The sequence below is a fragment of the Musca domestica genome, unplaced genomic scaffold (genome assembly GCF_030504385.1).
Source record: "Musca domestica strain aabys unplaced genomic scaffold, Musca_domestica.polishedcontigs.V.1.1 27, whole genome shotgun sequence".
In the NCBI taxonomy this organism is placed as follows: Eukaryota; Metazoa; Arthropoda; class Insecta; order Diptera; family Muscidae; genus Musca; species Musca domestica.
This window is the reverse complement of record NW_026712286.1, coordinates 1,508,952-1,615,551: the sequence shown is the minus strand read 5'-3', so window position 1 is coordinate 1,615,551 and position 106,600 is coordinate 1,508,952. Positions and strand designations below refer to the sequence as shown.

The following is a 106,600-nucleotide window of genomic DNA, read 5'->3' as shown; positions in this document are numbered from 1 at the left end:
TTTACCCCGATCAGCTCATTTTTCAGTATTTGCCGTATAGAATATTGCAATATGTTTAGCTCACGAACCATTTTTCGGCCATTGCGACGCGAGTTTCGATCAAGTCGCTTCTTTACTTTTCGAACCATTTCTGCTGATGTTGCGGTTTTTTTCCGTCCATTTCCACGGTAACTAGTGATGGTACGAGACACAAAAGACTTATTCACATTTAAATGCTGGAGTGCTCTAACGATAGCCACTTGTGTTTTTCCAGCTAAATATAAGGAAATCACCCTATCACGCTTCAATTCCATCGCATTCAGTTTTTTCATCTCACCCTGTATATGCTCTATTCCAAAACTTGCAAGAATCTGCTAATTTGGCAATTTTTTTCCTATTTCTTAAAGGAAAATTCGGCGATCTTGCAGTACTGGAACAGAGCAATGATTAATTGTATTTGTTTCCCAGAATACATATATATATTTTTTTTTTCGAAATAACCCCTTAACTGGAAATTTCTTAGAAGTATTTTGAAAATGTAGCATGCTAACCTTTAGTCGAAATTATACAACATACTTAACATGTATCATTGGTACCGTGTCAAAACATGTTTTGAATACTATTGATCATTTACGAATGTGTGCTGAGATATATGTACGTGTGTACGTGACATATAAACATGTAATACTAACACACTGTCTTCGGGACAGACAATGGATCGCACTTTAGTAACTCAAAACTTTGGTAATTTATTTGTTTACAAATTGCCTATTTTGGTTAATGAATATTCTCACATTTGATTTGTTACTAATTTATGCAAAAGCGATTACAGTCAACTCCTGTTGAAAATGCTGTGGAACATTGTTATTTTTATTATTATCACTATTATATAATTTTGAATTAAGAAAATAATTTTAATTCCCATAAAATTGTATCATTTATATTCCAAATACAGTGGAAGACCCTTACTGTTGTTATTATTATTTTGAATAAAAAAATAAGTTTTTATATCAGTGTGGGTATAATTTATACCTCAAAAAGACATTGCTAAGGTTACGTTATGAAAACAACAGGTGTTCATTATAAACATGTTCCACTGTATGTATGCATGACTGTTGACGAAGTCAATAATTTAAATTCAAAAATTTTATTTCCGATACATTCAAGTAATGCAAGTTTTTGCCGTCTATAAATTTGCCATAAACATTTTGCACTAATTGCGGCCAATGAATTAGAAAAAAATATTTATCTTTGAAAAAGTTGTGCATACTTTAAGGCTTTGTTTATGGTCTAATACAAAACGTGTCCTTTGTGTAGAAATTAATTGGTAAACTTTCTAAGAATCTCTCTCTCTCTCCCTCTCTCTCTCTCTCTCTCTTTGATAAAAGCCAACACATGTTGGTTTTGCCAATGGAAGATACAAATCTTTTGTTACTGTTTTATTTTAATTAGTTGCAGCATACTTTTAGGTCAAATTTAACAAATCAATGTTGATTTTAGATACTTTTTATCTCGATATGGTTGATTGAAACCGCACGAACACACACACACTCATATTGTTTTGTTACACAAATCAAAGTTTGTTGTAAAACATGTTGTTATTGTTTTGTGGTTTCTATTATAAATTTTCACCATGACTTAAAGCTGTTAAGTAACTTTCTTTCTCTCTCTCTCTCTCTCTCTCCCTCTTTCTCTTCCTCGTTTCAATTTAATAACCAAATGCCATGTAGCAGTCTAATGTAAGGTGTAAAATCTACACCTTACCCCTTTCTACTTTGCATCCCATAAACATTGTGTTGGAGTTCAAAGGACAATAGAATTTCCTTTGCCGTTTTTTTTTTCTTTCTTTCTTTGCACTTTGGTCATGTCAGCCGAGGCCACCGACTTGATGTTGGCATGCAGCAGCAAAGATTCATGGGACATCAGCATCCCACCAACAGTGTCATCTGTTTAATGCTGTTAAAAGCACAAAATTAGCTGATAACTAATGGAAAGGAATAAATTCTCCAGATGTGATATAAATAAAAAGTATTTAAGTTAAATTATTCAATGAAAATATAGGGCTGAAGAAAAATTAGTTTTAAATATTAAAAATAAAAAAAAAAACATTAATGCAGTAATTTCCGAACGATCCATTTGGAAGGAATTTCGAAATTTTCAAAAAAAAAAAAAAATAATAATAAATAAAATCTGTTGAAAATTCTGTTAAAATCTTAAAAATACCGAATGTAGTCGTTATTTTGGGGTCTATACAAAAACCTGGACCTGCATAGGCAAAATTTTTATCATGACCCATTGCAATATTCAAATACGGAACTTGAAAATAAATGTAGCTAAAATCATCAGAATAACGAATATAGGGAGATACCGTTCTATCGGAGCTATATGAAGGCCTGTACCTGCATAGACAATTTTCTGTCATAGACTTTACGAACTCTAAATACGAAATTTAAAACAACTCCGGTGAATAATGTCGCTAAAATCATCAAAATATCGAATATTTGGAGGTACCGTTTTATGAAGGCTATACGAAGACATTTCTCATTTAGCTTTAGCATTTTTATAGCACACCGTTAGGCGATCCCACAATTTTTGAACTAAAATTATAAATTAGTATGTTTATAATATAAGAAAAAGATGATATTTTCTTGGTGCTAATTGGCTCAAATTTTGATATATTTCCCATTTATATTTTCATATTTATTTTCATTTGATATGCGTAATATCTGACCAAATGGAAAAGATTTTGACACATACTATGGAATTCAGCCGAGAAGCTAATGAAATTTGATAGAAATTAGTTTAGATATAGCTCCCGTATATATTTTCAGGCGATTTCATATAAAAGCCTGTGAAAGCCGTGATATAGGCTCTATAGCAATGATATTCGATATAGCCTAGAAACACATCAGCCAAATTAGTGTATAGCACCCTCATATATGTTTTCTTGATGCCTACCGGTGTGGAGCTTGTATAGTCGGCCCCGTCAGGCTTTTGTCCTTTTGTTACTGGTTGAAAGTTAATTATTTATTGGAGCGCCTATAGGTATGCTATAAATTTGTTAAATATAAACATGTAAAGCCATTTTACACATAATTCTTAAGTGATAATGATTAAACTAGACTTACCCATGGCAATAGGTAAGATTCGAATGAATCCTTCTTCAAAGCTATAATTTTTGTTGCATACTTTTGGGCGCCATATGTGCATTTACAAATTAATGCATCATTCTTAAATTAAATAATAAACCTTTGCTCTAGCCTACTCTTCTCCTGCAACACCATTTCCTCCTTTGTCCTCCACTTTTACACAATAAAAGATTCTCAAATTGTATTTTTCACATTGACACCCAACCATGCCCATGACACCTGGAATCTGGAAATTCATTTCGTTGTCTGTAGGTCTGTCTGTCTGTCTGTCTGCTCTTCCAAAGTAGAAATCCAGCAGTTTGTAAATAAATAAATTAAATCCATCTTTTGTGTTAAAGTCATTTGTTTGATTTTAATAATCTTGAAATGATGATCTCTGATATCCTGAGACTGTTACAACAATACAGACTTGGCTCAGTTTGATTGTAGCTGCTGGTGGTGGTGGGTTCTTTGTTTGTCCAGACACTGGGTTGTTTGTGTCCAGTAAAACACACACACGCACGCACACCCACACACATACACATGTAGATAAATCAAAAGACACACACCCACAGTCACTCAAATTTGTTTCGTTGGATTTACAACGTGACCAGCTAGCAGCCAGGAGCTTTTCCATGGATGGCTCTCCATGTGATGCATTACACTCTCGAGCTGAGTTGTTGCTGCTGTTGTTGCTTGCCTTTGTCTGAGTGTCCTTATGCTAAATGAAAGATGAAGAAGCAAACTCACTCAGCTATAATGCAGACAAAATGCAGGCGGTCGGTCGTTCAGTCGGTAGCTATGCTGTTAGGTGGCGTGTTCTAGCTGAGCTATTATTTTCCTTGAGTCCTTGTGGTAGGTGGGTGGTTGTGTGGCTCAATCCACTTTTTCACTTTATGGATGATCTTTATCTGTGATGGGGCTTTGAATGTGTGTGTGGGTGTGCCCGCGCGTGTGTGTGTGTTGGGGATTTAGTGTAAATGTGCGTTATGGCCATCCTTTTGTTCTTTGGGTATGAGTGTGTGTGTATGTGTGTTTTTGGTGGCCATGACTGTGGCTGAGTATGTGTGAGCATGTGAGTGTGTGTGTGTGTGCGCCTGTGTAAATGGTGAAATGCATATCATTGGCAAGCATCCAATTATCATTGTTATTATGTCTTTGGGGAGCATAAATTTGTTTGGCTTTAGCATGACAATGCAATTTAATTCTTCTTCTTCTTCTACTACTAGTTGTTCTGGTAGTTATTTTTTTTCTTAGTCCTGTTAGTTGGTTGTTTTGGTTACTAAAGCAACAACTGTTTTATAATGGAGCAGAATATAGAAAGGATTTTGCCCTTCATCCTGATTATTTTTTTTCCATTTTTTGTCTTTTCCAAATCCTGTTTATATTCAATGGAGCTACCACCATTGACTTCTATACAAACACACACATGCACAGAGAGATACACTCTGTTTTACTAACCCCTGCCCATTTGTTGGAACAAGGATCTTGAGCATAGAAAATGTTGATAAATGTGCATTATAACTTAATAGGATTTCAAAATAAAATGAACAGTTTCATTTGAAGATGAATTGCAATGAGTGTACGTCCGTGAGCATACATAAATATCTCTATCGATATTAGGTAGCCTTAAGGTATGAAAAAGGATATCAAGGATAGCGATATTAGTAGTGACGAAGTGAAAAGGGATTTATTTTGTTTGTTTCGAATTCGTGGATTTTAAAAACATAACAGGTCTGAAAGAAGGATGGATGTGTTTAAAAAATATATTTTGAAATTTTCAAAGTTTGATTTTGAGGCGATTTATTAAGACTTTTCACCTGATCGAAGACTCACCTAAAACATTATTTTAGCTATGCCTATTTTAATCAAAAATTCGATCCTTTTTAGGGGGAAGCCTAGAAGGAGTCGGTCATTGCAGACCATTTCCACACCTGACCCAGATATAATATTCCTACGGAAGCACTCCAAAATTCATTTCGAAACGATTTCGGATGGTCTCAGTATGTAAACTTATCCGTTTAAAATATGCAGAAAATAACACAAAAGTTGCCATTTCAGAGATGGTCTGAGCTCCCTAGTACTCCCACCCTCAGTTCGTCCCTGCATATTATAGGCCTTACTTTTGTTCAGATACTCATAATGAAATTTGATGTAAAATATTTCTCCCTTTGAGACTTTGCTCAAAAAATGCAGTCGTAAGGAAGATTTTGACTTAGAATGGGGTCGTGTCAAATTGGCAGTAAAAAAACGTAAACACATAATATGGACTTGAAATATATAAATTTCGAATGTTATTTTCTTAAAACCTATTAAGCCTAGGTATATGCTTTATTCTGAGATTTATGGTGAAATTTTGTAGAGAATATTTCTTCCTTTGACACTTTCTTTTTCTGTTACTTTCATGCGTCAAATCCAAGAAAAAAGAAAAAATAAGCAATAAATAAGAAAATATTTTCGTATTTTTTGGCAACATTGAGGCAAACTTTTTCTTGATATGTTAAGGAAATAGAAAATTTCTTCTGTGACTCATGGTGAAATTTAATGAGGAATATTTTTGTCTTTGATGCCATCTCTCTAAAATGATGATTTGTTGGGGAATTTTTCATAAATTCACAAAATGTAGGATTTTAACCCCAAAGCGTGTTTTGGATTCCTGGCGTTGGGGTAATATATGTAGACTCTTGATGTATTCTGACACCTATAGTGGAATTTTATGAAAAATATATTCGTAGAATATTTTGACTGTCTTCGTTAAATCGTTAAAAGGAAATTCTTAGCTCTATTTTTAAATAAGAACCAAGAAGACAATTTTCGTGTTTCGCTGGGGGTTACAATTTTTTTAACAAAATTGTCCTCGTATTGTTATCAGTATTTTTGCTGAAGACTCTGTTTCTCAAAATACACGGATTCAGAATAATATTAATCTCAACATTTCAAAAAATGTATATGAGGGGAGAACTTGCCTCCACGCTCAACCGTTTTGGTACCTTTATAATGTAAGCTCTTATTAGGCCGATACACATGTCAAATAAGGGTCTGTAAACTCAAAATCGAAAATCGATTACGAAAAGTCGTAGATATTAAGGCTAGACAGATCAAAGCTTAAATCATGGGTTCGGCCTGAAAATACAACACTGTTGTCACTTGTAACTGACAAGAAAGGCAACAATGTTGTATTTTCAACGCCGAAGTCATGACTTAAGCGTTGATCTGTTTCACCCTTTACAACAACCAAAATTGATTAACCGAAAGTCGACCTACGTATCCCTATTTGTATTCGTCAACAGACCGAAATAGACCCAAATGATCTGGAACATGATCCAAGTATAAGGTCCACCTTCTAGCTCAGCTGATTACTTCACGATCTGTCAATTAAATTTGAATTCGCTGCAACCAAAAAATATAGGTAGATGCATCAACGCTTGGGAACATTGATAAGTCAAAATTGTTAAAATATTTTTTCTTTTTCAAAAATAAGTACATTTTATAAGTTTTCTTATATGGCACCAATCGGAGGTTGTTATGAATTTTTCAACAATTTTTGCAAATATCAACAATTTTTTATTCAACATTTTTATATTCAAAGTCAGTATGTCAGTTCATTGTCTATCTGTATTTTTCTACCATGTGTTATACATACAAAAAATTGACAGCAAACGTATTCGCCACAAAAATCTTCTGTCAAGGCGAAAATATTATTTTCGCCTCAAGCATTCATTTTGACATTTCATGTAGTAAAATAACAGCTGTTTTTAGATTAATTCGCTCGAAGGAAGACCTTATAATTGGGCCATGATCTGGAACGAGTAAAATTCAAAGCGGCATAGGCTTTTCAAACATTGTTCGGACCACATCAAATGATATGTACCAACTGTAACCGCAAGTTTAAGAGTTTAAAAATTCCCTCCATCCATCCGCCACCATATATGACCAAGCAATAAACTGAATTTTCGAAACCTTGATTTGGTTCTTTTATAGATTTTCAGTGAGAAGAAGAAAAGGGAAGCAAGGCCAGTGAGGCGGTTTAATATACGGAAATGAATTCATTTCACTTAACATGGCATGGACACAATTTGAAACGATCAATTAGTTATTCGAACTCCCTCCCCCTTCTAAATTTGGCAAAATAGAATTTGAATTGCATTTATAATGACACCTACAAAATCCCCACAAAAATTATTCTCCATTTTGTATTTTTTTTGCCAAAAAGAACAAAACAAGTCGCCATCCGCTTCGGAAATTTCTGAGAAGCCAAATAAAACGTTGGCTGGTCAACTGAAGATGTCTTGAATTGTGATTAGTTCTCTGGGCGGGGGACCATTTGCAAACAACAAGCGACGGATGTTCTAACCAAAAATAGTTTAGGCCTGTCTAGAATTTTATTTATTTAACCACGAGGTGAGCTGACTGTACCCTGTGTGTGTGAGTGAGCGTGACTTGTGGGGGGTAGTTTTTTTTTTCTTTGCTATTTTCGCTCGTTGATGGTGGCGAAATTCTTAAATTATGCCAAACATGTTTTTCGCACTTGCCGCTGCTGTTAGCTAGCCAGCTTGGCATTGCCATCACCAGAACTAGAAGAAATATTAAAATCGGATATTAAAATGCAGCGTTGAATTCGGCAATTAATTCGCTGGGGTTTCTAAGCTCGTCATTTTCATATAAATAGCCTCTGGCGGTGGTCAACCGGCATCAGTTGTCTTCTAGTCAGCCAATTAACAACCTAAACCATTAACATGGCTAAATTCGTGCAAATCCTTTTCGTTGCCTTCTTGGCCATTGCCTTGTGTTCCGCCGAAGCCCCTCGTTCCCGCAATGCCCGCTTCCAGGCCAAGCGCACCCGTTTCTTGGCCCGCCAAGAAGTTGCTGCCGAACCCGATGTTGTCACTCCCTATCCCAGTGCCGATGAATTGAAACCCGAGGTTCCTTTCGATGAAGCCGCCGCCTCCACTCCCGAAGAAGCTGAACAAGCCCCCAACCAACCCGATGAAGTCTATGGCCCACCAGAACAAGACGCTCCCGCTTCCACCGATGATGTTGCCCCCGCTGAAGCTGAAGTTGAAGCCGAGGCTCCCGTTGCTGAAGAAGAAGCTGCTGCCGCTCCCGCTGCCGAAGAAGAAGCTCCAGCTCGTTTGACTTCTCGCCGCAAGGTTGCTGCCCGTCCCGCTAAATTGCGCAAAGCTGTGCCCGCCCGTTTCCAAGCTAAGCGTCAATAAATAAACCAAGCAATGGCAAACTGTGATAATTGATTGGAGAAGGAGAAGAGTTCAATGCTTACGTCGATGTGTTATTAGCTGAAACTTTGGTAGTTTTGAACACGCCCACATCTAATTTAGTCATGTTGAAGAACTTAGGTAAAAAAATCTACTAAACACCCTACTAACGACCCATACGAAATGAAATAAATGAATACAAATATTTTGTACAGAAATTTGAAAAAAACATATTTTAATTTTGGGGAACAGGATTCCTCGCCCAGAGCTTCTTTATTACTAGAAGATAACAAAATCTCTATGAATTTTCCAATATAGTATTTCAATATTAGAAATGAAGGAACTGTGCAAGACCAATTGGAAAATTATAGTTCCAAATCATTGTTTCCTTAAATCAAAAAATTGTTACATTACTAGGCCACAGGACGACAGGATTGACACATCCCCCAAATAAAGATTTTAGGCAGCGCTTTTTCATAGTCTATTAGAGATTTAAGATTTTATTTTTTTTAAGTTAGGATAGGGGAGAGCTTTAATAATTACACAAATGATCTCTTCCCGCACTAAGAATCTTTTACAATTTTATTCGAGATCATAAAGGAAAAATCGATTATCCTGGTAAAAACAATTTTACAATTCCCAGTTCTGAAACAGAACAAAGATTTAATTAAAGGTACAAAAATTATTTTTTTCAATAATTACGGGAAACATCAGATCAGCAGATTCGAAAGTAAGGCTAAAAAGAAGACACGTGTATTGGCGTTTTGAAATTTTACATCGCATCATCCATCATCCTCATCCACATTTTCGGATTCCATCCATTTAAGGTGAGATGAAAAACCTGCAACCAACTTCAGACTGCTGTCATTTCTAAGCCACTCGTCCGACAGCTCTTAAAATTATTCCAGTGATAGCTCATTATATTGTTTACAAGCGAACAAAAGCATTTTGGTGAGATTTTTCCCGAAAAAAAGTTATTCGTGGTGGAATTCAAGCGTAATAGGGTGATTTCTTTATATTTGGCTGAAAACCCACAAGTGGCTATCGTTAGAGCACTCCAGCATTTAAATGTGAATAAATCTTTATGTATCGTACCATCGCTCGTTAGCGTGATACTGGTAGAGTAGCCCGACGTCAAGGAAGTGGGTGGAAAAAACAGCAACAGTGGCCGAAAAATGGTTTGCGAGCTGAACATATCGCAATATTCCATTCGGCAAATATTGAAAAATAAGCTCGGGGTAAAGCCATTGAAATTCCAAAAAGTGCAAGAACTTACACAACACCAGAAAGAAAATAGACTTAAAAGAGCTAAAGCCGAAAGTGGTGAACTGGCGAATTTAGTTTTCTCCGATGAGAAAACGTTCGCAGTTTGTAAACAAAAAAAAAATGATCGTGTTTACTTGCCAAAGAGGTCAGCTGAAAATGAGCACCTTCGGTTGGTCACCAGGTGCAAATTGCACCGGCCATGGTGATGGTGTGGGCCGCCATAAAAACAGATAGTCGCTCTCCGCTCGTATTAATCGACCGTGGCATCAGAATAAATGTCGAATATTATCACGAATATATTCTGGAGGGTGTTTTAAAGCCGTGGACACGCAAACATTTTGGCCGCAGACCTTGGACATTCAAACAGGACTCAGCACCATCGCACTCAGCACGCGCCACCCAAGAATGGTTACAACATGAGGTCCCTCTATTCATTTCCAGCGTACAATTGCCTCCAAAATCTCCGGATACCAATATGTTGGACTATTGTGTCTGGAGTATTTTGGAAAGCAAGTTTGGCACTAAAAAATACCAAAGTGTCGATCATCTCAAGCAAGCGTTTCGCCGGGAATGAAGCAAAATACCGCAGAGCAATATTTGGGCAGCGTGTTACGGTTTCATTGGCCGTTTGAAGACCATAAATCGTGCCAAAGGTGACTTTTTGACGAACAAATCTAAACTTATTCTAAAATTGCATGCTATTTCCGACATTTTTTGCATTCATTTAACAAAATTAAAAAAAAAATGTAAAAATTATGGAGTTTGACTTTGTTGCAGTTTTTTAATCTCACCCGTATTTCCGAAATTCTTTTAATTTCATGGTCAGTCTGAGTTATGGAGAATTCTAAGAGGATTTGATAAAACTCGGTTTTTAGATCAAACACCCAAATGAGGTTTGGGTTATTGAGCCAACTTTTTCAAAGCCTTTATTACACCTTGACCACATACAGAGGGTCACCCATATTTATTGCTTAAATATTCGGTCCACTTTTTAGTAATCACCGATATCAAATATTTTGAACATTTTTCATTTACTTTCGCCAATGTTTTTTTTATTCTGAGTTCTTGTTTTTTTTAACGCTACAAGCAAAATATTGTCAATATTGATCCACGCTTTGGTACAGAGCTTGTAAAAAGGTACCCTTTATTTCAGTTATTTCGAGGCCAAAAAAATGTTTTTTTTTTTTTGAACACAAGCTAAACCCAAATCGGGATTCGGAAATATGGCCACGATCATTGCAATAATTAAACCTTTATATAATGGCTATACCAAACCATTGGGAATTTTTGGATATTTTACAGAACTGTCTGGACAAAAATATTGTTATTTTTTGGACACAAACATTTCCGAATTATTTCCACTTCAACCCATATAAGAGGATGCTAGCGGTTTAGAATTACATTTTAATTTTAAGTATTATTGTTTTCTTTTAATGTTCCGTTAACTTTTCCATGCACCTACCCATAAAATTTAACAAATGTTTGCTTCAGTACACCAAAACGACTTTGGTTAAAACTTCGATTATTTCACTTTTCACTGCTGACCCCAAAAAGTATTACTCATTCAATTTCGATTTCTGATTTTCACATTTACAGGTTATGTAATGGAAAATAGCTTCGTAACTATTCTAAAAATAAAACTGAGACGTGACATTTAGACATTAACAATTGTAAACAATAATTTGTATTCTTCGCATCAGATACTATTTTTAAGAACTCATGTTCCAGAATTTTTGTAACCCACTTCATGCTAATAGCTACATAAATCTTCTATGCCTGCTTCACCAACTGACAATTTTGAAAAAAAAACTCAACAATGTTCCGGTCACTATTGAACTAAGGGTTGTTGTACGAAACCTCATGGAATTATTAAATTATTCCAATCAGGTCCAAAAAAACACAAACGCGACCACGGTGACAACCGCAGCCAGAACTAACTGCCGGCCTTAGTATTTACAAAGCATAAAAATACGTACACACACACACGAAGGTGATTAATTCGTTAATGTTCTTAAGAATAGAAGCTTCATATAAATACTTGATATCGTATAGAACCCAACATCAGTTGTTTGCTATCCAATCGAATAACCTAAACTCAAACAAAACATGGCTAAATTCATGCAAATCCTTTTCGTTGCCTTCTTGGCCATTGCTTTGGTCTCCGCTGAGGCACCCCGCAGACGTTTCCAAGGAAGACGCAACCGTTTCTTGGCCCGTCAAGAAGTGGCTGAGGAGGCTGTCACACCCTATCCATCAGCTGATGAATTGAAACCCGAAGTGCCATTCAATGAAGCTGAAGCTCCCGAACAAATTACTCCCAATCAACCCGATGAAGTCTATGGTCCTCCAGAACAGGATTTGCCTGCCGAAACTGATGATATTGTCCCAACTGCCGAAGAGGAAGAAGAGGAAGCCGTTGCTGTCGCTGAGGAAGAAGAAGCTGTTGCTGCTGAAGAAGCCGCTGCCGCCGAAGAGGAAGAAGCTGTTGAATCTGCCCGCTTAACTGCCCGTCGTGCTGGTGCTCGCCGTTTTGCTGCCCGTCCCGCTAAATTGCGCAAAGCTGCTCCAGCTCGTCTCCAACGTCCTTTCGTTGCCCAGCCCGTCTTCTTCTATGTAGCTCAATAAGTTTTGAGAGATTCTAACTAAACTGTCTCAGACTGACATCATTTTTATTGTTTCCATAAATTAAGATCGCAATTAGCCCTGTTAACATTTGTTTAGGTTATTAATTACAAAATACTAATCTGTAAAAAAATAAAAAAAATAATATTAAAAAAATGCCTATCGTTTTTATTAAGGGTGTACAATTTTATTCACAAACGGATGGAAAAGTACCAAATGGAGAAGTAAATCAAAGACGAGTTTTGAATTCTAAGGTCCCAATTGTTATTTGGCCACTCAATAAGGTAAGGTGAATAGAAAGCCGCAACTTCCTTTTGATACCAGTGACGCATTGTGTTCATCCTTTGAAAATAACAGTAAAGGAAGTATCGTAGGGAACATAAAATACTTATACTGGCATAGATTATAGTTCTGAGATCTTCCTGACATGTTCCTCTCTCATTTATGATTTTTATTCCACGTAAGAAATTAAGGAAACGTATTTGGTCTGTTCCAGAACCTGCAAGAATGTACTAGTTTGGCAATTTTTTCGATCTTATAAAGGGATAATCGGTTATCGTAGTAGCAACTTTTACATTTTTAACTCAAACTAGATCTTATCTCAAAGGAACAGACCCTAACGAATTGTTATTGTAGTACAAACAAGCTTCAAACTTTTGTAAATATCAGCGACCGTTTAGGACATCAATATCAAAGCTGCTCAATTTTTTTCTTCTCATTCTCACTATTTGGGATGGGTCACATCCCCTTTAGTAGTCTAGTCATAGATTTTATGCGACAGGGTCTGGCAATAACACACACTATAATCGTTTTGTTATCGGATTAAGAAACCTGTCAGGTTGAGCTTGATATTTTATTCAATGAACCTTCGGGCTTTATCTCCATAGCTTTCTTTCACTGAACTTAGAACGGGTTTGACTATGTATTGATCTCCCCGGATCAATGAAGTAGCAGAAATATGGTCACGTGAATGGATGATGGGACCATTTAATTCGGATCCATTTAATTCGGAGGAAACCTCCCTTGGGCCCGGGAACCCCCCCTGGACCATAGGGGGAATCCCCCCCCCCCCGGGCTATAGGGGGAATCGCCCCGGGCCATAGAGAGAATCTCCTCGACCCGTTGTGTATATAGACTTAAGGGCCTCTAGCTAGTCTATTAAGCCTCCCTGGCCTCCAGGTCGTCTATTAAGATTCTCTGGTCTCCAGGTCGTCTATTAAGACACTCTGGCCTCCAGTTCGTCCATTAAGACACTCTGGCCTCCAGTTCGTCTATTAAGACTCCCTGGTCTCCAACTCCTCTATTAGGACTCCCTGACCACCAGCTCGTAGGACTCTATTAGGACTCCCTGACCTCCAGCTCGTCTATTAGGGCTCCCTGGCATCTATCTCATCTATCAAGACTGTCATTTAGCTCGTCTAAATAGATTTCCTGGCCTGCAGCTCGGCTGTGTAGATTCCCTGGCATCTAAATAGCTGCAACTCGCCTATGCAAGCACCCTGACCTGTCATTTATCTCCCTAGACTTTCTGGCTTCCAACTCGTCTATATAGACACCCTGGCCTTCATCTCGTCTTAATGAATTTTCTGGCCTCTATCTCGTCTATATAAAATCCCTGGTCTCCAAGTTGTCTATACAGACTCCCTGGCCTACATCAAATCAAGTCCTAAAGCTCGTCCATATAGACTTGCCTAGAGCTTGTCTTAATCGACTATCTGGCCTGTAGCTCGTCTACATAAACTCACTGGTCTCCACCTGGTCTATGTTGTACACCTGACCTTGAGATCATCTGATTATATGGACGTAATTAGTTTTTCGTTTCAATTTTTTCGTGTGCCGTGTAATTCAAGTCAATCATCACTGATAACCAATGATTTAATGTAAAGTAGTTTCACCAATTTCGCCGTTAGGTAGTATCACCAAGGGTCTAAGAAAAAAGGGAAGAAAGACCAATCGATCTGTATTGCTCAGGTAGCGAGTGACGATTTTTTTCGAATTTAGAAAAATATGGATCACGGCGAAAGTGTTAAATTTTCCTTCACCACATCTGTTTGGACTTGAAACATTGAATGTCAGGTTATTAACCCCTTTTCATGAAAAATAAAAATCGATATCAAATATTTGAAAATATTACGGAAATAATAGTCATATGAAGTTCCACCGCACAATGTCAGCCAGCGTTATGCATTAGACACCCTCAAATATTGTCAATGAGTGTGGCATTGTAGTTCGCATTGAATTAAATTAAAGCGAATCAACCGACCAACCAAACGCCCAACAACACATCAGTTAATATTCCATACAGTAATGGCGAACCTCAGCGCAGGGCTATTCATTCGAACTTGCTGTTTGTATAAATAGTTGATTTCATATCAAATGGAACATCAGTTATCAATTGTCCAAATAACAAATCAGAATCTAAAATGGCTAAATTTATGCAAATCCTTTTTGTTGCCCTCTTGGCTGTGGCTTTGGTGGCCGGCGAACCAAGACGTTTCTTGGCTCGTCAGGAATTGGAAGAACCTGTTACTCCTTATCCCTCGGCTGATGAATTGAAACCCGAGGTGCCATTCGATGAAGCTGTTGCCTCCGAAGGACAAATTCCCTCCAATCCTGTTGCTGGCGAAGGTGAAACCCCTTTCACCCCTGTTGCCGGAAATGGAGAAACACCATTCAACCCTGTTGGAACTGATGATGATAATACCTTCATCCCTGCTGCTGCTGCTGAAGGCGAAACTCCCTTCACTCCCGATGAGGTCTATGGCCCACCAGAAGAAGAAGAAAACGTCAATGCTGTTGAGGAAGAATATGTTCCAACTGAAGAAGAAATAGCCTCGGCTCGCTTGACTGCCCGCCGTGCTGGTGCTCGCAGAGCTGCTGTTCGTTCAGCTAAATTGCGCAAACCTGTTCGTGCCAGCCCAGCTAAATTGCGTAAAGCTGCACCAGCTCGTCTCCAAGTCCAACCACAATATGTTCCTCAACCCATCTTCTATTACATTTCCCAATAAGTTCACAAAGCTTCAGGATGCAAAGAATAAATTGTTGTTATAGTTGAATTTTACTCTTATTTGGTAATTGAATAAAATTAAAAAAAAATAATAAAAAAAAGGATATTGGAACAAACAAGATTACAATGGAGTCAATCTGGAAATATATAATAATCTTGAAAATATATAATAGAATGTATACATTTTCAGGATATTTTGACCTAAATCTAAATCTTGTCACAAGAAAAAAATCTTGAACCCTTGTTGTGGAAGGTACCAGAAGAAATGGTCCGATCTCTACCATCCTGGGTTGATGGAAATATTGAGATGTACCAAGTCTGAATGACATCGAATATTAATTTTGAGTTTTCTGAGATTAATGGATGTTCAAAATTTTGATCCTTTGTGGGGGGGTACCATAAGGAGTGGACCGATATATCCCATCTTCACAGCATATCTTGTGTTAATAGAAATAATGAAATGTATGAAATATGAAGAGAACCGGATGCTTATTTCGGATTTTATGATCGTTTTGGTTATTCAAAACGCTGACCCTTTATGGGGGAGGTACCAGAAGGAATGGTCCGATCTCTACCACCTTTATAACAGATCTTGTGTTGATGGAAATATTAAGATGTACCAAGTCCGAATGGAATCGGATGTTAATTTCGCATTGTATGAGCTTCATGGGTATTCAAAATGTTGACAAAATGTTGTAGGGGAGTTACCAGAAGAGTGGGCCGATACATTCCATATTCACACCAGACTATGGGTTAATAAAAATATTGTGATGTGTGTGATTTGAAGACAATCGGAGTCTTACATAATATTTTTTAAGAGTTATAATTATTCAAAATGTTGACCCTTTGTGGGGGAGGTACTTGATGGAGTGAACCGATAGTTTTTATATTTGCACCTGACCTAGTACTGATGCAAATATTAGAAGTTGGAGCAAAATCGAATTGTCCTTTCACTTTCTGTGCAGTACAATTTTTTTTTTTTTTGAAAACTTCGACCTTTTGTGGGAGACGTACCAGAAGGAGTGGACCGATGTTGCCCATCTCAGATCTCTCAGATCTCCCACGATCGAGAGTTATCGTGGGAACCAGTCAGACAGACGGCGGAAGGACGGAGGGATATCGCTAGTTCTCCAAATGTCTTGAATTAGATTTAGTCCAAAGAGACCTAGGGCCTAACCCGTTACGCTCTCCAGCCATCATCACCACGTTTCAAAACTTATATTTTATATGAGAATTTTGCATGTACCACAATTAGGTACGATAGACGTTATGATTCAGGGTTATGACCTATCCTAATACCTACAGTAGAATCATGGTAGAACCTGTTTTAATATCATTTCAAACAAGCATCTGCATCCATCCATCATCCATCTCTGCATTTTCTGAAACTTGCCTTGTCAAATCACTCTGTGTAGAAAAGAGGTTCCTATTGTGCAGAATATTTTGACCTGCTGCTATCGCGTTTAAATTAAGTTTTTATTATTTTTTGAAAAAAAAAAAAAAAAAAACAAAAAGTATCCGTTGGTCACTCTCGTTATAATTGAAAATTTCAAAGAAAATAATCCTCGTACATTGCCAAGACACTTTGTACCTTAATCATAAGGATTTCAAGAATTCTTAACGCGAAAACAAAGAATATGAAATAAATAAATCGAAATTAATAATATCAATCTGAAGTAACTAAATTAGGCGCCAATGACTTAGACCGACACATTAGTTTTGTTTTTATTTGTCGGTTTTCATTTTTAATTCCTAATTTCACTTTTACTAAATTGTTCATTTGAATTTTCAATACAAATAATGCACATTCCCAATTCTAATTTGTAGCACAATTTTTAGGTTATTCAACCTATTTCTCTGTTCAGTGGTTTGGATTTCTCGTTACTCACGAACCTTACGGAAGGTGTGCAGAACTCATAGGAAGAATAATTAATGCATATTGTCGTGATTTTAACACCCAATTAATATCGTCGGCCGCCAACATCATGAATAATTGAAACACCCGCACACACAGCATAAATTACCGCATGACTAGCTGTTCACACCCACTCCGGCCAAATGGAGGGTGTTTAATTCGATTAGTATAAATAGTTCATTTTATTTCGAATGAAACATCAGTTATCGTTTGTCCAAACAACAAATCAAAACCTAACATGGCTAAATTTATGCAAATCCTTTTGGTGGCCTTCTTGGCTGTGGCTTTGGTTGCCGGCGAACCTAGACGTTTCCAGGGAAGACGTAATCGTTTCTTGGCTCGTCAGGAATTGGAAGAACCTGTTACTCCTTATCCCTCGGCCGATGAATTGAAACCCGAAGTGCCATTCGATGAAGCTGTTGCCTCCGAGGGACAATCTCCTTTCAATCCTGTTGCTGCTGGCGAAGGTGAATCTTCCTTTACACCCGTAGCTGGTGAAGATGAAACTCCATTCACACCTGTTGGCGCTGATGGCGAATCTCCCTTCACACCTGTTGCTGGCGAAGACGAATCTTCCTTCACTCCAGTTGGCGCTGATGGTGAATCTTCCTTTACACCCGTTGCCGCTGAAGGTGAAACTCCCTTCACACCCGATGAAGTTTATGGCCCACCAGAGGATACCCCCGCTTCTGCTCGTTTAACTTCTCGTCGTGCTGGTGCCCGTAGAGTTGCTGCTCGTCCAGCCAAATTGCGTAAACCTGTCCGTGCTCAACCAGCCAAATTGCGTAAGGCTGCCCCAGCTCGTCTCCAAGCTCAACCCCAATATGTTCCCCAGCCCCTCTTCTACTACATCGCTCACTAAAATAAAAAAGGACAATTAAATGAAGGATTATTGTTTTTAGACCAATTGTGGTCATGTGAATGTTTTAGTTGAAATTTTAAAAATAAATACATATTTTGTTAAATTGAATTAAATACCTGTTGTTTTTTGAAGCATAACGAAAATAAAATCAATTTTTTGGGAAATATTAGAGCTCTGTGTAAATTCTACTTCTGAGATACTGGTTCGTCAAAAATGTTCGAAAAAATAATGAAAAAAAAAATAGATTTTTTTTTTATTTTTGTAGAGTTTTATTTGTGTTAGCTTTATCCCACAGTTTTTATTTTTGGCTTTCTGAAATATTCAATTGTTTTTGTTGATTGTTTGTTCAATATGTTACCGTCTTCTTAGACTGAGAAATGTGCCTATAACGTTAAAATAACAAGTAAAATAGCAGTAAGTTCGACCGGGCCGAACTTTGAATACCCTCCAGCATTTGGAACGATTTTGGAAGTTTTCAAAAAAAATAGAATCCATAAAAAATTCTGTTAAAATTTTATAAATACCGAATATTGGAAGGTGCCGATATATGCGGGATGTGGACCTATATAGACAAATCTATTTCTGGGGGTAAAATACTCACAAAGAACTCCTTGTGTAGAATTGTAGACAATTCCATTGAAAAATGTGGCTAAAATTATCAAAATACCGAATATCGGGGGGTACCGTTATATGGGGGCTATACGATATCCTGGGCCGATATAGATAGTTCTCTTCCAGAGGGTAAAATAGTCACAAGAAAATCTTTGTGAAAATTTTCAGACAATTTCATTGAAAAATGAAGCTAAAATCATCAAAATATCGAATATGGGGGCTACACGATATCGTGGACCTATATAGATAATTCTCTTCAAGGGCATAAAATACTCACAAGGAACTCCTTGTGCGAATTTTCAGACAATTGCATTGAAAAATGTGGCTAAAATCACCAAAATACCGAATATCGGGGGGTACTGTTATATGGGGGCTATACGATATCATGGGTTGATATAGTCCATCTTCGAACTTGACCTGCCTGCAGAAAAAAGACAGACCTGTGCAAAATTTTAGCTTTCTATCTTAATTCGTTTTGACTGTAGCGTGATTACAACAGCCGAATAGATGGACGGACGGTAAAGGCTACATCGTCTTAGAATTTTACGTTGATCAAGAATATATACTTTGTTGGGTCTAAGAATATTATTTCGATGAGTCACAAACGGAATGCCGAACTTAATATACCCTCCATACAATATAAAAGGGGGAAGGGTATAAAAAAAACCTGATATCGATACATGGCACTAATGTCAAAACGTAGGCCTATATTTTTGAACTTCTAAGTAAATCTTGTATCCACTACGGATCCATATTGTCAAATTACAGTCATTCCGTTGGGAAACTTTGACTGGAGAATTTTACCAATTTATCTGCAAAATGTTAAAGCTCTGCTTGAATTTGTGTGGGCTCTATCTGATGTTCGAATTTTATCTCGATCCACAATTTATAGATAAATATAAAATGAGTTGATATTTATTTTTTGTAACTCCTCGAAATATTCATAATAGACCCTACAAAGTATATATATTCTGGATCAGCGTAAAATTCAAAATTTAGCGATGTCCGTCTCTCTGTCTGTTGTAATCACGCTATATTTCAAAATAAATGAGATAAAAGGTTTAAGTATTGCACACATGTGTATTTTGCCAGAAGGCAGGTTAAGTTCGTAATGTCATGTCGGCCCACGACTTCGTAGAGCCCTCAAATAATGATATCTCCAAAGTTTTTTTATAGCACCCCAACACTTAAAACAACTTCATTTAAACCCATTGCACACTTTTCCAACACGTGAATAGATAAAATCACTCAAAATTCCCCCGGTTATTCACCCCAATACCCTACATTTTGTGATACTCTGCCCAGAAAACACTGAGGAAGGAGCTTCAATAGGAAGTGCTACTCAAACCTTTCCGTTCCCATCCAAGTAATTAATAGCATTGATGTGTTGTGGTATTGCCTGTCCGACACCATGAATAATTAAAACACGGGCACACACACACAACTGTCAGTTAGCATAAATTACGGCTGAGCGAGTTGTACACCACGCCCTCCCAGCAGATGTGACTTTAATTTGATTTGTATAAATAGTTCAAATCAATTCAAATCAAACATCAGTCATCGATTGTCCGAATAACAAATCAAAAACCTAAAATGACTAAATTTATGCAAATCCTTTTTGTTGCCGTCTTGGCTGTAGCTTTGGTGGCCGGCGAACCAAGACGTTACCAGGGAAGACGTAATCGTTTCTTGGCTCGTCAAGAATTGGAAGAACCTGTTACTCCTTATCCCTCCGCTGATGAATTAAAACCTGAAGTACCATTTGATGAAGCTGTTGCCTCCGAAGGACAAACTCCCTTCAATCCTGTTGCTGCTGGCGAAGATGAATCTTCATTTACACCTGCTGCTGCCCCTGAGGAAGAAACTCCCTTCACACCTGTTGCCGCTGAAGGTGAAACTCCCTTCACCCCCGATGAAGTCTATGGCCCACCAGAGGAGGAAGAAGATGTTGTCAATGCTGTTGAGGAAGAATATATTCCCACCGAAGAAGAAATCGCCTCCGCCCGCTTGACTGCCCGTCGTGCTGGTGCTCGCAGATCTTCTGTTCGTTCAGCTAAATTGCGCAAACCTCTTCGCGCTGCCCGCCCAGCTAAATTGCGTAAGGCTGTTCCTGCCCGTCTCCAAGTTCAACCCCAATATGTGCCTCAGCCCCTCTTCTACTATGTTGCTCATTAAATTTGTTGGAGGTCTATAGTACAAAAGGATTAGTATTTGTTTCGAAAACTTTTTAGTCATGTTGATATTTCTTGTTGAAAATGTAAATAAAAAAACATTAGCGAAATAAAATTTGTTAACAAAAAAATCTTCTATGAGGAAAAACTTTAATTATATTGAATCAGCTAAAAAATATAGCTGATGGCTTCAAAAATATGTACAATATGGGGCAATGTTTGCATATGTCAAAACCCCTGCCACTATTAGGTATAGTTGTGGAACCGTATTTTAAACATTAAAAGCAAGGTATTAAGTTATTAAATATTCACTTGAAAAATATGAAAAGAATCTTTAAAATGCCAGAAATTGGGATGATAATAAGAACCTTGGACCTACGACAAGTTCTACCAAAAAAGATTTTAAAAAATATTCAATAATTAAAAATAAATATGTATAAGGTGTTTGAGACAAATTAAATGTGTTGGTATCACTATATCTATATATCACTTATGTCAATACGTTGACCTTTATTAGAAATTGGTATAGGAGTATAGTCATGCTATTGAAAAATTCTTCCAAAAAATCCAGGTTTTTAGATTTTAGAAAACATTCTTTGTAAATCCATGATTATTGTCCTGATAGTGTGTGTATATTCCATATTAAAGTCCTTTGAAATATTCTTGAAAGAATCTATGATTATGGGGCCGGTAGATCTTCCAAAAATCTCTTCGTGTTTATCACTCTGACAGATCTAAGAAATATTTGTAAAAAACCCTAACTTCCTTAAAATCCAGGTTTATTGCTCTAGTAGTACTTGAAAAAATGTATTCTAAAAAATCCTATAATTCCTGATAATCTATTCAAGTTTATGAGTTGAATGAATATAGGAATGTATTTCCTAAATATTTAGTATTATGACTCTGATAGTTCTTCTCTTATGCCTTAAAAAAATCAATGTTTACAGTTCTAAAATATATTACTTGAAACTCAATTCATATTGCTTGGAAGTCCCAAACAAAATATTCCAAACAATTGAGGCTATGGCGGTCCTTAAAAACCAACATTCAAGGCCTTGAATATTAATATTAAATAATATTAAAAGTCCATGTTTTGAGACTCAGTTAGATTTTGGAAAATTTTCCTTAGAAATACATTTATAGCTCAGATCAGGTCTTTAAAAATATTCTATAAAAAATCATGTTTAATGACTTTAAAAAAGAAATAATAACAAAATCCGTTTATTGCTCCGATAGGACTTGGAAAATATTCCTGTTTATGGCTGTAGTGGTCTTTCATAAATATTCTCAAACAATCTGTAATTATGGATCTGGTAATCCTTGAGAATACTCTTTTAATATTCATATTTATGTTGTATGGCTACTATAGTCCTTACAAAATATTCTTTAGAAATCCATGTTTATGTATCTGATGGATCTGATGGAAAAAATAGTTCTTAAAATCCAAATTTATAGCTCTAGTAGTGTCTGAAAAGTAGTCTTTAAAAATCTACAACTGTGGCTCAGATTATCTTTGAAAAATATTCACTAAAATTAACTGATTTAGGGATTTGGTAGTCCTTGACAAAATATCTCGAAATAATCAACGATCGGTTAAGATATTTCTTTGATTTCTTCTGAGATACTTCTGAGATTTTTTAAAATCCACGTTCAGATATCAGCATAATGACACTAACAGTCCTTGACAAAATATGACTTTTATAACGTTTTTACCTCTGAAAGTCTCTGAAATATCTCTCTGATACTATTTGGATACAGAATCCCAGTACAATAAGCCAGAAATGAAACAACATTCTTAGCAAAGTAGAAAGCTAATAAAGGTTTTCCGATAAACTCTAGCAAATATTTCTTCGACCTTGACAAATGTATCAGTGTGTCTGAATGCTCATCAAAGTATGGTTTTTTCTTCTGAGTCATAAGCAAAATTGGAAAAATATTTAAAAAACAAATCAGACGAGTACTTCAATATTAATCTTCAAATCCTATACTTCTCTCCTTTTTCTAATCAATTTATGTATCTGTATTCTACCAGTGTTTCGGAAAAAAATGTTCATTCAATTCAAATACAAATTGAGGAGTGTTTAAAATTTTAGTCAAACCAAAATGCAGTAAAACGTCCGTCTTTATATTTTTGAAACACCGCACTTAGGTTATTCACCCAACTGGTCTGCATTTTATGAAATATCAAAACTTCATCGAAGAAATGTTTAAACAAAATTTCAATAAAAATAAAAACAACAACGAAAATCCGGCAACCGAAGTGTGAAGATATTTTCAATCACCAAAATAATTGAAACTCACTATTGATTGGCATAAATTAACACAAATTATATTCAGAAGTTTTAAACTGAAGTGAATTTAATTTGTATAAATACTTGATTTTGATGCAAATCGAACATCAGTTATCGATCATTCCATAACAAATCAAAAACCAATTCGAGAAAAAAACATGGCTAAATTCATGCAAATCCTTTTTGTGGCCCTCTTGGCTGTGGCCTTGGTTGCCGGCGAACCAAGACGTTTCCAGGGAAGACGTAATCGTTTCTTGGCTCGCCAAGAATTGGAAGAACCTGTCACACCATATCCCACCGCTGATGAATTGAAACCCGAAGTGCCATTCGATGAAGCTGTTGCCTCCGAAGGACAAGTTCCATTTGCAACTGCTGCCACTGAAGGAGAAGGCACTTTTACAACTATAGCTGCTGGCAGTGAGACCACCTTTACAACTGTGGCTGGACAAGCTCCTCAAACTCCCCTTACCCCTGTGGCTGGAGAAACTCCCTTCACACCTGTTGCTGGACAGACCCCCTTCACCCCCGTTGCCGGAGAAACCCCCTTCACCCCCGATGAAGTTTATGGCCCACCAGAAGAGGATGAGGACAATTTTGCCGTGTCTGAAGAAGAAATTGCCTCGGCTCGTTTAACTGCCCGCCGTGCTGGTGCTCGTAGAGTGGCTGTTCGCCCCGCCAAGTTGCGTAAGCCTGTTCGTGCTCGTCCAGCTAAATTGCGCAAGGCTGCCCCAGCTCGTCTCCAAGTCCAGCCACAATATGTTCCCCAACCCCTTTTCTATTACATTGCCCACTAAATTGAAAGCAAAGGAATGATAAATCTTGTTATATGAATTTAAGCCATGTCCAAAATAAAATATAACATTTGTTGAAAAAAAAATTATACGCATTTACATTAATTAATCGTAAAACAATACCAAACAAGACAATTAGTTAAGCTTCTCATAAAAGAATGGTAAAAAATGGTCACATGAAATCTGGATATATAACAAATCTTACATTTATTGAATATTTTTTTTATGAAAAGTGAAACTACCCAATGAGGAACCTTAGTTTAAAGTTACGGCTTATTTGGCTGGAAATTGAACCTTCGAAATATGGAAAGTCATGAGGTCTTGTTATTTGGGGACTATGCTCAAATGTGGGTCACTTTTAATTCCAAATATCTTAGGATTATTTCAAGCATCTATGCCAAAGTTCTCTGCCCTTTATTTTAAGAGAAAAATAAATTATATTTTTGTATATTTTACGATTCATTTAAAATGTTTAATGTTTAAGATGAATGCTGTCCAAGAAAATATTTAAATTAGTGCCTAAAATTTGTAGACATTAATTAACCGGTCACAAAACAGCTGATTTGTAATCAGCTGATACTGGACGATTTATACCCTACACCATATTGTGGTAAGGGTATTATGTCTTTGTGCCTTTGTTTGTAACATAGAGAAGATAGAGAGATAGACCCCTAGTTACGTTTGAGGATCTTCATAGAATCATTTTCTGAGTCAATTTATGCATCTTATTTCGTCTTTCCAAGATATTTTATGAATAAAATGCAGGTCACATTTACTCTTCGATTGAAATGAAGTCTATTGAAGTTGGCTAAATTCAAGTTTAGATATAGTTCCCATATATATCTTCAACCGATTTCAGGTTCGGTTGTGCACCAATGTCATTCAAAATTTCCAGAATTTTGGCACATTCGACCGATTTCAGTCTAGAAGTAATTACATCAAATTTGGAGAAAATCGATTCAGATATAGCAATTTCTCCCATATATACAGGTTGAGATAAAAAAACTGCAACAAAGTCAAACGCCATGATTTTTAATTTTTTTTTTAAATCTATTGAAAAAAGCTAAAAATGTCGGAAATAGCATCAAATTTTGGAATAAGTTTAGATTTGTTCGAATTGGTCACCTTTGGCACGAATTATGGCCTAACGGCCAATGCAACCGTTACACGCTGCCCGAATGTTGCTCTGCGGTATTTTGCCCATTCCCGGAAAAGCGCTTGTTTTGGTATTTTTTAGTGCTAACCTTGGTATCCGGAGATTTTGGTGGACATTGTGCGCTGCAAATGAAGCGAGGAACCTCATTTTGTAACCATTCTTGGGTCGCGCGTGCTGAGTCCTGTTGGAATGTCCAAGGTCTGCGGTCAAATTGTTTGCACGCCCAAGGCTTTAATACACCCTCCAGAATATTTTCGCGATAATATTTCGCATTTATTCTGATGCCACGGTCGATTAGTACGAGCGGAGAGCGACCATCGGCTGTTATGGCGGCCCACACCATCAGCATGGCCGGCGATTGAGTTCTGGTGGCCAACCGAAGGTGCACATTTTCAGCTGACCTCTTTGGCAAGTAAACACGATCATTCAAACTGCTGGACAGCGAATGTTTTCTCATCGGAGAAAACTAAATTCGGCAGTTCACCACTTTCGGCCAAGCGAAGCAAATCTTTAGCTCTTTCGAGTCTTTTTTCTTTCTGTGGTAAGCGGCGTAAGTTCTTGCACTTTTTTGGGAATTTCAATGGCTTTACCCCGAGCTCATTTTTCAATGTTTTCCGAGTGGAATATTGCGATATGTTCAGCTCATGAGCCATTTTTCGGCCACTGCGACGCGAGCTTCGATCAAGTCTCTTCTTTACTTTTCGAACCATTTCTGCTGATGTTGCTGTTTTCTTCCGTCCACTTCATTGACGTCGTAATATGCACTCTTCAAGAATGATATTTGGTACCAGATATCAGATACATCTCTGACACACCTCTGCCGAATTTTACAAAGATCTGTTTAGATTTTTTATAGCTTCGATAAACATCTTCATCCGATTTTTGCGGTTATATTTCACCATGTATAGATTATGAATAGTTAGGAAAGATTTTTTCATATTCCACCGAATTTTTCCATTTCATAAAATTTGTTGTCAAAATCGATTCAGAGTTGGATATAGTTCCCAAATCGTGACTACTCTAAAGTCATGATATGCATTCAAATAAGGTACATAATTTTTATGATCTACTTCACATAAATTCCCAACATAAACTTTTTTTTTTACGGGAGCTCGACTAAGTACGCATAGTAGTGTAAGGTATCATATAGTCGGCTCCGTCCGACTTTTGGCCTTTCCTTGCTGGTTTATTTTAATTTTATCCTTACCCAGAAGATCTTATGATTATTTTTAAATTTTTACTTTGCAAAAAGATCCGCTTATCTGTGATATTTTGAAACATAACAAGCAAAAAATAAAACCTAATTTCTTTAAAAATCCAAGGAAATAAAAGATCGCTGCGCCATGTGTCAAACATCTGAATTATGGCAGATTTTTTACTTCCTTTCCAATTTAGTATTCTGTATTCTGCCATGTGATCCAAACCAAACTTCGTGCGTAATTCGAATGCAAATTTCAAATACTCAAAATGTTTGTCAAACACAACGATGCATTTATATTCATTTATCGCGTTCGGTTAGATTTTGAAACACTCGGCTTAGGTTATTCACCCAAACCGATGGAAAAAATGTTTGTCAGTAGTAGGTTCGATTAAAACCATAAAGTGTGATGATATTGCCAATCACGAGAACAATTGAAACATCGTCAACATCGATTGGCATAAATTAGCAAACATGAAGTTTCGAACGGAATCTTATTTGTATAAATACTTCATTTCAATTCGAATCAAACATCAGTTATCGATCATTCCATAACAAATCAAAAACTATTTCGAAAAACATGGCTAAATTCTTGCAAATCCTTTTTGTGGCCTTCTTGGCTGTGGCCTTGGTTGCCGGTGAACCAAGACGTTTCCAAGGAAGACGTAATCGTTTCTTGGCTCGCCAAGAAGTTGAAGAGCCTGTTACTCCTTATCCCACGGCTGATGAATTGAAACCTGAGGTGCCATTCGATGAAGCTGTTGCCTCCGAAGGACAAGTTCCATTCGGCACTGCTGCCACTGAAGGAGAAGGCACCTTTACAGCTGTAGCTGCTGGCAGTGAAACTACCTTTACATCTGTGGCTGGACAAGGTCCCCTTACCCCTGTTGGAGGACAAACTCCCCTTACCCCTGTGGATGAACAGACTACCTTCACAACTGTGAATGCTGATGGAGAAACTACCTTTACTGCTGCTGGAAGCGAAACTACCTTTACATCTGTGGCTGGACAAGCTCCCCTTACCCCTGTGAACGGACAAACTCCCCTTACCCCAGTGGCCGGACAAACTCCCTTCACCTCTGTTGCTGGCCAAAGTCCCTTCACCCCCGTCGCCGGACAAGCCCCCTTCACACCTGATGAGGTTTATGGCCCACCAGAGGAAGAAAGTTTCCCCGCTCGTTTGACTGCCCGTCGTGCTGGTGCCCGTAGAGTTGCTGTTCGCCCCGCCAAGTTGCGCAAACCTGTTCGTGCTCAACCAGCTAAGCTGCGCAAGGCTGCCCCAGCTCGTCTCCAAGTCCAACCACAATATGTTCCCCAACCCCTTTTCTATTACATTGCCCATTAATACGGAGGAGAATAGCGAACCAAAAAGGATGAACCATAAAAAAATGTTAGTCATGTTGCCTTAAATTTTTATGAAATTTTAATAAAATAAATTGTTGCAAATAACATGGAAACATTTTATTCTCTTCCCTCAGTCAGGCTACTAATAGTAGATTTGGATTGATATGGCCACAAATGGTCGCCAATGAAATAACGATAATGAAAACATATCTCATGTGACAAAATCAGTTTTAGGATAGTTTGAGTCTATGTAGAATATGATTTTCACATCTTCATATTCCTATAAAACTTAATTCGTGTTCGAAGATTGACAAAAATTTGTCCATGAGAATTTTTTCTGGTATCCACTCAGTAAGGTCAACTTGTTTGAGAATTAATAGAACTCATACAACTTGTAGCGGAATTCCAACACAGTCCAAACCCCAGGCATAGTAATATTTGTGTCACATTTTGGTCAGGAGGAAGAGGAAAATTTTCGAAGGGATTCTTTTTGGTAAAATTTTATACATTAGCTTAAGACGAAGGAGTATTCACATTGGTTCAAGCTTTGTATATCATAATACTAAATTACGGGTAATCTCCTTGTCATAACTTCCAATTCTTTTTATTTACTTTAAAATGTATTTGATCGCTAAAAGGATTTTTGACATTACTTCTGTATTGACTAGATCCATTTCAGGATATTTTTTGTCCATCCAGCCATGTCATAGTGTTTATCCTTCTATATGGATTGTAAGCATTCCGATGTGAAATCTGGAGCAAAATGGGACAAAGGTAGTATCTTACGCTGATGAATTCCTTCAAACAATCTCAGATCTGATGCAGGGATCTCTAGTTACCTTATCAAAGTGGGCCCGTCGCAATGGACTAGGCGTGAGCCCATCAAAGACAGAGCTCGTCCTCTTTACGAGGAAACGTAAATTTCCTTCATTTATACCACCGATGCTGGAGGGGTCACTCTAAACCTCTCCTCTGATGCCAAATACCTCGGCACCATCCTCGACCGCTAGCTAAGTTGGAAGAGGAACACTGAGAAACGAGCAAGGAGAGGCTTGATTGAATTCTTTTCTTGCAAGAATTCTATAGGTTATAGCTGGGGCCTCAAACCACACATAATTAAATGGGCGTATGAGTCAATTGTTAGCCCTACTCTTTCCTACGGAGCTCTAGTCTGGTGGCATTCCTTAAAAAACTTATCCTATTTACGTTGCATTGGCAAAGTTCAAAGATCTGCATTCCTACTAATAAAGATGTCTTCAAGAGCCCGTAGCAATCCACCTTTCCTTACCTTACAGTGATGCCTGAGCCCGGAACAATCCACCTTTCCGCGGCATAGCTGTTTATACTGGCGGTTCAAAGATGGAATGCGGAAAAGGAGCTTAATATTCGTGAATCCTACAAGCTCAGAAACGACTATAGCGTGTTTCAAGCGGAAATCTTTGCGGTCAAAAAGCCATAGACCTATTGGTCACGAGAAACAACGAGGTTAACGGTCGGGAGACTATATATGTCGATAGCCAAGCGGTACTGAAAGCTTTAAACTCCTCCATCATTAAGTATAGGGCAGTTTTGGAATGCCGGAGATTCTTGGAAAACACTGGGCTATCTATTAAGCTCTGTTGGTTTCTTGGTAATTACAATATTCCAGGCAATGAGACTGCACGCGAATTGGCTAGACTAGGGTCCGAATCAGCTATCTTGAGCCAAATATCAGAACGTGTATAGTGGCCTCCTGATTTTTTATTTTTTTTTTTTTTGCATATTTTTCACCTTTTTTTCTTTTTAGGTCTCTTGAAATGGTTTCGAAATAAATTTCTGCATACGCCACTGGCACATCATGTCACTGCGAACACATTTTCATAATTGAGAGAGCCAACTTTGCACGTTTGGATGTTGAGAGATATGTTTTAATTATGAGCACTAGAGAGGGCACTCTCCTCAACCTACCGTTACTCCTGGCTACTTTCTGGTCATACCTAGTTTAAAAACGTTTTTCGCATTCTTCCCATGGAAAAATACTTTTAAAAATACAGATTTTTTCAAAAAAAAAAATATATTTCTTTTCACAATTTCATGGCTGGCAATTTCACGGGAAATAATTTGCATATTTCCCTTCATATCTCATTCACAATGGACATCCGATTGACCTCCATGTATGGTTAGGAAGTATTTTTCGCACACATTCACACACGACGAGTATAAATTATTAAATTATGCCATTTGAGTTTTAATAAATCAAAAACCCATAAAACAACATAACTAGCCGCACACGCACAAGGTTGACTCATTACAAATTTCGCGTCAATTTCGAGTGATATAAATAGCCGGCTTGGATTAGAGGCCAACATCAGTTACCTTCCGCACAATCTCGAATCTAAATCTAAACACAAACACACAAAAAAGACATGGCTAAATTCATGCAAATCCTTTTCGTTGCCTTCTTGGCCATTGCCTTGGTATCTGCTGAGGCTCCCCGCAGACGTTTCCAGGCCAGACGTAATCGTTTCTTGGCCCGCCAAGAAGTTGCTGAGGAGGCTGTCACACCCTATCCATCGGCTGATGAATTGAAACCCGAAGTGCCATTCAATGAGGCTGAAGCTCCCGAACAAATCACACCCAATCAACCCGATGAAGTTTATGGTCCTCCAGAACTGGATTTGCCTGCTGAAACTGATGATATCGCCCCAACTGCCGAAGAAGAAGAGGAAGCCGTTGCTGTGGCCGAAGAGGAAGAAGCTGTTGCCGTCGCTGAAGCTGTGGAATCTGCTCGTTTGACTGCCCGTCGTGCTGGTGCCCGTAAAAGCGCTGTTCGTCCCGCCAAATTGCGCAAGGCTGCCCCAGCCCGTCTCCAGCTCCAGCGTCAATTTGTTGCTCAACCCGTTTACTTCTACGTCGCACAGTAATTTGTAGTGGGGACAATGCAATGAGTAAATAGACTCATTTCTTCGTGAATTAGCTTAAGTATTACAAAAAATTGTTGGAGGAATTTCCAATTTAGAGAATTTAGTCATGTGTTTTTGTCGTAGTTATAATTAAAAAAAAAATAAATAAATAATAAAAATTACAAAAAATATCGTTATTTTTTTTAAAGCAATGTTTAAAAAGGCTAGACCACCTGAAGTATTTGTCTTTTTACGTGTTGCTCAGGGTGACCACATTTTATATGCTGTAAAAAAGGTACCAATAATATTTTTTCCTATGCAAAAAATGTAAGAACATGCCAGAATGGTAACTATTTTGGAGAGTGTCGGACTCCCAGTGCCACCTGCATACTTCCATGTTGGGCGCCATTACAAGTTTTATTAGTTTTGTTGTATGACACGGGAAAAATGTTATAGTAAAAGATGTAAAACAGGATGCAACGGTTACACTTATTTTTAGGTTATAAAAAGGTTGTGAACACATATTTTATCGAAGGGTTTCCTAAATGAAATTTCGGCGTCATCCAATCAGAAGTTGACAGTCATGCTACTATTTCCTACTCGCCCTAAAAATGCAAAATATTTCTAAAGAGAGTGCCACTGGGCGCAACGGACATCAAAAAACAATTTGGGGATAGGTCAACTGTTAAAATCTACGCTTTCAGAATTTACATTTCAGTTGGGCGCCATAATATTGCTTAAAAGTTTCTCCTGTTTTCTTGTCGGAATCGTGAACGTCTAACATTCACACGGCACCTCCCATTTTTAGGCTATAAAAGGGTTTTGAGCACATATTTTATCTAATGGGTTCCAAAATGACATTTTAGGGTTTTCATCGTCATACAATCAGAAGTTGACAACCACACTACCATTTTCAACTCGCCCTAGAAATGGAGAGCAAGCCGTTTCCTAAGAGTGTCATTGGACGTATGTGAATTTAGAAAACAATTTCGGGAGAGGTCGACTGTTAATCAACATTTTCAGTTATGACATCACAGTTGGGCGCCACAATTTTGCTTGCAAGTTTTACCAGTTTTGTCGGGCAAGTGAACGCTGATAGCCAAATGCAACGGCACCTCCATATTTTGAAGAATGGTTTCCAAAAAGACATCTTTGATTTTCAACGTAATCGGACCTGAAGTAGGCAATCATACTACTATTTTCTACTCGTCCAAAATTAGAGAAGAACAAGTTTCTGAAGAGGACGCCACTGGGCGCTAGGAACATTCAAAACCATTTCGGGAGGGGTCAATTGTTAAAAATTTGGAATTATGGGAATGATAAATAACACCATTGTCAACATAGGTTAGCCTGATATGGACATAGAGAAATAGCTTCTATTTTAAAATTTTAGGGGGTTTGACAATTTTTGTTAACAGAACGAGTTCATGGATGGCATTTTAAGTTCTACGCGAATATAAGGCATTCCTGCAGCGGTAATATCTGATATTTTAAAAGTTTAAAAAATTTGGTACTAATTTTCTATACAGTAATAGATCTCTATTTTATAATCATCTTCTCTCAATTGGTATATTGCCTCCCTTGGTATTTTTTATATATAGCGATTCATTTTTATGTGAAATATAAATATGAATGTTGTCCAAGGTTATTTTTTACAATACAAAAATGTATAAGAAATTTTCTACACTTATTTGTCGACGATTTAAAAATTCTAAGGGAAGTTGGAATAGAGAGCGAGTTCTTGAGAGAAAAGAAATTGGTTCTCAATATGACATCTATAGCTTCTATCTCTTCTTATATAACCAATTTTTAATGACAATCGGATGATTTTTTTTATTTTATTTATTTATTTTTTTTTTTTTTTTTGTAATTGTTTAATTACACCATTAATATTTACAAAAATATAGTCGTTTGTAGAACAATACAAACATTTTAAAGTATTTTTGAAAAAATCCCTTCATCCATCGAACTTTTTGGGGGACCCATCCGGAAGAAACGATCATAGGAAGTGAAATAACAATTTCAAGGTACACGAATTATTAATTGCTGGCATGTGGGCGCTAAAGTTTAAAAGAAGAAGCTCTTGAATTATTAAAATATGCGGATCAGGTTCACAAAAAGCCAACACCATTGACCAGGCAACGGCAGCGGAGACGAGACCTACACGAAGACAAAAAATAACAAAAAAAAAATTACACACAAAAAGTACAACAATTAGCAGTGGTAGTACATGTCCACCAACTAAAACAACAACAACACAAATGGTCTGAGATTCCATACACAACAAAAAAATATTATTTTGTATAAATAGTTTTCCAAGCTGACCAATCGATATCAGTTGTCTTCCATTCAACCGTCAATTACAACCCTAAACCTTTTAACATGGCTAAATTCATGCAAATCCTTTTCGTTGCCTTCTTGGCTATTGCTTTGGTCTCCGCTGAGGCTCCCCGCAGACGTTTCCAGGGAAGACGTAATCGTTTTTTGGCCCGCCAAGAAGTGGCTGAGGAAGCTGTCACTCCCTACCCATCGGCTGATGAATTGAAACCTGAAGTGCCATTCAATGAAGCTGAAGCTCCCGAACAAATTACTCCAAATCAACCCGATGAAGTCTATGGTCCTCCAGAACAGGATTTGCCTGCCGAAACTGAGGATGTTGTCCCAACTGCCGAAGAAGAAGAGGAAGCCGTTGCTGTAGCCGAAGAGGAAGAAGCTATTGCTGCTGAAGAAGCTGCCGCCGAAGAGGAGGAAGCTGTTGAATCTGCTCGTCTGACAGCCCGTCGTGCTGGTGCTCGCAAAAGTGCCGTTCGTGCCGCCAAACTACGCAAAGCTGCCCCAGCCCGTCTCCAACTCCAGCGTCAATTTGTCCCACAACCCATCTTCTACTACGTTTCCCAATAATCTGCCCGATGCCGTTGATATTGGCAGTGTAATGCTCACTTTCATGTATTGAAAATTCATATTTTATTATTTTCATTATTATTTTGAAACCAAATTTAGTCATGTTGACGTTTGTTTTTAGGGAAATTAGGTATTTCATTTATCAAATAAAAAAAATATATATTTTTTTATTTAAAATATTAAAAATATTTGAAGGTATTGTTTTGGGATCACTCATGGTGGCTACAATTTGGGAATAGAACATGAAAAACTGAATACAGAATGTGAAAAGCTTCCTCAAAACGATTTCATAATAATTGATACAATCTTGTCCCGTAAAGGGATTGATCTCAATAGAACTATACCTGTCTTCAATAACATTAAAAAAAATCGACTTATTTTTCCGATTTATGTGGAAGATTCCCGTGTTCTATAAAAGAAATTTTGCACCCATCATTTCTAATTGAGTATCCTTTGAAATCCTTTCTACATTCTATCCTTTCCCATCGAATTCTACCTCCCTCTCTCAGTTTAAACACATTTCAAATGAAACCCACCTCTGAATTAATAATCGCAGCATCCATCCCTGTAACTGAAACGACGTCATTAAATAATTTCAACATTATTTGCACAAAAAGGACAAATATCCTGCCACAAGTACTTAATCAACCAATATTTGAACAAGACGGAATAGAAATGTAAAATTAAATTGAAATAAATAAGTCTCCAATGGCAGTTGGAGTAAGGATTCCAATGCGGACTGCAGAACATACACACACGCACTCAAGCAAATTCACCTATCCGAATAGGGGTGGAGGGGGAAAATAGAACTAGAACAACGACAGATAGACATATAATTGGGGAGTAAATGAACGGACGTGAACATGCACAGAGTGTGTATCCTTTTGCCATAATCGAAAAGGACATTTGAGCAACAGGTGAATAAGTTTCACTTGTTCCTACTGCCCATGGACCATTCATCAATGTATGTATTTGTGCTGGGAGTCCAGGAGGGAACATTCACACACACACTCCCACACAGAACATCCAATACCAGAATGAAACACAAGTTAATTCCGTACTATTTAAGTCCAACATGGATTTATAATACAGCAGTGTCTGTATCGGCTCCAAAGAGACAAACGAACGACTCAAAGGCCTATGACTTGGGTTTGGCAACAATGCTGAAATTGAATTCTACAACAAAAAATATAACAACACCAACAAGACAGCACGTGTAGGCGTTCAGTCCATCGTGTGCAATGTGACAAGATAGGACTGCTGTGTGGCTGCTACGAAGGGAGGGGAAGTTTTCGGTTCAATGTTCGTGCAAAATGTTGGTTAACTGACTGACTGGTCTGAATCAACATGGGCCAAAGAAAAAAAGAAAAAATAGGCTTTTTTGATCTACAGGACAGCAAAGAGAAAAAAAACAAGAAAATATTTATATAAAGTGGAAACGACGTCATGATGCCCTACAGCCCTTCACCTAGAGTCACATTCGTCTACCCACTCTAATACCTTTCCCTTTTTATACAAAGCACCCAATATAAAATCAATTATCTCTCGTTCTAGTTTTAATATCTCCCTCTAAATTAAACTCTCTATCTCTTTTTTCCCTTCCTCCTCCTTCGAGCCCAAATAATTTAAAAAAAGATAGAAATAAATAACTAAAAATCAACAAATTTTAATAAAAATTATTAAATATACAGGGTGAGATAGAAAACTGCATTAAAGTCAAACATATCAATAATTGATACATTTTTTCAATTTAATTGAATGAAAGCAAAAACTGTCGGAAATAGCATCAAATTTTAGAATAAGTTTAGATTTGCTCGAATTGGTCGTCTTTGACACAAATTATGGCCTTCAAACGGCCAATGAAACCGACACACGCTGCCCGAATGTTGCTCTGCAGTATTTTGGCCCATTCCCGGCGAAGCGCTTGCTTGAGGTGATCGACACTTTGATATTTTTAGTGCCAACCTTGCTTTCCAAAATACTGCAGACACAATAGTCCAATGGATTGGTATCCGAAGATTTTGGTGGCCATTGTGCGCTGGAAATGAAACGAGGGACCTCATTTTGCAACCATTCTTGGGTGGTGCGTGCTGAGTGCGAACGTCCAAGGTCTACGGCTTTGATACACCCTCCAGAATATTTTCGCCATAATATTCGGCATTTATTCTGATACCCTCGGTCGATGAATACAAGCGGAGAGCGCCCTTCGGCTATTATGGCGGCCCACACCATCACCATGGCAGGCTTGAGGCTTGAGTTCTGGTGGCCAACCGAAGGTGCACATTTTCAACTGACCTCTTTGGCAAGTAAACCTGATCATTTTGTTTGTTTACAAACTGCTGGACAACGAATGTTTTCTCATCGGAGATAACCAAATTCGGCAGTTCACCACTTTCTGTGGTGGCCAAGCGAAGTAACTCCTTAGCTCTTTTGAGTCTATTTTCTTTCTGTTGCGGTGTAAGTTCTTCCAATCTTTAGAATTTCAATGGCTTTACCCTGAGCTCATTTTTCAATTTTCGATCAAGTCGTTTCTTTACTTTTCGAACCATTTCTGCTGATATTGCTTTTTTCTTCCGTCCACTTCTTTGACGTCGGGCTACGCTACCAGTATCAAGTAATAAGCGATGGTATGAGACACAAAAGACTTATTCAGATTTAAATGTGGGAGTGCTCTAACGATAGCCACTTTTGGTTTTCCAGCCAAACACACTACCACGCTTAAATTCCATCACGAATAACTTTCTTTCTAAAAAAAATTCTCACCAAAATGACTTTGTACACTTGTAAACAATATATAAGCTGTCACTGGAATAATTTTAACAGCTGTCGGACGAGTGGCTTAAAAATGATAGCAGTCTGAATTTGTTTGCAGGACACAAATTAATAACACATTTTTTTATTTAAATTACACAAAGAGGCTTATGATCTTGCAGAAATGTGTTTCAATTTTAGCAAATGAAATCTGATTTCAAAATATATTTTGCCTGAGGACATTACTCATTACTTGATAATGGGAAAAATAAGCAGTTTTGCCATATATTTTTAGGAATAGCCCATTATTTTCAACCGACTGTTTTATTCGGCTGATTGAATTCTACAGTTTTTACTACAAAGGTGTACAATTTTCCGAACATATTGTGTAGTACTGTAGCAAATTTTTCCAGTCAGACCTCCCCTGAAGTAATGTAGGGTACCCATTAAATAGAATCTGCAAACCAAATGAAGTTCATACAAAAGAGGCCTAAGCAATGATGTTTATAAATATGTACCCACACTCAAACACACACACATCTCAATAAATGTGTGTGTGTGTGTGTGTTTGTATTTCTCATTTTTGGTAAGAAACCAAAATAATTCGGTATGTTTGTCACGTACGGCCGGCTTGACTGTGATCCGATGGTCGTTGTGTGCTCGCTCACACACACACGTACCAAAATGTGTCTTCGATTTTTGTTGTTATTTCGAATTGTGGTGTTTGTTTTGTTTTTTTTTTTATTTTTTTTGAATATCCCCACAATCGTCACCCACAGTAGCCGAACTGAATATTTTGTCATTATTTTTGCATTTATGTTTTGGTAGCGCAGCGAACCATTTATCATTCGTGAACATATTTCACAAAAGGCAGGTAAATGAAATACATATTTGATAAATTTGTTGCAAAAAAGAAAAACAACAACAGCATGTAGCTGGGTGAACGAATTCACGATTAAAAATTAGAGTGGCAAACAAGAAGAAGAAGAACATTTTGGCTTTGCATTGAATTCAATTCCAAAAAACTCAGAATTCAAATTTTAGTTTCTTGTTTTTTGGGTTCCAAAAAAACTGACATAAAAATAATGAATTGTTCTGCCGTGTGACAAAAATATAATACGCAATTCATTTATGCTAATGCGCGACCATTAATTTTAATTTTTATTTTTTTGAAGTGATTGAATTTCAATTTTTCGGAGGTATTTTAGAGTGCAATTTGTAGCAGGCAAGACGCCATCTAAAAAGTATGCATACATGTGTGTGTGTGTGTGTGAGTATTTTAAAACACTCTGTCCATTGGGGCGTATAAGTAACGCAAAACAACAATGAAACGTTGAAGAAATCTCAATAAGCTGGCATGTTTTTGCTTAAATTGAAAAAACATGTTTCAAATAAATTTCACAAACGGATTTTCGATTTTATAAAAAAATATTTATAATGTAATAAAATCTAAAAATAAGTATAAAATGAAGTGAATCATTTATACGATATGGAATATAACTAGCTCTCAAAAGCCAAGTTGAAAGCAGTGGATTAACATTGAAATTATTCAAAAATAAGCAAGAAGATCTTTTAAAAAATATTGTTTTGGATTGGGGCCATTTTTGGATTGTGGGACCATATATTTTGTTCCAGTTCGATTTTTTTTGTGAAAACTTCCCCCTTTGATGGCCTTATCACAGATTTCATAAAGTATTGATATTTTACTTGTTTCTCTAATCTTGGATACAATGGTTTGGTCTTTATCGTAGCTTCGGCCTTTTTTTACCTTGTATACCGACGATAACGATACATAGTACTTCATCAATGACTATCTGAGAACTGACGTGTAAGAGGATTTTTGGAAATTTGTAATAAAAGGTACCAGAATTATTCTAAGCGACAAAATATGTAACCCTTGATGTTACGCGATCAGACGAAGTTGGAAATGTAAATGTGAAAGTACTTAAAGTTAATTCATATTTGAATTTTGGCAACCGGCAATCAAAATTATAGCGCCCAACATGAAGGTATGCTGGAGGCCATGATTCCAAATCGGAGCTCTGGTAATATATAAAGTGAGATTCTCCACATTTTTCCCAGAGAGAAATATAAAAGATGAGAAAAGTTAGACTGCTGCCATTTTTAAGCCACCCATCCCACTGCTGTTAAAATTATTCCAGTGACAGCTCATTATATTGTTTACAAGCGTACAAAAGCATTTTGGTGAGAATTTTCCAGAAAAAAAGTTATTCGTTATGCAATTCAAGCGTGATCATGTGATTTTTTTATATTTGGCTGGAAAACCACAAGTGCCTATTGTTAGAGTGCTCCAGCATTTAAATGTGAATTAATCTTTAGTGTCTCGTACGATCGCTCGTTACCGTGATTCTGGTAGCGTAACCCGACGTTAAGGAAGTGAACGGAAGAAAACTACAACATCAGCAAAAATGGTTCGAAAAGTAAAGAAGCGACTTGATCGAAACCCCAGTCGCAGTGGCTGAAAAATAGCTCGTGAGCTGAACATATCGCAATATTCCATTCGGCAAATATTGAAAAAAGGTAAAGCCATTAAAATTCCGAAAAGTGCAGGAACTTACACAAGAAAAAATAGACTCATAAGAGCTAAAGAGGTCCTTCGCTTGGCCGAATTTGGTTTTCTCCATGTCCAGCAGTTTGTAAACAAGCAAAATGATCGTGTTTACTTGCTAAAGACGTCAGCTAAAAATGTGCACCTTCGGTTGGCCACCAGAACTCAAGCGGCGGCCATTGTGATGGTGTAGGCCGTCATAACAACTAATGGTCGCTCTCCGCTCGTATTAATAGACCGTGGCATCAGAACAAATGACGAATATTATCGCGAAAAATTCTGAAGGGTGTATTAAAGCTTTGGCCACGCAAACATTTTGGCCGCAGACCTTGGGCACTCCAACAGGACTCAGTACCATCGCACTCAGCACGCGCCACCCAAGAATGGCTACAAAATGAGTTTCTTCTTTCATTTCCAGCGCACAATGGCCACCAAAATCTCCGGATACGAATCCGATGGACTATTGTGTCTGGAGTATTTTCGACCAAAATACCGCTGACCAACATTCGGGCAGCGTGTGACGGTTTCATTGGCCATTTGAAGGTCATAATTCGTGCCAAAGGTGACCAATTCGAGCAAATCTAAACATATTCTAAAATTTGATGCAATTTCCGACATTTTTTGCCTTCATTCCGACATTTTTTGCTTTCTATCTAACGATCTATCAATTTTTGAGATTGGTTTTTTTTCATATTTTAGCTTAAATCAATACTTTCCAAAACAAAACACTCATGGCATAATTCTCCCACCATGTACTGTATTTCTCCCACACATGTCTCTAGATTTCTTATTTTCCCTCCCTCTCTATTCCCCTATTCCCACGCTCCCTTTCATCAAAATTGTTGAATTTATTCTACTTCCATTGTGCCTCGTAACAATTATGGTCCTATATCAATTTTCTTTTCTTTGTGAAGTCTCTTCAATGCCTGCCAAAATCGGACTGGTCTTTTCACAAAAAGAAAAAAACAAACAACAACAACTAAAAGCAAAAGATATTTACAATAATGGTTACTTTTATTTTTACTGGTGTTTATTATCGAATTAAATTGTTTTGAGAAAATAATACCAAACCCGAAATAATAGAAACAACAACAAAAATTACAATACAATACGGATAATAGCAGAAAAGACCAAAAAAACTGAAATTGAAAACCAAATCGAAATCGAAACTTAAACAAAAAAAAACGAACGAATAAGAACTACAAACACATAGTAAATTTGATTGGTATATGATTGTGTCTAAGTTAAGTTGGGTTGGTGTTGCTCGTTGCTCGTTGCTGGGTGTTTGGTGTTCGAAGGGGCCTCTAAGCCAAGACCACAACACAACAAAGACCCACCGCATTGGTATGCAACACGTTGTGGGGCTGTGTGTTTTTTTATGGACAATATTTTCGAATACAAATGTCTTCCTACTTCCGTTCTAATGGTGGATCTCTCAATAGGTTTCTTCTTCTGTTGTCTCCAAACGAACGATTACCAGTTTTGGGCAGAGGAGAGGGAAGATAGAAGAGAGGGAATGATGTTTTTTTTTTTTCTGGCAATGTTCTCGACATGAATGTGAAATGAAATAGAATTCGGTCTGTAGTGGTGTTGGTGTTACAGTGACCTAGAAACCAGTAGTAACAAATAAAACAACAAAAATTACAACGACAAATATGGTAATTTTTTGTAAGCCAAAAACAACAACAAAACATTCTCGAAATAAAAAATCTATTCAAACATAGTTTTGAATTTTTTATGCATTTCTGTAGTTTCATTCATTCATTCATTTTTTTCTTTTCTTTCGGATAAAATATTAAGCAATAGCCAAAAAATACATAAAATTAAACTTAACAAATTAATACAACAATAAGTAGGAATACTGCAACAGAATTTCGGAACAAAACATGATTTCACAAAATAACTTTTAAATGCTATTGAGCGGAGTCCACCACATCACCAGGTTCGCAGGTGGGTGGTGTAGACAAGGGGCCTAGCCAGCAGCAAAGGTTGGGCAGTCAAGCGCACCGGCACTACCACAGTTTGGGGATTTACAAATATTGTCTCCGCATCGGGATCTTTTTTGGCACCATCAGCCGGCTTGGGGGCCAAGGGATTTGTACTGGAACCACAGGCGGGATGGTTGCTGTTGTCCTCCTTGGGGGAAACTTCCTCCTTGTCTTCTTCTTTGTTTTCCATCATTTCCTCTTCTTTTAGTTGCTCGCTGGGCAAAAGAAACGCTATGGCAGGCCTATAGCCGTTGGGTGGATAAGGGGCCTTCACATAGACCTCTTCCTTCGGCTCATCAGTGGGCACAACAGCTGCTGATTCTTCAGCTTCTTCCACCTGATTCTCTGTTGGCAAATTAAATGGAATTCTTGGTCTAAATCCAGCTGGCGGATAGGGAGCTTTAACCTCATTCACATCTGCAGGAGTATCTGTGACCAAATCCAACGGCTCTTGTGTAACTTCTTCTGGCATTCTGGTGGTAAATTCAGCCAATGGCACCTTTGTACTAACCTCGGGGGCATAGGTGGTGGTAGTTGGTATCTCACTTTCTATTTTCGCTGTGGTTGTCTCCTCCAACTGTGGCATTTCTGTGGTAATATCGCCTCTTTGAATTCTATCGGGCAAATTGAAGGGAATTTTCGGTCTGAAACCTGCAGCTGGGTAGGGAGCTTTTACCTCATCTCCATCTGCTGTTGCATCCACATCAGCCCCTGTGGTTGTGGTTTCATCGGCATAACCTTCCGTCGTGGTCATGGTCAAGCTGTCCGCAGCTGCTTCATTGGCCGCCTCACTTTCATTTTCTTCAACGGTAAATGGTTTGCTTGGCCTAAGACCGGCAGCTGGATAGGGGGCATATTTAATCTCCCTCACCGTTGCCTCTATTTCAAATGGCTCGACAATATTGCCGGCATCAATATCGTCCTCGGTAATCTCGGTCCTGTAGCGGCTGTAGCGAATTTGTCTAGCATTTGCCAAACAAATGCTGGAAATTAACGCCATTAGCCAAAGGAACTTGAAACACCGCTCCATATTCCAAATTTGATGGAGAAGAAGAAGAAAAGCACAAAACACACGGAGATCCTTTTTGGCAAAATTCAAAACAACAACAAAAGCAACAACAGCGGCCGCTTGCTACTAATTATTTGTAATATTTTCAACAGACTAATTCCACTCCAGCCGGAATTCATTATTTTTATATAAATTCTCATTAAATAACCCAGCCGAGTCCATATTCAGTTGGCTTGCCTTGTTTTGTTTGGTGTTTGCTTTTTTTTTTGGTTTCGATTCTAAAACATCCCCCGAGGGAGGCAAACGGCTGAGTTTGAAATGGAAAGTGTAATGGCGGCAACGACAGTGGCTGGCGTCTGTCTCAATTTGGCTACAATCCAAACTTGACAAATCGTCAACAGGCATGACGATATGCCGTGTATTATTTGTGTATGTGTGTGTGATTGGTATGACTGCCTGTCTGTCTGTCTGTCTGCCAGCCTTTCGTTCGTATTGTATAATAAGTCTGTGTAAATTTGATAATTAATATTTTGTTGTTGTTGTTGTTTTTATTATTTTATTCATAAATACAAAAACAAATTAGCTTGTGTGGGTGTACATTGGGTTGGATCCTGAAATTTGTAAAATATTGTACATATCTATTACATAACACATTTTTTAAAGCCTTCAGGATGAAAACTATTTTACGGCTGTAAAAAAATCCATTCCATGGCAGAAAAAATTATAATTTGTGGAATAAAAAACCGAAAACTATTTATACACTTTTCTGCCAAATCTACTCTGCTTTGTAAAGACAGCTGTCGTCTTTCTGCAGCCATGAGCGACAAGAGCTTTGCTTCCCTGACTGTGCCTTAAGTCCTGCTTGATATGGACACTATTTTTGCCGCTGTGAACGTGTGGAATCCAATGTTTCAAACGGAACATGAAGGGGTTTCTCTCCCTCTACACCATCAGGGAGTTTTATAAAGGGCGGGATGTAAACGTTTCTGGGAATGTGACTTCACCCTGTTTCACTCAACCGAGCATCAGCACCTTGTTTTAGAATTCGACGTACAAATGGCGCCCAACGTTTTAAGCAAAGAGTATAGCCAGCTTGTCTGTATTAAATACCTTCGATAAGTCATGTTCCCCATTACGGTTGTATAGCATGATCTGTTCTGGCCAATTGTTGTTGTTGTAACTTGTTGCTCTCGGAATCCATGTAGATGATCGGCAACTAGGAAACACGTTCTCATTTTACGGAATAATCAGAGAGAAAAGAGGTTAAACAATTCCGAAGGTATCGTCCCAACCTCGAAAACTTTACCTACCATCGACAACTTGTTTCAGAATTCGAAACACGAGTGGCGCCCAACGTTTCAAAGGAAACATGAGAGTTTTTCTCTCCTTCTAAGCCATTAGGGAATTTTAGAAAAACAAAAGTTGAATATTTCCCTTAATATCACCTCAACCTGGAGAATTCTGTCAAACCCCGGCGCCTTGTTTTAGAATTCGACGTACAAGTGGCGCCCAGTATTATAAACAAGTAGTATGGCGTTATTGATTTTATCAAATGCCTTTGATAGATCATATACTTCCACTACGCTGGTATAGCATGAGCTATATCTATATCTAGGAACCCATGCAGATAATCGGCAACTAGGAAACACTCTATACTACTACGGAATAATTAAAGAGAAGAGAGGTTAAGCACTCCCGAAGATGCCACCTCGACTTAGAGAATCGACGCATTCTTATAAAGTTCGACGCACGAGTGGCGCCCAATGTTTCAAACGAAACATGGGAGTTTTTCTCGACTTCTAAATCATTATGGAATTCTATTGAGGCAGATGTTAAACATTTCCTAAGATATTACCTCGACCGGGAGGACTCTACCAAGCATTGACACCTATTTTCAAAATTCTTCACACGAGTGGCGTCCAACGGTTCATATAAAGCACGATGGCTTTCTCTTCCCCTAGATCATTATGGAATTTCACAAAGGTTAAACTGTTCCGGAGTTATCACCTTAACCTGGAAAACTCTACCGAGCCACGACATCTTGTTTCAGAAATCGACACAGGAGTGGCGCCCAACGAGTCAATTGAACAGTATGGTCAGATTGTCTGGTTAAATGCCTTTGATGAATCATGTGCTACCATTACTGTTTAAGCAAGTTATATTCTGGCGATTTGTTGTTATATTTTATAAAATAAAACTATCACCTGCAAAGTAATTATATACATTTATCCCATTCATTTCATCATCCCATTTCCGCCACACCCTAATGTATGTTTACATAAGCCCAGATAACTTAGGTATTTTATTAATAATTCTAAACATTTAACTTAATAATGTTTACAAATATAGGCAGGCATTTGGAAGGCATTGCTCATCAACTTTAATAGTTTCCTTTACTATCCAAAGCTGGTCTCACCTCGCTTTATTAGTGGGTGATGTGCATGAGCATGTGTGTGTGTGTTCGAAGATTATATTGTTGTTGTGTGCTGAGCTGTGTTGAGATGCTACGTGCCTTGTTAGTTAAATGTCAATTTTCTTCCCAGCAACAAAAAAAAACACAACAACACACACACATTTCGGGTTTCATTCATCTTTGGCAAGTGTGTGAGTCTGTGTGTAGGTGTACGTGTGTGCCTGTGTGCTTTAACATTAACTAGCTTTTAATATGGTCCTATGTAATCTACATTAGAAGAGTGAAAGAGAAAGCACTATTCAAAAATCTCAACTCTCATTTCTTAGCAGAGTGTGTAGGTGTGTTTGTGTACTGGTATTGGTAACATTAACATGTCAGTTTGTTGGTGTGTGTTTTGGTTGTCATTTCGCATGCAAAATGTTAAATTTGTCAATGGGTTTTATTTCCTTTCCTTTGCTTTGCTTTGCTTTGATTTGGTGACAGATCCCGAATAAGCTTTGGCAAAAACTGGTTTGAATGAAATTGTGTGAGTGTGTGTGTATGTGTATATATGTATATTTCATCCAGACGACCTTGACAATGTAGTCTAACGAAGAAGTTTTGTTGATGTTATTAAAGCTGTCCCAAATAGATCAACATCTAAACGATTTGTATTTCCCCTTCATCCTCCGCTTGAGGGGGGAAGTACTTGCCTTAATGAGGTTTTTCTTTGGGGTTTGATTAGTTTAATTTCGTAAGAAATATCCACAAAGATTTGAATAAATGGAATGTCACACAGCTTGTGACCCTAAATAAATGATGAATGTTTGCCATTATCATCGTGTTGGAAAATAGTAAAAGTTCCCACAACGATGTCGAATTAGAATTCATTGCCAGGGAATTTTTTATGGGGGGTGGGTGATATTTGAGGAATGAAATGAATGAAGAATGAAAGTTAGAAATAAATATGGGATTTGGTTTACCAAAAATCTGCATTTCCCATAAACTGACGTTGAAAACAAAAAATTTTGAATGAAAACTAAAAAGATTAATATTAATTAATTTCGGTATTGAAAATTCGGCCGGACAAGTTATTTTTCGCACGAGAATAACACCTAAAACAGATTTTTGGTTATATATACATAACTACAATATATATGTGGTCACATCCATGTTAAATCACAGGTATTTTCTTCTAAAGAAGATCAATGCCTTGATTCAGAATATGGCGCATGAGTGGCGCCCAACATTTCAAACGAAACATGAGGGTCTTACTCTCGCCCTAATCGGTAAGGGGTTCTACAGTAAGGAGGAAGTTAAACAGTTTCGAAAATATCTCCTAGCCCTTGAGAAATCTACCGACTATCGATGCCTTTTTTCAACATTCTACGCACGAGTGGCGCCCAACCTTGTTGCTCTCGGAATCCATGCTGATGCTAGGAAACACTCTCTAATACTACGCAATACTTAGAGAGAAGAGTTGTTAAACAGATGTCAACCTACAGCACTCTATTGAATGTCGCCGCCTTGTTTTAGATATCCATACACGAGTGGCGCCCAACGTTTCAAACGAAACATAAGGGTCTTTCTCCCCCTCCAGAAAGGTGAGGGTAAAACAGTTCCGAAAATATTACCTCACGTTTCAAACGAAGAGTATAACATGGAAGGCAACTAAAATCTATTTTGGGAAATTTTTTAAGACATTTCAAAACATACAATTCTATTACCTGGTGTTAAGATTCCTTCTCCGGAAGTAAGTATAGTCCAGTATGTAATTCAGATCACAACATAAAAATGCAAATTGTTTTCAACTTTATTCTCAAAAATAACAGATGGATATGTGTTCTAATTTACCTAAAATATTGAAAGTGGTCTCCAGTCCCAATAGTTATTTTGTTCTCAATTGTGAATGCATGGATGACAGTCCATCCTTCTACTCTATTAACTCTGCAATGCATTTGTTTTTTTTGCATTTTTTTTTTTCAAATTAATAAATTTACAAATGCCCCTTGCCGTCCAACGAAACCTCGCCCAACCGTCAAAACCCCAGTGGTGGTGATATCCAAAATTGCCTATGGCTAAATTTGAAAGGACAGCATATGGACATCAATAAAGCCACTAAAGTGACACAAACACAACTATGCCATTTTTTTTTGAGTGTCCCGTTCCAGTCGCTGCCATGCATCCTGATGAAGCGCAATTTGCCACAACCGTCCAAACATTATCAACAGCCATATCAGCCAATGGCAATAAAACAACACCAAAGTGGGTAACAAGGCCCTCCATAAAACCGTCACAGCAAACAAAACACACCGACAATTCGGGGATTTGGTTGGATTGGACAAACAGTCGAGCAGCCATCCAATCCAACCATCCCCAGCTCCCCATGGAACCCCCCCCCCCCCCCCCCCCCCCCCCCCCCCCCCGAAAACCGGCAGCATATGAAGTTAGGCTGCATGAGCAGAAACACAAACATGTGGCTTCCAGCAAAACTGGCTAAGGACCCGGGTCCTGTGCGGTTCAAATGTCAATAGTGTGGAAAAATGATGACAATGAGAATGTTGATGGCATTGATGTTGATGAGAATGAGAATGAGAATGAGGACGGCGATGAAGAAGAGAATCCGAGTCAGGATTCAAGTCCGAATGCCATGAATGTTGGATGGATGCAGCGTGGAAGGAAATGCAAGTGAAACGCCAGTAATGCAATATGGCTGAAATTAACTTGCATGCATGCCCAAACAAGCCCGTGCCCTTACACACACACACACATACGCTCATGCACGCACACAAACACACTGTGGACAATCGTATATTTTAAGCGCTAATTCCATGGAGAAGCCACAAGGCTAAGTACGGCACGTATCGTGAGCACCACAAGGCATGTAATTGTCAACAGTATTCCACGTCCTGGAACCCCATTTGCCGGGCATGCGTGTGTATGTGCGCCCGTGTGTGTTACATGCATGCACGGAGTGCGATATGTTTCAACGCACGCATGCAGGTCACTTTAGGGAATGCAGCTTCCTAAATTGCGCTCACAAAGGCAATGGGAGGGAGCTACACAGTTTGGGTTCTAAAGTATTTAAGACATGTGGACACATTTGTATTGAAACATTTAGACTAAATTGACATAGACTCCATATTCTCTATTAGATCTGGTGTGAAAATGAGAAACTTCGAAGATAATGTTAAAAAAATCATATATTTCATAAAAACGATTGGGATCAACCTGGATAGGTACGACAATGAATAATATCTCACTACTTCCTCTACCTTACTCAGAAAGGGTCTAGGTCAAAGTTTTCAAAAAATCGTATCATTTATAGGAAGCGATGGGTCATTCGGTGTGCTTGAAACACCGCACGTCGTTATATTTGTAAGAACCTAAAATTGGAAAAAGTGGCATGATCCTATTGGTACCTTCCCAATAGAGGGTAAATATTTTAGATAATCGCAAAAATATAAAACCTCGCACATTCTATTATGGGTTATGTCGGTCCACTACTGCTGGTTACTGATTTAAAAACAGATCTCCGAAATTTACTCTTCATCTACGAATTTCACTCTCTGCTCGAATTCGAGCGGGAGAACTCTTGTGAGTACGAGTAGATGTAATGGATTAAATATTCTCCATCTTTGTATGCCACACGATTAAGAGCGAGTAGACTTTGCTCCTTTTCGAGAGGGAGTAAGTTTCGCTCGAAATCGACCAAATTATACTCTAGTCAAATACTCTTTTACTTGTCTAAAAACGTACCTGCCTCTCTTTGAGAAGCTATCACAGACCAGAGCAGCTTAATTAGACATTTGAATATCGCAAAGTCGATTTTTCAAAATCGACTTTGAGAGCATAGATTTCGGTTGCTTTTTATTTTAATATACGCCAAAAAAATATGCAACCATTTATGAATTCTTAAGGTTCCGTCGACTAAAAGTGGTCGGCAATTGTCAACTTGATTAAAGACTCATGCTCACTTTTTCCAATCAAAGAGACCGTAATTCCAAGCTCCTGCACAAGCTGTGAAACAATTTTTGACCTAGACTCCAGATATCAAACTTCAATGTGCATGAAATTTCCTGTATCCCTGTTCCAAAATTGATCTCTCTAACCCCGTTCAATATACTGTGTGGCAAATGCACACAAATATGTGACATGCCTTCACATCTATGCCAATTAAATGGAGCATTCCGCACCAAGTACTGTCCCCTGAAAATATGATAAATTCCCTTTGAACTGGAGACCAAAAATGAAAGAACTTCCCTTGCCATTGTTTCCTAATAGACAACCAGTGTCAAATCCCTTCTGTTCAGGAATTCAGCTGCTATTGTTGGCGCCCAACGCAGCCCAGCCAATGATGTGGAAAGTTGTGCGGCATTTGTGATTATTGACGTCTGGCCGGGATGTGTAACAATATTTTGTTTGCCCTGCAATAAATATGTTTAGACCGCCACAATTTTTCAATTTCATAGACAACCACACTCTCGAATCTCTCCTCTCTCTTCTCCAAACACAGTGGCACCCTCCCCAAAAAAGGGTGGCTTTGTTGTGCCGCCATGAATGAATTGATGGAGGATGTTTGAATTGCAATTGTTTCCTCCAATTGTTTCGTTTTCGATTCATTTTGGCAAAAGCCAAAGCTTTGATTTCCGGCGTATTCGCAATGTCCAAATGCGACATTCGGCAATAGGTGTTCGTTCAAGTGCCTGCTAGCCGGTTTGGTGGCTCGCTTGCTGGTGTATGGATGGATTCTTAATTAAAATTATTTGACACTGCATTGTGGAGTCGCACAGAGACTTTTACGAAATCAGGGCACTGATTAGGCATTGTATCGATGTATGGGTACATTTGGTGCATTTGTGTTCGCGTGCTTGTGTGTGTGTGTGTGAGTCTTTGGCATTATTATTATTAGCCACAGCAGTGAGTGAATTCGTTCTTTGTGGCGTTTTTTTCTCCATGAATTCCAAATGATGCAAGGGGATGAAATCCAGTTCGGATCTGCTTATGTGTCTGTATGAGTGTGTGTGTGTGTTTGTGTAAATAAAAATGCAAAATGATGGCTGGCAGCTAGATATATGGTGTCGACTTAATGGCGTTGTTGCTGATGAATTTTTGCATTCCATTCTATAGCCGCCGAATTGAAAGTGAGTGGAGCATTTTGGTCACGTTAGCCCATAAAATCAGCATAACTTTGATTGTCAGCACCAGCAGCAGTAATGAGCCAACCGAACCAACCAACCACCAGCCAGCCAACTATTTTTTGCTCATGCATGCTGACCAATCACGGTAATTAATGTGCGATCTAGACAAATAAGGATCTAGACGTGGTGCAGCTATCGCCCATCCATGCGGTATAAATGATGAGCCGCTTCGGCGAAATGGTATCAGTCGTCCCCGGCTTAGCCAAAGCTAAAGAACCTGCTTTACTCTCAACACTAACCCAGCTCTTTGCCAGCAAACGTCAACCAAACGAAAAAGAAAATGGCCAAGTTCCAATTCGCTATTGTCATGCTCCTGGTGGCTTTCGCCGTTCTTGGCTGTGAAGCTCAAAGACAACGTGGTCGTCCAGTTCGCCTCATCCAGCGCAATCGTAAATTGGCTCGCCAAGAAGTCGAGGAACCCGTGACTCCCTATCCCACGGCCGATGAATTGAAACCCGAGGTACCCTTCGAAGAAGTTGCTCCCACCGATTTCCCCGTTGAGGAGGCTGAAGTTGCCCCCGAAGCCAGCGAACCCGTTCCCGATGAAGTCTATGGTCCCCCCGAGGTCTCTGTCTTGTACAACACCCCCGATGAGGTATACGGTCCCCCTGAACTCGATGCCAACGCTTTGCCCGCCGAAGTTGTCTTGGCCCGCCAGAGACAACGTCAAGCTCGTTTGGTCCAGGCCCGCCGTCAAGCCGCCTATCGTCAAGCTAAATTGGCTAAGTTGCGTGCCGCCAAGAAACACACTGCCTAAGAAGAGCTGGTGGCCGTGTTCGAAATTCTCTGCTTCACCCCGAGAAGTCTAGAAGAATTTCCCCCACCAACCCCCCGAGAAACCCCCCGCACACACACACACAAAACACTGACATTGCTGCTGCTGTAAAAAAAACGCCTTACGAAATCGTTTCCCCCCAAGAAAACAGAACAACTAACAACAAAAGAACTAATCTAATTTTAAACTGAACATAATTTAAACGAATTTCTGAAGAAAAGTAGGATCTTAGAAAAATAAAATGAGCTTTGTAAAGTAGTCTTGAATGCGTTTTGATCCGCCGGCACATTGCACTAATACACTTCCGACAATGGTTTATTATGCCAGCAAATGCCAGCCAACGTTGGCAGCAACGTTCATTGGTTCTGAAAGAAATTGAAAGGAATTTCAATTTGATGGCAGAAAAGCAAAGGGAATGAAGAGTAAGGGAGGGAGGGAGGGAGAGGCAGAGAGAGAAGTGGTGGAGAAATACCTTTCAATCGAATGTCAATGCAGCTAAAGGAATTTCATTTAAACCCACCCACTGCACATCTTCACCGAATAACCATTTCATGAGACATTATCCTCAAGGATAAGAGCCTGATTTACCTTGCTCTACATCCCCCTCCCTGTTCAGTAGGGGATTTAGCTGCATCGCTGGGTTATGGTTGGGAAAGCAATTCAATTGTCTGGCTGTTAACTTTCAAGTTCCATTGTAGTTCGCAGAGGTAATAATCAGCCTCTGAGGGCGGACGCTGTTGGTGGCAGTGAGGGGCGTGTGTTTATTACTCTTCGATTGTATTGAGTTTCCATTCCATCTGTAGCCACTTCATATGTGAGTTGCTCGAAGTGTGATGGGTTTGTGTGGGCATCATGTGGATGCACCAAGCATTGGGTGTGAATCGAGCGTAACCATTATCCAACTGCGGGATATTTAGTTCACTGAACTGGCAAATATTGATAAGAAATTCCAAAATACCACCACCACCACCAGGCATTGACAATTGAGTCAATGGATTTAATGACTACCCTTTAGTTACTGTGAAATTGTACTCGGCAGATTAAAAAAGAAGTAATTTTGTATTTGGGCAAAATGGGGAGGGCTGGCTACAAAGTAAATAACACGATTTGGGGATGGTTTAAGAGTATGCGACGATATCAACTCAAAAAGGGAAGTTTGGTACATATTTGGTGCAGAATTGTTTGTGTGTAGTATTCAGAGAGAGAGAGAGAGAGAGAGAGAGGTGATTTAAGCATCTCCAAGTTAACCACGACGGTGGCAAGATAAGGTACGTAAAGTGCAAAAATTAACCAATGATCGAAGGAGAAGTACTTTTTTTTTGTGCTACGCAGTGCAATTACAAATATATAGACATTTTATATACCCTCAGCCATATGGCTAGAGAGGGTAAATATCATTTGATACGGCGAAAACGTGCCTCATCGTAATATCCGTCCGTCCGTCCCTCTGTATGTCTGACTGGCGATAACTCTCGAAAGGAGTATCCGATTTGGTCCAAACATGGTACATCGTAATATTATTATCAAACTTAGATCGATTTCGGAGATGATCAAAATCGGTTCACTCTTTCTAGTATCTCCCCCACCAAAAGGTCAACATTTTCAAAAAAAGGTTTTGCTGCACAGAAAGAGGAAGAAAAATCCGATTTTGCTCCAACTTTGCAAATCCAAATATTTGCATCAATCATATCATATATCATACCAAAATATCAATAAGGAAAAGAGAATACCCGAAGAAGAGAACCCCCCAAAAAATCTCTTAAACATTTAATATTCAAATTATAAACTTTGGTTTTCATGACTACTACGTCACATTGGGAATATCAAAATATTAATCACCCTCAGCGACGTCGTCGTCGTCGTCATCTTCGTTGTTGTCATCATCATTATGGGTGTTGTTGCTGGTATTGTCATTATTATCGTCATTATGACATTTGCCTAAAATGTAGGGGAGGTGATCTTCAGAATTCTCATGAAGCACGCTTCTGGATTTTGCAAAAAAAGGCAGCCAGCCAACCGCACCACCGCCCCTTCCTTGGGTGGCATTTCTCGTAATTTGGCTAATTCGTGGCCTTTACAAAGACGTATTTTGTTGCTGCTCTTAGCCGAAACTCTCGTGAATGCTGTTGTTGTTTTGTGGTTTTTGTTTGGCTGGGAATAACCCAAAACCACAAGAAAACCCAAACAAGTCACCGGCTTTATTCAAGACGTATGAATGAGTTGTTTACTTGACTAAAGCGAAGAGCGCGCGTGAAGGAGAATCCATATTATGGAGATGGATGGATGAACGGAAAGAAAAAGAAGAAGAAGCAGCCAATGGATAAAAATAAAACACCATCGAATTGGTGGTAGGCAGCATCTTCTCATGGTTTCTTGTGGCCGTTATGAGAGGGTCCAATTATATTTGTCGGTCTGTCTGTAAAATTCATCAGAATCCATAACGGCTGTATTCAATTGAGAAGTAGAACAACTCAAATTGGCAATGAAACGAGTTTATGGCAATTTATTTGGCGTTTAAAGGCAATCGTTTTTTGTTTCACAAATTCAAAATTAATTTATCTTAATAATGCATTATTATAACAGTGGGAAGTTATGGAAATTGTTATTAATTGAATAACAAATAAATTAATTTTAATTTACAGATTTCCTGAGTGTTATTTTTCACACGTCGCCTTGACCGAACAAAGAAAGTGACGCGGAGGCTTGGCAATTTGTTATTTTCTCATATTAACGGACATGTTTTGAAATATTTAAATATTAAATATATTAAATTATGGGAAATTATAGAAACTTCCGAATTGAAATAAATCATATTTTTATGATTTTTCATTCATAAATCAAGGATCAAGAGTTTAAACTTTGCGATAATGAGAGTATGAGAGAGGAAATTAATGGCCTGAGAAAGAGAGTGTTGCCGCTTCGAAGTTGCTTGTCATCTTGTGGAGTGCAAATGCACCTAAACCTATGAATATTATTTGAATTTTAAAACATCTAGAAGTGATAAAAATGGAAATATAGGGTAGTTGATAATAATTAACCTAATGATAATTAACTTAATTTAATAATTAGTTAATAATAATTAATTTAATTCATAATTAACTCAATAGCAGAATGGAAGATCGTTTTGCTATTCATTAATTATTACGATTTCGGCAGGTGCACAGCAGGGTCTATGAGAAAAAGGAGAATATTCATGAGAATATGTGAGTGAATTGTTTTGCAATTCAAGGCAATTGCGGCTGAACGGTCTCCTATTCCTGAGCAGCCCTAATGATGTCTATTTACCTCTTTTCATTTTCGTATGAAAGAGAATAATACTATGCCAAAAGAGCTAACTGAGTAAATGCTACTGGAAAAGTTGAAAAACGTACTCATTCGAGTTTTTGGCATATTCTAAGACTTTTAATAAAATTTTGCCGAACATATCAAAACATTTTCGATTATTTTGAAGGTCTAAGACATAGCGTTGAAACAATTAGTCTGCAAAATTGACATCTCAGAAATAAATCCAAATCGCAGTCGTTTTCCTGGAATTTAAATAAAAATTCATATTTTATTTTAAAATAATAAAATGTGAAATTTTTGACACTTGTCTAAATGCTTTTGTTAAAAACTAATTTTTGGCTTTAAAACGATTATCTACACAATAAGTTTCTTTTCAGATCGAAACAATAAAACTCGAAAATAATCTAGTAAAGCAAAAACTTTTTGTTTCGATTCAATAATGTATTTAATCCGTTTGTCATTGTGAAAGGCGACATGTGAGCGGCTCTGTAAGTATGCGTTAAAGACTTGATTTTGTTGGTAATGATTGTGTGTGTCATTATGTTGTTGTTGCTGTTATTTTTTGGTTCAACAACAAAAAACCCAAAAAGAGAGACTACAAAATAATGCCAAACAAGGGTCAGGCGGATTGCTCATAAGTCCATGATCTCCCGTCGCAGGTCTGGTTAGTAAGCCAAGCGTATATCTGTCATTGAGCAGAGATCTGTCGCGCTGCAAAGAGCCAGAGAGCGAGCGCGAGTTCAATTTGAGATCGAAGCCAGTATTCCGTATTTAAAAGCATCACTTTAGAAAACTCATCGTAGTTCCATACGTGAAAGTGGCATCAAAGTACACACATAAAAGTTAAACGCTTGACGAGAAAATCCCATTCGAATCGATTTTGCAAAACAAGTTTGTTTTGTTTGGCGACCCAGAGAGCGGTACTGAAATCAACGGAAAACATTTGTGTAAAGAACAAGGCAACAAACAAAAGAAAATGTTGGCAATTAATGACAGATTTGTGTTGACAGTGGCATTAAGTGTATTTGCAATGCAAATGACCATGGCCCAAAGGCCTCCCTTTGCCGGCAGTCGCCCCCCAAATGGCCTGAATCAAAAGGATAAATACAACACCAATTCTGTGTCAGCAACTCCCGAAATTTCCAATCGTTTTGGTGATTCACCTGAACCCATCAGCAATACCATACCCTATGGCCAGCCTCAGAGACCTCCAGTGGGCCTTGTGGTGACCCCAATAACACCATATGTACCAATCCAGGCTCCCGCTAATCCCCCCTCAGTTCCCAACACAAACGACAGTGGTGTCAATTTTGTTGATCGTTTTGGTGATCCCGGCTCCAATGTCATATCGACGGGAGCCACAGCCAGTGCAGGTGCCTCAACCAGTACCACAAGACCAGTTCACCCCCTGGATGCCCATGGCGACCAAGCCTTGATCGATAAACTCAGCAAACTGCCCCCAGATCAACAGCCTTTCTGGTTTGTCAACTACCAAGCCATTGAAGCCCAACGTAACGGCACGGTGTCAAATGTTGGTGGCTCCTTCTCTTCGAGGGGATCATTTTTGGGTTGAATGCAATTTTAGAGATTAAGTTTTTTTCCTCTACAATAAGCATTAATATAAACAATTATTCATATAAAATATTTAATCATTTTACAAATGAACAATAAACACTTAGTATAAGACACTTATTTTTTTTTTTTTTGTATAAAACACAAGACCAGAAAATATACATTGTATTTATTTGAAACAAAAGCCATAATAGACATTTTATTTAGAAAATAAAAAAACCCACCTCCCCCCTCCATGTGGGGAGTCAGAGAGGTAGCCAACAAAAAACGAAGAAGAAGAAATTCAGCAGAGTAAAACCAGCAAACCAAAAAACACTTATTAAAAATCTCAGTAATGAGATTTACCAGACGTCTCTTATCTCTCCTCCCAACAAAAAGTGCGGTGTTATCTCTTAACATGGACCATCAATAAATACAACAAAGACAACAACAACGACATCAACAAAAATAATAACAAGTACAAAAAAGTGTATCGCCAATCCATTTGTCGTCTATAAATACTGGTTGCCGGACCAAATGCAGGCGTTGCGACAGGGGGCGATTTTAATTGAAATGTATATATGTATGTATGTATGTATGTGTTACAGATTACAATGTGTCTCAGAAATATCTTCATTTGTTATTCATACGTTTACATATATAGTGGATGCATGCATAAGTATATACATATGTAAGTGACGCATAATTCGAAACAATGCCAAAAACCTGTTTCGTGGGGAATTCGGGTTATTATATAATTTGTACAAACTGTGTGACAAAATAACAAGAACAATGCTAAGTCATCTTGAAAAATATAATCTAAATCTAAAAAAAAACATCAACTTACCTTTAGGTGTAAAAATATTTATTTTAGAAAAATTTTGGAGTCTTCCCAACAAAAGCTATACTTCAGTGAAAAGCATTTTTTCCTGTCCTATACCTTGAAACCATTCAAAAATGTTGAAGGAAATTTTCATATAGGACCTTATGTACAATTATATGGGGGGAGGGGGAGTGTTCGAATCTCCAACGTTTAATGAAAATTTATTGAAACAAGTAAAATGGTATCAGTCGGTTTTTCCGACAGATGTATACCCCCCAGCCTTGGGTTATTATTATTCAAACTGTTGACCCTTTATGGGGGAGATTTCGAAGCAGTTGGCCAATATTGACCAATTCGTATCTGACCTATAAATGTTACAACGTTCCAGATTTGGACAATATCAATAACTTGCTATACTTTATATGAGATACAGGGTAAGATAAAAAAACTGCAACAAAGTCAAACGCCATAATATTTACAATTTTTTTAAGAAATTTTATTGAATAAAAGCAAAAAATGCCGGACATAGCATCAAATTTTAGAATAAGTTTAGATTTGTATGAATTGGTCAGCTTTGGCACAAATTATGGCCTTCAAACGGTCTATGATACCGTCACACGCTGCCCGAATGTTGCTCTGCGGTATTTTAGCCCATTCCCGGCGAAGAGCTTGCTTGAGGTGGTCGACACTTTGGTATTTTTTAGTGCCAACCTTGCTTTCCAAAATACGGATTGGTATCCGGAGATTTTGGTCGTCATTGTCCCCTTGAAATGAAGCGAGGAACCTCATTTTGTAACCATTCTTGGGTGTCGTGTGCTGAGCGCGATGGTGCTGAGTCCTGTTGGACCAAGGACTGGGGCCAAAATCTTTGCGTGCCCAAGGCTTTAATACACCCGCCAGAATATTTTCGTCATAATGTTCGGCATTTATTCTGATGCCACGGACGAATAATAAGAGCGGTGAGCGACAATCGGCTGTTATGGCGGCCCACACCATCACCATGGACGGCGCTTGAGTTCTGGTGGCCAACCGAAGGTGCCCATTTTCAGTTGACCTCTTTGGTCACCGTTATATCGATGAGGCACATTTTGACCGTATCAAATGATATATACCCCCTCTAGCCATATGGCTGAGGGTATAATGAAAACAGGAGTATGTACAGTTACGAATCAGAAGATCACAAGTCCGAACAGACAAATCAGCATACACGCCTACTTTTTTGACTTCCACGCAATTTTCCCACGTACGAATGGGAAATCCCAAAGCTATCTTCAAAATGACGCAATTGTTTGGCATTATTTCACATTCTTTAAACATATGTATATTTTTTATATGTATGTGTGCATGTATGTCTGTTTTTTCTTAAAATTAATATTTTTACAATTAAAATATTCTACGAAAAATCGTAAATCATTTGCCGTTGTGATACGATTCACAACAGAATTCATTGACGCCAACAACGACAACAGCAACAACTTCTTCAAACTTTCGACAGTTCTACCACAGCAAACACGACCATTGCTACAAATTACTCACAAGAATGTCCGGATGCATAACCACGATTGTCAACAATAATTGCTGCGATGCAGTGATGGATACCCTCGAATGAGAATATGAATGGGTGTCTGGTTGCATCTCGAAATTCCAGCAAAAGGAAGACGCTCAAGATTCTCCAAATAGCAATGACATCAGCATGCCGTCGTGGAGGTTAGAGGGGAAAATGTTCTAAAATAAGTTCACACACAAACATACATATGGAAATAAATATAAAATAAGGAAGCAAGTAGTAAGGAATCCCCCCATTCTTGGTACTTGGCAATGAATTTGTAGGCTTAACATTACCATTAACCGTTATCTAGCTCGTAGTCAACAGCATCCGCAGCTCATGGCTGGAGAAACTTCCAAGCATTGCTAGAAAATTGAAACTAAATCGCACCAAACCAACCAGGTGACAAGTAGCAATATATGAAGAGGCTATCAGTCAGACAGACAGTCACAGCACAACGTCAGCATAAGTATCCAACTCTACATGGCAGGCTAGGACAGACTTGGAGACAAATAAATGAATAACCATGTTGGACAGACACACAACGACGACGAAGAGAGAAAGAGAGAGATAGAGAGAGAGAAAACTTGTTGGTCGTCTGCTGCAATGCCATTTCCCCGGATAATCGCATTCGAATCAGCAACGGATGTTAACAACCAAAAGTTGTGTGGTCGGAACTGTTTCGCAAGGCTTCATTAGTTCCATCCCGCATGGGTAAATATTAAAGAATTGTTGGCGGAAATATTGTGGCTTTGCCATTCGTCAGCCAAAGGATACAAGTGGAAGCGTTGGATTCAATTGAATTCCTTGGGCGCCACATGAGGCAGAAAATGAAGAAAGGGTTATTGAAAATAAAAACTAAAACGTTTTTCATAAGATACATAATTTGGAAAGCAGAGAATTTGTTGGCAGCCTTAAACCCATGGCAGTGGAATGCTACTTTTTAAAGTTACACTTACGTTTAATGTCCAAGGCGGTTTTAACGCTGTTTATACCAGATCACAGATTTTTTCGCTTTCTCTCAGGAGTAAAACTTTCTCCCTAGAAGGATTGCTCGAAGATTTAGAGTTATGTACCGAGTTTAGTCTTTGCTCTCTTGCTATGGGCGGAATTGCTTTTCGGAGATATTGTTTTTGTACCACTTTTATTTTGCCATCAAAATGGGACCAGGAATCCTCCAAATGGCTACTTTTCTCTCTCATTTTGTACATTTTACAAATTTTTCAGAATCCCAAATTTGTTGTGAAATGCATTTCTGCATGCCTCGCTGCAAGTACAGTACCCGAATTTCAACAATAATGGGAAGCCTTTATCCACGTTATCCAAATTTTTAAAAACTTTTAATACCTGATATCCAGTTCTACCATTCTTTGGATATTCAAAGGAAATATTTATTCAGGTTACCTAAATATTGGCAATAGATGCAATTTAAGGATATTTTCCAATCCGATTTTCATTTTCATCCAATTTATTAAACCTATGCAAATTTGCTTTCAAAACTTCAACAACTCCTTTTTTGTATTTATCCCCTCCCTTTGAAAACGCTTGGCATTGTTTCTAAGCAATTACACAAAATGATCGTAGTCCAACACGTCCACACCAGCTAACACCTGACTGCGAACCTCGACTCGAAGTCATATTCCTGGCACAGACAAAAACAACAACAACAACATTAACCTGGCCAAGTGATTATTGTCATTGGACGGATGGCAGGCAATAAAAACCAAATTCTCGTAAATGCTGATGTTTCACATGAATTTTAACTGGACACCAGGAGGGCTGGGAAGTCTGTGTGTTACCTGGATAGAAACTGGCAACTTATCGCCTTCAATCAAACGACCGACCGACCAGCCACTCCACTCCACTTCGTCCAACTAAGAATTGATGTGGCAGTGGCAAATAAAAAATAAATCCCTGATATTAAATATGCAACGAGGAAAAACTGGAAGCAGGAAGACCGAAAAGGATATAAAATGCAGGATAACACCTCAACTCTGAGGCTCTCCTTCAAAGACAGTTGCCAGGACTATGGGATGGGATAAATGCCGCAAAGACAGACAAATTGAATGAATGTCTCCGTGACACAGATGTGGCAACAATCCTTGGCCTCCAAGTAATAGTTTTAGCCAACTTCCATGGCAATGATGCCGATGATGATGATGATGATACTGATGACGATGATGATACTGTTGCTGATGATGGTGTAATAAATATAAATGACCAAACACACACATACACACACAAGGAATTCGTATTTAATTCGTTTTCTCTAAAGATTTATTAACAAGTTTTCTATTTCCATCATTCGCTTTACCTCGCATTCGCAGTCACAGCCAAAGGATGACTATTCCACATTAACTACAATTACAGAAACTACAACATCATGGACAAACTTAACAAATTCTACTAATCAGTACCCCGCCCCAGGAGAGGGGAGGGTATTCGGTCGGTGGAGCGATTTCGTTGTTTTATTTCCTTGAGGTCTTTACCAAATTTGATACTGGGCCGAATAGCTGAAGGGTTGGTTGACAACAAAGTATTGGTGGGCCGAAGCGGGGAAGGCAGCAGTGAAGGGCACAGCGGACACTGGCACAGCAGGAGCGGCAGCAGCAACAACGGGAGCTGGGGCAGCGGCAACCAAACGTTGAGATTTCTGGGACTTCTTCTTCTTTTGGGTCAGGCGTGAGGGAACTATCTTCTTGTTGGCCTTCTTGCGGCTGGTCAGGCGTTCAGCTTCGAGTTCGGATGGTTGGAATTCTTCGGCATCGGGATTGGGAGCAAACTCAACGGGAGCATCTTCGGAGGGCAATACATCGGGCGAGGAGACATCAGCTTCTGGTGGGCCATAGACCTCATCGGGTGGGCCGTAGACTTCATCGGGTACGTTGCCTTCTTCGAAAGCCACTTCCGGTTTCAATTCCTCGGCGGTGGGGTATGGTGTAACAGGCTCTTCTTGACGGGCGAATTTACGCTTGGGTGCCAAACGCAAGGGTTGCTTCTGCTTTTGCTGCTGGAACCTTCTTACCTGGCGCAACTTCGACTTGGGTGCCTCGGCACTGCAGGCCACAATGGCCACAGCCAAAAGGAGAAGGGAGATTTTCAACAAGTTTGCCATTGTGTTGGGTTTGTAGAACTCGCTAGTAACTTCCTAAGTTGCTTCAAATCGTACAATGATGTCGATTCGGCCGACGTCAGACACTTTTATACGGCCCCCTGGGCGAATTGGAAATTCATGCGTTATTGATTTGGGGAAGTTTGTTTTTGTTCTATTCGTTCTCTTGTGTTCTGTTTAATATGAAAATGGTTATTGGAACTGCTGACGACCGACCGGCTAATACCGACCGAACATTCTTCGTTCATAATGCTACGAAAATTAATTATGCTATTAAATTATGTAGTGCGACACTTTGGTTTCAATGTCTGCGCCGGGTGAATACCAAGTAGCCGCCGAATCGCAGTCAATCAATAATAGTACGCCGCAGCAGGTGGAAATGACGTTTATTGCCCTCCCCATACTGGGTAGTCCGACAAAGCCAAGTCACAACTTGGCAAACAAGCGCCGCGATCGTGAACTTGAAAACACGTCGAAAATAAATCGCATTAAAATGATAAGAGTGGGTGTTGGATTGCTGTCACAAGTTCAGGGTTAAGGACCGCTGGCAAAATCGGATGAGAAATTTGTCTTGTTTTTGGGTCAATAGATCACTAGAATGTTCTGGATTTTTTGCAGATTTTATCATTAAGCGATGCAAACGAAAAATGGTAGTCGGTGATCGGCAATTCAAACAGCCCTTGATAATGGCAGTTATGGTCGATTGTCATATGGCAGTGGTGACAAGGGGTGGGTGGTAGCGGGTGATCATGCTACTTCCAGCACCAAAACGTATGGTCACGTAAAGCCCATAAGAAATTGAATTCAAAGGTAAACACAACAATAATAATAATTTCTGCTCATTTTAAGTGGCATCCAAATAGGGTATGGGGTTTGACTCGGCATGGCATGGCTTGGCTTGCCATAGCAGCACCGAACCGAAATTCATTTGACATTGGAAATTGGCGGCAAAAATGCTTGCGGACTCGCCATGACTAACCTAATGTCAAAGTAATCATGCGGTGGAACTATAAAAACCATGGCCCATCACCAACTCATCATCATACCACCACTTACAACAATCAAGAACACAACAAGCAGTAGCAGCCACAGCAACAGCCGCAGGAGCAAAAAAAGCAACAAAACAAAGATGGCCAAGTTCTTTACAATTATTGCAATTATTGGTGTCTCACTGGCTTTGGTGGCAGCTGAGCCGGCTCACTTTAGACAAGCGAAGCGGTCGGGAGCTTTGCGGGCACAAAAGGTGGTGCGCAAGTCAGCACGTCAACAGGTGGCTCCTTCACCCGCCCCCTATCCCCCGGCTGGTGTAACGCCTGAAATTCCCTTCGAATTGCCCACAGAAACTGAACAACCTTTCGCCCAGCCCGATCCTACCTATGGACCACCTGAAGTAACCCCCGATGAAACCTATGGCCCACCAGAGCCCACACCTGATGAGACCTATGGCCCACCAGAAGCCGATCAACCCGCCATTACTGAACCCGATCAAACCTATGGCCCACCAGAAACCGAAGAAGAGGCAGCAGCCACTCCCGATGAAACCTATGGCCCTCCAGAAGCCACCGAACCCGATCAAACCTATGGCCCACCAGAACCCGCCACCACTGATACTGAACCTGCCATCGAAGAACCAGCCGCCGAAGAAGTTCAACCCGCTGCCGATTCGGAATTGGTCGCCCAAAACATCATCCAACCAAGACAAAAGCTGGTGCGCAGCCGTTCCCGTCCAGCCAAGTTGCGTGCCCGCAAATTACCCATTGCTCCCCGGGCAAGCATTGTAGAAATCATCCGTTCAGAACCGGTTCTCGTTTACACTTTGCATTAAAGGAAAAGTGTTGTAAACCACAGGTTTACCTCAATGAAATTGTAGAACCAAAATCCCTCTGGTCCATGTGGTTGTGGGTGGGTATGTATGGAACTCACACAGACCCATGCCAGAGTTAGCTTATTCCCAAAAAAAACCAAATACCAAATATCAACTACCAACTACATACAGATAGGCGGATAGAGAGAGACTATGCAGTAATTTAGTTAAAATTCATCTCGGTTAAGTTTTTTAAGTTTGTTAATGAGAGTGTGTGCGTGTGTGTATTTTGTTTTGTTAAAGTTCGTTTTTTATTCATCTATAATTAAAAATAATTAAAATAAACCACATCTGAATATAAATTTAAAAATAAAACAGCGTTGTTTTGCATTTTGGTGGAGTAAACAGGCGAAGGAGGAAAAATAGATACAATTCTTGCTGCTGATCGGAATATGTTTCATCAAAACTTAAGACGTCATTCCGAAAGATGGCAGTAAAGCTAAAGAGGAGGAGGAAGAAGAAGAATTTGTGATGAGAAATTGTATTTTAGTCAATTTGCGGACTTTTTAAGACGCAATGGAATATATTTGAAAAAGTTCTTCCTGAAATGTGGGGGAGTTTATATTATCTTGTTTGTAATCAAAAGAATTTAGATATTTTCTTCTTTTGCTGTAGGATATAGGGATATTTAGGTCGACTTTTGATTCATTGACTTTTTCCATTGCTAAAAATCGCAAAGTCAAAAGTTGCCTCAAGAGACATTGCCAAAACTGAGTTGAACTTATATTTTATGCCAACTCCAGATGTCAAAGAAATATAGAAATAAACAAGATAGACTCCTAAGAACTAACGAATTAGGAAAGGTGGTTATAGAGGCCCGGTCAACTCTCCCAAGTAAATGTACAATTTAAGAAATTGTTGATATTTTATGAGGCAGCTCGGAAGTGTTTTTATATGCATTGGTGCCAAGTTGGAAAAAAACAAGAAAATATCCATATTTTCATCTTTCCAAGGATGTCTTTTAAAATCGCATAAACTTTTTACTCGGACCATGGTAAAATCAAGAAGGTAAATTCATTTCAAATAAGAATTCCTCTCTGAATTTTCTGTAAATTACCTTGTCGAAAACTAAAGAAGCGACATGATCGAAACCCGCGTCACAGTGGGAGAAATATGACTCATGAGCATGTGGCAATATTCCATTCGGCAAATATTGAAAAATGAGCTCGGGGTAAAGCCATTGAAATTCCAAAAAGTGCAAGAACTTACACCGCAACAGAAAGAAAATAGACTCAAAAAAGCTAAAAAGTTGCTTGGCCGAAAGTGGTGAACTGCCGAATTTGATTTTCTCCGATGAGAAAACATTCGTTGTTCAGAAGTTTGTAAACAAACAAAATTATCGTGTTTATTTGCCAAACAGGGCACCTGAAAATATGCACCTTCAGTTGGCCACCAGAACTCAAGCGCCGACCATGGTGATAGTGTGCCGATGGTCGCTCTCAGCTTATATTAATCGACCGTGGCATCAGAATAAATGTCGAATATTATTGCGAAAATATTCTGGAGGGTGTACTAAAGCCTTGGACATGCAAACATTTTGGCCGCAGACCTTGGACATTCCAACAGGACTCAGCACCATCGCACTCTGCACGTACCACCCAAGAATGTTTACAAAATGAGGTTCCTCGCTTTATTTCCAGCGCACTATGGCCCCCATAATCTCCGGATACAAATCCGTTGGACTATTGTGTCTGGAGTATTTTGGAAAGCAAGGTTGGCACTAAAAAATACCAAGGTGTCGATCACCTCAAGCAAGCGCTTCGCCGGGAATGGACCAAAACAATAGAGCTTAACAGGGAGCTCCTTAAGTTGAGATTTCATTTGCTTCAAATGATAAGAGATCGTCAAGTATGCGGGTTGTACCTGGCTCCGGTTCTAAAGTCTGAGACATATTTCCATTTTATCGAAACATGAACATGTCTCTGAGAAACTGAACTGCAAGATCCAAAGTTGTGAATTAGAGCTTTCAGATCAACAAGCTATGAAACATATATAAGCCAAATAACCCATTACAAGGTAATGTAAACAAACTCTCTTCTGCATTACCAATACATTCAAAGACATGGGTCATTCCTTAAAAATAAGAAGTACCTATTTCGGTTGATTTACCCTTGCAAAAAATGGGTTCATAGGTCAATTTGAAAGTTGCTACTATTGAAAAAACTAGATGAAAATATCATTACTTGGTAATGGGATTTTTGGTTTGAAGCTTAGCTAGAAATGGGGTAAAGCGTAAGCGAAAAGACAACACTTGGATTAAGTCTGTCCATTTTTAAATGATAAAATCATTGCGATCGGTATCCAAACAACAAAAACCCGATCTGCTTCAAGAAAAATCGTCGGCTCTCTCCAAAATGTAATCCCTGAAATTGTCCAACGACAGTCCTTGATTTTTTTTTTTTTTTTTGAGGTGCTGTTAATCTTCTTTTTTGGTTTGGGCTTTGAAACTGGTCATTATCTTTCAAGTATTATTTCATAAGTAAGGTAGACAGAATTTTAAGGTGGAGATATATATAGGGGATTTTTTTCCAAGCTTAAGTCATAGGCTGGTTCGGTAAATATAACAAATAAACTAATTTAAGGTCGAAACAGATCAAAGCTAAAATCGTGACTTTGGTGTGAAAATACTACACTGCTGTCAGCAAAAAGTGGCAAAAGTGCTGTTTTTTCACGCCGAGCTCACGATTTATGTTTTGAAATGTTTCACCCTTTTGGGAGACAAAGTTCGAATTATGGCCTGAAATTGAACTAAGTCAAACTATATTTCTTTATTCTTTTATCAAAACGCCACCTAATAACTTATGCCTTAAAAAAGCCCCTTATGTATTCTCACCTTTACTCATACCGTAGTAAATTCAAATGTGAATTCAAAAATGCAACGCTGAACATTGAACTTAAAGTTTAACAAAGACAGCAGCACCTAAACCATTTTTATTACCCCCTTTTTAATGGACATTTCAAACATGAACTGAATATTTCTTCAGCGTTTTGCATGGCAGTTAGTTTTGCTAATTTGAATTAAGTTTTTTATTACACATTTCGTTTTCAAATATTATTTATAGAATATTTTTATGTTTTCTTTGCAAACGGAATAGTAAATATTTAAAAAAAAAAAGACACCATGACCTTAGCCGAATATTCTGTTATGCAGTTCAGAGAAGAAAGAATTTTGGCAATTTCTTTCGCTCATCCTTGTTGGGATTTTCAATAATTCAAAACACGCGCATTTTAATATGACAGACTGATATACAAATTTAATGTTTTTGTCGACATTAACATTGAACAAAAAAAAAAAACAAAAAACTCAAATAATAACAACAATTAACAGCATTAAGAATGGAAAAATAGCAAAACAACCCATTCGCCGGGCCATCAAAAAGTGTCAATTTATGAAACGTGTCTGTCCGCCAAAACAAAAACAAAATCGAAATTTCTATCGTCTGGACACCCCCAAAATAATGGCAGTCATACATGGACATGGATTATGATGGATATTCGGTGTAGTTTATTTTTCTATTCTCCATTCTATGAAATCACCAACCATTTAATGTTTTAAAGGCCATCTTGACTCGGTCCCGGCTCATTCACAAACACTTGGGCACGTTCGAATTCATATTTCGAATGGGCTGACGAGTTCAAAACATCATTAATATGTACAACTTAATGACACAACTAGCCACTGCCGAGGAGGAGGGGGAGGAGCACATAACATAATTTTCCCAACAAAACCAAGCCAAACTCATTTCAACTCGAAATCCCAATTAAAATATAGAATTTTTAGTTTTGCCATAGCCAGGGCCTAAACCAAAAACGAAAATTAAATTTTGAATATAAAAGAAGCTACTCGATTTAATTAAGTCATTATTACCAAATAAGTTGTTACAGAGCAAAGACTTGGCTACGAAGGAGAAACCAAAGCTATGGTGTCCCAGAATTGTCTTGGAATTTTAATGGCAATTGCCCTAATACTTTCCGCAGAGGCTTTGAGTTTGAGAAAATCATCGAGAGTCACAAACAATAGGAGGCTGTTGAGATTGGAGAAGGCACCCTATCCAGCGGCTGGTTTCAAACCGGATATTCCCTTTGAGCTACCCACAGAAATTGAGACCACCACCCAAGTTAATTTAGAAGAAACAACAACACCGCTGCCCCTTGTGGAAGTTGATGTAACTACCGAACAACAGTCATTTGTGCCCTCCACCTACCTGCCACCCCAGCAGCCACAAGATGTCTATGGACCACCCGAACAGCCACAGGATACATACGGGCCACCCAGGGAGGACTCTCAACCAGACATTGGCTCGAACATAGTCAATAGCTCTCCCGAAATTGAACAGCTGGATGAACAAGAATTTGAAACATTGCCCCAGCCCGAGCCGAGGACAAGAAGCGGTCGTCTATCGTCCTTTGGTCGCAAATTGAAAAAGCCCATAAAATAACCCCCAAAAAAGCACACAGTTTGTTGGGGATTAAATTTAGATCTTGTTGAATTTTTGTTAATAAAAAATAAACGAAGTGAACATTCTTGCGTGCACGGACACAGACACACTCACACAAACACACACTTGCAACCACATGAATGTGCAAACATTTGGATGTATTTGAATTATTCTATGGCTAAACAAAACAATTTGGTTTTTATGGTTAACAAAATATTTATTACTCTTAAGCTTCTTTCCAGCAACGCCTCCGCCGCCAAAGAACAACAACAACAACAAGAGCAACCAATGTTGCATCACATACGTATACGTACATGCATACGGTCACACATACATATGTATGAACGTATGTCGTCTGTACATATGTAGACCATATTTTGTTTTGGTTTTGGTCAACACTAGATTTCCTATCTGCGAATCTATGGCAGAAATATGTTTCGCACACAACTGCACACTTAGATGAGACTGGGTGTGTGTGTGTGTGGGTGTGTGTGTAACACACATACAATCGTAGACACATTGGGGAAACTGAGGATACAATGCACCAGCAGCTTGTTGTGTACCGAGCCATTTTGCTTGCCATGGGGACAATTGGTTGGTAGAGGGAACTACAATGGTGCAACCAAACTAGAGATGCTAGTGTGTCATCATCTGAGATATTGGGGAAACGGGAAAGTTCAGGCGTTCTCATTATGGGCATTAAGTGGGCATTAAAAGGGAAATACAATTCTTTTGAATTTTCGACAAAGACGAAGAAAAATAAGGTCTCTGTTTACAAATTCAGGTTAGAAGAGTGCAAAATGTGTACTATGACGAGCGCCATCTATTGATACTAGGTGAATGGATTGTTGGCCAGATTGGCCCATAACTTTTATGCCCTGTTCCGTATGATTGAGAACTGTCAATTCAATTCCCAATTTTGACTAAGGCATTCACAAATAATTGATCCATTCAAGACATGAACCAATGTTGAAAAATTTCTTCGAGGAGGTGAACAAGATATCAATCCTGAAGGAAGGTTGGGTTATATGCTATGTACCGTTATTACATTTTTAATTTGTTGTGAATTGCAAACAAATATACAAGTATTTTCTTGAAGTAACTCTACTGAACCACTTATCTAGTTTCAGATTAAATAGTAAAACATGTGACAAGAATCTTTGGTACTAATGTATTTATATGGTTCTCAGGGACTACTGATTCACTAGTTCCTATGATCCATAGGCCCCTGTAAAATCTAATGAATTCCTATTGAAAATGTCACTAGTGACCTATAAATGACAAGCTCATACAAAATGTTTATTGAAAAAATGCACTACTTGATCAGTAGTATTGGTGAAAAGTAGTGATTAACTAGTCAAATTTCCTACAGGGACATTACATCCATTTCGCCAAAAAAAATCGATAATCGAAATTGAACTCTTTCGGAATGGCCAATATTAGTTATAGAATTCATGATACATAGTCTTTTGTTCCTGAAAAATTCAATCGGCATCATAAACCTTCTATATTAAGTTATGCTTAATGTCCGATCATCTGAAAAAAATTATGAAGCAAATTTAACCATTAAATATTAGTCACTTTCAAAAACAACGTCCATTGACATCTCTACCATCGGAGCAACAGAGTTCCTTAACAACAATAACAACAAACAAAACATTCTGTGGTTTTCAAATAAAATTCTAAATAAACTACAAAAATAAATGATACTCGAAACAAAAACAACAACAACAACAACAACGCCAACAAGAAGAAAAACATGTCGACCAAACCAAACCGACAAACCGCCAATACCAACACCATCACCGGACTGTTTAACCACAAAACACAGGGGGCATGCTCGGACAACAGCGCGTCAAGCGGAATGAACCCAGTTAAGAGATTGTCAAAATTTGAGCGTTTAAACAGATTCTGTTCATTGTTAATAGCAATAAAAATTTGTTTAGTTACTTTTCGAAATTAGCTAATGATCCGAAGCTACCACCACCCATCGGGACATTAAACTTCGCTTGAGCGGAAAAAAACTTAGAAAAATAGTCATTTACAATTTATTCTTTATAATTCCATTAATTTTCAATCAAACTTATCGGAAATTCCTGCGTATGTAATTTTAACAATTCCTAATACTCCAATCTCCTTTATAAGTTTAACACGACGAATCCTTTTTAATTTTGTATGACGCTAAAAAGTTAACTGGGTAATGATCCATTCACGTTGTGTGTTTGCCGTCGAGTGGTGTGTGTGTGTGTGTGAATGGCATTTTTGATTTGAAAGCGCCTAAAAGCCTGCTTCATATTGTTTGATATTTTACTGCAACAAGCGGTAAATAATTCATTCTCATTTGTAGCTGCGAATGGCGAGTGAAAATGTTGTTGGATGCCATTCAAGGTGCTGAAAAGTAATCATTAAAAATCTAGTTTTTATTTGAGTATAACATTAAAGATTAAAAGAGAATTTAAAAAGTACAAAGACACATATTTTTAAGAAATTACTGTTTAAATTAAATAACTGATTCCAATCGTCCGTGGAAACATTTGGCCAGTAATAAGTGTGTCTGGTTACTTTTCCTGCAGGAATTGTCCAGCAACATCTTTTTGAGAGAGTAAGGTAGTTTTAATATCTTTTGCAAGGAAAATGCGAAAAGTAAACAGACGGTGTTCCTGCAGAAGCTGGCAACTAATCAGCTGATTTGTCAAAACAAACCAATTTGTCCCCATTGTTTGGAATTAAAAGAAAGGAAGCATCGCCAATTTTTCAAGTTATATAAATAAAAAGGAAATTAGGATGATCGATTTTGTGTTCCCCGGAATCCTTTAAACGTATTGCTAATGGCGTTTCTCTAAAAATGTTGGAAATAGTCTTTTATTTTCTTATTACATATTAATATTTACGTTTTTCACATTTTGCAAAATTGTTCTCCCAAAAAAAATTAGTCTTGCTAATTCCAAAAAAATATTTTCAAATTGAAAGCACAAAAAAAATAAATAAACATAAATAAGAAACATCTGATTGAATGTCGATGAATGAGAAGAAGAAGAGTTGCAAGAGATTGCAAGAAAAAATTTGTCCAGCAAGAATTTGCAAATTCTCATTGAAAGAACTGTCAAAATTTCTCTCCCCGACCGCTCTCTTTTGCACAACTTTCGGGTTAACAGACGACTTCCAGTAACAATTTGTAACAATTGTTACAAATTTAAGGTAACCGGACACACCTAATAGCATAGCAAATGGCCTGAAACATTTAAAGGTGCAAGTACATAAAAAGCTTGAAGCATGGATAGGCATATAAATGTCAAATGACGGCAGGATTTTAGTGCGGCTCTGTAATCCCTTTATGAAATGTCACAAAAAATAACTAGCCATTACTTCAAGCTTTTCATTACTTGCACATTAATTCTGATAAATTCCGGTTCAAACAATAGCCCAATAATACTATATTTACATTACATATTTTTGCCAGGTTAACATCTTTCATGATGATTTGTTTGAAGTATGTGGAAAAGAATAACCACGGTAGAAGAATACAGGTAGTTGCATCGACACAGCCGCTGGGACAATGAACTGTCAAACCAATTTTGGAATTGACATTTTTGAATGAAAAATTATTCATATTTGTAAAACTTGTTTAAAAATGCATATCTTAACAACCTCTAATATGCGTCGTATAAGAAAACATTTAAAAATTTTTTGAAATTTCGATGTTCCTAGGAGTTGATGCCACTACCTGTATTCAATTTAAATCCTCCAAAATCCATTACAATGTAAACGTACTATTAGTAAGCTGAAGAGGTGAGCTACGTTTGCAGTGAAGCTTTTTGCCATGATAATTGATGCGTTTTCATATGTTTTATGTCAAATTAATTATGACAAACCAATTAAACATGATAAAGGAAATAATCTACACACGGCTTAAAATAAGTAAAAAAGATATTTTTAATACACTTTTACTATAATTTCCATTTCATATCGATATTCTAGTCCAACCCATCGAGGCATTGAATAATGATTTTTTTTTTGTGCTAGTCCGTACTCTGCTGCCCGACAACTCCATTCCATTCAGTCTGTTTTTGATCCAGTTTCGCTAAGCCGGTGCATTTTTGCCTGTGTAATAGTTTTGCCATTTAATTGAGTTAAATGCATTGACTTGGGAATGGCAATGTGAAAACAATTATAATTTCACAAAAGTAAATTGAATTTAACAGTGCACATCCACAGGACATACATGCATTTCAATACTGTTCTGATTTACAAAATGATAATTGATTAACATGACATGGCAAGCCATAAAACACCGGTGATAACAACACCAACACAGACCTAAACAAAAATATGCCGACAAACCGATGCCGATAATAGTCAAATGACGAAATTAATAATGTCGTACCAATTAATCAATCAATTAAAATTTGCAAAAAAAGAAAAGAAATTGAAGTGTGAAATTCCCAATTGCACAAGGAACACAGGCACGGGAACGTTACAATGGCTGTGTTCATAATTCCATTAATCTGATAACAACTGCAACGTTTGTATGTTTGGTGATTTCAGAACCGCAAACTATTTCCACGATTTCCTGATGCAATTTAATGCAAAATATCGTAATTTGAGAGAACAAAATGTTAAGGTGCGAGCGTGTGTTGGGTTGTGTGTGAGTTTCCTTTTCTTCATAAAAAAAAGGGCTCAATTGCTAGCAACCCCTAAGAAGAGAGATGTCAGGGTTGCCAGGTCACACATTACATATTTAATTGTTTGGTAGCTAATGACACGATGTAATGAAGACAAGGTGGGATACATGGTACAATGAAGAGAAGGTAGGTCAACTTTGAAAAAATTGCAAGTATAGAGGTCTACCTGTTTGGCTTGTAATGTCAGAATTAGTATCAAAACAATAAAAAATCAAACAACTTGTTGCATTTATTTTGAATAAATAATTGAAAACCACGAAAACTGAATGAAAGGTCGACACTTCTTTTCAAAACCAGGTTCTTTATATCTCTGAAGGATTATTTCGCTACAAAAACTCTAGATTTTGTCGATGCATACATTGAAATAAACATTTTGAAAACACCCGAATTTGAATGTTTTCTGAACATTTTTTTTGTTATTGAAAAGAAAACACATACATAAACAAATAAAGATGACATATTAAGCCAAGAAAATAAAAAAATTGAAATCATATGGTATCATAGCCCTACCTTGATATCATTGTACCATGGTGGGATACGTTAGATAAAGTTGCAGGTAAAGAGGCCTATCTGTATGGATTGTAACGTTAGAGCTACGATAAGAAAACCAAAACAACTTGTTGCCTTGATTTAAAAAAAAAATAACCAAAAAACAAAATAGTTTGAAAGATTAAGTTTTCTTTGCATAATCATGATTTATATACATATTTATTACGTGACAAAAAGGGTTAATTTTGTCCAAATATAGGTTGTAATAAGCATTTTGGTAAGAACTGAATTTGAAAATGTCTAAACAATTCCTTTTTAATTTAAAAGACTACACACACATACACAACTAAATTTGACATTTTTTCAAATTTAATGATATTAGAGACATCATTCAACGGAATTGTTTCAAATTTCTTATCGGAAGATCGGAATCGATTTTTTTATAGATATCGTAATGAACCGTGAACACTTCCTTTCGGAACACCTGCACTTTCGGACTTTAATAAATTAAAAGTGATTATTCAGAGAGTCTTTAAAAGACATTTGTGAAGTAAAAAACAATTGCTTTGGCGAAGATAGAAATGGTCCAGCAGATAACGTTCAGCTTTATCAGTGCCCCAAGACCATATAACACCACATTTAATGTCAAAAATAGTTTATTTTGCACAGATATGTTTATATATTTTTTTACTCAATCTCAATACTCATGATTGACAACTGAAATATTTTTTATATCTTAAGTATAACAGTCTAGTATAAAAACGTTCTCCATCAGCCTCTTTTCTTTACTTAGAAATATTTACTTGTAGCATTTTCCCAACTAATTATTGCTGAATTACAAACTGTTCATTTTGTTGTCTACGAAATTCAGCTTATGGTGTTTTTACCTGAACTTGATAGCAACACGGCAACCCTATGCATTCTCATTTTACCAACATTTTTGGCTCTCTTCATTGAAATCTCTCTTGGAGACGGACTGACAGCTGCTTTTGGCCGTTGTGGCACAACGTGTATCTTTCCTATATAAGATACCTACTCAATAGCTCGTAATTTTAAATACGCCAAGTACAACTGAGCCCTTAAGAACCATTGCATTTACTTACCGGCAAGGAAGCCGCGTGTTACCTAAAGACCAAAGACACACTCAATGTTAACGTTTAAAAATAATTAACAAATTATATATTTATTTTATCCGTACAAAATAATTTAAAGGAAAATATCTACCAATTGACAATTTGTGGTATCTGTGTGAATAGAGGAAAGATTGAATCATAATGGAGGATTTCTTAGAAAATATTGGGTAAGTTTCATTTAAAGGAAATGAGGTAACAATTCCAGACAATTGCATCGTTTATGTGGCCGAAAGCATTGGAATTTATCTGTAGATAGGCCAATGCCACAATTTGGCGTCCAAAAGTAAAAATAACTCGCCTCTTGTCTCGTGCTACTCACCCCTTAGCTTCCCTCGCAAACACAGCGTCAAAAAATAAAAACACATTCACTAAATGTATACAGTTTGTCATGTAAATATTTATGAATTGGAAAACGCTATGATTGTGCCCTCAAATTTTAAAATCTATTCTGAAGATAGAAAAAATAAGTTCGGGTATTGTTGACAGTGTTTTTTTTATATACGATCTTTTTTCTTTTGGTGGAACTCGGAATTTTCGGTTAATATCTGTTTTAATTGCCTTTCTAGTGCAATAACTTGCAAACATTTACACGACAAACTATGCCCTCTATTTATTCTCACAGTAACAGCGAGCACACTACCAACAACAAACACAACGGCAATTGTTTAATTTTAGTTAGCGTGTTCATTTTAATTTATTTTTATTGATTTTTGTAGTTGTTTCTTTTTCTACGTCATTTGGAAAGAAATTCAACGCCATGGCGCGTCGCTGTTTTTACAGCACATCGGTTACACTCATCTGTTGGTGGCTTTACGTGAGCGCACATGTGTGGTGAAGAAATGAGAAGCAAGTGTCCGCCTCCCCGTATAAATACGCGCCACTTTCAAATTATTGAAGGGTGAAATATGATTAGAAAGGAATGCAATTTGACGATTTGTTTGCAAATATGCCAGGGTATTTGACACTTATCTACAGTGGCATAATTGCTTCCAATCAAATAAGTTTCTCGTGTTCGGTTAAATTTCTGCAAAGCAATCACAATTAACTATATATGTGCGGCCTAGTAGAGGGGGGAAGGGATTTTATTCTTGCTAAAGGCTATGTTTACTTTATACTTTTTTTATAACCTCCTCCAAGGAGGGTAAATTAGACTTGTCATTTCGTTTGTCACAACTCGAAATATTCGTGGAAATCCCCATAAAACTCTAAGTCGATTTAACGATATCCGTCTCTCTGTGTGTTGAAAAAAAAAAAATAGAGGCGAACTTATTTAACAAAGAGCTTTATAACTTGGCATTAATGTTTGCATTGTGTCCAGAATAGTTGATATTAAAAATTGAGTGAACAACTCTGGTTTGGTAAAAACTCTTCGATTTTTTCGAAATTTTTTGCAGAGGTAGTTATGTTTACCCTGAATCCGAGAAACTATTTTTTCTTGGCAGGCGGACACGGGACCACCGATTTTTGACCTACCCGATATATACATTATGGTTATCGTTTGAAAGTGACCAACAAGTGGTCACATTATGGGGTAAGATTTAAGCGGTTCGGAGCTTATAGTCCAATTATTGATTTTTTGGACCCGCATTTTTATAAAAAAAAACCCAAAAAGTCGAAAAAGGCTCCATTATGGGGGTCAAATAAAATGCTACAATTTGTGCTGATACCTTGTTCGGGTCCAGAGATATGGGTCTTTTCACCCGCATAATTTGGCATTCATTTGGTTGACCCCCATAATGGGCCCCTTTTCGACTTTTTGGGGGTTTTATAAAAAATTCGGGTCCAAAAAATTTATAATGTGACTATAACTTCCGAACCGTTTAAAAAATTAAATTGTTTAATAGGTATTTTCATAAGTTTTCCAACGATACCTCTTTTATTTATATCGGGTAAGTGGATCCGGATCTAGTCGGGGTCTTGAACTCGGACTTTCGATTCAAAAATCTAAGAAGAAATAGTTTCCCGGGACCGGGTAAAAATACCTACCTCTGGAAAAATTTTGGATAAAATCGAAGGGTTTTTACTAAACTTAGTTTTAAGCCAAAATGAGGTATTTCCTTCCATGTTTTCCTATTGTACCCATAAAACGGTACCTCCCAATATTATATTGTTTCAAATTTGGTATTTAGATTTTGTAATGGATTTTACCTCCTTTGACACAACATTGTCTATTTAGCTCCACGGTTTCTTATAGCCCCCATATAACAATATCTCCAGTATTATTTATATTTGAAGTTTACAATAGTTTCACAATAATGTTCATAAGTGCTTATGCATCACCTGTGTTCCAGCATGATACGAAATTAACTACGATATCTCGTAAAATGCATGCTTTCATATCACGTTTTCAGGCGTTTTAATTGTGAGTGCGTACCTAAGTGACACTCATGTGTAACGGAAGATCTCAATTCGAAAATAAACTAATTTGACGTTTACATTAGATATTAATGCAATCAGCCAATTCCAAATTGGATGTTAAATGACAACTATTGGTGACGTCGTCATGCAAAGTAAACTGCATTTGTATTGTTGCATTCAATTGTGTTAGCTGTAATGCTTCCCATTCTTCGCAATGTCGTTTATTGTCCGAATCAGGGAAGTAATAGCATTAATGACAACTGACAATACTTATTGTGGATGTCAAAGCTTGCAAGGTAAAATAATATAAGATAGTTCCTCAACCGAATATAAAAACCGCCAAGACACTTAAACCCCTAAGATGAAAGCATTTAAGTCGAGAGATCCTTAAAAACAAAAAACATCGGATTCGGTATTTACCGATGTACGCTTGTGGCATCAGTGTAATGGTGAGATAGGAGCTTCACTATTATTACCAGATTTTTTAGATACCTCTTTTAGAAGCAGGGTTATTGGCAAAAAAAATTGGGAGTTACCTATTTCACCTCTTTAGATTCTTTGTTCATCTTCGACCCTTAAGATAATCGCATAATCTTCAAAAATAATTGGGTATTCGGTCCTAATTTAACGCCAAACAAAACAGAATCTTATTGAAATGATTTAGATAGAAAAATTAACCAAATCTAGTCATATTATTTCAAAATGTTTCAATTTTAGTTTAGCCAAAACCTAGTATATAATACCTACTCACTCACATATTGGTATGAAGTATGTAAGGCACACCAGCAACAACAACAAACCCATTATAGATAATAAATCAATTTATTTTCACAGTGAAACTGATCTCAGCCAACAGCAGTAAGGTTGATGTGCTGCTTCTGTTTTATTTTAGTAAGCGATTAGACTTTAGTCTATTTTTGATTATTTGTCGTCTTTGTGCCATTTGGAATAGAAATCAATGCAGTGACGTCGCTTTTATTGTACAACGATTGCACTCACTTATTTAATATACTACTTATCTTATCAGTACTATATGCTATACTTTTAATTAGTAAATTCTATTACTTAATGAAGAATATGGTATTTCCCACAAAACGGTCCGACTAATCAGAAATAAAGAATAAAAAAAGGACTACTCCATCCTTGGTTGTATGTATGATTTAGAAATTATGTCTGGAACATCGGAATAAAAATTGCATAAATTGGAACTAAAGGTAGAAATACATAAAGCGCAAATTTGGCTGGCTTCTTCGTAGATGAACAAAGCCTTTTAATTGTGTTGCGTACACTTTCCCATTCTAAAACAGAATTTCGCTTAAAACTTGTCTTGTTCTAATTTAATATTCAAAACCTTTTTTTTACTGAGCCGTCGTCATCAATTCCCCACCTTAAACTGTTATTCTCACGGATTTAATAATATTTCATATCTCGTTTGTAAACATCCATTTCAAACGCACTGTTACAGAAAGCTTTCGACATACAACCCTAACTATGCATTAACACCCCATACTCACCTCCGTAAGCTGAGCTTTATTTTCCTCTCACTCTGCTTGCCATGGTGAGTTAAGATTTTTTTTTGAACGATTTTAGATTGAATTCGTATTTAAGTAAATTTTCACCAACTATTCTGTTCAGTACTTTCTCAGAAAGAAGATCAAACATTTGTCAAAAAAGAAAAACAATTGTGTGTTGGAATAAAAATCGAAAGAAAAAAATACCAAGAGGTTGAAAATAGTTTTCATTGTTTTGTTTATGACTGAAAATGCTTAGCATACACAATTTTAGAATTACTCATGTTCAAAACCTGCTACAATGTTAATAAGTAGAGCAAAAAAGATTGGTTTATTCTCTGGTGCCTCAGATCCGAAAAGTGATCCCCCGCATCTGTCTAAATTTTTTATTGCCGTCTTCATTTTATCTATTAACAACCAAGTGTCAATTAATAGCAGTTTTGTTTCAAGATTATTCGGAAGCAGTAAAGCCATAATGAAGCCATTCGCCTAAAGAAATAAATACATCTTGTGATCGTACCAAGCAGCGCCTTTGGGCATACATTACCGCCAAGAACAATGTTTCACTCTTTAACTAATAAAAATCATCTGAAAGATATAAATTACGTGCTAATATGCGATTTCGCTGGGTTACCTAGGGAAAACCACAACAAAACACGATTATTCAGAGCGTCGTAATGGGGTCGTTTGAATATCATTTCATAACACGTTTCATTTCATATTCAATATCATTTCTATTCTAGGATGCCTTTTCCCGGTTTCAAAAGCATATACGAGACCTTGAGTCGTAAGAAACCCATCGAAGACTCCACCGAATCAAAGTTGGCCAAGGTTTTGTCGGCCTTTGATCTCACAACATTGGGCATTGGATCGACCTTGGGTGTTGGCGTGTACGTGTTGGCCGGTCAAGTCTCCAAGATTTACGCAGGTCCAGCAGTGATCTTCAGTTTTCTCATTGCCGCCATCGCTTCCATATTCGCTGGTCTTTGTTATGCTGAATTTGGTGCACGTGTACCAAGGGCTGGATCGGCTTATGTTTACAGCTATGTTACCATTGGAGAGTTCGTTGCATTCATAATTGGCTGGAATTTGATATTAGAGTATGCCATCGGTATGTATGAACCATAATGGTGTTGTATGTTTCATGTTCACAAGAACAGTGTCCGAAGCGAATTTTTCTGAACGACAGACAGTCAGATTAAATTACTGGTGTCTTTACAAATGATCAGCATTTAATTGAGTTGATTGATTTATATTCGTTCGGTCACATTCGCCACATACACACACGCGGACCGTTCTAATTGATCATTAAACAAGGCTATGTTTGGCAATAGCTGCGGCGGACACTATAGAAATTGAATGAATGCCGAAAAATAATGGAATTTAATTTATTTACTCCTCTCTTTTGTAGGTTCAGCCAGTGTGGTGAAGGGCTTAAGCTCCTATTTGGATAACCTGTGCGATCATGCCATGGAAAACTTCTTGGGAACGCATTTGCCCATGAATGTAGAGGGGCTGAATCATTATCCGGACATCTTTGCATTTGGCGTCACTATTATATTCGCATGGGCAATTGCAATGGGAGCCAAGGAGTCTACAAGGCTAAACACCGCATTCACGTTATTGAATCTCAGTGTGGTATTGTTTGTTATCATCGCTGGTTTGTTTAAAGGTAGAGTACAATCGGCATTATCGTATCTTCGAAATTAGCCTTTAAATATGTCTGTTTTATTTCAGTTTCCACCAAAAATTGGGCCATACCCAAAGAAGATGTTCCCGCTGGCTATGGTGAGGGTGGTTTTGCCCCATACGGCTTTGCTGGCATTATAAGAGGTGCTGCCATATGCTTTTACGGCTTCATTGGTTTCGATTGCATTGCCACTGCCGGCGAAGAGGCTAAAAATCCAAAGAAATCCATTCCCTTTGCTGTCATCACCTCTTTGGCCATGGTGTTTTTGGCCTATTTTGGTATTTCAACCGTTCTGACTATGATGCTGCCTTACTATGAACAAGATGAAAGTGCGCCTCTGGTGCATGTCTTTAGCATTTATGGCTGGACAGCGGCAAAATATGTGGTGTCAATAGGAGCCATTTGTGCCATGTGTACAAGTTTGATGGGTTCAATGTTTCCACTACCACGCATTGTGTATGCCATGGCCACAGATGGTTTGCTATTCAAATTTATGGCTGAAATCAGTTCCAAGCACAAGACTCCGCTGAACAGCACCCTTCTTACGGGATTTTTAACCGGCGCCTTTGCTGCCATTTTCAATTTGAAACAATTAATGAATATGATGTCGATTGGCACATTTCTGGCCTATTCCATGGTAGCTGCCTGTGTTTTGATTTTGCGCTATGAATGCGACGACAGACGGGACAGTCGTCATATGAGCAACGGCCGCGTCTTAACAGATCAGGGCGATGCCGATTGCGGATTCCTAAAAATGTTGTTTAATAGCTCCAAATCAATTGTGCCCACCAAGACAACATCGCGCATTGTTGCAGTAATGATTTCTTTGTATGGTAAGTTGTCCTCAACACGATGCTATGTTAAATTGCAGTACAAATAAAGTGGTGTTTCCTTTCAGTTGGCCAATGCATAATACTGACACAAGTGCTGTTGCCCTTCGAAGAAGATTACGTCAGCGTTACTGCCGTTGACATTACCAAACTTGCGTTAAGTCTGGTATTCCTGATCGTTACATTGTTTATAATTTCACGCCAACCTGTGTCCTCATCCACACTGGCCTTTAAGGTCCCCTTTGTACCATGGCTACCCGGCTTCTCCCTGTTGATTAACATCTATCTCATGATCAAATTGGATATTATGACTTGGGTACGTTTCAGCATTTGGATTGTCATCGGCTTGATGATATTCTTTGGCTACAGTGTGCGCAATAGCCGCATGCGTCACAGGGAATTGAAATGTCTAGCTGAATCCGAGTCCAGAGATAGAAGTGAAGTGGATTCAGTCTCATCGTTACACCACGATGAACGTTTTAGCACACAAGTGCCGTTAATGGTTATGCATACTGCAAGTTAATCTCTCTAGGGTATTTGATATTGATATTTTTAAGGAGCCAATGTTTAATATCTTTGCCACTTATTTTATATCTCACACACATTCATCTCATTAGGCATTGTGTTTTGTAATTAAACTGCAACAATTGCAACGAATTGAATATATTGTAAAGACATTTAGTTTTCGAACATGAATTTGAATCGCAAGTGGTCTTGTGATTTGTACTTAACTGAATTGAATATTTTTTTTTTATGTTTTGTTGTTTCAAAACAAAATTGGTTTTTAATTATTTGTATTATGTTATTACTATTATTACTTTAAAATAAGATAAAATGACAAATTATAAAAATAAAAGTATAGTATTTTATTTATATTAAAAAAAAACTACAAAAATCGTTTGTTCATTTATCTTTTAACAGAAATTGTTAGAATGAATACAATCCTGTATATGTAAGGGAATCCTTATGCATTCGATTAATTCGTTTTAACCACTTGGTTTCTCGAATTTATTTCACTTTTAATTGAAGACCGTTCCGATTTATGGTACTGATCAATTTAATTTAGTTACAGCTGCTCTCCACCGCTATTTTGTATTAACTGACGATATTTAAAAGCAGTAGCAACAAGCTCCCTTGGCTAACTTTTTGTAAATACTACTACTACTTGTTGGATTTCTTTGTTCATTGATGGGCAACATTTTTTCGCTGGATTCTGAGCTGGCAATGCTACACACTTTGGTTGCTAATTGTCGTTGGCATTTGAAACCATGTCTAAATCGATTTCACATAAAGTGGAAATCGTGCATACTTTTAGGATGCATACAATTTCGTTCCTACTTTCTTACTAGACAGTGAACAACAATAAATGTTTTAGTAAATATTATAGCTGCATTTTCTTACTTTGTGGGACGTATGTTCCAATTAATAAAGGTAGAGGAAGGGGGCAATTGTTACCTAATGCTGAAAACTTTGTGAGCATTTAGTAATATTTATGGGAAAACGTCAACAAAGAGTGGGTTGTATAGCATTTTTGTAAATTTGTATTTTCTTCTTTTTTCTAATACCTTTATTTCAATTTTAGAATTTTGTAGAATTCCTAACCAATCATTTTATATTAAAAAAAAAATTAAAAACGAATCAACTGCTGTTCAACAATCAGCTTTAAAAAGATAAGCGTGTAATGTATGTAGCAGTAGATATCTAATCTTGGCGAATCGTTGTCGACTATCATTACGAGATAAACTCTGTCGAATGGCAAAAGTGATTTCAAAATATCAACTGAGGCCACTATGGCTTCTTTATTTTATGAAATAAAAATGTGACTCACAATCAAAAATATATACAAATTGATAAGTGGATTTGTATCGGTGCCATGATCAGCTTTTTGGCCATGAAATTTGGATTGTATTGAAATAATGATCAAGAAATCCAGTGGCTAAACCAAAATAATAATAATTATAATTTTCAACATAAAAACTGACATCAAAATACGCTAATCAGGTTATGTTTCAGATCTCAGTATCAAAAAACTCCCTCACATTTGTTTTTGTTAGATATTGAATGATTTTTGGTCGCATAATGGGCCCTTATCTTGGGCCCATAATCATTATTCATTATAGGATGTATGCTATTTTTTAATGACATAAAATAACAATATTTAATGGCACATATATCAAAAACCCATCTGAACGAAAAATTCCAAAAACTGTTCTTCCATTTGCCATCCATATTCTCAAAACATTGTTAATCATTAAAACCCCAAGCATGTACCTACACTCTAATGCCGGGCGTTAATCATAAGCTTCTGTTTTGTATTCCAAAAATGTTAAACATGTGACGTCCGAATCGCATTTTTTTGTTTGCATCCAATTTATTTTTAAAAATTCTCCCCTCTGACCAGCGAATATTCCAAATGTTATACTTTGGTGAGTATGAAAGTGCATGTTTTTGATTGCCCGATTAAATAAAAAAGCTACAACAATATTTTGATATAATTACCCGAATTATTGGAGGAGTATCATCAACCGATCAGGTATGCGACCGACGACTTCGTATGTAGGTCTGTATTAACTAGAATGAATGTGTGTTTATCTGTTCGTTCGTTTGTTTGTTGACACTTGTTTTTCTTTGCACTGCGAGTTGTTGTTGTTGATGTTCTTGCTACTTTTATTTAGGCATTTCTCGAGCCCGAGCCAGCGTCGTTCACGGCTATCTTGCCAGGTACTTGATGCCGGCAGTAACAATTAGTAAATTAGTCTTATTTTAGAATTGAAAACAATTGGAACGACGTTGAATGGGATCGCAAGTTTAAGTCCCACACCGATTGTACCGCAGCGTACCTGTATCACTTTTTGTTTTGCTCTCGGTCCCGATAATAAAAGTAAAGTAAAGTACGGCAAAAACAACGAGAATTGAATTGTTATTATTTTTTTAAATAAAACGAAAACAGTACGAAAGAGAATGTGCGAATGCGTGTGAGAGATACATATCTGCTTCGTAACGATTTGTTTACATAGCCGTGTTAGATACGATCCAGACGACAACAACACCAACAACTATACATATAATATTATGACACAGGCTGTCCGCATCCTTATCAGTGACACTGGCAGTATCATTGTCATCTAGATTTTGAATGAAAAAGAAATGAAAAGTTTTGACAAAATTAATTTGAATGAAAAAAAAAACAAAAACAAAAAATTAAATCACACCAAGAGCGGAATTTAATGAATTTAGCTTTGTACCTCCACACAAACATACATCTATCCATTATTGATTGCATGTTCAAAACTGAAAGTGACCGCGATCGTCAACCATTCAAGCGTATGAATAAAAATAACAGCCGGGTTATAGATATTTATTAATGACGTAGTTGACAGTGTACTAACGAATATAAATAAGTATGTAGGCTTGTGTGTAGTTCTATGAGTGCATCCCAATTAATATTACAATTTTTTTTTGTAATAGCGAAGATGCAACGGTTGAATAGTACCTATTTATTATTAGTAACGCATGGAAACAGATGTTGTTATTAGACTTGAGTAATTTTCATACTTATTCTCATACACTGCCAATCATTATTATATGTACACTCCATTAGAGAAGAATCTCGTTTTAACTTGACCGTTTCTTATACCCTCCACCATGTGGCTAGAGGGGGTATATATCATTTGATACGGCCAAAACGTGCCTCATCGAAATAACGAGTTAAGACTCTAAGTCTCTTTGGACCAAACCGTTTTAAGACATTTGGAGTCTATTTAGCGATGTCCGTCTGTCTGTCTGCTGGCTTGGGCGCACGATAACTCTTGAAGGGAGCATTCCATTTGGTCCAAACATGGTACATTGTAATACTATTATCAAATTTAGGTCAAGTTCGGAGTTGGGCAATTTCGGCCCACTCCTTCTGGTACCTCCCGCACAAAAGGAAGAAATTTAAAAAAAATCCTGTATAGAAGGAGAAAGGATGATCCGATTTGGCTCCAACTTTGCAAATCCTAATATTTCCATCAGTGTTACGTCAGGCTCGAAAATGACAATATCGATTCAAGTACCTTCCCCCAAAGGGTCCAAATTTTGAATAATTATAACTCTAATAAAATGTTATGTAAGATTCCGATTGCCTTCAAATTACGAACAACACAATATTGTTATTAATACAAAGTCTGGTGTGAAGATGGAATTTATCGGTCCACTCCTTCTGGTACCTCCCTCACAAAAGGGTCAACATTTTCAATATCCATGAAGCTCATAAAAAGCGAAATTAACATCCAATTCCATTCAGACTTGGTACATCTCAATATTTCCATCAACACAAGATCTGTTTTAAATATAGTAGAGATCGGATCATTTCTTTTGGTACCTCCCCAAAATAGGGTTCAAGATTTTGAAAAACAAAACGCTCAAGAGAATGCGAAATAAACGTCCAACCCTCTTCAAATTTCATGTTTCGTCATTTTATTTTGGAAATGGGGTCTCAATCTCTTTGTTTCAACTTTTGCTCACGTTGTTATTCTAACAATAGAAAAGTCTTAGGATTTTTTTCAAGGACTTTCTTGTACTTTTTCCCTTTTTCGCTTTTTTGTTTAAACTTAAAGAAGTAATGCCCTCAATCACGATACACATGTACTTATCGTAATGACCCGGAGTGTAAGTCGTTTAGTTAAATATTTTAACAGCAGTTAAGACATCATTAAAACAGCAGCCCAGTTAGAATATTTGCAATGGGAGAAAGAGTCAATTTTGTTTCTTTAAATTGAGGAGAGAAAACTCACCTACTCAGCAAAATATTTCATAAAGCTGTTACAGATTCTCTCTTCAATCTGACGTTTGAGAGAAGTCTCTGTTCTTTACGCCGTTATCACTGTGGTAGTATAACTGTCTCGGTTATTTATTTACGTATATTGGTGTTGTTGTATTCTTATCAGTATCATTGAGATACATTTATTGTCTTTCAAATGATGAGTTCTTCTTCTCGTCGTCATATCTTTTTACATTCGCTTCATACGGGTGTGTCGGTGTGTGCGTGCGTGTTGGCGAGTGTTATTGTTGCTGTTGTTTTGACATTTTTGCAAATATTTTTCCTTTTTATTCTTGCCTGCCTGCCTGGCTGCCTGCACTTCACTTCTGTGTGTTCTGGCTTGTACTTAGAAGAAAATGATGAACCGTAGAATGTCGATCAGTTTAAACGCTCAGTGAACGTTGAGCCAAGCGGTTAAGGGGTGCTTAAAAATAGGCGATTTGCCAGTGTAACGTGCGAACAAAATTGAAATTAAAATAAAATTAAAGAAATGAGTGTGGAATTGATTAAACATTGAAGAAAGTGTTAAGAATTGTTGAAATTGTTGCCACAGTAAATATATACCCACAACAAATTTGTTTGCCTCAACTCCTCCTCCACAGCATTTGGGAAACTCTTTGCCATCGTTTAAAAGGTGAGTCAATTCGAGGTTTGTTTACATTTGACTGCCATGTTGGTAGAAAGATATGCAATTTCCTCTTTAATTGTCTATTAATAAATGGCTTATCTTTATTGTTTAAAAAAATAGGCAATGGTTTTTTTGTTGTTTTGCTTCGCATATCAATTTCGGCTGAATTGTTTTTGTTACTAAAAACAAAAAACAAATCAATTAGGGAATAGTTTAATTGTCACATGCTTCTCTGAGCATTATGATTGATTGTTCCAATTCCACCACCACCACAAACTCTAATAGGAGGATGGACGCACTATATAACGGTCAATTCTTATCGTAAATAAACAGTTACACCATTTGTGGTATTTTTTGTTGTTTCCATACTTCTTGTTGACTTTTCTTATTTGATTAAGTAATAGTATATCTTTTGTAATGTATTAGATACTTAAAGGAACAAAAAGTTGAGAAGAGCGCCATTTTTGGACGAGCCCATATTCTTATGCTTTTCAGCATGAGAAAAAATATTAATTGCAATAAGAAAGGTATTTTAACTTTTAAGAATAAAAACAAAATATTTTCAAAATCACCACCATAGTATAGAGGGTCTATTAAGTTTGTCATTCCGTTTGTAACACCTCGAAATATACATTTTAGACCCCACAAAGTATATATATTCTTCATCGGCATATAATTGTTTATTTAGCGATGTCCGTCCATCTGTCCGTCTGTGGAAATCACTCTAGCTTCCGAACGAAATGAAGTAGGTAGATATAATTTTACTCAAATTAATATTATATCTGCAGGACTTTTGGTATTGAAAATGGGTCATGTGGGTCCACTTTTTGGTATAACCCCTATTTAACATTGCCCCCTATATTCGGTACATTGATGATTTTAGCGACACTATTCACCGGAATTGTTTCAAATTTGGTATTTGGAGTTCATAATGGATACTACAGCCTATGACAGAAAACTGGCTATGCAAGTCCACGTTTTGGTATAGCCCCAATATAATAGTACCTCCCTATTTTTGGTATTTTGATAATTTAATGATGCAAGTCCACGACGTCGTGTATACCTTAATAAAACGGCCACATTCGGTATTTTGATGATGCAGGTCCACGACGTAGTATAAACCCTAATATAATGGCCACATTAGGTATTTTTAAGATTTTAACAGCATTTTTGATGGATTTTAGTTTTTTGAAAATTGCCAAATTCGTTCCAAATGGTGGAGAGTATTCAGAGTTCGGTCCGGCCGAATATACAGGAAATGCTGATTGGACTTGTAGAAAATCCTATCAGAAAGATTTGAATAGCAGAGAACGCTTTTTAACGCATTGCAAAAACTGCTTAAAACATCGAACAAGTATACCCTCATTTGTTCGATTTTACTCGCGAATGAAAAAATACTCACGAGGATTGCTCTCCACTCTTTTGTTTTATGTGGGAGCGCTCGCAAGTACTCCTATTTCAATAATAAGAGTGTAAGTCGGAGTGTTCGAAATAGAGTAAAAAAAAAAAACTAAGAATCTGCTTGGCAAGAGTAAAACCAGCTTAATACCCTCGCTTTTCTCTCGAATTTGAGAGGGTTTCACTCCCTATTCGAATTTTAGCGATCATTTCGGAGCTCTGTTAAGAATACAGTATACAATAGGGCTGCAACAATCCCAACATTTTTTTTCTTAAGTTCTGTTTAATATTCATGGTAAGAATGGTCAAGAAAAGTGTTCAAGAAACTCAAATGAATTGTTTTAAAATATCCGAAATTTTTTGGCCATCACATATACAACCCTGTCAGATTTTGATGATTTCTCTGAGATATTCTTGATACAAATTCTTTGAAATTCCCAAATTTTTTCTATGATAGAAAATATACAAAGAATAACTTCTCAGAAATGAGAATTTAGGCCGAAAGGATTATTGCTTGGCTATTTGTGCAAGCTTATATCTTACCCCAATATGTTATTGTTCGTCCCCCCTCCCCTTTTCTTTGTTTTTGTTGTAGTAAATCTAGCCACACGTTAATTTCTTATCATTGAAGAGAGATTTTTAAGTATTTCGTCTTTTGTTTGCACATGAAATATTTTCGTAAATATATTTAAAAATTAAAAGAATATAGCGAATGACCTTGGAGATAAAATTAAATTTTTCTCTAGTATATTTTTTTGCAAGAAATTGGTTTAAAAGAGATCAGATATTGGTAATACGGGAGATTTTTTTATTAGTTGAACTTTTATGTGGAAAATGTTAAAATATATTTGTTACTTTCAACACAGCATAACAGATGTTTCAACGTTGCATGTTTCTGCTGATTTTATGCTCCAAATTCTTAAAATAGATTATATTATTCCCTCCTGAGGAAGAGATAATGAATCCTACATAAATAACGGTTCAACGTCCATGCATGCAATCACTGAGACATTAACATACGCCCCACTTGGGCTGCACATTGGCGTTGACTCAGATCTGATCTGCTGTTCCATGTCTTGGTGGTGGTGATATTGTCCCAACAATGAATCTGAGCCGTCTAATTCTACAATGGAAACTGGAACGTAGTGTCTGAAATGAAATTAGATTTACGATTGATTTTATAAAACGACGTAGATTTTTTATTGGCATTTGTGACCGATCGAAAATTCAGATTGTAGGCGGCATTGAGTAATGAGCATTGCTTTACATTGCATTCGCCAGTCGCAGCAATAGCTGCTGGCGTTCTTGGACCATAAAACCAGTTACGTGTAGTTTACGAAGGATTTTTATTCCGAAGATAAGCTATGGCGTACTGTGTCCATGGTCTGTGTTAAAAATATAATAAAAATTGTCTTCCAGTTTTACTAGAATAGACTAGAGCTCATATGGTTTTGCAATGGAAGCTTGCCGGTCGCAAATTTACTATAATCTTGTATACAATTTCAATTTTAAAGGAAACTAAAGGGAGCTTCGATAATTTTCGTTAACTAATGTTAAAAAACGAAGAACTCCCTTAACGCATTTTGATTAGGTCGTACTTGTCCTAATTTTTTTTTAAGAGAAATGCTGCCAAGCAATTTTTCTGCAAGTATGGATCCACCTTTAAATTGAAACCATGTCGAGTACCATGTCTCAAATTACACCTTTAAAGATTGTAGAAAAGAAAATAGAGTTTTTAGGAGAGAGGTCGGAGGAAAAAATACAACTCCAACTCCATAGAACTCCTTCCTTTCCCATAAGACTCACTTTTTTTTAGTTTCCGGAACCTTGTAATTCCTCTTTTACCAGAAGTTCTGCGAAGCTATGGTGCCAAATATGCAATGTTTAATTTTTTAGGAGCAATTTTTTATGAATATCAGGTCTAAGTTTGACATAAATCAAAGTTATTGTCAAGCTTTTTTCGGAATATTTTCAAGGAAAGTTAAGACAAGATTATAGCACTTTTTCGAATATATTTTTGAAGACTACTGTTAAAATTTGTATTGTATGTCCGCTGAAAGACTAATATAGCGTGTTCCAGCCGACTATCATAGTACAATCAAAGATTTGTCGAAGAATATCTTTCCAACATTCTTCAGAGCAATAATCGTTTTTTTTTTTTTAATAAAAAAGTCAATTATTTTTTTTTTCTGACCAAACGCAATAGAATTCATTTTTATATACTCCAGAACGTATGCAATAGAATCCATCCAAAATTGTTCATTTTTATACATTTTGGCACATTTTTATATGAAAAAGTTCATTTTTTTGTCCTTAAATAATACCCAAAATCTCCCCACCCCATGATGAATTGAAAAAGTGCCATCTCATTAATCTGACAATGTATTACTAGTATGAGGATTATTCTTCTGAATGTCAATACACCTTCGAAAAATGTTGAACTTTTTAAATAGGTTATCAAGACGTCACAGCTTCTTAGATCACATCCATCTTCGCAATACCCCTTCAACATTGTTTTGAGCTATTAATTTCCCTTACATCACGCGGGATATGTCACTCTTTTTTTATTGACTTCCGCTTTTTCCCATTTTTTTAAATGAGATTTTTGACCTTGGCCAAATAATGTATGGCAGGAGAATGCCTTAATTTTTCTTGCTGAAATGGAATCAAAGTTTATCTGTGACCAACCCCACTCGAATCGTATCAATGTCGAAAAAATAACAATGAATGTGACAAAAATGATTCGGCGGCAGTGCAATAGCTTCTGTTCTTTGTTCTTAAATTCGATGTGAGTTAAATTTATAATTCTAAATTTGTTTGTTTTTTTATTTTCAGTTCCACTCCCAAAGTCAAAACATCAAGAAAATGGTCCAACAGCCTTCGTATTGGAAGGTCTTGACTCGTCGGAAACCTTTGTCCCAGGAGAGTGGCGATGGCGAGGGAAAACTGAATCGTGTCTTGGGCTTGTATGATCTCACAGCCTTGGGTGTGGGTTCCACATTGGGCGCCGGTGTCTATGTACTGGCTGGGCAAATTGCCAAAGATCAAGCTGGCCCCTCGGTTATACTTTCGTTTGCCATAGCCGCATTGGCATCGCTCTTAGCAGGTAATTGAACACGCATCAGCGATTCTCATAAATTGCATATTTCTACATCGCTAATGTGGTTTTACCCCATATCAGCTGATCTATTTATATGGATTTCATTTTCATTGTCTGCTAATTTTCTTTATTCGCCCCTCCATCTCCCCGACCAGGTGTCTGCTATGCTGAATTTGGCGCCCGTGTACCCAAAGCCGGCTCAGCGTATGTCTATAGCTATGTGTGCATTGGAGAGTTTGCCGCTTTTGTCATTGGCTGGAATCTGATATTGGAATACATGATTGGCACGGCAGCGGTGTGTCGCGGCATCAGCTTGTATCTGGATACATTGATCAACGACACCTTGAAAACTACTTTCGCTGAAATATCACCAATGAATGCCTCATTTTTGGGTAGTTATTTCGATTTCTTTGCATTCGGATTGGTGGTGGTGTTTGGAGGTAGGTTTTGGTAACATAAAATGTACGATTCAATGTTGTTAATAACTTTTTCTTTGTTTATTTAAAACAGTGGCCCTTGCTTTCGGCGTGGAAACATCGGCAATTGCCAATAACTTTTGCACCTGTCTGAACCTGTTCATTTTGGTTTTTGTCATTGTTGCTGGAGCCATCAAATGTGAGTATTGGCAATATGTATATTTAATATGAAGCTCTTATCGATACCGCCAATTTACCTGCCAGTAGACCAGAAGCTTGATATGTCAAATTTTTCACTATTTATTTCCCTTTTCATTATTCCAGCAAGCTGGTCCAACTGGACCATTGATCCCAGCACTACAAATACCACAAATCTACCCGAGGGCACCGATCTGGGTTTGGGCGGTTTCTTTCCATTCGGTTTCACTGGCACCTTGAAGGGAGCTGCCACTTGTTTCTTTGGTTTTGTGGGCTTCGATTGCATAGCCACAACGGGTGAGGAGGTACGCAATCCAAGGAAAAACATTCCTCGTTCCATTTTACTATCACTGCTGGTCATATTCCTGTGCTACTGTGGTGTTTCGACTGTCCTTACGCTGATGGTGCCCTATTACCTGCAAGATGCCAATGCTCCTTTGCCCAGTGCCTTTAAGGAGGTGGGCTGGAATTTCGCCATGTGGATAGTATCGATTGGTGGCTTGGTTGGTCTATTGGCCAGTTTATTTGGTGCCTTGTTTCCACTGCCCAGAGTAATGTATTCCATGGCTCAGGATGGTTTGTTGTTTCGCTTCTTGGGGCGCATACATCCACGTTACAGAGTGCCGGTAATTGGGTCCATCTTTGCAGCAATACTAACCGGTGAGTCCAATGCGAGATACTTCTTTTTTCTTTTTTTAAAGCAGTCTTTCATAAATTCTAGCATTAATTGCCGGCTTATTTGATCTGGCCCAATTGGTGAATCTTCTGTCGATCGGTACTCTATTGGCCTACAGTGTTGTGGCCATATCCATTACCATCCTCCGATACATGGACAATTCCGAGACGTTTGGCAGCCATGAAATAATTGCTGAAAACGGCCATGCCAATGGTGGTAATCACAGCCATGTGAACGGCAATGGCAATGGCCACAATGTCTCGGAACATTCCTTGTTGACTTCCAAAGGCGAACGGGCCACATTTAAGTCAGTATTATTGCAGTTATTTAACTGTCGCCGAGTTGATGTACCCAATGCACTGACCACCCGAATTGTGGGTAGTCTCATCACATTGTTTTGTAAGTATCCGATGAACTCCTTCTCCGCACGAATTCACGTAATTCTCTATCCTTTTCCCAGGTTTTCTATCCATGGGCATTGGTCTGATATTTATGCAGGCCTATGATGCCTTGATCAACAACCAACTTTGGGTTTTAGTATTGCTGATCGTTTTGGTGGTATTCACTTTGCTGGTGCTTATTGCGATATGTTTACAGCCTCGAGAGGCCTATGCCCGAGTCTTCAGAGTACCGCTTGTCCCCTTGGTGCCTGCCATCAGTATATTTATCAACATATATTTAATGCTACAGCTGGACGTAATGACGTGGATCAGATTTGGCGTCTGGATGGCCATTGGTAAGTTATGGAATGTGGGAGGGCTTTCTACATTTGCATCATCTTCATTCATTCACCCGCTCGTTCGCATGACACACTCATCAACCAACTAACCCCACTCGAATGCACGCTCTCTCTCTATGTTTTGGTATCTCGTAGTCTACTAATCTGGTTAACATTATTGTCACACTAGGTATACCTATGTTTATTGCATGTTGGTGCATGTATGATATAAAAAATCCCGCCAAGAGACACCCTGAACGCGTGGAATTCGAGAGATTGCTCAAATCCAGTCGGGGTGGTCCGGGCATAGCCGATAATTTCAAAGCCGTGTCAAATGTCTCCACCGCCACAACGGTGGTGATGCAGCAGAACGAACGCTCCGTCAAGAGTTTGGATGAAATAATGGACATGAATGAGGTCAGTGATGACCTGATGGTCATCAAGCAGCCCAATGGCCAAATAAACTATGTGGAGGACACCAAAAGTGACAAGTCCCACAGCTCGGTCCAAGCTGCCAAAGAGCCAGGCGAATTAACGATTGCGCCAGTGGCCACTAAAATGGACACGACAACCGAAGAGGAGAAATCTGTCATAGCCATGTTGGATGATGTCCTGCAAACTGAGGATGACGGTCTGTACGACACCCCATTCTATGATCGTAAGATTAGTGTCGATTCTGAAATGGTGCCCAGTGTGATCAGAAGTACCACAGTGGCCACTGTGCATAGTAGCAGTAGTGATAGTTCTGAAATAGAGGAGGGCACAGAGGACAACATTACACCCCCCAGTGTGGATTCAGGAATACAGGAAAACTATCAGGAGAAACAAAAAATAGCCATGGAATTGGTGGAAGAAATTCTGAATAGTCCTCGGCTGTGGATGGCCTTGGAAAAGCATCAAGAGGAGCAGAAGCGAAAGCAACTGGCCAGTGATATGCCCAGTTCCATTTCTCCTGAACATCGTGCCCAGTCTGTGGAGTCTTTACACTCAGTGGCCTCCGTGGAAGATCCTTTGCACTCGGAGAGGTTTCGCAATAAATTGAGTCAATTGATAATGAAACCACCAGAACCCAAACCCCCTAAAGAATCCACGACCGCAGATGAATTTACCAATGAGCGACCCAAACTCAAACATTCCAAAAGCGAAGCGGATGTTAGAAAATTAGTTTTAAAAGCCATCGAAGGCTGCGATATCGACATCGACAATGACCCTCAAGCGGGCACAACAAGCTCCCAACAAAACATACCCAAACCTCCCAAATTCGATCCGGTGCTTTATAAAACCATTAACACTCTGGGTCGACAAAGGGAGCGTCCTAGCCTAGATAAACTCCTGAGGCAGGACGAACAGTCCAAACCCAGGATATTTGTGGAGTTAAGTGAACCACAATCCAACGACGGAGAAGAAGTTCCTTTCAAACAAAAACTAGAGGCCATCTTGAAACGTGGCCCATCTCACAAAACCCAAACCAAACCCGAAGTGGAAGTTCGCAGACCCAGATCTGCCGAACCCCACCAACAACAAGAAGAGGAGAAGCCGCAGGCTCCCCGAGAGAATTTAACCAAGTCACAAAGCAATCTCAATGCACTATCGGCCAGCATGATCAATGAAACTCGTAGAACGTTAAGATCGGTCAAACAGAAACAGACGACCGAATTATAACATTAACCCGGCTTTCTAAATTAGCAAATCTTTAACTAATCCAGCACCTCAAACCACCTAACCTCAAAAAGTTAACACAAACGAAATGCATGAAGCCCCCGTTTGGCATGGTTACAAAAAAAACAAACAAACAAAACACAGCAACAACAACAACACAAACCAAACTAGTCCTTAACTCCTTAATGTCTCAAAACCGTTATCTTATTTATTTCTCCTCTTTCTTCCAATCCCCCACGATTGATGCACAGGTCTGGCCATTTACTTCTTTTACGGTCTTCCCAACAGCTACAGGGACCTGAAGAGACAGCGTCTGGGCTGGCAAAAGTTAAAATACAGTGAATATTTTTAGGCACTCCAAAGAGCGCTGCCAAGCAAAAGCATCCGCTGACAACTGGTGAGGCTTTCCACCGCTCTTCAATCCGGCCATCGGGAAATGGGAAGAGTCTGTTTTCAGAATGGCAAATTGATGCATGTCCTGTATTTGTCATCATATTCATTTTGGAATCAGATTTAGAATTAAGATGTGCGCATGTGTGCGTGTGTGTAGATTTAGAAACTGTTTGTATAGAACTAAGTTTTAAACAATAGCAACAAAAACAAACAACATATTGTGTAAGTTTTTCTTTTTGGTCTGAATAAAACAAAATGTGTGTCATATTTAAGAAGAGACAGAATCGGGATTTGAATGTTTTTTGGGATATTGAACGAGGCCTTTTTATTTAAATACATTTCAGATCAAGCCTTTAAACAAGACATCTTTTTCAGAACCATACTTCTCCAGGAAAAAAGTACTCTCTAATAGTACGTCAATGGTTCCTGTACTATAGCATGCGTTTCTGTTACTCTCTCTCCCTCTCCCTTTCTCTCTTTCTTACCTTTAAAAAACTAATTACAATACTGTTCAAAAGACCGCTCACCAATCAATTTATCATTGCTTTGAGAAATCATCAACAAATCAGTCTTCAAACATTATGATACCCTCCACCATAGTATGGAGAGTATATTAAGTTTGCTATTCCTCGAAATATACATTTTAGACCCCACAGAGTAATATATTCTTGATCAACATAAAATTCTTTATCGATTTAGCGATGTCCGTCCGTCTATGGAAATCACTCTGGTTTCCGAACGAAGTGAGGTAGGTTGATGAAATTTTACTCAAATGCATATTATGTCTGCAGGACTTTTGGTCTTGAAAATGGGCCATGGTATAGCTCCCATATAATGGTACCTCCTTCTTTCGGTATTTCGGTGATTTTAGCGACATTTTTCATCGGAAATGTTTAAAATTTTCTATTTGTACAGTCCACGCCTTCTTACAGTTCCCATATTACTGTACCTCCCGATATTCGGTACATTGTTAATTTTACCAAAAAATTTCACCGGAATTGTTTCAAATTTGGTATTTGGAGTTCGTAATGGATACTATAGCCCATGACAAAAAATTGTCCGTGCAGGTTCACCCCTTCGTATAGCCTCCATATAACGGTACCTCCCTATATTCGCTATTTTGATGATTTTAGCGACATTTTTTTAAAGTTTCGCATTTGAATATTGTAATGGCTTATGACAAAAGTTGCAGGTCCATGTATATAATATAATAATGAAAATTGCCCAATTGTCGAAATGGTGGAGGGTATTCAAAGTTCGGCTCGGTCGTGCTTACAGCTTTTTTCTTGTTTATTTTTTTATTGTCAGTTATTTGCTTTATTAATAATTTTGGACGAACTTCATATTTAAAAAAAAAATGAAATAAATCGAATTCAAAGAAAAACATCACATTAATTTTCCTTTAAATATTCGTTCTTGCGGACTCATGTGCTAGCCCACGTTTTTGAGCAGCCATGCTAATAAACCAATGCTGAGCTAAAAGTATTCCAGCGCAAGTGATCAATTTCTCTTAGTTTTTGTTAAACAACCAACCAATCAATGTCTACGTATTATTCGTTTAATTATTTTAAAACTAGCTTTGATAAAATTTAAAGAACACAGCAAAGACAAATAAATTGCAAAATGTAATAAAAAAATGAAATTTTTATTTTCTCTTTAACGATCTCTTATATGATTTTACTCAATACTGTAATAAACCAGGGGTGCTCAAAACCGTGTTCTAGAACATGAAGAGAAAAAAGAGATAATTTAAGAGAAAATTAAAATTCTGTTTTTCTTTATATTTTACTGTTCTATTTAATTGTTTTTAAACACGAATGTTTGCCAAAATAGTTTATAAAGCAAATGGATAAAAAATATTTGTATAAATAATGACTTAACACTGTTTTGTTCTTGATTTAAATAAGCAAAGAGAAAATTGACTGAAAACAGATATTTCTTCTTGAGCACCCCTGAATAAACACACATACACCCTCTAGAAAATGTCTCCTTCATTTTTTTCTCCATGGAGTAAAAAATAATTACTTCTCTCAGATATTATTAACAATTAACAATTCACTCTTTCACTTTTTATCAATGAAGCGAAAGCAGAACAATTTAATCGTCATACCTACAATCCAAAAACAAACAATTGCATTAGTTCTTAGGCATTTTTACTATTTTTTTGTTTAAAATGACTAAAAATGTTTAAATTCCACACAAGAACATTTTTCTGAAATTCTCTTACGAACATCTTAGTGATGAAGATGTTCGTAAGAGAATGCCCATCTTATTATTATTAAATGCACAATAGACATATTTTTTCAAAATAAACAGAAATATATTTTCTTAATTGCGGCTACTTAACTAGATTTTCTTTTTTTTTAATTTAAAACTAAAAACTAACTAATAAACAAGTTTATACTCAGACAGAGAAAATTCAAAGAGAGGCGGCAAAACAATAGCGCACCTCTCTCTCTTTAATTTGTTGATTAAATGTATATTAAACGATTGCATCTAAAGGCTTAAGTTTTTTTTCAAATACTATTTTAAATTATTTTACTTTTACTACAACTGAAGTAGAACACCCGAACAATTCATCTATTGTTGTAGAGCACTTTGGGGTGGTGTCAGCGGCGTCCAGGTGTTGCCTGATGCAGAAGTATTTTGTACAGGAGCTGAGACGGGGACGGAGGGATCGACTGAGGGGGCTCTTAGATGGCCATTGGCATTGGCCGATGATAGAGTTTCCAGTTTAACCGAATTCTCAACAGCATGGGGCGCATGGGACGCAGCGTCTGCCTTGAGGCTGTTACATTCCAAGGTCAAGACTGTGGTGGGTTCTTCAGGGGTTCTGTACAAGGCATTGTGACTGGCATTGTCCATGATTTTGGTGACTTCGACTGGTTCCAAAGCGGGTGGGACATAAGTGCTGCATGGTTGATGAGTGAAAAGAAAAATCATTGATAACTAAACTACATTTTGTTAGAAAATTGCATTATCCAGAGAGAAGAAGGGGTTGAAGGGAGAGAGAACGGAAAAGTTCGATTATGTAACTTACCCAATTTCTGAAACTAGGGGAATGTATTCCGTTTGATAGGCATAAGCAGCTGGATTTTGATATAGACCATAGTCGGCGGCAGCACCATTGTGCCATGATGTGCTGGGATAAGTCAGGGCACTGGGTCCATTCAAAACATTCGAGTAGAGCTGATGTGAGGTGGGTGACGTGGGTGTGGGATGATAAACTTGATGAGCTGGGGCGGCATATGATTGGGTGGTGGGCGAAACACTTTGGTACATGTCGGCAGAATGGCTGACCGTTGGCTGGGCCATGTTATACTGATGGGCATGGCCATGGGGAGTCAAGTGATGAATCGTGTAACCGGGGGAGGGTGTAGTGTAGGTGGGGGAGCCATTGTTTGTGGGCGAGGGAGAATTGTGGGAGGCTACGGGAGAAACGAAAGAAATAAGTACATTTCACTTTGATTTCGAAATGGTATTGTTATACTTACACATTGCTCTGGCGGTGTTGACGGCCATGGGACCCGGCACCGCTGGAGAACTCCAGTAGTTGGCATTGGTCTGCCATGTGGTGGGATATGAGAATACTGTGGCACTTGATGTGGGTTCGACGGGCATAAAACCCGATTGTGAATAGGAACTGGTGAAACAGGCACTCGATGTGGGGGTTGATCCAAGTTGGGTGTTGCTGGATTGTAGACTCGTGGGAGTCTGGGGTGCCGATGGGGGTTGAGGTGGTGATGCGTTGCCCGTGCTGCCATTGCTACCAGATCCTGAGACAATGCGAGGTCGACTGTATGGAGTGGATCTGTTGGAGGCATTTGATCGGCTACTCAAGGCACGACCATAACGATCGCAATTTCCCGACACCAAGGAGGATTCGGCCAAGGTATTGTGGTTTACCGGAGAGCTGGTGTAATGGGTGGGCGGTGGTATCAACCAACCATAGTGGGCATCATGAGAATACATCGTATCGGGGCGCTCCTTTGGGAAACGAAATTTGTTTTTATTAGTTGTTGTTCTTTTTAGTGGAAAAAATCCTGGGTCATGGAGAATGACGGAAGGGGGAGAGGGGCTTCTGTACTCACCTTGGCATCCAAGAAGGCCTTTGCAAATGGATTGTATTTTATTTTCAGAGAGGTTACCTCCTCGTTCTGATAGGCTGTGACGGCAATAAATTGTGTCTCCGGAAAGGGATAGGTAACCACATGACGCTGCTCCGAGCCCACGCGTACCAAGTGGACACGGGGCTCATATTTGTGTAGGGAGTTCAACATTATCTGGCCATTGCCATTTGTTTTGTTGGTCAACTTAACTTTGGCAAAGCTAATGGGTTCCTTCATCCAGTGGGCACCAAAGTTGGGAGATTCGGGGTGTACATAAATAGGATTGGAGGGAGGAACTTCGGCTTTGCCGCCAGGTACCTAGGGAGAGCAAGAGAAAGAGAAATATTTAAGAGATTGCTTTGGCGATAAAAAATGAGCGGACAACTTACCCATTCCCCGTTGACATATTTCCAGCGATGTGTATCCACTTGCACAAACTCCAAGAGCACGGTATACATGGCAGCTGGGTCCAAGCCCGAGGCACTGATCTTCACAACCGGAAACATGCGCCTAAAACACACACACATGAATTAGAATATTAAAATTTTGTTTTGTTCAAGTTTTTCTTAGAAACATGACTGCATCAATTAACACTTTTTTCCAGTTCGGATTTTCAACAAAACAGAAATTATTCCAAAGTTGGATGGATTGTTTTTCCTCCGCTTTTGTTTCTTCTTGACAGCGTGGCGGGAGGAAAACGTTAGAATCTCATTATTATTAATAATAATATTGAAAACAAGAACCTTCAAAAGTAATTTGCAAAAGAAAAATCACTTTTTTATCTTTTGATATAAACATTTAGCACCTTGGCGTGCAAATACAGTGGAACCTTTAGAGGATCAACTTTTTTGAGTTTCATGGGATTTTCGAACTTACCTTCCATTCTTGGTGACAATCATTTCATTGGTTAGATTTTGAAAACGCAGCCACAGCTCCCGATCATCCAGGGAGACATGTAAATTTCTCTCCAAGGCATTGGGGCTGCCGCGATTGCCCAACGAGTTGTGATTGCCGGTGCTGACCATGGCATCTGGGGCGTGTAAATGCTGAGGCGAATGTGTGCCATTGCTGTGGGGATCCACGGCCGATAAAATGTGTGAAGTTGACATGTCTTCTAAACAAAACAAAATAAACAGGAATTCCAAGAAAAATCATTAAACTTTCAGTTAGTCGGAATTTCAAATCAAAACAAAAGACTTAAGACACAAACTGGCTGTAACCGACTCCCACTGGAAAGTAATTCCCAAATTCAGCAACACATTCCAAACATAAATATTTCTTCTGTTTTAATTTCTTTGATTTTTTGTTCGATTTTTTTTCTCCCGTGGAAGTTTATTGGCAGGTGTTGTAAAAGCGTTCATAATTTTATTAATTTACAATGGCAATGCAAATAGCTTATAAAGTTCGTTTTTGTTGCTTTTTAAACCATTAGATTCGTAAGAGGCGACGACGGCAACGGCGGTCAAAGACCAAACACGCCGCCATGTGGATAGAATTGATACAATAAAAGTCTCTGTATTGCCCAAATAGCGGCCAAGATTTAAGAATTTTGTTTTCCTAAGCCGAAACTGATGGATGACTGGCGGTTCGTCTGTCCCTCTGTCCGCCAAAGTGGTGTTGATGGTATGTGGACGAGTGTCTAAATTACTCATGTCGGCATTTTTTTTAAATTTTATATTGCACATTTTAGCCACGCTCAAGTGAATAGTGCGACAGACGGACAGACAGACAGACAAAAAGAATAAGCGGTCAATGCGTCATAACTGTTTGAAGAGTAGAACAACAACAAGGCTTGCATCTCTCTGCTGGTGCTAGGCCATAAATGTGAGGGAACCCTTTTGGTTTATGGTATCCAGCCTAACCAACATTTTTTTTTGTAAGAGAGTGAGGAAAAATCACAAAACAAAAATGATGTTGAAGTATCCAAAAATAAAGTGACGTCTTCATAAACACACACACTCTCACCAATGAAAATATATTGATTATTGATTGCTGGAATAGAGTTAAGTATTACAACTCAATTCTTTGCCATCATAAATTCTCTAATTGCCCGGATGACAGATTTATTCAGTGAGCGAGATTCAAAAAAGAAAATCTTTGGAAAGTTCTTAACAAAAAGAGAAGATGTTGTAAGTTAATTTATTGGACTTTTGCCGGCCAAAAGGTTAACAAAAGCTACTGCTGCCAACTAAAAACAGAATCGAGAAAAAATCTATTAATTTTTTTTGTTTTTTGTTTCTAGGCCATAAATCAGCTACTCCTCCCGCTCTGAACACCACAGAAGCGGAAAAAATATTTCGAAATATCCAGCTCTATTATTCAGCGTGATGGATGCGTATTTGTTGTTGTCTTATTTTGATTTTTAGTTAGTTTTTTTCTGTATTTGTTTATTTGCCATTGATTAAACTTTGCCCGTCTTCTTTTCTGTTTGTCCAAATCGTGACTTCAATATTTACTTAAGTCAAACGCGTTTTTTGTTACGGTAAACAGTGTACATATGCATTTATATTAAAATGTATATATGTATATGATATGATAGTTAGTATCTAAGTTTGTATGCGTACTAGAGGTTGTGTGGATTGAAGATGAATTTTAAATTTCCATAGGTTTTAACAAAAACTTCCCTCATTATGTAATTGAAAATTGTGAAAAAATTGAACTGAACTAAAATTGAGAATTGAATGGAGAAATTGGAAATTTTGAAAGTGCATTTTTTACGAAACAGGAAATATTTACCAAATTTTCAGAGTTAAAGACTTTTTCTGAATTAAAAACTGTGTTGGAAAAATCAGTTGTAGTTTGCCATTAAAAAATGGAATATTTTTATTAGAAAACAATAAATATATCTATTTACTAGTGTTGTACATTATTTCAATATCAGGAAGGACAAATCTGTTATCGTAGTAACAATATAAGATTCTTACGGATACTGCGGCCGAGTAATATTTAATAAAAGTAAGTTTTCTTGGATAATTAAAAAATGCCCTGAAACGACCAGCCCTTTTGAAACCTCTATTAAACAAATAAACATTTTTTTACACAAATCAATACCATTTGAAAGAATCGAAGACATTTTAGAAATATGGCTGTTTGTCCGCCATACCAAAAGATCCCTAAAGATGACCGACGGAGACAGACTAACTATCGGTAATAATAAATTGAAAAATATTTTTATTTATTAAAGAAATCTAAACTTCAACAATATTACTAAAATATCAAAGGTTAATAGATAAAAGGCCCAAATACTACTTGAAAGACTACAAGTTTGTGTCTTAAGTCTTTTGTTTTCGTAGTGGACGATTTTTACTCATGAAGTTTGTTGTTTAAGTCTTTTAATAATATAACAAGTAAAGTAGCATCAGTCGATTTTGTTATACTAGATATAAGTATTGGAAATTTTGACCCTTTGTGGGTAAGATGTACAAAGACTGAATGGAATCGGATGTTAATTTTGCGTTTTATGAGCTTCATGGATACTCAAAAATATGACACTTTGTGGGGGAGATACCAGAAGGAGTGGATCGGTATATCTCAATTTCATACCATACCTTGGCTTAATTAAAATATTGTAATTTGTGTAATTTGAAAAGAACCGGATGCTCATTTCGGATTTTATGATCGTTTTTGTTATTCAAAACTTTGACCCTTTGTGGGGGAGGTACCAGAAGGAGTGGTCCGATCTCTATCATATTTATAACAGATCTCGTGTTTGTGTAAATATTAAGACGTGTCAAGTCTGAAAGGAATCGGATGTTTATTTCGTGTTTTATGAGCTTCATGAATATTCCAAATTTTGACCCTTTGTGGGGGAGGTACCAGAAGGAGTGGATCGATATATACCATCTTCTCACCAGATCTTTGGTTAGTAAAAATATTGTGATGTGTATAATTTGAAGACAATCGGACACCCACATCACGTTTTATAATAGTTAATAGTCAAAATTTTGACCCTTTGTGGGGAAGGTACATGATGGAGTGGACCGACATTGTTCATTTTCGCACCTGACCTAGCACTGATGCAAATATTAGGATTCGCAAAGTTGGATTATCTGTTTCTTTCTGTGCAGTAAATTATTTTCTTTGAAAATGTTGTCATATTGTGTGGCAGGTACCACAGTAGACCGATATTGCCCATATCCGAACTCAATTTAAATTTGATAATATTATTACGATGTAACAAGTTTGTACCAAATCGGATAATCCCTTCGAGTGTTATAGTGCGACCACCCACCAGAAAGACAGACAGACTGACGGACATCGCTAAATCGACTCCAATGTCCTGAAACTGATTTGGTCCAAGAGATCTATGGTCTAAAACCGTTATTTCGATGAGGCACGTTTTGGCTATGATTATGATTTTATGACTTTAATATAAAAAAATATATATATATAAAAAAAAATGATCATCAAAAAGCTGACAGATAATGCTTAGCTAGTCTGTAATGGAGTGTAGTTTTTGTAACGATTACGTGGATTTTCAAAACACTCAAAGCATGTGACTGCACATGATTTACGAACTAAGTTTCCTAAATAAAGTACAACCCAATGCTTTGGAAAATATTTACTTTTTTTGTTTTATAGGAAGAGAAACTATTTCATTGTCTTAAAGAGATTGAAAATAAATATTTGTGAAAAAGTTTCGTTTTTTTATTTTTTCTAATTTCTAATAGACTTTTGATTTCATAGAGAAAATACATTTTCTTGGGAGATAAAAACCAACTAGTTTTAGTGGAGTTTAAAAGGGAATAGGTATTTTAACACCTTTCTTTCGAAGCCAATCGTTTATGTTTCCATGCAAAGTTTGTGTCTTGAGTCTTTTGTTTTTCATGTAAAAAACTATTTCTTAAAAAATATGCCTTTTTCTAACATTTTTAATTAGAAAATGTAATAAAAAATTAAAAAAGCAACTTACGCATAATTTTTGAAGGTAGTTGTAATCCAAATGACAGTTCCGCTAAATTTCAAATACTTTTCCGATTTTTTTCACAGCTTATTGACACCAATTACTTCAAAAACTGTTTTCTTTTTCTCTTAGATTCAAGCCTTAGCACATATTTTGCCTCAATTAATTGAATTTATTTTAATTACTTTCCGTTTATTTATTTTAATTCTTGTTCTGATCCGGCGACAATTGTTTTGGTTTTTTGCACTTTGTTATTTTTTATTTTCACTTTTTTTTTTGTATTTCGCCAGGAGAGGATGGGGCGAACTTCTTATAATAAACGTTTAACACTTGCGTGTCAAATGTGTCACGCGCCACTTTAAATTATCAGCAAATGATACGCCGCGGGAAACGGATCTGACACACAAACGCCTCTGGAAATGGCTTGGCGTGCGTGCGTGTGTGTGTTTGATGGTGTGTGAATGTCAACTGTGATAAAATACCAAAATAAAACGAAACTGAAACTGAAACACTGCAGATTAACAGTTGGCTGCTTGATTGGCTGTTTATTTGATTTAACAACAGCAACAAAGGCGTTTAGATCGATCGATCGATCAATGGATCTTTTCTTTATTGAGGATCTCCCCCAGTCTTCTTTTGTCGCGATCTCAGTTTTTTTCTTTCAGTTTTTTTTGGTCGTTATGATAATTAGGTACTTTTCACTTCACTTTTTTGCGTTAAATTATTAAATTACTGTTAATTTTATGTTGTTTTTGTGTTAATAGCGGTTTACGGCTGTTAACGCACTTTATGATGTCTGACGGTGTACGGCCGCTGATTTGAGCTGTACTAAAATTTTGTACAAACTGTAATTAATTAGTATCCATTTGTCAAATAGCACTGGGTCCTACGCTCGGAGGGGCTGGTTGGACAGAATTCACTTTTTTTGGGTTGCTTGCTATTCTTGAGGTATTTTTAGAATTGCGAGTTTATTTTTAGATTTCAACACTTTGTTTGAATTTTAAGATTTTTTAAAATTTGTTTTTTTTTTTTGGATGCAACTGTAAACAAAAGTAAATTTTATATTAAAAATTTATATTTTTCGCTTATGATTTTTAAAAATTTAAAACTTACTTTTTCAAATTGATAATTTTGGATTTTTTGTTAAATAAACTATTGCTTATTTATTTAATATTAATCTTCAAAATCTATATTTTTTCTATTTTCTTTTGCGTTACTTTACGTTTCGTCAAATAGCGCGTTCACACCCGTTTGCGTACTCTGAAGCTAATGATCGGTGTTAATTTGTTCAGCCATCACAAAAGTTGTCGTTTTTCCTCATCATCTCCTCGAAACATCATTCACAAACCCAAACACACACTTGTTGCTGTTGTTTTTCTTGGCATTCAGCCTTTGAACACCTCTTTCGCCAATGGCCAACTCTTTCGCTGCTCTTTCAACTCATTGATGCTAATGGATGGCAGGTATCAGTGTGTCTCGCTTTGTCGTGTGACAAGAAGCTCCGCCTCATATTGGATTTCGTTGTTGTGCCCAGCCAAGCTGAGGCTACAGGTAGGCAGGCAGGAAACCATATTTGTTGTATCGCCCGTTCGGTCGGTCAGTCGTCGTTCGGCTTAAATGTGACCATTATAACTTAGTTTTGTTTTAGTCATTGCACGTTTGCGTACTGACGGTATTCGTAGCCTGGCAACAACAGGTAGATAGAATGGAGATCGATGGCTACATTGAGAAAAATATAAATGATTAGCTGAAGGAGCTCTTTGCGAGTCAATGAAATGCCACACAGGATCTCAAGATTAGAAGCCTTGCGAAAAGTGTGAATAAGCCTTTTATATGTAGGTGTGCAAATAAATGGATTATAGGTTTAAATCCGGATATGTCACCAAAGATTTGTCAAAGGAATTAGAGGGTATCATTTCACCTCATTTTCTATATAGCAACATAATTCGCAGCGTACTCAGAAATACATTTCGATACTATTTCCATGCTAAAAAGTGCGGAAAATATAACTATTTCGGAGAGAGTCCGGTCCCCCGTACCCCGGTGTATGTCCCTGAATATAATGAGGAAAGTGCTGGATAGGGGGGATATTTAATTTAGAGTTTGTCGTGGACTCCGTACGCCTAACGGATTCGGTTTTTTGTCCATTTGTGGGAGGTACATTAAAGAAGGATTTGTGCCATCTCCCCATTCGATGATATATTAGAAATCGGGATCTTATTTTGAATTTAGCGATACAAATTATACTGTCCGACAAAATTCAACTTTTTCAATAAATACTAGAAAAATTCATGTTTTCAATGTTTTCTCATCGGAGAAAATTAAATTCGACAATTCACCACTTTCGGCCAAGAGAAGCAACTCTTTAGCTCTTTTGAGTCTATTTTCTTTTTGTTGCGGTGTAAGGTTTTGCACTTTTTGGAATTTCAATGGCTTTACCCCGAGCTCATTTTTCTATATTTTCCGAATGGAATATTGTGATATGTTCAGCTCACGAGCCATTTTCGGCCACTGCGACGCGGGTTTCGATCAAGTCGCTTCTTTACTTTTCGAACCATTTCTGCTGATGTTGCTGTTTTCTTCCGTCCACTTCGAGCGATAGTACGAGACACAAGAGATTTATTCACATTTAAATGCTGGAGTGCTCTAACGATAGCCACTTGTGGTTTTCCAGCCAAATATAAAGAAATCACACTATCACGCTTGAATTCCATCAGGAATAACTTTTTTTCTGGAAAATTCTAACCAAAATGCTTTTGTACGCTTGTAAACAATATAATGAGCTGTTACTGGAATAATTTTAACGGCTGTCGGACGAGTGGGTTGGAAATGACAGCAGTCTGAAGTTGGTTGCAGTTTTTTCATCCCACCCTGTATTTTGAGATATATTTCGCAACTTTCTGTATAAAAAATTATATTAGTATAGTCTCCATATATCGTTAAAACCCAATGTCCAGCTCTTTGTACGTTTTAATAATATTTTCCATTTAATTTCGCCAAATTTTGGTATTTTCTATTCTTTGCTTTGGTTACCTTTAAGTTTCGCTCAGTTTACTTTTGCGGATATTTTTAACAATTTTTTCTCTCACTGTATTTGCGCCACACATTCATACTTATCTTTGCTGTCGTCATATTTTGAATACCAGGTACCAAACGTTTCTCCTTTTTTGTTTTTGGTTCTTCCTCTCTTTCCTTTTCTACAGATTTCGTTGTGATTTGTTTTTGTTTGTTAAACTATTTGAACTGAACGGTGCAGCAGAAACAGCAACAACAGGGCACTTACCAACGTCTATGGCCAACAACGATGATGGATAGTATCATTGTTGTTGGTGTTGTCTTTTCTATTTAAAAATGAATCTCATCTTCTGATGTACGAGCCAGGTTGCGCTTCAATGGTGGACATTGGCAATATCCATTAAAACTTTGAATTGGTTCCAATCCATTATTTGCCAGCTACTTAAATTCGTTGTCATTACCATCGTCATAAAATTGGGAGAGTCGAATAACAAAATTATTAAATTTACATGGGGTATGTTGATTCCAGGCTATGGTTCCTTGAAGTGTGAATGTTCGAGCCGAGGTTGGGGGCAAATTAAAATTATAGGCCAGACCTGGATGGAGAAAGATTGATACCGTTATATTTACTTGAAAATCAGAACTGAGAACTGGTTAAGGAATTTATTAATTTTAAGACCTTCGATGTTGGTTCGACTTTAAAGCACACAAGTTTATCCGAGTAGAATTCGACGCAAAATTATTATTATCAGACTATGTAGATAGAAAAACTTCGATGGGCATACAAAAAAAGCAGGAAACATTTGTGATCTTTCTTGGAGAACTTCTTTTATAATTTAAATATTTATATGGACATTTTTCTAACATTTGATACATATGTACTTTTTCAGTAAAAATTACTCAGAAACATATGCTGAGAGAATTTTATATCTCACCCAGTAAAGTCCATCGAAAAAACAGTTATTTGAACTTTTTTGCATCGGCCACAAAATCAGCTGATTGTTATTGAGCTGATGATACAGAATAACTCTTTCTAAAAAATTTCCCAGCAAGAGTTTACAAACTCTCTGCCTTATATTTCTCCTCCTCCGCCTGAGATTGAAAAAAATCTACAGTTTCTCTATAGAAAGAAGGCCTCATATATCCCACTGGCCTTCTCTACATATTCTCTATAGAAAAAAGGCCTAAGATATCCCACTGGCTCTCTCTATTGCTCTCCTTCTGGCGGCATAATTTTTGATCAGCCCAAA

At 37.7% G+C, this 106,600-nt stretch overlaps 15 protein-coding genes and 1 long non-coding RNA gene across 32 annotated transcripts; 12 read left to right on the top strand and 4 right to left on the bottom strand.

Moving 5' to 3' along the window:
• Positions 1-7,787: 7,787 nt before the first annotated feature.
• On the top strand, positions 7,788-8,545 carry LOC101888749 (fibrous sheath CABYR-binding protein). The gene has a single exon (XM_005177107.4). It carries the CDS (start codon positions 7,844-7,846, stop codon positions 8,321-8,323), a length of 480 nt encoding a protein of 159 aa, XP_005177164.1. The 5' UTR covers positions 7,788-7,843; the 3' UTR covers positions 8,324-8,545.
• Positions 8,546-11,666: 3,121 nt separating this feature from the next.
• Positions 11,667-12,334, top strand: LOC101887488 (titin-like). Its single transcript, XM_005177195.3, has one exon. It carries the CDS (start codon positions 11,693-11,695, stop codon positions 12,209-12,211), a length of 519 nt encoding a protein of 172 aa, XP_005177252.1. The 5' UTR covers positions 11,667-11,692; the 3' UTR covers positions 12,212-12,334.
• A 2,281-nt stretch (positions 12,335-14,615) lies between these two features.
• On the top strand, positions 14,616-15,227 carry LOC131803108 (uncharacterized). The gene has a single exon (XM_059124134.1). The coding sequence runs from the start codon at positions 14,632-14,634 to the stop codon at positions 15,214-15,216; it is 585 nt and encodes a 194-aa protein (XP_058980117.1). The 5' UTR covers positions 14,616-14,631; the 3' UTR covers positions 15,217-15,227.
• Positions 15,228-17,254: 2,027 nt separating this feature from the next.
• LOC105262573 (uncharacterized) lies at positions 17,255-18,037 on the top strand. Its single transcript, XM_011298088.3, has one exon. The coding sequence runs from the start codon at positions 17,369-17,371 to the stop codon at positions 17,990-17,992; it is 624 nt and encodes a 207-aa protein (XP_011296390.3). The 5' UTR covers positions 17,255-17,368; the 3' UTR covers positions 17,993-18,037.
• Positions 18,038-20,197: 2,160 nt separating this feature from the next.
• LOC101887835 (uncharacterized) lies at positions 20,198-20,779 on the top strand. The gene has a single exon (XM_005177197.1). It carries the CDS (start codon positions 20,198-20,200, stop codon positions 20,777-20,779), a length of 582 nt encoding a protein of 193 aa, XP_005177254.1.
• A 5,980-nt stretch (positions 20,780-26,759) lies between these two features.
• On the top strand, positions 26,760-27,662 carry LOC101887998 (uncharacterized). The gene has a single exon (XM_005177198.4). The coding sequence runs from the start codon at positions 26,792-26,794 to the stop codon at positions 27,554-27,556; it is 765 nt and encodes a 254-aa protein (XP_005177255.1). The 5' UTR covers positions 26,760-26,791; the 3' UTR covers positions 27,557-27,662.
• Positions 27,663-29,894: 2,232 nt separating this feature from the next.
• On the top strand, positions 29,895-30,521 carry LOC101888174 (uncharacterized). Its single transcript, XM_005177199.3, has one exon. It carries the CDS (start codon positions 29,961-29,963, stop codon positions 30,456-30,458), a length of 498 nt encoding a protein of 165 aa, XP_005177256.1. The 5' UTR covers positions 29,895-29,960; the 3' UTR covers positions 30,459-30,521.
• A 2,087-nt stretch (positions 30,522-32,608) lies between these two features.
• LOC101888342 (titin-like) lies at positions 32,609-33,415 on the top strand. The gene has a single exon (XM_005177200.4). The coding sequence runs from the start codon at positions 32,820-32,822 to the stop codon at positions 33,336-33,338; it is 519 nt and encodes a 172-aa protein (XP_005177257.1). The 5' UTR covers positions 32,609-32,819; the 3' UTR covers positions 33,339-33,415.
• A 6,964-nt stretch (positions 33,416-40,379) lies between these two features.
• LOC101888925 (uncharacterized) lies at positions 40,380-41,828 on the bottom strand. The gene has a single exon (XM_005177108.4). It carries the CDS (start codon positions 41,674-41,676, stop codon positions 40,594-40,596), a length of 1,083 nt encoding a protein of 360 aa, XP_005177165.1. The 5' UTR covers positions 41,677-41,828; the 3' UTR covers positions 40,380-40,593.
• A 12,253-nt stretch (positions 41,829-54,081) lies between these two features.
• LOC101889108 (uncharacterized) lies at positions 54,082-54,996 on the top strand. The gene has a single exon (XM_011298090.3). It carries the CDS (start codon positions 54,285-54,287, stop codon positions 54,879-54,881), a length of 597 nt encoding a protein of 198 aa, XP_011296392.1. The 5' UTR covers positions 54,082-54,284; the 3' UTR covers positions 54,882-54,996.
• A 4,480-nt stretch (positions 54,997-59,476) lies between these two features.
• Positions 59,477-60,494, bottom strand: LOC101888691 (uncharacterized). Its single transcript, XM_005177202.4, has one exon. It carries the CDS (start codon positions 60,341-60,343, stop codon positions 59,714-59,716), a length of 630 nt encoding a protein of 209 aa, XP_005177259.1. The 5' UTR covers positions 60,344-60,494; the 3' UTR covers positions 59,477-59,713.
• A 749-nt stretch (positions 60,495-61,243) lies between these two features.
• On the top strand, positions 61,244-62,637 carry LOC101888870 (uncharacterized). The gene has a single exon (XM_005177203.4). The coding sequence runs from the start codon at positions 61,359-61,361 to the stop codon at positions 62,163-62,165; it is 807 nt and encodes a 268-aa protein (XP_005177260.3). The 5' UTR covers positions 61,244-61,358; the 3' UTR covers positions 62,166-62,637.
• Positions 62,638-72,849: 10,212 nt separating this feature from the next.
• LOC101889287 (cationic amino acid transporter 2) lies at positions 72,850-80,164 on the top strand. Of its 4 annotated transcripts, none has more exons than XM_005177110.4 (5): positions 72,850-73,114; positions 77,560-77,927; positions 78,228-78,488; positions 78,554-79,339; positions 79,405-80,163. In XM_005177110.4, the coding sequence occupies exons 1-5, from the start codon at positions 73,089-73,091 to the stop codon at positions 79,857-79,859; spliced, it is 1,896 nt and encodes a 631-aa protein (XP_005177167.1). In that variant the 5' UTR covers positions 72,850-73,088; the 3' UTR covers positions 79,860-80,163. The 4 variants fall into 4 exon arrangements, with proteins under 4 accessions (XP_005177167.1, XP_058980115.1, XP_011296394.1 ...); XM_059124132.1 differs by lacking the exon at positions 72,850-73,114 and adding an exon at positions 75,570-75,601 and having other exon boundaries at positions 79,405-80,164; XM_011298092.3 differs by lacking the exon at positions 72,850-73,114 and adding an exon at positions 76,913-77,029.
• A 1,908-nt stretch (positions 80,165-82,072) lies between these two features.
• On the top strand, positions 82,073-93,607 carry LOC101889461 (cationic amino acid transporter 3). 10 transcript variants are annotated; one of them, XM_011298094.3, is made up of 9 exons: positions 82,073-82,222; positions 84,488-84,771; positions 88,999-89,269; positions 89,419-89,703; positions 89,774-89,878; positions 90,004-90,537; positions 90,599-90,952; positions 91,014-91,289; positions 91,462-93,607. In XM_011298094.3, the coding sequence occupies exons 3-9, from the start codon at positions 89,029-89,031 to the stop codon at positions 92,931-92,933; spliced, it is 3,267 nt and encodes a 1,088-aa protein (XP_011296396.1). In that variant the 5' UTR covers positions 82,073-82,222; positions 84,488-84,771; positions 88,999-89,028; the 3' UTR covers positions 92,934-93,607. The 10 variants fall into 10 exon arrangements, with proteins under 10 accessions (XP_011296396.1, XP_019895661.1, XP_058980113.1 ...); XM_020040101.2 differs by having other exon boundaries at positions 82,078-82,217; XM_011298095.3 differs by having other exon boundaries at positions 82,082-82,227; positions 84,491-84,771.
• On the bottom strand, positions 82,229-82,715 carry LOC131803110 (uncharacterized). Its single transcript, XR_009342480.1, has 2 exons — positions 82,598-82,715; positions 82,229-82,461 (listed from the first exon to the last, which is right to left on the bottom strand). It is a non-coding gene; the product is annotated as an uncharacterized LOC131803110 (long non-coding RNA).
• A 2,225-nt stretch (positions 93,608-95,832) lies between the features above and the next one.
• On the bottom strand, positions 95,833-103,751 carry LOC101889221 (T-related protein). 5 transcript variants are annotated; one of them, XM_005177205.4, is made up of 8 exons: positions 103,449-103,742; positions 102,345-103,375; positions 98,309-98,546; positions 97,822-97,942; positions 97,415-97,750; positions 96,818-97,310; positions 96,364-96,751; positions 95,833-96,234 (listed from the first exon to the last, which is right to left on the bottom strand). In XM_005177205.4, the coding sequence occupies exons 2-8, from the start codon at positions 102,346-102,348 to the stop codon at positions 95,904-95,906; spliced, it is 1,911 nt and encodes a 636-aa protein (XP_005177262.1). In that variant the 5' UTR covers positions 102,349-103,375; positions 103,449-103,742; the 3' UTR covers positions 95,833-95,903. The 5 variants fall into 5 exon arrangements, with proteins under 5 accessions (XP_005177262.1, XP_011296400.1, XP_058980172.1 ...); XM_011298098.3 differs by having other exon boundaries at positions 96,818-97,307; XM_020040103.2 differs by having other exon boundaries at positions 96,004-96,277; positions 103,449-103,751.
• Positions 103,752-106,600: the final 2,849 nt, after the last annotated feature.

What these genes read in the sequence shown, in the direction of transcription:
- LOC101888749 (XM_005177107.4), top strand. Translation starts at nt 7,844, where the DNA reads ATGGCTAAATTCGTGCAAATCCTTTTCGTTGCCTTCTTGGCCATTGCC.
- LOC101887488 (XM_005177195.3), top strand. Translation starts at nt 11,693, where the DNA reads ATGGCTAAATTCATGCAAATCCTTTTCGTTGCCTTCTTGGCCATTGCT.
- LOC131803108 (XM_059124134.1), top strand. Translation starts at nt 14,632, where the DNA reads ATGGCTAAATTTATGCAAATCCTTTTTGTTGCCCTCTTGGCTGTGGCT.
- LOC105262573 (XM_011298088.3), top strand. Translation starts at nt 17,369, where the DNA reads ATGGCTAAATTTATGCAAATCCTTTTGGTGGCCTTCTTGGCTGTGGCT.
- LOC101887835 (XM_005177197.1), top strand. Translation starts at nt 20,198, where the DNA reads ATGACTAAATTTATGCAAATCCTTTTTGTTGCCGTCTTGGCTGTAGCT.
- LOC101887998 (XM_005177198.4), top strand. Translation starts at nt 26,792, where the DNA reads ATGGCTAAATTCTTGCAAATCCTTTTTGTGGCCTTCTTGGCTGTGGCC.
- LOC101888174 (XM_005177199.3), top strand. Translation starts at nt 29,961, where the DNA reads ATGGCTAAATTCATGCAAATCCTTTTCGTTGCCTTCTTGGCCATTGCC.
- LOC101888342 (XM_005177200.4), top strand. Translation starts at nt 32,820, where the DNA reads ATGGCTAAATTCATGCAAATCCTTTTCGTTGCCTTCTTGGCTATTGCT.
- LOC101888925 (XM_005177108.4), bottom strand. Translation starts at nt 41,676, where the DNA reads ATGGAGCGGTGTTTCAAGTTCCTTTGGCTAATGGCGTTAATTTCCAGC.
- LOC101889108 (XM_011298090.3), top strand. Translation starts at nt 54,285, where the DNA reads ATGTTGGCAATTAATGACAGATTTGTGTTGACAGTGGCATTAAGTGTA.
- LOC101888691 (XM_005177202.4), bottom strand. Translation starts at nt 60,343, where the DNA reads ATGGCAAACTTGTTGAAAATCTCCCTTCTCCTTTTGGCTGTGGCCATT.
- LOC101888870 (XM_005177203.4), top strand. Translation starts at nt 61,359, where the DNA reads ATGGCCCATCACCAACTCATCATCATACCACCACTTACAACAATCAAG.
- LOC101889287 (XM_005177110.4), top strand. Translation starts at nt 73,089, where the DNA reads ATGGAGGATTTCTTAGAAAATATTGG. An exon ending in CATCGCTGGTTTGTTTAAAG is followed by an intron (nt 78,489 to 78,553) that starts GTAGAGTACAAT and finishes GTTTTATTTCAG; the next exon opens with TTTCCACCAAAAATTGGGCC. An exon ending in AGTAATGATTTCTTTGTATG is followed by an intron (nt 79,340 to 79,404) that starts GTAAGTTGTCCT and finishes GTTTCCTTTCAG; the next exon opens with TTGGCCAATGCATAATACTG.
- LOC101889461 (XM_011298094.3), top strand. Translation starts at nt 89,029, where the DNA reads ATGGTCCAACAGCCTTCGTATTGGAAGGTCTTGACTCGTCGGAAACCT. An exon ending in ATTGGCATCGCTCTTAGCAG is followed by an intron (nt 89,270 to 89,418) that starts GTAATTGAACAC and finishes CTCCCCGACCAG; the next exon opens with GTGTCTGCTATGCTGAATTT. An exon ending in ATTGGTGGTGGTGTTTGGAG is followed by an intron (nt 89,704 to 89,773) that starts GTAGGTTTTGGT and finishes TATTTAAAACAG; the next exon opens with TGGCCCTTGCTTTCGGCGTG.
- LOC101889221 (XM_005177205.4), bottom strand. An exon ending in CAACACCGCCAGAGCAATGT is followed by an intron (nt 96,752 to 96,817) that starts GTAAGTATAACA and finishes TTTCTCCCGTAG; the next exon opens with CCTCCCACAATTCTCCCTCG. An exon ending in CCCCTAGTTTCAGAAATTGG is followed by an intron (nt 96,235 to 96,363) that starts GTAAGTTACATA and finishes TCAACCATGCAG; the next exon opens with CACTTATGTCCCACCCGCTT.